The sequence below is a fragment of the Lampris incognitus genome, chromosome 9 (genome assembly GCF_029633865.1).
Source record: "Lampris incognitus isolate fLamInc1 chromosome 9, fLamInc1.hap2, whole genome shotgun sequence".
Lineage (NCBI taxonomy): Eukaryota > Metazoa > Chordata > Actinopteri > Lampriformes > Lampridae > Lampris > Lampris incognitus.
The window spans coordinates 17,353,719-17,497,897 of NC_079219.1; the positions used below are offsets into that span (position 1 = coordinate 17,353,719).

Here is a 144,179-nt window from a genome sequence, read left to right on the forward strand (position 1 = left end):
TTCCAGTCTCTACTCCAGTGGACACAACTTCTGCAAGGCCTGTATAACCCGGTACTGGGCCGTAAATGACAACTGCCATTGTCCCAACTGTAAAAGGCCTTTTGAGAACAGACCTGAGCCCTTTGTCAATATTTTGGACTTTGAAATAGCTGCTCAGTTCAAGACACCTTTTTTTGTGGATTTTTTGCCCCTTTTTCTCCCCAGTTGTATCCAGCCAATTACCCCACTCTTCTGAGCCTTCCCGGTCACTGCTCGACCCCGTCTGCTGATCCAGGGAAGGCTGCAGACTACCACATGCCTCCTCCGATACATGTGGAGTCACCAGCCACTTCGTTTCACCTGACAGTGAGGAGTTTCGCCAGGGGGACGTAGTGCATGGGAGGATCACGCTATTCCCCCCGGTTCCCCCTCTTCGCTGAACAGGTGCCCCGACCGAACAGAGGAGGCGCTAGTGCAGCGACCAGGACACATACCCACACCCGGCTTCCCACCCACAGACACGGCCAATTGTGTCTGTAGGGACGCCTGACCAAGCTGGAGGTAACACGAGGATTCGAACCAGCGATCCCCATGTTGGTAGGCAATGGAATAGACCGCCGCACCATCCAGACGCTCAACATACCTTTTGATGTGAAAGCTGCAAAATTTGACAGCAACAGCCAAGACAAAATGGAGGTACCCTGTGACATCTGCCTCGACGCCAAGGTCAAGGCCCTGAAGTCCTGCCTGGTGTGTTTGGCCTCTTATTGTGAGACGCATCTAGAGCCTCATCACAGAGTTGCAGCCTTGAAAAGACACAAGCTTATCAACCCCATAGAGAACCTGGACGACATGCTTTGTAAACCACACAATAAATTTTTCGATCTGTTCTGTAGAACAGATCAGATATCCATTTGTGTCAAATGCACAGAACACAAGACTCATGATACAGTCACTGCCGAGGAAGAGTATAAATATAGGAAAGCTCAGGTAGGGAAGGAAAGGGCTGTGCTACAGCAGATGATAGAAAAGCGGGTGCAGAAAGTCGAGGAGATCAAACACTCAGCAAATCTCAATAAGAAAGATACAGAGAGAGAGATAGCTGAGGGTATTGAGGCCTTCACTGCTTTAATTAACTCCATCCAAAGAGCTCAGACTGAGCTGATGGAGGGCGTCGAGGAGCGACAGAGAGCAGCGGAGAGACAGGCTGAAGGATTCATCTGCAAACTGGAGAAGGAGATCATCGAGCTCCAGAGGAGATCCACCGAGCTGGAACGTCTCTCGCACTGTGAGGTCCAGATCCACCTCCTCCAGAGCCCCTTACCCTCGTCTTCCTCCTCCTCTTCCTCGCAAATAAAAAACTGGTCTAACATCACTGTCCACAGTCATCTGTATGTAGGGATGGTGAGGAAAACTGTGACTCGACTGGAGGAGACATTCACCAGAGAGATGGAGAAACTGCTGAAACACATGGAGAAGGTGGGGGAGGATAGGGACAACCTGCTAAAAGATGCCAGACTGAGAACGATCCAGCAGTTGTATGCAATAGATGTGACCCTGGACCCTGAAACGGCACATCCTCAACTCCGCCTGTCCAAGAATGGAAAACAAGTGAAATATGGGGACACATTACAGAGGCTTCCCAACAAATCAGAGTGGTTTGATCATAATGTCAGTGTCCTGGGAAAAGAAGGCTTCTCTTCAGGTAAATTCTACTTTGAGATTCAGGTCAAAGGGCTTGAGTGGGATTTGGGAGTTGTTAGTGAATCAGTCAAAAGAAAGGGAGAAAACGCACTCAGCCCCAAGAATGGCTACTGGATTATATGGCTGAGGGATGACAATCAGTATGTGGCTCTAGATGACCCCCGTGCCCCCCTCAACCTTGAAGAGAAGCCTGAAAAGATTGGTGTGTTTGTAGATTATGAGAGGGGGTTGGTGTCCTTTTATGATGTTGGGGCCTGGACACTGATCTACTCTTTTACTGGCTGCAATTTCACTGAGAAAATCTATCCATTCCTGATCCCCAGCAGTTACGTTTGGAATGACTACCCTCTGATTATTACTACTGTCAAACCTACACATTGAGTTTGATCAGCAACTTTTTCTTCTTTTTTTTTACATTTATTTTTTTTTACAAGCTAGATAGGCATGGTAGATTACTTCATGACCAACAGGAGTACACGTTACAAGAATTTCAAAACAAATTCCCAATACATTTAGTAAACCACCGAAAATGGTAGTCTGTGATTGTTGTAACTCTGTGTAGTTGTCATATTCATTGGTTGGACTTGATGAGAGAAGGACGCTTTGTTTTACCCAAGAGTGGAAGATTGTTCAAAAGATTAGCTAATGGCTCTCAGTGATGTCGGCGTGCCATGGGGGCATCCACGCCGGCATGTATGAAAAACAAACTTCCTTTTAAGGCTTGTGGATTTGTACTTTCTTTCAGGATTTCAACCCACATACTGAAGGCTGCTGAGTAAAACATGAACATTTGAGCTACGAAGCCTCTATTCAGCTCTATTTAGCTGCTTGCTAATCCAGAAGCAATTGTTTTCTGCTCGCCGTTTGAATGCCCAAATCCTTGTTAACCCGTTCCCTGACCTTAAATTCAGCCAAAACGCTCACACACACACATTATACAGCAGGCTCTGGCCTTAAGTTAGCTGAGTAAGCTAAGGTCAGAAACAGCAGTACAAATAAAAAACAAAAAACCATCTGCTTTAAAGATTAGCCAGATTTAGAAAAATCTATTTTTTTTCTTCTTTTTTTTCTTTTCTTTTTTTTGGTGGGAAAATGGTTTTTGGATGTAAGAGGCACAGGCAACATTTTACACGGGTGAAAATTATTGAGGCACAATATTGTCTTACGATGAACTACAGTAAGGTAATCCTTTAAACTTTCAATGGATTGCACATTAAGTATTGCATTGCTGTTACATTGGGGATCTAAAGTAGTTGTGGTCACTAAAACTCAATTTTGAGTACCAGAGACGCAAGGTCGACAGGGACAATAGGCCTGTAGTATTAAGAATTCATCATTGAGATTTTAACCTTTTAAACATGTGAGCAGTTACCCTGTTGACATGTCATCGGGTGTGTGTGTGTGTGTGTGTGTGTGTGTGTGTGAGAGAGAGAGAGAGAGAGAGAGAGAGAGAGAGAGAGAGAGAGAGAGAGAGAGAGAGAGAGAGAGAGAGAGAGAGAGAGAGAGAGAGAGAGAGAGAGAGAGAGAGAGAGAGAGGCGCTTTGAGTGGCTGTTGCAGTTAGAAAAGTGCTATATAAAATGAAACTTGACTGATTAACTCCACCTACTGCATAATTTAGAAAAATGCTAAACAGTCGACCAGGAGCTGGGGGGGGCGTGGCTTTCCGGCAGCTGAGAGAGGCGGTGACTGCTCTCCCAGCCACGGCGCGAGCCCAGCCCAACCAACCCAGCTGTCCAGTGGTGCTTCTACAGCCGTCAAATGCACTAGCTGGGCAACCACTGCAGAAATGATGAGGGAGACAGCTAGGACGATACTTGGTGTGTCATCAGGACAGAGGAAGGAAGACAAGGAGACTTGGTGGTGGAATGAGGAAGTACAGCAAAGTATACAGAGGAAGGGTTTGGCAAAGAAGAAGTGGGATAGTCAGAGAAATGAAGAAGTAGACAGGAGTACAAGGGGATGCAGCATAAAGCGAAGAGAGGTGGCAAAGGAAAAGGCATATGTTGAGTTGTGTGAGAGGTTGGACACTAAGGAAGGAGAAAAGGACTTGTACCGATTGGCTAGCTAGACAGAGGGACCAAACTAGGAAGGATGGGCAGCAGGTAAGGGCGATCAAGGATAGTGAAGGAAAGAAGAGTGACCCTTGCTGCTCATGTCTCCGTCTCTGATGGGCAGGTCAGGTCTGGTGTAATCTCTGCTCTTATTGTTGTTGTGCTTGACAGGCTTACTAGTTTACTGAAGTCTATCGGTAGAGTACAGCAAGAGTTATAAATGTTCTGTCCACCCAACGACAGTTTAGCCTGTTGGGCATTGACAGGGTCGCTGAACTATAGCAGAGCCTGAAACTGGTTATTCTTTGTGGAGGTTATAATCTTCAACACAGCCCCAAATTTACTGAAAATCTGTTGTAGAACATCCAGTGTCACAGGATAGAACATATTGTCAATTATAATCCACAGGATGGGGCTTGAGGGAGGAGCCAAGTCCAGAACTCCAGTGTCAGAGGATGACGAGCTTCTATCCTGAACTGCTGACACTGCCTAGGTCCTCTGGTTCAGAGCAGAGTCAGTCTTCGGTGCCTTATGGTTGGAGTACTGTATAAAGACAGGTGTGTTTTTGACCTGGGGTGTGACGGCTGTATAATAGTTGGCCATTGTGATGGCTGCTTTCTCTGTCCCCAACTTCAGAAAAGCCTGGTTCTTCCCCTTAGCATCAGTATGTTGGTGACCTTTCCAAAGGGCAGCCCAAGCGCAATGACCTGTCTCTGAGATGTCATTTGGAAGTTTCCTGATGTGTAGAACTCGAGATGGAGGAGAATCATCCAAGGGCTGTTTCTTACTGTGTCACCACCGTTTACAGTCAAAGAGTTAGGGCTGCTCTCATACATGTTGAGCTCATCTGGGCTTCCCTTCACACCAACTGCAATATCACCGTCTATTGCAGCTCTTTGTGCACTTCACTCTGTTCTTACACCAGCGCACCTATTACACCATGACGTAGATAAGACCCAACTAGTCGACTCTACGTCAGCATTGGCCTTGCAAGGTTCAGGGCTGGTTTAAAATGATAGATGGCGTGTTGAGTCTTTTTCAACCCAAAGAACAGTGGCCCAGTGGCGGCAAGGTGGCGCAGTGATTAGCGCTGTCACCTCCTGACACTGACGCGAGAAGGCCCTGGGTTCAAACCCCGGGGTTGTCCAGCCTTGGGGGTCATCCCAGGTCACCCTCTGTGTGGAGTTTGCGTGTTCTGTCTGTGTCTGCGGAGGGTTTTCTCCGGGTGCTCCGGTTTCCCCCACTCATCAAAAAGACACGCATGATGGCTACACAGCTAGGATGGGTTAGATGCAGAGCATAATTTCCCCACGGGGATCAATAAAGTGTCTCAAAAAATAAAAATGCTTATTTTTATAAAAACAAATGTAAATGTCAACATTATCACCAGCATTGATGTTTTATCACCGTACAGTCAAAATAAACACACAAGTGTTTAGAACCTCTTTAAATTTGCCCTTCTATTTACTATTCTGAAGATTATAGGGTATAAGCATATACAAGTGTTTCTCATACCATTATCTTTTATATTATAGAGGAGATTGTTTTTTGTTTTTTGGCGGTGCTCTTCTAAGTCTGATCACAGAATCTCTTAATGTCTAATCTAGATACTATAAGAAATGATTGTTTCATATCTACTATATGTAGCTGTCTCTAACTGTAGCTACAAATCTGCTGTGAAGCTGGATTTACCTATTAAAGCATCTTGAACACAAATGACACCCCAGAGACTCGCACTGGTTCATGTTAACAAGAGGTTGCTGAATCAAACAAAATCACTGAAATATGTTATGTAAGACATAGATTACATAGATGCAGCAAGAGCAAAAAAAAATTATATTCATTTTACCCACCACCACATCAGATAATTGGTTTACTTAATGTATGCTCCCTTAACAAAAAGCATTGCTTTTATTTGCCCCCTAAGCAACGGTCCTGACCTATTTACTCCTCTATTTACTCTTCTATCAGCGACTTCACACCTGCCTCAGAAATGAGGATGCCTGCTGATGATGATGCATTCAGTTCGTATGGATATTATCCTGCCGCACACTGATGAGTTTACTCAATAATTTCAACCAGCTAAATCTGTCTCTGTTTGACTCTGTGGCATCTAATAAAATCAGGGGGGGAAAATGTACCGTCAAGGCCAATTCCAGCGCTCAATAATCTGACTCGTGCTGTGAAGAGGGTAATCAGAGCAGATGAAAAGAGGTGTAAACTACAGTGTATTTTTATGGAAGCTGGATCTAATGAGGGGTAAAAATGCGGTTAACTATGCAAGAAAGAGACTTTCTCCCCTCCCCAGCTCTGAAAATAGATACATTTCCCTTTGTTTTGTATAACTGTGATGAAAGGAGCTTTGGCTTTCCCACCTGAAAGGAGAAGGAGCAGCGATGATGGGTAAAGCTACCAGAACAGCTTCCTTTTGGCAGACAATGCAGAACCTCTATACGGTTTAATGGACCTATCCAAGCACAAGCATCTTGGGACCCCAAAAAGTATGAGGAGCACAAAATTTTGGGCCACATTTAAGATAAGTTTACAACAATCTAGTTTTTACTGACAATTACATTTTAGCAGCATAGAAGTGTTAATTATATGTGTACTGTTATTTTCCCAAATCCAAATCTGTTTTTTCACTACTCCTCCTACAAATGTTTTGCAATTGTCACCAAATTTGGTACAGAGCATCTCTGGACCAAGCCACGTTTTCAGATGTTTATATTCCATACGGTTCCATACGGTTTGATTTCCCATACTAAATTGTCTCTAGGTGTGAATATGTTGGCCCTGTGATGGACTGGCAGCCTGTACAGGGTTTCTCCTTGCCTGCCGCCCAATGACTGCTGGGATAGGCTCCAGCATCCCCCGTGACCCGAATTCGGATAAGCGGCTTGGATAATTGGTGGATGTTATTTTCCATGTTGGAGCAGCCCAAGAAAAGTTCAGTGACTGTGTCAATAAGCATACTAGGACAAAACTAGATGCAGCATCCTTTTCAAGAAAAAAAAAAGACAATTTCTGCATATAGGTGTCATATTCAATGGCTTACCCCTTGTTTTGCTTTATTATCAACAACTCATAAATAGGCAATGGGTTTTACAAGACATGAAGGGCAATAAGCAAACATCATATTTGTATTACAACTGCAGAATGCATCTTCAGCGGTTTTTGTTTTATTTTTGAAATATTCTAAGTATGTTTATGTGTATCTGTGTGCATGGAATTTGTAAATGGTACCTCCTGAAAATTTTATGTATATTATTTGGTAATACATTTTCGAAAAGTCTGTGAGAGAATTTATTCATATGAAAATTTTCTAACAACATTGATTATGCTTCAACATATTGTGTCAGGGAAAATGATGATAATAAAAAATTATTAGATCCAGAATAACCTGCAGCTGTTTGATTTATGTTTCGGGCATCTGGCAGATGCTACAGATCAGTGCGACTGGAGCTACAGACCGGTGACAAAGGGAAAACCAACATAAATTGTCTTAGTAAGGTGTTGGGCCACCACGAGCCTCCAGAACAGCTTCAGTGCTCCTTGTCATAGAGTCCACAAGTCTGAACTCTACTGGAGGGATGGACACCATTCTTCTAAAACATTCCCTCATTTGGTGTTTCGATGATGGCGGTGGAGAGCGCTGTCTAACACATCAGCCCAAAATATCCCATAGGTGTTGAGTTGGGTTGAGATCTGGTGACTCAGACATAATTTTCAACCTCATCAAATCATTCGGTGACCCCTCGTACCTGTAGCGTAGGCAGAAATCACAGTGTGGGTGGTCACAGAGGAGATCAGGTGGGCCTAGCCCGTCCAAGACCAATTATACTTAATAGATTTTGAAATGCATATCCATCCATCCATCCATCCATCCATTATCTGAACCGCTTATCCTGCTCTCAGGGTCGTGGGGATGCTGGGGCCTATTCCAGCAGTCATTGGGCGGCAGGTTAACCAAAATAGGCCACTACAACTATACTTGCCTGAATGCACCACAGTTTAATCAAACAAGCCTTATACGTCATCAGAGGTAATATTACAGGCTCCAGCATGAATATTAACAACAGCATCACATAGCCTGGCATGGCGGCCACATATTTATACACACGCAGCTGACAGACGCAACAGCATCATCAATCAAGTGTATGGATAGATAAATATAGTCTTTGTTGCCCTGCAGGAAATTTGTTTTCACAGCTAGTACACGTACAGAAACATACAGATAACCGCACCACAACGTACAGATATACAGATACCTAAACGCATAACATTTATAAACACATAACATTCACTCACACCCACAAGATATATCTGACTCTGTGTTTGGTCAGTGAGGCAATTTGTTTAGTGCTGCTATGGCAGAAGGGACAACACTTCTGCCAAAGCGAGCTCTTCTTCATTTCAGAATTCTCCATCTGCAGCCTGATGGCAGTAGTGTGAGATGTAAAATGAGGGGCTGATCAGTGTCGTTCATTGTCGTGAGTGCGAGGCATGTGATGGCTCTGTCATTCATGTCTGAGAGGTTGGGTGGTGGGGAGCGGATGATCTTGGCGGCAGCAGGTGTGATCCTGGTAAGTTTGTTTTTTTGTTGGAGATGGACAGCATGATATAGTAACAGGGGGAAACAGTACAGCAGGATGGTTGGATTATATTTTTGTAAAGTAACAACAGGAGGTGGGGGGCAACGAAATGCTTTGAGCTTGTGGATGACATGGAGTCCCTGCTGGGATCAGTTATGGATATCAGTGATGTGTTGACCAAAGCTGAGTTTAGTGTCTAAAGTGACTTTAAGATATTTGAAATTGTCAACCCGTTCTACTGTCTTGCTGTGGATGGAGACGGGGTTCAGTCTAGTGAGGGGTGTGTTTGGTGTGGTAATGACCAGTGATTTTGTCTTGTCCACATTCAGTTGGAGGTAGTTATCTGTGCACCATTGTGTAAAATGAGAAATGGGGTGTTGATGGGCTGTGATGGAGTTATTGTCATTAAGTAGTCCCAGTATGGCAGTATCATCTGAGTATGTGTAGTAAGTAGTGATGGGTGAAGGGCTGATGCAGTCGTTTGTGTAGAGAGTGCAGAAAAGGGGACTGAGGACACAGCCTTGAGGGACTCCAGTGTTGGTGATGATGGTTGATGATGTTACTGTGATAGAAGTACACACAGGGCTGCTGACACTGGGGGAACACCAGGATTAATGCATGAACCCGAACCATGCATCAAACTTCTAAATAGCATTCCGAGAGTTCAATATCACAGTCGTTTCAGAGGAACAGGACGAGACAGATGAGCAGGAACAGGATCTTTCATTTGTAAGAATAGCTCCAGAGGGAGAAGAAGTGTCAGAGTGTGCTATCATTCTACCACCTCAAATCAGGTGTTCCCCTCATACACTGAGTTTGGTTTCAACCACTGATGCCAAAAGAGCAATTTAAGACGATTCAATTCTCTCCAGGCAAAATCATTCATCCATGGCAAAGTGTTCAGCCCCATGGAATGCTTCTAGTAGACCAAAATATGTGGAAATACTCAATGACTTGACTAACCAGCAACTGAAGACACCCTGCGTTTGTAGATGAAATTCTCTTTATGACTGTTTGAGTCAGCTGACATTTCTTCAGGAGAAGCTCCCCAAGATCATGCCTGCCTTGCAACTCCCACCATTCAAAGAGGTAGAGCTTGATTTCCTTGAGGGATACCGCAGAGTCCTCAAGCCCATTGCAATTGACCACCTTCAAGGTCAGACCTCATGCTACTATGGTGAGCTCTTTGCTGTTCAGGCTAAACAACATGCAGCTGTTCAGGCTAAACTACATGAACTTCAAGCTTCAAACCTGCGGTACTGCTTACATAAGCTTGCAAGCCACCATATCTGGCTTTGAGAAAAGGTTCCAGGAGCTTCTTACAGCTGAAGACTGATGTAAATGAAGCCATCCTTTCTACAGCAACCCACCCTTTTTTCAGATGAGGTGGTTGCCTCTCAAACTAGCTGCAGAGAAGAAGAGGATACAGTATCTATTTCTGAACTCAACTGAAGAGCTTGGCCTTGTGTCAGAAAGTCAGACTGCCTCATCAAACACCGCTGAAGAGAATGAAGATGATTTCTTCATCTTCTCTGACCAGGGTATGGGTAAACTACTCTCACTTCTGTGTCTCAAGGCTAAAGTGCAATTTCATGAGTTAATCATCAAAAATGAATATTCATCGATTAAAAAATAAATGAGCAGCTAGTTTCATGTCAAGTTTTGAAACATTTTTGTGATATTAAAAATCCTTGAATTTAATGCAAATTCATATTAACCTTGTTTCTCTGTTTGCCTCTACTGTTTCCAATCCCAGCAACAGGAACTGAGAGCCAGTTAGGCAGAGAGATGTTGCCTAGACACAGTAAAGCAGAGCTGAAGACCCTTCAGGTTCTGGAGGACCCCAGAAAGGACCTTTCCTCACTGGATTCATATCCACTGATCAAGCTACTCTTTGTGAGATTCAACACCACTTTGCCATCATCGGCACCAGTTGAGTGTCTCTTCTCCTTTGCAGGCATGGTTTACTGCCCTCACAGAAAGCGATTAACAGCTGAACTGATGGAGAAATTAGTTGTGCCGAAAAACAACTAAAACTGAAATGTAAAAAAAAGTTAGCTATTAGTTGTGCTGAAAAACAACTAAAACAGAAATGGAAGGACTGCAGTGTTAGGGGGATACACAAAGGTGTATACTTTTTTTTAGGTTGTTGTTGGCATTGGGGGAAGGGGGTATGTCTCTTTTCTACTATTTGGTGCTGTATCATACTCTACTGTAATTGTACTGTTATGTGTCTTTTGTACTCGTTCAATTGGTTGCTTGTATAGTTGGAGATCTCAGAAATTTACTTGCTCCACTGCACTTACATTCATCACTCTTGAAAAAGGCATCTGCTAAATGTCCATTCTTATTGTCTTCTGAAAGAACCAGTGCATCACTGTGGTCTACTGTTCAGCTCCCCCAGTTGCATTTCAGTTGGCTGTTCACTCAGTCAGTCAATGGTCACTTTGACTGACAGAAACCACCCAGCATGCACCCCTGAATTCGCAGCCTCCCACCTCCAAGATATCCTGATTGGCCACTTCAACTCTATGATATGGGGAAATTAGCAGAGGCCATCTTTTCAATGAAGGGGGGTTAAGGTCAGACCCATATCGAGGCTACCAAATGCCTAAAATGTGATATCAGTTTGTATAGAATGTATTTTTGCATTTTCAAATTACTTGTATTTTAATTAAATACATTTTCTCATACCAGTATTTTGATACATTTGATGAGCAAGTATTTGTAATTTGTAACAAGATACTTTATGATGTATTTGTGCCCATCTACACACACACACACACACACACACACACACACACACACACACACACACACACACACACACACACACACACACACAAAATCCAGTTGTACACCCAAAAAAATATACCAAATAAACAATCATTCTTAAATAGGCAATAGGCTACTACAGCCCAAAATTGTAAAATTTCTTGCTTTTGAGGATTACGGCAGGAGATGATGGGGATTGGAGTGAATTATTAGTTGAGGATGATGCCTGAACTTGAGCTGAATTCTCCCCCTCCTGTTCCTCACATCTTTCTGTGACAAACTTAAGCAAACTACTTTCTTTCACCATGATTTTTATCTTAACCTAAGATGCAAGCCGCTAGCTAGCTGAAAGTAGGCTTCTGCTCCTCTGTACACTGAGTGGAAGAGGAGGGGCTGCTCGCAATCTGGCATTTGCAAAATGCACTGCTACTCAAACAGTCTGACTTATCATCGTCATCATATGGTAAACAAGAAGCAGTTACCCAAAGGCTGCACACACACTGGCCCTTTTGGATAAGATTGCCCACCCCGGAATACACCGATGAGCCAATACATTAAAACCATCTGCCTAATATTGTGTAGGTCCCCCTCGTGCCGCCAAGACAGTTCTGACCTGTTGATGCATGGGCTCCATAAGACCTCTGAAGATGTCCTCTGGTATCTGGTACCAAGACATTAGCACCAGATCCTTTAATTACTGTAAGATCCAAGGTGGGTCCTCCATTGAGCGGACTTGTTTTTCCAACGTCAGCATCCCACAGATGCTAAATCAGATTGAGATCTGGAGAATTTGGAGGAGAGGGCAATACCACGAACACTTCATTATGTTCCCCAAACCATTCCTGAACAATGTGTGCAGTGTAGCAGGGTGCATTGTCCTGCTGAGAGAGGCCACTGCCATCAAGGAATACCATTGCCATGAAGGGATGCATCTAGTCTGCAAAGATATGTCAAAGTAACATCCACAAGAATGGCCGGACCCAGGGTTTCCCAGCAGAACATTCCCCAGAGCATCACACTCCCCCCACTAGCTTGTCGTCTTCCCACAGTGCATCCTGATGCCATCACTTACCCAGGTAAATGGTGCACACAGACATGGCCATCCACATAATCTAAAAGAAAACGGGACTCATCGGACCAGCCAACCTTCCACTGCTCCAAGGTTCAGTCCCAACGCCCCCATTGTAGGCACTTTCGACGGTGGACAGGTGTCATCGTGGGCGCTCTGACTGGTCTGCGGCTACGCAGCCCCATATACAGCAGGGTGCGATGCACTTTGTGTTGACACATTCCTCCCATAACCATCGCTAAAAAACTTTTGTGACCTGTGCCACCGTAGACCCTCTGTCAGTTCGGAGAGATGGAATAGCAGTTAGTTCCCTCATGCATTGATGAGCCTTGGGCGCCCAACACCCTGTCGTCAGTTTGTGGCTTGTCCCCCTCCTCGGAGCGCTGCCTCAGACCACCCACCACTGCTGACCGGTAGCCCCCCAAAAGCCGTGCTGTTTCAGAGATGCTCTGACCCAGTCTTCTGGCTCTGGCTATAACAACCTGACACTTGTCAAAGTCGCTCCGGTCTTTACGCCTGCTCATTTCTCCTGCATACACCTGATTGTTTGCTTACACCCAGACCTTGACATGGACCCTTGTTTGGAGATGATCAACGTTATTCATTTCGCCTGTGAGTGGTCATAATGTTTTGGCTCATCTGTGTAGAAGAAATAAATCTTGGTGTGTTTGCCGCTCACATGTATATGAGGTAAAATTTGCACAGCATCCTTTCTCTGGGTGCTTAGGGGAAAGGAAACAAACAAGGACAAGTTGGAGGAAAACAGAGTAAAGTAAAAGGAGAGACTATAAAGTAAAGAAAGCTGGGGAAGGAGGGGAGAAAAAAATGAAGGACAGAACGGAGCGGGGAGAAACAAAGGATGGAAGTACTGCAGCGTAAAGGGAAGTATGAAGTGAAGACAAAAGGGGGGTAAAGTCACCCCTCTGTCTGAGGTATGCAGGAAAATGGGGTCACAGCATTGATCTGTTGACGTGCAAATCAAAACAGGGGAAAAAAAAGAAATCTTCCCCAAATTGTTTTCTTGTCTGCGGTGTGTATAAACTAATGTCTGAGAAGTAATCGGAGGGTTGCTAGTTGACATCCAGAAATCCCCCGGACAGTAAGAAAGGTGTAGCCAGTGGGTGTTCTGGGACACGTTGCTTAGTTCAATGAAGATTGATGGAAAAGGGGACTTTTTTTCCCCTCTCACTAATTTTATCCTTGATAACATTGCACTCTGGGTTTGTTTGTTTTGAAGGCTTCTGGCACAACAAAGAATGAGCATTTTGTCTGAATGCTCATTTGCATATAAAAGTAAAAAAATCAATCATAGTTCTTACACCTCATTAAACAAAGGGACTTATTCTTAGACTTTCTCCTTTCTCTAAATAGGCTGAATCCCCTCGTTTGGTCTTCGGAGGTAATGCGTATTGATGTAGTGTTGGAAGGGGAGGTGGGCATGCTGCTGAAGGAAAGTGGGAATAATATCACTTGTGATTAGACTTCACTGTCCATTGAAAGGTGTGGGCAGGATTAATGTTTTGTAATGGAAATTCAAAACAGTTTGAATCACTCCACTTTGAAAATAGAGGGTCTGCTAGCATCCATACTGGAAAGTGAAAAGGAAAAAAAAGATCTATACATATCTATGGACATGCATTCATTATGTAATGGGAGAAAAAAGAGGTGTGATTCACAGGTCTGCTGTATGCAGCCACAGACATGTGCAAGGCCCACATGCTCACTTATGTTGTTTTAGTTGCTCGCATGCTTGACATTTTTGCAAGGCAATCAACATCTTCCAGAGAGGGGACGTTATAGATACCTAGATGTTGATGCTCTAGTTGTCCAGTGGTTGGACAGATTGTCTCATGACCACAGTTCCCGGTCTATTACCTTCGATTTGCCAATATAGGTACTAAAAGTTAGCTGTCCTGATGAAGTAGCAAGATGTGACACCCCCTATATGGGTGGCCCAAGTGGTCAAGGTGCACTCGCATATTTGGACATCAGGAATTCTGGCGGTGACCCATTGGGCCAACATTTGTCAAATGATGTTGGGGACCCAAATACCTGTGTTTCTGAGGTGTTTCCATTCGGATTGATTACATGTGAGCTTTAATAAAACCCTTGCATTGACCCTCGTGTAGTTCATTTTGGGTTGTGATACAAACTTCCTGACGCCTAACAGCTGAACAGTGTGGCACTTCTCCCAGTTCACCAGTAGGTGGCAAATCCACACTACGGCTGTGTGAGTGTATGGACGCGATACCTCTGAACAGGTAATGGGAACCTGTCCATCTCACCGTATTGGTTTCGGGAAAACCTTTTCGGTTGTTGAGGTGATCAAAATAGTGTTGTTTTCCAGGAGGCCTCTGCAACAGTGGAAACACTGATGTGCAGTGTACATGTGTGTGGTGTGAATCACGCAGCCGGCAATGCAGTCATGCCAGTTACATTTATTAGGCTGAGAGACAGGGCTAAAAAGAGCACTTTAGATAAAAGTATCTAAGCTTTGTTTAATTATCATTATTATTATTACTCGTGACTGCATCAGTGCCTCAACTCTTGCCATCTCCAGTGCTCGCGTTCGCGCGTTTGAAATCTCGTATTTGATTGACAGATCGTGACGATATTTTTCGAAATAATGATAATAATAATTAATAATGATAATGCGGGAGAATCCCTCCCCTCTTCGTTCGTTGCCGGGTCTCCAAACCGGCAGAGGCGCATTCCTTTACGCGCGCTCCCGACGCGGTGCAGTCGAGTTGCGGGTGAAACCCGTCCGTCAGATTAGGAGCGGGACTCGGATTAGAGCGTTCACACGGTAGAAACTTCAGCGTGTTCATTTCTGAATGGTACGGCCGCCCTTACTGCTAGTCTTCCTTCACTCTCCAATATTTTGGGAATATGTTCTATAACTTGGTTTTGTTTTTGTAAATAAACAACAAAAAAGAAAAAAGGGCTTGTTGTAGATTTGTGGATAGAAAATTGTATTTACTTGTTTACCTTCAGCACATTCGCCGCTGCCTAATTTCTGGTGCGGGTCTAAAAGGGAGAAGGGGGGGGGTGTTTTGTTTATGCAGTGGTGGAGATGGGGTTTCCTACCGGCGGGAACAAACTCCACCCAACTTGATAGGATCGCGCGCCGGCGGAGCGGGGAGCGGGGAGCGCAGAGCGGAGCCGCTGCTCTGTGTGAGCGGACGGGCGCTGCTGAGCAGGTCCCGCAGGGAAGTTCAGAGGGGGTCGAAATCCGGCGTGTTTCAACTCCGCCAAAGGCTGCGGGAGCTGAGAGGGGCGACAACGGGGAGCGATAACACAAACCTCAATGGCATTTTAGAGAAGCGGGGGGAGAGACAAGAGGGGGAAAAGTGCCGAAAGATGGCGGTGGTAATAGCGACGGGACTTTCAGGTGTGCAGAAAAGTGGACTTTTGGAGGTTTTGGTGCGGGATCGGTGGCACAAAGTTTTGGCCAACTTGAACGAGGAAGCGCTCACGCTGAGCTGCGAGGAGACGGGCATCCACGACGGCGTCAACTCCAACGGGGTCACCAACGGCTCTTACAATGGGAACAACAACACGGCGGGTCACCCCAGTCCCAAAAGTGTGCGCACCGCCGCGTACTACACGGATTCCCCGGAGCAAGTGCCCGAGGCCATCGCCAACCGAAAGCGATCCGTCACGGTGGCCAAGCAGGAGGTCGGGGGTCTCGGCATCAGCATCAAAGGTGGGAAGGAGAACAAGATGCCCATCCTGATCAGTAAAATATTCCGGGGGCTCGCCGCGGACCAGACCCAGGCTCTCTACGTCGGGGACGCTATTCTGTCGGTCAACGGTGTGAACCTGCGGGACGCGACCCATGACGAGGCCGTGCAGACGCTGAAAAGGGCCGGCAGGGAAGTGACGCTAGAAGGTAGGTCGAGCGAGAACAAGGGTTACACGTGCTGTTTTTTTGTTGTGTTCGATTCCCCGTCAGGGACAAGAATGGCAAATAACGAGGATCAGAGTCCGTTTTCAGTACGTTCACACACGTACAGGGAATTTGGTTTCGACACATTTCTCCCTCAAAGTGGACCAGAGAAATAGGATTACACGGGATTAAATGCTTCAAAACACCAGCGCGGTTTGACGTTTCATTTGGTCTCGAACCTCTGATGACGACTGTTCAGTGGGAACGTTAACCGCACTGGGTTAACTGGGTTTTGGAGCATTTGCACAAGTCTGCCAGTCTTGTTTCTCTGATCCATTTCGATTTCTATGGCTGCACCCGAAGAAGTTTTTTTGATTCGTGTGCATCTTTGGGACACATTGCTCTCTCAGAAACACAGGGTAAAAGAATAGTAGGAAAAAATACTAGGATAAAGAAATAGATATATAGATCTACCTAAAACTTGCACTTTTTAACTAAGTGTAGCGTGTCAATGTTTTGCACCACCATAGTCCGTTTTACGTGAGGGGAACTTGGTTCCAGTGCTGGATGCCAGCAGTCCCTGGGTCAGCAGTTATTATGAAAAAAGATGGATAAAAATGACTCATGTAAATCTGTAATTTTTCACTTTCAAGTTTTTTTTTTTTTACTTTAATCTCCTGTCCTGAACCTTGTGTGTTTTCCCCGTGTGTGTGTGGGTTTCCTCCGGGTGGTCCGGTTTCCTCCCACAGTCCAAAGACATGCAGGTCTGGTGAATCAGTCATACTAAATTGCCCCTAGGTATGAATGTGTGTGTGTGTCTGTGTGTGTGTGTGTGGGCCCTGTGTGACAGTCTGGCGGCCTGTCCAGGGTGTCTCCCCGCCTGCCACCCAATGACTGGTGGGATAGGCTCCAGCGTCTCCGCGACTCTGAGAACAGGGTGGGTGGTTTGGATAATGGATGCATGGATCTCCTGCCCCGAGTCACAAATTTGAAGAGAAGCTGAGACTTTTTTGACACCTCTGCAAGATTAGATGGTTCGCAGTGGACAGTGTCAGGACAGAGGAGCGAGAGGGAATGAATGACATGTGACAGGAGCTGTGACAGGGCAGCCATAGTAGGCCTGCATCGTGGTATGCGCCTCGCTGTTGGACGCCCCTGGCTTATCCTGTAGCCTAGGTAAGGAATGTGCAGGTGACTGGCGTAGTGTTTTAAGAAGGCATAGCATGCATTTCTCAGGAAGCGGTTATTATGCAATCACATGGCACCATGGGAGACTCCTATCCCCTGTATCCCACCTTCTTTGCCTTCCCTCCCCTCCACTCTCAGCCTTTGCTCACTCTGTCTCTGTCTACCTTTTGTTGAATACACACACACACACACACACACACACACATACACACACACGTACACGTAGACCCCCCCCCCCAAATGGGAAGACGGGCTCCTGTAGAGGGAAAACCAGGACCCAGCTGAGAGCTTACTGAGATAAGAGACAGGAGGAGAAGGAGAGTATGGAGGAAGAGAGATAGAGTGGAAATGACAAAAGAGAGGGAAGGAGTGAGCAAAGCGGGAGATGAAAGAGGGAAGGTGAGCAGAACAACAGCGAAAGGAAAGGCAGATATGACTACGCAGAGAAGAAAGGAAGGGGCTTACGTCACTACGCCAGAAGAAGAGTACAGTCATAACTTTACTTAAGCATTTGCAGAAGCTGCGAGTATTAAACACAAAAAGAAGATCACTTCATCGGCAAGTCACACAAGTACGGTGCAACGCAGTGTGTTTCGAGCGAGACCGAGAGATCCTTCGCAGCTTGGAACGTGCTCAGCACATGATGAGCCATGTAGGGATGCTCCCATGTCCCTTTTTCATTGCCGGTATTGATTGTGAGTACGAATCTCGTAAGTCTTGGCTGATACCGAATACCAGTCTGACCCACTGCTTTTGCTGAACAGTGCAGAATCAGACCACTATAGTTTGAGGTACATGAGCAAAATATTCAGACGCAAAGTGAAATACAAGCTTCCATGTACCAAAAATCAAGTTGTCAGATTTTAATCGCTTGTCAAATCTCCAATACCGACACCCCATTTTTGGCTGGTGTTGGCCTGATATGTGATACCAGTATCGGTACTGGTTCATCCCCAGAGCCATGTAAACTTTCAAGTCAAATAGACATAAACGTATGCTGAGAAGCGGTGGCCTAGTTAGAGGAGAGGAGAAATCAGCAGGAAACATCTGATTCAACCATTAGGAAAGACAGTATTTCTCAGGGGATAGGGCTGTGTGTGTGTGTGTGTGTGTGTGTGGATGTGTGTGTGTGTGTGTGGCTGTGCGTGTTTGTGTGTGTGGCTGTGCGTGTGTGTGTGTGTGCGTGCACACTCTATGACTGTGACTGTGCAGCTTCTGGCATCAGACAAGCCATCTTGAAAATTCATCAGAAAGGGCTAACATTAATTTCACTAAAAATAGACGATGACTGCTCACACCTGTCTGAAGTGAAAAACAGATGTGTCCGTTCTACGATCTTTAAGCAAAACACTACACATGGGGCACTTCGGGGCATGTACACACTGTTTAGGATGCAGGTGTTGTCTAAAGCCGTCCTAAACGCCATGCTAGACTATGGGAGAGTAAGCCAGCGATGAAGTCAACCGAAAATGACTAATGCGGTTAACAAAAGAGTCGACACAATGAGAAGAACAAGAACAGTAAGAACCATAGTGAGAGTAAGACTGATAATTGATCGATTCCATCAGAGCGATATTGTTATTATGACATGATAAGGATGTGTTAATGAATTACAGATATTAATACCAATAACCTTGAGCAGCAACCGGGACGGCTCGGAAGAGTGGGGTAATTGGCCAAGTACAATTGGGAAGGGGGGGGGGACAACAATAACCTTAATGCGCCATGTAGTATACCCTGCACTTTTTAAACACTAAAATTAAACAACAGGAAGTGGCATAATTAAGCAGGGGCTTTAAAGGTGTAATATATATATATATAAAATTAACAACGTCAGGGAGACATAAAAAGAAATTTAAAAAGGGATGTAAACCGATCGAAGGGGAGGATGAATGTGGAAGAAAAAGAAAACAACACGCTGAGAAAACATCGCACAAAAGCCGGTCTGTTAAAGCAAGGATTCAGGAGTGATTTAAAAGCAAACACTAATTGGGTCTGCCTAAGCTCCTTAATGGATGGCTCGTTCCAAAGTACCAAAGGCCTGAGTGGCCACACATGGCTGTGGCCCCACCAGCAACTGTTAAAGAGTCACTTGTTCAGATGCAAGTTATGGCAGCTAACCTTCACATAGCATTTAAACACACACACTCACACACACATACACACATACACACACACACACACACACACACACACACACGTGTGTGACAGTGATTGTGACCGTCACGGTGGCAACAGTAGAAACTTTAGGAAGGGCAACATACTTTAGACCAACTACTAGAAGAAGACACTTAAACTGAAGTGTTGCCTTACACTGATCCCCAGTAGTCCCAGTTGGGGTACTGATTTCCATGTAAACACATCTTGTGGTGACTTGAAGAAATGCTGTTTTGGTATTGTGGAGTGACCTTATTGAAATTTCTCAGAAATACTGTTACTGCTTCCAAAAAAAATTTTTTTTTACTCCCCCCTTTTTCTTCCCAGTTGTACTTGGCCAATTACCCCACTCTTCCTAGTAGTCCTGGTCGCTGCTCCACCCCCGTCTGCCGATCCAGGGAGGGCTGCAGACTACCACATGCTTCCTCCGATACATGTGGAGTCACCAGCCGCTTCTTTTCACCTGACAGTGAGGAGTTTCACCAGGGGGACGTAGCGCGTGGGAGGATCACGCAATTCCTCCCAGTTCCCCCTCCCCCTGAACAGGCACACTGACCGACCAGAAGGGGCACTAGTGCAGCGACCAGGACCCATGCCAACATCCGGCTTTCCACCCGCAGTCAATTGTGCCAATTGTGTCTGTAGGGACGCCCGACCAAGCCGGAGGCAACACAGGGATTTGAACCGGCGATCCCTGTGTTGGTAGGCAACGGAATAGACCGCCATGCCACCCGGACGCCCTGCTTCCAAAAATGTTCAGTTGATTCAAGAATAGTTTTTTCCCCTCTGAACCTGTGGCAGGTAGATTAGATGTGGTTTTTAGGACAACTAGACAGGCTTTTTTTTTAAAGAGGGGTTGAATCTAAATATGTTTGAATCAAGAGGGGAAAGTGCCAGAGGCTAGCAAGCCTTATTTCCTAGTGGGTGTACCAGGGCTGTGTGAGTCCACCATCTCTCTGAGAAGCCTTGCAGGACAGACGTCTAAAGAGCGTGACGTAGGTTTTCTACATGAAATAGTCTCCAAGTGGAGGCTTCTTCTTTTTTTTTCTTTTTTTTTTTCCAGAGCAGCATTAGTAGAGATAACACAGACAGTTTGTCTGAGGGAGTGACGTAGCGCCTTGTATTAATAAGCGCCGTGGAAAAGTTCACAAATCTTCAGGGAGGCTTTAGCACAAAAACAAGGTGGAGGATTAACGTTAGACTTTAATAGTATTGAATTAAATCCTCGGGCGGCGATGCGAGAAAAGCGCCGCAAAAAATCAACTTAAAACTGATTTGCGGAAAATCTTGGAGAGGGTGAAGGCTTTAGCGATATGTCACTTTGCTGTGTACAGTAAATCCTTGAGCAATCCCTTGAAAAGAGCCGCAGTATATTTGGTTTCTCAGCCTTTAACGCCTCTCTCTACCAAGTATGCCCGTTCAGCCGCTGTTTGCTTGGGGTTTTCTACTCTGAGGGGGGACAACAGAGGCCCAGTGTAGCGAAACATCCACACACTGACTGTAGTGTGCACAGCCTAACAGACAGACAGGAAGTGAGTCAGTATCTGATAGCCTCACCTTGAGTCGCCGTGCTTGTCATCACCTTACACGTGTGGGTCGGTGAGTGCACCCTACATTGTGTGTATGCTGTAAGCAGTAGGTGATGTGGAGTCACATCATGGTCACTCCCTAATATTGTGTCTCAGTGTGCGGTCATCAGGTTGTGTGTGTATGTGTGCGTGTGTGTGTGTATGTGTGTGTGTATGTATGTGTGTGTGTTTGTGTGTGTGTGTTTTCCTGGTTAATAATTCCGGAGACAAAAAGCCTACACCAATGAATGAAGAGGTCAGTATCCCTGTGTGTGTGTGTGTGTGTGTGTGTGTGTGTATGTGCGCGTGTGTGTGTGATTTCCTGCTAAATAATTCCGGAGACAAAAAGCCTACGCCAATGAATGAAGAGGTCAGTATCCCTGTGTGTGTGTGTGTGTGTGTGTGTGTGTGTGTGTGTGTGTGTGTGTGTGTGTGTGTGTGTGTGTGTGTGTGTGTGTGTGTGTGTGTGTGTGTGTGTGTGTGTGCGTGTGTGTGATTTCCTGCTAAATAATTCCAGAGACAAAACGCCTACTCCAATGAATGAAGAGGTCAGTATCCCTGTGTGTGTGTGTGTGTGTGTGTGTGTGTGTGTGTGTGTGTGTGTGTGTGTGTGTGTGTGTGTGTGTGTGTGTGTGTAAGTACGTGTCTACTGTCTGCGTTGCCATTTAATTAGTCATCAGTGGTGTAATCACACTGTAATACTTCACTCTGTGTGTGTGCGTGAGTGCATGCGCGTGTGTGTGCGTGTGGAGAGCGAGACAGACGGGGTGGGGGTGGGGGGGGAAGTGGTGTCTTCTGTCTGACTGGTTTTGCCATTAGAGAAGCTATCAGCACCTTTGGCAGAGTTTGCATTCTTCCTGTGCTGCGAACAGATGACGGTGATGGTGATGATAACAACAACAACAACTGCGGCGGGTGAAGATAATGATCATTGTTGTGATGATGATGATGATGATGATGATGATGATGATGACGATAGTAGATGGAATCAATCACTCTTGTCCTCTGTGTGTTTGTTAATGCAGGTGAGAGAATTTGAGACAGTGAGCTAAAGCTGGCCTTTCCCGGTTTTAGATAAAAAAAACAACAACACAAAAACAACCTTTTCAGGATTGCTTCTTCATGTTCTGGCTCTTGGTGGGCAGAGACTGAAGTAATGCTGCAGCTCGATCATATAGGCAGCAGATACACCCCAAGGGTAAGCAATTTGTTTGGCTGACTCATATAGAGTAATGTGTAATTTGGATGACCTGGAAGCTATCCAACAGTCGTTGTTAACATAGGCTGGTGCAATGGCCCCGAGATATGAGCTCTTGTGTGAGAGCCGGGTCACAATACCGAGCACTTATTGCATATAAAAGAGAATGACTTCGCATAATGGATTTATGAATCGTGCCTTATAACCGGTCCAGTGCCAGAGTGAATTGTCGAAACACTGTTTGCCCGAACACACACCCTTTATGTATTTGCCCGAGGATGTGTGTTTCGTTGCGCTTCCATTGAACAAGTAATGCTGGTTTTAATGTGACTTAATGCTAAAGGTCGGAACACGTATAGTCATTTCTGCAGTACCATCTTTTAAAAAGTAAGTCAAGTTTATTTGTACTGCCCAAATTCACAAAGTTAGTCCTGAAGGGCTTTGCAATCAGTGCGATTTACGACAACCCCTAGCCTTACACCCATACACACACAGTTGACTACACATTTCAGTTTTCCCACTGTGACCAAGCCTTATTCTTAGTTAATTAAAAAAAAATATGGCAGCCTAATTGACGAGAGACAGTACGTAGCCATAGTTAATGTGTGTAGAAAAAGAAGTTTTACTGTGTTGCTCCTGGCCTCTTGTATTAGGGGTGGTATAATGGGCCGCTGGCCTACTTTTGTTGGCTCTCCATCTGACAAGAGCAGCAATACATTTTAATGAGTCCAGGATCCACGGTTAGAATATACTAGATTGAAAAAGAATAAGAAATCTTGCTCGAGCCATTCTAAAAACATATTTTGGCCATCAGAAAACAAATTCGTCTGAAAACCCGAGCGTCTTTGTCTCCAATTTCTCTTTCTCCTCCTCTTCTGTTTGTGCCAAGATGTCAGCTAGCAAGGAGTTAAGAACAATTTTTACTTTTTGGTTCCGAGACCTCATCGACAAGTATTCCTACCTATGCCTGTTTTATTTTGAACGTCTTTTTAAGACTAAATGAGGCCCTCAGCGTTCTCGCAGCGCTGTTAAGTGACATTTGAATGCAGTTGTTTGGATATCGGTCCAAAATTCCACAGAGACGCCTTCAGGGGAGGTTTATACAAGCTTTTTGTGCCGCGCTTGGGTAAAAACTCATTCTGCAAAAGCTTTGTTATGGAAAGTTTTGTTTTTAACTTTAATTTTTCTGTTCATGTTTCTGTTTTGTTCTTCTGTTCTCCTTCCAACAATTACCATTGTCAAATCTACCACTTTCTCTCCCACTGGCGTAATGAGAGTCGTATTTCATCTGACAGCCTCTTCCACCAAATAAGCTTGCCCAATTTAAGCGGTTGTGGTGAGGTCCAGCAGCTTCGGACCTCTCTGAATATTGATGATCATTAAGTAAAACAAGTACACGAAGAGATGGTTAGTTTAATTGCATTTAATGTTGTAGACAGGCTTGTGTGTGTGTGCACACATGTTTGTATTTGTGTTTGCATGCATGTGTGTGTGTGTGTGTGTGTGTGTGTGTGTGTGTGTGTGTGTGTGTGTGTGTGTGTGTGCAATAGCGGAACGCTGTAAAACCATTTTGCTGTCAGAATTATATCTAAAAAGGGGAAGTGGGAGAAAAAAAGATAAGTCTGTGTGTGTGTGTGTGTGTGTGTGTGTGTGTTCCTGCATGTGCATATGTCCGTGCAAGTGTTCACGCGAGTGATTAAGGGTGTTCATTTATGACCAAACTTGATGTCAGTGACTTACCAGTCAACTGCAGTCATGTTAGATTTCATCTCAGTCTTCAGGTCCCTACAGCTGACTTCCTGCCGTCACATCGAGCTCTTAACATGTATGAAGGAACAGATCGATCCATTTGTAGCATGTGTAAGTTATTAGGTTTTGAATTTAGATGAACAGAGTTTGCGAGGAGGCGAATGGCGTCTGCACAGGATCAATGTGTTTGGAAGGGACTTAAAACGGGTTGAACAGTTGCGCTTTGGTGATGTGTTTTCATTCAGACAGCGACATTATTACTACATTAACAAGTAGCCACCTCCACTTCCTGATAATAAAAATGGGAGTTAACTCGGAAAAGATGAAGTCGGCTTGTTTTTGTGTGTGTGCAAGAGAGAAATATGGACAGAGAGAGCATTTTGAGTTAAAATGAACCGCTATTTAACATATGCTCACTATTGCAGTGTCACAAGCAAAATCAACTGAAAAATATTAATGCACAAATAAGTAAATCAGAAAACGAATAATACTAATAGGTCATAATTAGATATTAATCTAAAAATAGACAAATAAATAGACAAATAAAAAAGAATGGTGAAAAATTACTAGAAAACAATCACACAAAACAAAAAGGAAAAAAGAAAACAAGCTACCTATTTTAAATACAATATCAAAATGATTAAGGCAACATCTCCACCTAACACAGAGCAAATGATGTTGTAACACCATTGCGGCTCAAACTCATACAAGTCACTCATCAGTTTGGAGACTCGAAAACCGACCCACACTCTGGCCCTCACCAAACCCACAAACAATCAGGCAATATCTTGATTAGAATCATTTTCTATTTCAGTTTCTGTTTTTATAAATAGCAAGCTTTGCTTCCCCAACTAAGAAGTTCAAAAGTTTCCACATCGTTGGGTTAAGCCTGTTGTACCCTGCACCAAAGATAAAAGCATTCTTGGTAAAAACAATGTCAAACTCTTGGAATAAAATGCTTAAAACTTTAAAAAGTGGGTCAAGTCTCTTGGATTAAAAAAAAACAGTGTAAAACAAACTCTAAAAGTCCACAGAAGGGGCATTCCTTGGATAGGTTTGGATTTATTAAACATATAAAAGCATTAAAGCATTAACAGCAATGGCACCATGGAGGATCCTCCACTGTAGGTCCCCTGACCTCTTGTTTAGTGGACGCTTGTAGAGGACCCTCCACACCAGTGCCACTGTGCTGCTAACCCTCAGCTTCTCCCTCCAGACCGCGTCCTTCTCCCTATCAGTTTGGACCCATTTAGAGTCTTAACACAGCTTTTGTATAGTGTCTTTCCAGTCACTGTGTACAAGTCGATAGATTTATTTCCACTGTTGACATGCTCATAAAAACCTAGCTCTGGGAAGGGATAGTTGCTGTTAGGGACCTCCTGTCCACTAAGGTAGTATTTTAGCAGCTCAACCTCCTCCTTGGTCAGCATGTTCTGCAAGAGGTTTAAAAAAAAGTATTTTTGTGTTGGACAGACTTTTAGCCTAGTCGGGAGGCCACAGTGCGCTCTTCTCTGAAACCAGGCCCTGCAATATCCCCAACAGTTTTTAAGATAACGGCTCCAGCCACACACAGTGTCTGTGTCAGGCCAGGGGTGGAGCCGTTCTACACATCCAGCCTGGCCCCATGGATGATTGGCTGCTGCAGGAGCCAGTAGAGAGAGACTGCAGGCTCAAGTCTCTTCCAGTTAAAAGAATCCATGTTTTAAAAATTATTTTATAAAACAGTGACAGTCCATAGTTCTCTAAAACCTTAAAATCCATTAAAAACAGTGCAGTGTCCAGACCCAGGCCAGTGGCGCTCCTTAAAATGGTGCTGGCCACCTGCGTCTACACCAGGTCCATGGGGCCTACCAAGTATCTCTGGGCGAACTGCAGCCTGAAGATGACGACTCTGCTGGCCAGGTGGATCAGGCACTGGCCTCCCTCTTCCTTCAGCAGGAACAGGGTGCTCTGGGGTACCCAGTGTGCAGCCTGTCCCAGAAGAAATTCTTGATGATGACCTGTAATTTGCAGCGTAGTCCTGCAGGTGGTTCCAGGCAGGCCAACCCATGCCACAGCACAGATGTCACCAGGTTGTTGACTACCAATGTTCTCCCTCTGTAGGACATCTGGGGGAGTAGCCATCTCCACCTCACCAGCTGCCCTTCCACCTTCTACAGCACCTCTTCACAGTTCTTTTGTGTGGTAGCCTCATCCCCCAAATGTACCCCCAGATACTTAAACCCCCCATCTTTTCCATGACAAACCACCAGGGAGGTTGGATAGGCCTCCTTTCCAACCCCCACATGCTATTACCTCACTTTTACCCCAGTTAATCCTTGCTGCAGATATCTTGTCAAATTTTGAAATGTTCTGTAGCATCTGAATGTCTTCCTGACTGCTTACAATAACAGCGATGTCGTCTGCATATGCAAATAAAACATGGTCAAGTCAAGTTAATGTTATTTGTGTGTATTAAAGATGGGTAAAATCAGTACTTCAATACAAAATCGTATTTCTGCAAAACTGGTTCAATCGAAAGTATATATAACATACCTGAAAGGGCACACCCCTGTCTGACTCCCCTCCTCACCCTGAAGGGGGTGCTCAACCCTCCACTGATTTTAAGTAAACTTTCAATGTCCTGGTACAAAACATTCAGTTTAGCAATAAAACATAAGTTGAATTCAAACTCCGCCAGGATCCTCCAGAGGTAACAGTGTTCCACCCAGTCAAACACCTTTTCCTGATCTATTTAAATAAAACCAGTGCCTACACCCAAAGAATTAGAGATGTCCAAAAAATGCTTCTCCACTGCCAGCGGAGCATCAAGGATGGTGTTGGACTCGTTTGAGACTTTTGGAAGGTTCTGACAGAAGGAATTCGGCAGTTCCTCATCCTCCCTGTACTCAAAGCTGAACAGTTCAGCATAGAACTGGGCCGCCTGGCTCCAGATCGTCCCTGGGTCAGTGATCTCTGCCTCTGTTTCTGTTAGCAGCGACTGAATGCACCGGCTCTGTCCATTCCTGCTCTCCAGAGAGAAGAAGAAGTTGGAGGGTGCATTCATTTTTGTGGCATTCAGGAAATGGGAGTGAACCAGTGCCCCCTGTGCTCGAATGCCTAATAGGTCTTTAAGAGCATTAGTTTTAGCTTTGAGGACTTTGGTATGTTCTAGTGTTCTGATGCATCAAAGAAAAAGTGTTGTTAAATTGAAACAAAAGTGGAAATAAAGTGTTCAGAGAGAGGTTAAACACTCTTATTGTTTTTTCATTTACCTGGTAAGGCAGGGAGGCGAGCCCCAAGCAGGCTTTCGTTTCTGGTGTCAAACGGCTGGCCTCCGCCAGTCACAACCCGCTCCCGGTACAGTGGCAGGTGGGAGTTTGAAATGTAAGAAATGTTTCTTTAAATTTTTTTATATCTACACTACCGTTCAAAAGTTTGGGATCACATTGAAATGTCCACATTTTTGAAGGAAAAGCACTGTACTTTTCAATGAAGATAACTTTAAACTAGTCTTAACTTTAAAGAAATACACTCTATACATTGCTAATGTGGTAAATGACTATTCTAGCTGCAAATGTCTGGTTTTTGGTGCAATATCTACATAGGTGTATAGAGGCCCATTTCAAGCAACTATCACTCCAGTGTTCTAATGGTACAATGTGTTTGCTCATTGGCTCAGAAGGCTAATTGATGATTAGAAAACCCTTGTGCAATCATGTTCACACATCTGAAAACAGTTTAGCTCGTTACAGAAGCTACAAAACTGACCTTCCTTTGAGCAGATTGAGTTTCTGGAGCATCACATTTGTGGGGTCAATTAAATGCTCAAAATGGCCAGAAAAAGAGAACTTTCATCTGAAACTCGACAGTCTATTCTTGTTCTTAGAAATGAAGGCTATTCCATGCGAGAAATTGCTAAGAAATTGAAGATTTCCTACACCGGTGTGTACTACTCCCTTCAGAGGACAGCACAAACAGGCTCTAACCAGAGTAGAAAAAGACAACTGAGCAAGAAGATAAGTACATTAGAGTCTCTAGTTTGAGAAACAGACGCCTCACAGGTCCCCAACTGGCATCTTCATTAAATAGTACCCGCAAAACACCAGTGTCAACATCTACAGTGAAGAGGCGGCTGTGGGATTCTGGGCTTCAGGGCAGAGTGGCAAAGAAAAAGCCATATCTGAGACTGACCAATAAAAGAAAAAGATTAAGATGGGCAAAAGAACACAGACATTGGACAGAGGAAGACTGGAAAAAAGTGTTGTGGACGGATGAATCCAAGTTTGAGGTGTTTGGATCACAAAGAAGAACGTTTGTGAGACGCAGAACAAATGAAAAGATGCTGGAAGAATGCCTGACGCCATCTGTTAAGCATGGTGGAGGTAATGTGATGGTCTGGGGTTGCTTTGGTGCTGGTAAGGTGGGAGATTTGTACAGGGTAAAAGGGATTCTGAATAAGGAAGGCTATCACTCCATTTTGCAACGCCATGCCATACCCAGTGGACAGCGCTTGATTGGAGCCAATTTCATCCTACAACAGGACAATGACCCTAAACACACCTCCAAATTGTGCAAGAACTATTTAGAGCAGAAGCAGGCAGCTGGTATTCTATCGGTAATGGAGTGGCCAGCGCAGTCACCAGATCTGAACCCCATTGAGCTGTTGTGGGAGCAGCTTGACCGTATGGTACGCAAGAAGTGCCCATCCAACCAATCCAACTTGTGGGAGCTGCTTCTGGAAGCGTGGGGTGCAATTTCTCCAGATTACCTCAACAAATTAACAGCTAGAATGCCAAAGGTCTGCAATGCTGTAATTGCTGCAAATGGAGGATTCTTTGACGAAAGCAAAGTTTGATGTAAAAAAAATCTTATTTCAAATACAAATCATTATTTCTAACCTTGTCAATGTCTTGACTCTATTTTCTATTCATTTCACAACATATGGTGGTGAATAAGTGTGACTTTTCATGGAAAACACAAAATTGTTTGGGTGATCCCAAACTTTTGAACGGTAGTGTATATACACATTCTCTCTCTCAATTATAAATACTGTTATTATTACTGCATTATATTTATGATATTTTAGGTAACATATATACTACTATATACTAAGACAAACATTTTACTAATTGACAATAGATGTGAACTGTACGTAACTGTTCCGACTTACAAATTTAACATAAGAACAGATTCAAAAACAGATTTCATTCATAACCCTGGGACTACCTGTACAGTTAAAACACTTCATGTTTTCAGAAGAGGCATGCATCATATACTGGGCCCCATCCATCCTCATTACAAATGTGAGGTTGAAGGCCTCATCCTGTTGTTCAGAATCATCAGTACTTGTCTACTATGAGACACAACCTGTTTTAATAGCGGGGTCATTCCTACTATTCAGTGCCATTTCAACCTGGTTTATTTCGATCAGAAAATGTAAAAATTTCCATGATTTTATTATTTCGTCAGAAGGAGGGCTTGTTAAACTATAAGAAAAATAGATTGGTCCAGCTCAGCATATTATGGTCTAATAATTTTGTCCAAATTCTTTGCATGTGACATAGGCCAAATCTCCACCCTCGTAGAGGACATTCTCAAGTGTTTTGAATGCACAGTTATTGTAATATTTACATTTTCCAAGAGCTAAAATGTCCCTTACTTTACCCTTCAAATATATTTGAACAAAAGTTTTATTATCTTTATAAAAACGTTCTATTTTAAGGCACAATGTAATTTCAAAATTTCTTTTAGAATAAAAAGGGATTTCAATGGAATTTTGCACAATTTTTAAGTGATTTCATTTTGCCAATTCATTCGTTGCAAGTAACCACAGATGTGCTTGATATTTGTTGATTTTATTGAATTATTATAAAAAAGCCACACACACATGTAACAGCATGGACAGAAGAGAAATGGGGTGTACAGGATGTAACAGGGTGGACTGCACACAAGTGAACAACATATTCATCAACACACGCACACATATACAGCAGATTCTTCATGTTGGTTATCAAACATTTCTGTTTTTTCTTCTTCGTTTGAGTGACAGTTTGCTTTGGTCCTGTTGTTATCCAGCTGACGTTGTCTCTTAAAAAGAAAACCTTTACTTTCTGTTTGCATTCAGCAGGTAATTGTTGCCTGCCTTTCTTTCAAAGATCATGAGTCCTCCATCTGGTCTTTGACCTCGCTTCTTCAAAAAGCCCAGAGTCGCTGGTGCAGCCCTCTGCAGCTTGTATTTCGTTATAATTTTTCCAATTGTTATTTTTGTAGTAATGTGTTTCTCCCATTCCTTCTGGGTGTTTTTGTATTTATTTCTGATGTCCTCAATTATTGATTCCTGCAGTAACACTCTTCTCCTAATGGCATTGTTAACTGTTTGATTGCGCAGCAGTGCATCCATTATAGAATGTGGCGATGTTTTCCCCCCTGCCAAGCGCTGGCACCTCCTCTTGTATTTTTCTTTTGTTCTCTTTTATTTCCCCAACAAGGTCTTTAGTTGTTTGGTCTCATTCTGGAGCCTCCTTCTCCCCTGCCTGACATTCCTCCATCCAACAACATATTGTCTAAAACATATTGTCACAATTTATAATCACTCTTAACAGATATTTGGTTCTATATAAAACAATCTGAGGCCATTAGTCACATTAAAGTGAGTTACAACAACAACCTATTGTTGTAAGACCATCCTTTTATTAAGCTACACCGTGTTATTATATTGAATATTAGTAGTTGTAACAGCTTCTAGTTTGAGAGCACTCATCCATCACTTCAGAGGACATTACACTGACTTACATTCATTTCCTGGAGACTTACCCTAACCCTAACCATAACCACTACTTACCTAACCCTAATACTTACCCTAAGGGAGCTATACCCTCAGGACGTAGACTGCCTTTTATTTAACCTAACCTTAAACCAAGTCTTCACCCTAAAATTTAATGATTTACATTAACCTACGTTATGCTAACCTTGAGGGCCCTGGTTGTGGGGCATTTTCTGACTCTGAGGGAATGTCTGGATTTTGAGGAGGAGTGGTCATTGTCCTAGCTCTGGCACTATCCGAAAGCTTTTTATTCCTTTCTCGCAAATTCTTTTTCCCTGCTCTCTTCTGTCTTTCACTGAGGTGTGACACTTTCTTTTTTTCTTCCTTCTTCTCTATCCTTTCTCCACCGATCCTTCACTTTCTTCAGGTATTGCTGCCTTCTTTTGGGGTCTGCATCCTGACGTGCCCTGTAGTGCCACTGCTTTTCTGCAGCAGACAATGGCGCTATTCCCTGACAAATACATGCATACCATTTTAACAAATCTTTTGAAAGTATATAACAAATAAATGCATAATAAATTAACAATAAATACCAATCTGAATTGAGAGGCGGGCCTTCTGTGGTGGTGAAGACAATAAGTGGAGACAACATGGAGGACAAATTAGTGGTGGCTGTTGCTGGATACCCAGACCTAGCATATGACTTTACCAACCGCAGTTAGCATGATCTGAATGCATCAGAATGTAAAGTTAATTAAGCAATATCACACGAGAGGTAGTGCTGTTATTCTGAATATCAGCATGGCTGTGATTCGGTCATAGGTACGAGGCTGCCTTGAGTGTGATATTGCTTTTAAACAACAACTCTACAAGCGCTATTTATTAGTTAACAGTAATAAGCGACAACAGATTATGATTTGTTTGTTTATTTAATCATTTATTTGGCTCCGCCAACAAAAATAGTTCCCCAACTGGACTAGGACTTGACTGTTGCTAAGCAACACATAAACATTTTCCTGCACACTAGCTTGCTACTTTTGTAGTTCTACACATTACTGCAGACCAGCTAGTTAGTGTCATGTACATTTATCTGTATACTTCCATTTATTTTGCAACCAGAGAAATAAGAGTCTGTTGACAGTCACTTTGGTGGCATATGTGACTCCGACATGTTAACAGCTTGATCAGGGACGGTACGTTGCTCCATTTAGCGAGCTTTCAGGCCTGCAAGACAAACAAGTTGTTTTGTTTATATTTTCTATGCTCTGCAACTCATCATAAATTACAATTCACATCATAGTGTCTGTATGTTTATATAAAGCATCTCACCTGTGCCCACTCACTGCCCTGATCTCCCTCGTCTTGAGTCCCGCATATGGCAGTGGTTCTCAGGCTGTGGTTGGTGTAAGACATGTGTGTCCCTGCCTCTTTGCACATCCTGGATAACATCTGTGACAGCTGGTTTACTCCCAGGGGAACGGCGGTATACCAGAAGCCGTCTGTCGCAGCTGTTACTACCCTCCTGGGCTGCAGATAGAGGGCTTTTGCACCAGGCAGAATTTTTCTCAGAAATTTTTTGAGAGATGCTACCGGGCAGAGGGGATTTCATCCAGAGCATCCCTCTGATTTTCTTTGTCTCTCTCCAGTGGGTTTTTATGATTTTTCTGTGTTCCATTAACACTTTATTTGAAGGCGTGTGCATAAGGCAGACACTACACCGTCATAACCATGACAGGACGCCTGTCAGGAACATGAACGACTCTGGATGTTTATGACTGTTGTCATTAAGTGTCATTCGTTCAGTTATGTCATTTTTAATTCAGAGTTGAAGTTGTTTAAGACGACTGTTTTCTAGCTAAAGATACGCGAAATCAAATCGAGTGGCTGGTTATGACAGTGTCATGTCACTGTTATGTATACCCCTTCAAATAATGTGTTACCTTTGTGGTCTCTTCATTGAACGTCATGGTAAAATACTTTGCTCCATTCTCGTCACTTTTTAGGAAGGATGAGTCTGGTTTGAGATCCTGATTCCTCTCTTTGCCCCTGCATCCAAAGGGCATATGAGTATGGCAGTAGACCTTGTTCAGTAAACCTTATGGGATGTCTGGATTTAGTTTTGCAGAATATTTTAAGTTTTGCTGGTCTTGAGGTGAAATTGTGGGGTGGGGTGTTTTGTCTTTCTCTGCACTTCTAATCTCTTTTATAACGCCTTTGAAAACATGAATTTTGGGTCCTGCATTAAATTCTGTGAACGGCTAGCCAGAGGCCCAACGGCATAACGATTTAAACGTGCCCGAAGCCCACTGATGCCGATCTCCTCTTTAGTTCGGATGGATCCATAAAACGGCCTCAAGACTGTATTCAGCTCGGTCTTCTTAACGGACTGAATTTCGCTGTTTGTATTTTTGAGACTTAGTCTGAAGGCAGTTCAAAGTACACGTTGTTTGTCTTACAGTTTTGCGCTTATCTATTTTGTCTAGTTCGGCTGATGTCATATGAGCACACTTGGGCGTTTGCACTGAAGTATGCAGGTATATTCTTTCTGCCCCATCGTCCTCTCCTGACGACCATTTATTTATAATTTAACTACTGCTGTTTTTGGAAAAATGTTCATCTTTGCAGTGCGAAGTTTGTTACAATATAAGATAGATAACAATCGTTAATGTAATAAGCGGTTATTAGAACGCCTGTAAAGCGGAGTGATACATGTGTAAACTACTAATAAGACACGTTAGTCCCTATCTTACGGGTCTGACCCTTTAGCCGAGCGGTTAGTGACGTTGCCGTGTCGAATCCCGCACCGGGCAAGAAAATAAGCGGTTACACGTGTATAGTCAAAAGTCCCAGTGCGGTTATACGCCATATCAGCTCTCATGGAATCTTGTCCAATCAAATTACTTGGTCGGAACTGTGGTAAAGCTACTTTTACCAAGTCAAAATAAAAAGTACAGGTGTGTGAGTTTACTGCATGTAACCAGGTTAAAATTAATGTTTTTATTTTATTTTGTTTGAGTATGAAATATCACCAAATCCTGTCTGTGTGCTGTTATTTGTGTTTACTACATTTTATTTTATGTCATTATTTACTTTTATGTATGTTTTATAACGACCGTCATATACTTGTACTGTCGCTTTAAGAGAGAGGTCTTGTGGGTACACGGAAGAGGGAACGCGGGAGAGGCCATTTTTGTTTTGTGGGAGGAGCGATCGAGCCGAGCCATGCGTGTTTCTTACGGTAGGACAGTTTTGCTGGTTGAGGAGAACATAACCTTGAGTATCCCTGTAAGAAGATACTGCAAGCTGTGGGATAAAATACTTGTTTATCCTTTCTTACATCGGAGTCCCGTGGACGGTTTCTCCTTCTAACGCACACGAGTGAAGTCCGGGCAGTGGTTGAGCTTCAACCCCCACGTCCGTAAGAAACACCGCTCCAGCTGGAGGACTGGACGTTTGTCGAAGGGTTTGAAACCAAAATAAATGGCAAGGTGGGCCAAATAGAGTCCTGTGTGTCCCCCCTCCTTCCTCGATCATGATGATGATGATGAGAGACTGAGGGCCCCCCACAACACCTGGGGCTCCACCCAAAATAGAACACAACGCAGAGCTAATGATGAGAGTGACGGGCGTGCAGCGGGCTGACCAGCATAGAACACCATAGGACTGCCCCCGTTACATTGGTGCCGTGACCCTCCTGGATCCTGAGAGTGACATCAGTTGCTCGCCGCGGGAGGCTGCTGTCGTCATCAAGCCCCAGATGTCCTCAGGTATTTCTATAGACTGTACACTCATGTTACAGTGGACTGGAGTTGAGGTGTGTGGACACTGGACAGTCATAGCTGTGGTTACCATGGACTGGGCTTGTGAACAGGACATTTGTATATATTGAAGGAAGAAAAACACACGAAAAAAAAAGGAAAAAAAGTTAATGTGATTGAAGGACTCATGTGAATAATCTATTGATTTAAACTACTAGATATGTGCATATGTGATTAATCTATTGGTGAATTTGCTGATTGTGTGTGATTGTTTCAATCTCTTAGTGATTTCTAGATTCAATTATTTAAATTAATTGAGCTTTTCTCTTTTTTATTTTATTTTTTTATTTTATCTGAGTGTTAGAAGTAGGAACATGGGAGAGGGTGGTTCGTACGTAGGTGGGGGTAACATTGCTGATCAGGATCTTTTAGATCGCCAGTGTGCTATGGAGAGGGGGTACCAGTTAGATGTGGGTGGGGGTTTACGGCTAGGTGTAGGTAGGAGTTTCGGGCAGCTCTTAGAGGGCGGGGAACCAGACACCAGAGCACCAGGACCTAGAGACCCGACCACATTTGGCACTCCTCAGTTCACCTCCACACGCTACGTAGAACGGGCCAGGCCAGGTATCAGCGAAGGGGCTGTGCTAGGTAACAGCGAGCAGCCAGTGGGTGAGTTAGCCACGCTCATTACTCAGTTAGCAGAGAAGATAGGAGAGTCAATGCTTAGAAACACACACACAGACAGTGCTAGGTCTGCTGAATAGCGTTCGGAGACAGTGCCTAGTGTTAGAGTAGAGTAATGCAGACAGACGCTAGGGAGCCTCCTATTTTCAGGGGCGATAGCTCTGATAAGTTTACAGTTCATGAGTGGGAGAGCCTTATGACTTTGTATTTGAGGAAGCGAGCCATTCCAGTTAGTGAGCAGTCACATGAGATTCTAGCTAAGCTTATGGGGAAAGCAGGGGACGTGGTGAGGATAAAGCTGCGCAACACATCTGTCGACCACATAGCGAACCCCCACATTATTTTTGGTGTACTGAAGCAACACTTTAGTGACCTCACATACTCGAGCATGCCCCTGGCGGACTTTTACAGTACGCTGCCCAAGCCAGGTGAGGACGCTATGGAGTATTGGATTAGGCTTAATAAGACAGTGGAGGTGGCTGACGAATGCTTGAAGTGGCAGGGCCGTAGTATTGAAGAGCCAAGCCACGAGGTAAGCATGATGTTTATCAAACACTGTCCAGATCAGTCTCTTGCCAATGTTTTTAAGTTCAAGTCCGCAGGGAAATGGTCTGCTAGTGAGATCCAGGAGAGGCTTGATGAGCACATGCTGGAGAGGAAGTCCCGTGTTGCTGCAGGTGGACAACGTGAAGCAGGCGCGGTAGAGCGTAGGTTCCATTCACAGGTTCATGTCCCTGTAGTCGACATGGCTCCCGACTTGAACACGACCGTGCCGGTGGTGCCATCTCCCGTCCCGGCTCATGCGTCATCTCCTACACCATTTTGTGCAAGGTCTCCTACACCGTCTCCTGCACCTGTCTCTGGCGGTGATGACTATATGAGGAGTTTGGTGAGCTTGCTAGACCGTTTGGTCACAATGCAGACTCAGGTTCCAGTTAGTGCTGCAGTCCGGACACCGACGCAGACTCAACCGCCAGCTAGCGCCGCAGGGCAGGTGCCAGACGCACCGCAGCGGTTGTGCAGGGTTTGTAAGTCTCCGGATCACTCCACATTTTCCCACTGCAGCCGGGAGAACCGATGTATAAACTGTTTGTCTCCTGGTCATTGGAAGAGGGACTGTCCTCACCCTCAGCCGCCCAACCAGCTCCGTTCTCAGCCTGGTGGAAGAGCTGGTCATCAGTCTCGTCCGTTAAACTACTAAACCCACACCTAGAGAGGGATGGTGTGGGTAAAGTAGATGTATCCCTCACTGATGTCTCCGACCTGGCTCACTTGTATGAAGACAAGTGTGCCAAAGCACCTCAGGGTTCGCGTATGGTCATTCAGGTGACACAGAGGATTCAGGCTTTCAGTGACTTGTTCTATGCTCCTGTTCTTGTCAACCAGAGTGTGCAGCTTAATGGCATGTTGGATACTGGCTCTATGTCATGCAGTATCAGTGAAAATGCAGTAGAGAAGCTCCGCTCTGGGGGTGTTTTACCTGAGAAGCAGCAGCCTGAAGAGAACATTGTCTTGATTGGCTGCGGTGGTCTGGAGACTAGGCCTGATGGTTTTTATGACCTCAACATGCAGCTTTATGGTGTTTCCTTTGTCATACCCACTCTGGTCGTGCCCGGTCAGCATGATGATCTGATAGACGGCACAAACGTCATTAAACATGTGGCCCATGTACTCAAGAGTGGTACGGAGTACTGGGACATCGCGTCCAGACAGGAACATCCGTCTAGTCCTGACGTTGAACAGTTCTTGTCCATGTTCACGAATGTAGAGCGCTGGAGGGGTGGTGCAGTTCCTGAGAAGATAGGTACTGTTAAGCTCACCCAGGCCATGACACTCTTACCGAGGCACGAGCACTTAGTCTGGGGCAGACTTCCTGCTAAGGTGCCTATGTCAGCTGGAAGCACTGTTGTTGTGGAGCCGACAGACTCCAAGGCCATGCCACGCGGTATCCTCATAGGTCGACTTGTCACACCGCTCTGGGGTGATAGGTGGGTACCCATGACTGTTGTCAATCCATCTGACAAAGCCATCACGCTGAAAAGGAACCGCAAGTTGGCTGATGTGTTTCCATGCTTTGCGATTGAGGACTTTAATGTTTTCCAGGGACTGCAATCAGTTGCGGGGAGGCATGAGTCCAACGCCACAGGTAGTGTCTGTCCCCCTGTCCAGCCGGCTAGGAGTTTGTCAGAGCTCGGACTCAGTGACATTGACCTCAACTCCTGTCAGGTTCGTGAGGCATGCAAGTCCCAGCTCGCTCAGCTGCTCACCGAGTACCATGACATCTTCTCCAGGGACTCTCTGGACTGTGGCGAGGTCACAGGATACACACATCGCATCCATCTGGTGGATGAGCGCCCCTTTCGCTTGCCCTACAGGAGGGTTCCCCCAGCCCACTATCAGAAGTTGAGACAGGTTCTCACTGATATGGAGGAGAAAGGGATTATCCGGAAGTCCTCGAGCGCATACGCTTCACCGCTGGTTATGGTGTGGAAGAAGGATGGCGGGCTTCGGATCTGCACTGATTTCAGATGGCTGAATGCTCGGACCTTGAAAGACGCTCATCCCTTGCCACACCAGTCGGACTGTCTTGCCGCGCTGGGTGGTAACTGCCTCTTTAGTACGATGGACCTCACCTCTGGCTTCTTCAACATCCCAATGCATGAAGATGACAAGAAGTACACTGCTTTCACGACTCCCCTTGGGTTGCATGAATACAATCGCATGCCGCAGGGCCTTTATAATAGCCCTGCAGCCTTCGTGAGAATGATGATTGGGATCTTTGGGGATCTGAACTTCACGAAGCTTTTGTGCTATCTTGATGATCTTCTTGTCTTCGCGCCGTCAGAGGTTGAGGCTCTGTCGAGGCTCCGCACTGTGTTTAAGAGGTTGAGGGAGAACAACTTGAAACTGGCTCCGAAAAAGTGTCATCTGCTGCAGAAGTGGGTGCGGTTTTTGGGCCACGTGGTTGATGGCGGAGGTTTGTCTGTCGATCCCTCCAAAGTAGAGGTCATCTCCAACATAACAGTGCAGGATCTCATGGAAGGTGATGGGTGCACGCCTTCTGTTCGTAGGATCAAATCTTTCCTTGGTATGGTATTTTACTACCAGCATTTCCTCCCGAACTGCTCCTCTGTGGCTAAGCCCCTGTTCGCCCTTACAGCTGGACAAAAGAGGAGGGGGAGGTCAGCTAAGGATAAGAAGCCCCATGGCAGCTTCCATAAGCTTACCTCCGCAGACTGGACGGCGGAATGTGGGGAAGCATTTGATCTGTTGAAGACGATGTTACTGGAGTGTGTGGTGCTTGCTCATCCAGACTTTGAGGTGCCTTTCATTTTGTCGGTCAATGCGTCTTTGGACGGACTCGGCGAGGTGCTGTCTCAAGTGCCCCGAGGAGAGTCCAAGGCCAGACCTGTTGGTTTTGCGAGCAAGTCCCTCAGTGCCTCACAGCGGAAGTATCCAGCTCATAGACTGGAGTTCATGGCACTGAAGTGGAGTGTTTGTGAAAAGTTGAGCCACTGGCTGAAGGGTCAAAGCTTCACCGTTTGGACAGATAATAATCCGCTGACTTATCTCCTAACGAAGCTGAAGCTTGACGCGTGTGAGATCCGCTGGGTGTCTAAGTTGGCGTCTTACACCTTCGATCTCAAACACCTGCCAGGGAAGAAAAACGTGGTGGTGGATGCGTTGAGTCGCGACCCTTTTTCCAAGCCCGTCAGTCAGAGGCTACTTAGGGAGCCCTACCCGGCCCTTGTTCAGGAAGCCGACGGGGTTGAGGGGGACTCTGTGCAGGATGTTTTCAGACTCAGTTGCCAGTCCCAAACAGTGAGTAGTGCGCGTTCTGGGTTTACTTGTGATGCAGCTGAGGTCAGGGCTTTTTGTCAAGCCCAAATGTGACTGGCCTGATGCATCAGTATTCACAGCACTCAGTTTGGCCCAGCACGTTCAGCATCTGTCGGGTGGCCAGGATACACTGCCAATGTTATCCACCGAGGAGCTCAGGTTGAGTCAGGAGCAGGACCCCTGCATCTCCAAGGTGTTGCCCTTTGTCGCTGTTCGGAAGCGGCCATCGAGACGTGAGAGGCATGGTGCTGACCAGAAGGTCCTCAGGCTGTTGAAACAGTGGGAGAAGTTGGAAGTCAATGATGGTGTCTTGTACAGGGTGACAAAGGACCCAGTGTCCAAGCAGAGGAGGTCTCAGTATGTTTTACCTCTGAGTCTGAAAGACAAGGCACTGTCTGGCATCCACGATCACGCTGGTCATCAGGGCCAGGACCGTACTCTCTCTCTTGCAAGGCAGCGTTTTTATTGGCCTGACATGGAGAGGGATATCAGAGCATATGTCAGATGCTGTCAGAGATGTGTGGTTGGGAAGACCCCAGAGCCAGCTGCTTGCGCGCCCCTGGAGAGCATTAAAACCTCCGCACCGATGCAGCTTGTGTGTATGGATTTCTGGTCCGCTGAGGACAGTAAGCAGCGGTCGGTCGATGTCCTAGTGGTTACTGACCACTTCACTAAGCTTGCTCACGCATTCCCCTGCGCCAATCAGACAGCGAAGCAGGTCGCCAAGAAACTCTGGGATCATGTATTCTGTGTTTACGGGTTTCCGGAGAGAATACATTCTGACCAGGGCACAAACTTTGAGAGCAACCTGATTGCAGAACTTCTCAGGTTGGCGGGTGTAGCGAAGTCCCACACGACGGCCTACCATCCTATGGGTAATGGCGGGACAGAGCGGTTTAATCGCACGATGGGGAATATGCTCCGTTCCCTTCCGCTTCAGCAGAAGCAACAGTGGCCTCAGCAGATCCATTCTCTCACGCTCGCGTACAATGCCACTGTTCACGAGACCACGGGTTACGCGCCTTTCTTCCTGATGTATGGGCGTGTCCCAAGACTGCCGGTGGATGTTATGTTCAGGCAGGTTTTGCATGACCCTCAAGTTGTTGACTATGACTCTTATGCTCAGTCTCTGCTTTCCTGTCTAAGGAGTGCAGTGGAGATCGCTCAGAAGCACTCCACGGCTGAGCAGCAGCATCAGGCGCGACGGTACAACAGACACGCCAAGGGCACTGTCCTGTCTGTCGGGGATCGTGTTTTGGTTGCGAACCAGAGTGAGCGAGGGAAGAGAAAGTTGGCTGACAAATGGGAGAACGGAGTGTACACGGTTGTCGGTGTCAACCCCAATATCCACGTCTACAAGATTCAGGATGCAGAGGGGCACACCAGGGTGGTGCACAGGAACCGTTTGTTGGAGGTCAACTTCTTGCCCCTTCCTGAGTTAGATCAGGGTGAGGAGTCCAGTACAACCAGTCAGTTGCTTGACTGCGCAGAGTCCGATGAGGAGGACAGTGCAGATGGCCTGACGGTCTCAGGGGATGCAGTGGGGCTAGCAGTCTCATCACTTGGAGACTCGCCTAGATCTGAGTGGGCAGAAGCGGAAGAGTTCATTCTGTCTAGTCTGGTAGTCAGTCCTGTGGGGGCCACTGCTCAGTCTCCACCCAACACACACGCACCACACAACACACATGCACCACACATAGAGGCATCACACTCACTCGATGTAGGTGTTATATCTCACACTGATTCACACACAGGGGCACCACCCTCACTCGATACAGATGTTGCAGCTCGCACTGTCTCACGCACACAAGTAGAGAGCGATGGTCGGGTTAGGACACACACAGGGAGGGTGGTGAGGTCAGTCAACAGGTTAATAGAATCTATGGCTCAGATGCCATTTCTACGGAGTGTGAGGGATTGAACTTTGATGGAGGTTGGAGTCATTCAGACTAGTTTAATGTGAGTTATTAGGTGTCTATCAGACAGGGTTGTTTTGGGCCAAGTGCATGGTGTGGCGTATCAGGCGTCACATTGATCTAAGGGAATACTGAGACTTGATCAACCTCATTATTTTCTGAACCTCGTAACCGAGGTAGCTCCTAAGTTGACTGGAGGACTAGGTCCTTCTTTTCACTTGTGCCAGTAGTCAGTGATGGGCTTTTCCTTTCCTCTTTCTCTTTTTATCCTGCTGTCAGGATGTTGGTGAATTTCAGGAGGGGTGAATGTAACCAGGTTAAAATTAATGTTTTTATTTTATTTTGTTTGAGTATGAAATATCACTAAATCCTGTCTGTGTGCTGTTATTTGTGTTTACTACATTTTATTTTATGTCATTATTTACTTTTATGTATGTTTTATAACGACCGTCATATACTTGTACTGTCGCTTTAAGAGAGAGGTCTTGTGGGTACACGGAAGAGGGAACGCGGGAGAGGCCATTTTTGTCTTGTGGGAGGAGCGATCGAGCCGAGCCACGCGTGTTCCTACCGTAGCACAGGTTTGCTGATTGAGGAGAACGTAACCTTGAGTATCCCTGTAAGAAGATACTGCAAGCTGTGGGATAAAATACTTGTTTATCCTTTCTTACATCGGAGTCCCGTGGACGGTTTCTCCTTCTAACGCACACGAGTGAAATCCGGGCAGTGGTTGAGCTTCAACCCCCACGTCCATAAGAAACACCGCTCCCGCTGGAGGACTGGACGTTTGTCGAAGGGTTTGAAACCAAAATAAATGGCAAGGTGGGCCAAATAGAGTCCTGTGTGTCCCCCCTCCTTCCTTGATCGTGATGATGATGATGAGAGACTGAGGGCCCCCCACAACACCTGGGGCCCCACCCAAAATAGAACACAACGCAGAGCTAATGATGAGAGTGACGGGCGTGCAGCGGGCTGACCAGCATAGAACAGCATAGGACTGCCCCCGTTACATGCACAAGTAGGCAAAGGACCGGTGAGTCGAGAAAAAAAAGACGCAGCGCCTTTTTGTTTTTTGTTTTTTCGACAAAAACAGGGCAGCGCAGTGCGCCTCGCGTTTTTCAACCTGCAAAATGTGCTCTGTCTGATTGGGGCCTTACTCTGCTCCTTGCAGATGATTTTTCCACCATACACGTATACTACTTCCTGAGTCATGTGACTACACTGCAGCGAGTCCCAAACTGTGAGGCTCCACCTGGTGGTACGCAAGAGCCCTGCTGAAAGGCCTAACAATAGCACTCCAGCTGGCCCTAGTCCTTAATTTAAAACCCCCAAAAAAAATCGTCATTTAATTTCATTTTATTACAGACAACAGTGATTGCTTATACGCATCACATTACAATGATTTAAAAATTAGTTGTTAATCATGTAAATATTTTAGAAATAATTTTGCCCGTGCTTAGCCACGTAGTGTGACGTGACGTCACATCCGACAAAACATGAAGTAGTAACGCAGATTGTGACCTTGATGCCGTCGGATTTGGGCTCCTTAGTCGTTGATTTTAGCTAACACCAGTAGCCTGTCGTGATTAAAGCGGAAGCAGTGGAATTTCCGTCTCACTGAAATGGTATGTGTATTATTATTATTATTATTATTATTATTAGTAGTAGTAGTAGTAGTAGTAGTTGGGGGTGGACTGCAGGGGGAAGTGGTACTTGGGAAATTTGATGTGTACATACGTGGTACATGTTCACATTTCAGAGCAATGGGATGTTATATCAAGAACAACTGATGATGATAATGAATGGCTAAGGTCACAACAAATACATAGTCACACACACTGATAACAATATAAGCTCGCCTAAAAAAGGCTAACAATATTCTTTGAAAACGGCAACATATGGCTTGGAAGTTCCTCTATATATTAAAGACATGACAGTTTACAACAGAGCAGTCAGTTAGTGGTGGCATACCTTTTTAAGCTTCTCCTGCACATCGCTGTCTGCCAAATTGTCCCTTTCGAAATATTCTAAGTCAGCCAGCCACCTGTCCACACATGAGTGGAAAAAGACTGGGGTCCAATGCTTTCAGACCTGCCCCTCCGTGCAGTAAAGACCAGGCTGTCAATTCCCCTTCCCTGTAGAATTTTCCCTCATATGCGTCTTGGAAAATCATAACTGTGGTGATGTAAGTAAAAGACGTTTGATGTGAAAATGTGCGACCTAACCGGGCATGACTGAACAAACCAATTTGATGCATCATATTGATCAATAGTTACCTTTCTGGAGGAGAGGCGCAGGGTCCTGATAGGTTCAGGGTTCACCGACACCTGAAGTGCTTCAATAATGAACATTTCCATTGTCATTTTCCTTTATGGAGATTCAAGACACGGCACAGTGGTTAGCGCGGTTGCCTCACAGCATCCTGGATTCGGGCCCCAGGGTAGTCCAATCTTGGGGGTCGTCCCAGGTCGTCCTCTGTGTGGAGTTTGCATGTTCTCCCCGTGTCTGCGTGGGTTTCCTCCTGGTGCTCCGCTTTTCTCCCACAGTCCAAAGACATGTACGTACGTACGTGTGTGCGTGCGTGCGTGTGTGTCGGCCCTGTGATGGACTTGCGGCCTGTCCAGGGTGTCTCCTTGCCTGCCGCCCAATGACTGCTGGGATAAGCTCCAGCATCCCCGTGACCCTGAGAGCAGGATAAGCGGTTTGGATAATAGATGGATGGTACATGTTCCGAAAAGTTTGGGAACCTCTTTTTCCCGCATTTTTCTCCCCAATTGTAATTAGCCAATTACCCCACTCTTACCCACATCCAGCTTCCCACCCGCAAACATGGCCAATTGTGTCTGTAGGGACCTCTGACCAAGCCGGGACTTCGAACCAGAGAGCCTCGTGTTGGTAGGCAACAGAATATACCGCTACGCTACCCGGACGCCCAGTATGGAAACCTCTGCACCAGAGGAAGTCAGGGGGCCTTACGTCAGGGGGGGGGGGGGCAGTCGACTCAGGGACACAACGTATTTTAAAAACGTTAAGCATTAGAAATGTATTAATAAGAAAAAAATTAGTGAGGAACATTATAAATAAGGCTATACAACAGTAATGAAAAATGTAGAATTTGTTTGATTTATATTACTTATATTTGTAACTCAAGTTAAGCAAACGTGATTGGGGGCATGGCACTTCAGCCTACCTGTGTTAAAATTAGATTATTTTCAATGTAATTAATCCTGGGTACATATCGTTGTGTTCTATGTGGGGGGGGGGGTTAACCATGTAAGACAAGCTTTTAGAAATAAGTGTTAGCCCATTTTTACACAAAATATACTGTATTATGTCACAGGGACTCAAATGGCACCGAATGCTAGGAACATCCCAGCGGTCATTTGCAGCAAGACAAGATCTTCTTTATAGGGGACCCTATCTTTCCCTGTCTAGACAGCAGCTCCCTCTCCACAGAACCTCATCACTAATGAATGGGGTATCGTTAGGAAGAATTACTTTTTCTGCTTCTGTAGACAGAGACAGCACAGGCACAAATGTACCATTAATGGTGACGCCGCTTTCGACCGCGGCGTTCACTTTGTGCAGCGCACCATTGAAATTGTTAACCTGGTGCCCTCCATCACCACCACCACCTCCACCTGCCGACCAGCGCACGCCAGTCAGCGCAAACACACATGTCCCCTCCCCCAATCTATATATACACCACTAACTACAACTAAACACCACCACAACTTAAAGCAAACTTAGAAACACAAGTTAGAAGAAAAAAGTTTGAAGTCACACACTTGAGTTCGCTTCCACACGCTCGCTCACTCCCACACACTCAAGCATGCACAGAGAGAGAGAGAGAGAGAGAGAGAGAGAGAGAGAGAGAGAGAGAGAGAGAGAGAGAGAGAGAGAGAGAGAGAGAGAGAGAGAGAGTGTTTGAATATGCAAATGGCAAGTATGCCAGCTGGTTAGAGCAATTAAACAATGCACAGAATGTGTGTGCGCCGGGAAGACAAAGGTAGGAAAATTAAAACTGACTTAAGTCATGCAAGAGCAACCCAACATTCAACCTCATTTTCAATTAGCACTTAAGTAGAGCTTCTTTATAGAAAACCATCATTATTCTCTCCAAGTTCTTCTCATTCTGTTGAGGTTATATCGAGCTTATTGAACAGAATTGTAATGAACTAGAAATAGACCCCGAGGGAATGCACACACACACACACACACACACACACACACACAAACACACACATGCACAAGCACACACAGGATAATAATCATTAATATATGGGCATAACCCCATTTATTTTTCCCTTCAATGGAGTGGAAAGGCTACAGCCCTGTTTCTGGATAAAGGGATGCAAGGCAATGAGTTCTCATGGAGAAGTCACTTGGCAGGGTTTTAAGGGGTGAATGTCCTCCCTAGTAAACAAGACATGAAAAATGAGTGGTTAAATAAATACAATTTTTACCCAAATTACTTTCAGCTTGATCAGTTCACTGGGGGAATCTTCTTCAATATTCATATATAAACCTATTGCACAAAATACCCATGTCTGGTTAATACTAGTTTAGCTCTGCATCTTGCCACTGAATTGCTAATGAGCTGCAGTCATAATGATCATATGGAAATTGTTGAATCTTTAAAAAATGACACTAACCTTGCATTTTCAGTTTTTGCTTCTTTTCCAACGTCCCCTGTATTGAAGCTCTTATAAAGTAGGCGAGGATTTAGCCAGGCGCCCTGGCTGCTTGGCACGTTAAATTGTGTAATAGGTGGCTAGGAATCCTGTTCATGGCTTTTTGTCACACCATGTCCTCCCCCTTTCTCCCATATTTCCTCACACTCTCCACCGTGAACAAGGGAACTGGGGGAAAAGAAATCATATTTAGAAGTTTGTCAGGGAGGTCATTTGGTCCACTGAACGATGTTCTGCAACTCAGTGTGGGCATTTTTGAGTGAATGCTGGATTAGCACTTTCATAAAGAACAGTAACAATTGCCTCTCAGGATTACACTGAATTCACACACACACACACACACACACACACACACACACACACACACACACACACACACACACACACACACACACACACACACACACACACGTGCGTGCAAACACACAAACATGCATACAGCTACTACTGCTGGCCATTAACAACCAGGTTGTAGAGAGAGTGGATCATTTCAAATTCCTTGGGACTAAAATCGCCTCCTCCCTGAAATGGGAAGACCACTTCACCACCATCCAGAACTGTCTAAGGCAGCTTAGGAAATTTGGAGTATCAAGGGCTGCAATGTTACAGTTCTACAGAGCTGTACTAGAAAGTATGCTCACTTTCTCAATAACTGTATGGTTTGGCAATTCTGCAGCCCACGAGAAAGAACTGTTGGACATAGTCGTGCCCACAGCTTCAAAAACAGTTGGCTGTGAAATCCCTTCCATTTCTGAATTATCATCATCATCATCATCCTCATCATTGGCGGTCACTCGAAGTGAGTATGACTGCCCTCTCTGTTGGGTTGTCTACTTGTGGGTCTTCAGAAGGCTGTAGAGGCCGATCCACAATCCACATACTTTGGTGCAGTGTGGAAAGGGGAAAGTGGTGGTGCTTTTTCTCTCTCTTCTTACAGTGCTGTCGCTTTTTCTCTGCGGCACAGTGGAGCTCCATTTCATGACGTGCAGCTCCTCCCCGCACATATTTCTTCCAGGAGCGCCTATCCAGTGCAATGTGTTCCCAGTTGCTCGATGTGAGGTTGAATGTCTTCAGACTGGTCTTGATATTGTCCCGTAAATGTTTCTTTTGCCTGCTGGGAGCTCGCTGACCTTCCTTCAGCTGGGCATACAGGATCTGTTTGGGGAGACATGTGTTAGACATGCAGATGACAGAGAAAGAGGAAACTCGACGTTTAGAGAGAGGATTAAAGTTAAAAAAAAAGAAAAAAGAAAAGAGAAGAAAGCAATCGATGGCAAGGACAAACACGGTAGCTTTTCCTCGCTGGAGAGCGCCGAAAGAAGAGAAGTAATTACTCTCACTGCCAGAGGGGGAGACAAAACATCCGCACTGCAGGTTTAAGCGCATGTACTTTAATATGTCAATTTATTAAGGGCATGGGCCATATGGGTTTCAGTAACTGAATTATTGTAATATAATTCTAACAGAATGTTTTTGTGGCCACTTATTGTGTGGTTATATTTTTAGTCTCATCTTTGAGCACACCGAAACAAATTCCAAATCAACTGTAAAGTTGATATAGCAATAAATTAATGAATCTGAATCTTGAATCTTACACACATATACAGTACAAGACCCAGTTTGTTGATCCCAGATTTTTGCTCATGTCCCTCTGGGGCTTCATCAAGCTTTGCAACTCAGAAAATAAGGCAGTTCTTATGTTTCGGTTGTGTGCACACGCATTATCTCTTGTATGAAAACCTCATTACTCTGATTTCTTTTTCTCTGTTTTGTTTTGATTTCCTGCATTTTACATTTCACTCTTTCCTCTCTGTGCTAAGGCCAACATTAATTATGCCCATGAATCCTTTTACAAATGATTTCTTATTTGAAATGCATATTTTTGAGAAGTGAACTGATATTTGAAATGCAACATTCTCATCTGGCAGTAAAATATCCATATAAACCTGCTAAATTCAACAGTATTGTTCTTTGCCATGACTCATACTAACTATTCCAATAGTCATTTCATCCAATAGCAACAGATGTCAGTCTGCTGGGATTATTCAGCTGTGCAGCAAGATCAAATTGTCACTGTTGGGCCATTCATGACATTCACACATCATTCAGGCCCATTTCATCCTCTGTGCTACGTGTCAGCCTGTCATCTCTCCTCTACAGGTTGGCATTTAGGCTTGTCACACAAACTCATAATGGTCTATAGTGCTACCCCCCGAGAATAGCTCACATGCTAGATTACAAATGCCGCCAGCGATATGCCAATTACACCCAGTGCTTATAGTGGGATATGCCAATTAAGCATCCGGGGCATACTAAGAATTCAGGGCATTGAGGATGCAGAGAACATTCAGAGCACTCCCTGAAAACCTTCTGTTACTATTTCTGTCTTTGGCATGGATAAACATATGTCCTATACTCCCCTCACCCTTTTCTTTTCCAAAATCTTCCATAAAAAGCACCAAGTGAGAATATTTTTGCCCTTTGGCAGCTAAACCTTTCAGTGTCTATTCAATATTGACAACAATATTGTCAAAAATCCTACTTGCAGGTTGGATATTGGTTTATCGTCTATCATCATTGGTAGCATTACCTTACTGATGACGTCAGTGTCGTATCCAACAGTTCTGCCCTCTCCAATAGGAGAGGCAGCAGAATGTTTAAGCAGGCTAGATGACAGTAGGACTACTCAAATACGGTTTACATGGAGACGGATGGCCAAGTCAATCTGCATTGTCAGTCAACATTTTGACCTTGTTGACAAGAGGAAAAATAATCCTATGATAAATGTAGCCTTTCCACTCCCCGCTACACATTAATTAAGATATTTGCATATTATCATGCCACATTGTTTAATTAATGAGTTAAATGCAATTGCAAAACTTTATGATTCATTTGCCTTCTGTGCCCTTGCTAATTAAATCTAGTTAAACTCCTTAGAGAAACTTTTCTTTGTGGGAAGATGGCAGCGCGAATTCACATTTGCAGCGGGCTCACCCAGTACCGTCAATGGAGTGTCTTTGTCCACGACTGCGTCTAAGTTTGTGTCTTCGTTTGATGGCTGGGAGAGCGGGCGCTGGATCAGCTGGCAGAGCTTGGTCTGCTGCGTCCTGTGGGCCCAGGCACCACGGCCCTGCCTGGAGCTGCACCCGCAGGGGAAACATCAAGGGCGATCTGATTGGACGTGAAAACGGGGTGGGCTAAGCTAACTGCTAGCCCATGCAGACCGGCAGTTGCGATAACACCGAGGGCAGTCTTGCGGCAGCCTCGCCTAGCATTGACTGTGTTTTTTGGTGTCGTCGTGTGGAGTGCGGGGAGGTGTGTCGAAGTTGTCTGGCTGGGAGGGCTGGTATTGGATCAGCTGGGGGAGCCTGGTCTGCTGCGTCCAATGGGCCCAGGACCACGGCCCTGCCTGGAGCTGTGCCCGAGGAGGAAACACCGAGGGCGGTCTGACAGGATGCGGAAGCGGGGCAGGCTAAGCTAACTGCTAGCCCATGCAGACCGGCAGTTCTGACAGTCATCCTGGCTGGTGTTTTTTTTGTTTTGTTTTGTTTTGTTTTGTTTGTTTGTTTTTGTAGTTTAATGTAAGTGTTCTTGTAGTTTTCAGATATGTGTTTTTGTCTTTGTGTTGCACTGCTGTGGGGTGGGGGAAAAATATTTCATTTCATTTTGTGTATGCAAGTACATGAAATGAAATGACGAATAAAGCGTTCCTGATTACTGATTTTCAACACTTTTCTTTGCAAACAGGAAATAGTGTACAATGGGACCAAAAAATTGAGTAGACCCCTTCTAAGACTACAGTTACGCAAACTACTTTTTGTGCTTTGAAACATAAGGCAGCCCAAATTACTCTCTAGTTGGACTTTGTGCTAAAACAATGGCACAGCTAGAAATACCAACAAGCACACTGTTCAGCTGGACTGGATTCAGTTTTGGTTTATCGACTGGATTTCATTCAAACTCACTGAGGTATAAAATGGCTTTGGCATTTGACCTATGCAACCACTTGACAGATAAAAGAGAATGAATGGCTGATTTTCAGCATGTGAAAATAAGAAAAACTTGATTAACAGAGCATTTTCAAAACAACGTTTATATAATCTTGTACTTGTAAAAAGATCAGCGAGAGGAAATATGAGTAAAAAAAACATCATATAAGTCAACAAACCTTAAAATCAATGACATAATCACTGCACAGCCTGGGGACCCTCACTGCTTAGACCCACACACTTCTGGCTTGCAGAATGAGAAAAACCATTTACATAAAGCTGTGTTTCTGACTATGACGTTATAAAAGATCAGAAATCTGTGCAGGCGCCAAACTCTGAGCTTTAAAAATGACCAGTGAAAGGTTTAACAGGCAACGAATGTAGAGAGACCATCGCACACTTTGTTTTCTCAAGTTTCTTAGTGGGTTAAGTGTTTGAAACCTACTTGCTGCATTTTGAGCTGCAGGTGACAATTGCATGATCCATTAATATTATGAAAGGAATGAGTTAAAAGTGGATTCACCTCAACCACAGCCCCAAAATTGGCAATGCCAACTCAATAATACAAAAATGTATTTTACACAGGGACGTTTTGGACATACTGTAAGAGAACAGGAGTGCCAATCTTGAAATAAGCACCTCTGTCAAACAAAGATGTTGAGTTGTTTGTATGTGTAAAAAAAAAAAAAATGTTTAGCTGCTATCATGTTTTATAAATTTGCCGGCAGCCATACCAACATGTACCCTGGTTCTGCCGAATAACAGAAGCTAAGCAGATATGGGCTTGGCTAGTACTTGGATGGAAGACCTCCTGGGAAAATGAGTTGCTGCTGAAAGTAGTGTTAATGGGGGCAGTAGGGGACAGTTTTCCCCCTGGCCCTAATATATATATAATAAAAAAAAATATCCCAGTGCAGTGATGGGGACACTGTGCTGTAGGCAATGCCATCCTTCGGATGAGACGTTAAACCAAGGTCCTGACTCACTGTGGTCATTAAAGATCCCATGGCGCTTATCGCAAAGAGTAAGGGGTCCCCCAGTGTCCTGGCAAAATTCCCAACCTGGCTCTCCATCTGGCCACCTAATCACCCCCTGTGTAATTCGCTCAATGATTCTTCCCTCTCCACCTCAAACTGATGTGTGGTGAGCGTTCTGGTGCAAAATGGCTGCCGTGCATCACTTCACATGGCCACACATTGGTGGTGGTTGAGATGAGTTACCCCCTTCACAGTGAAGCGCTTCGGGTATCAAGATAAAGCGCTATATAAATGTAATCCATTAAATTTGTCCATTTGAATCACTAATGGCATGTCCAGAATTAGATGATGTCCGACAAAGCTACAATATGGCCATGGGTGGCCAGCGACATTGTCACTAAGTCGCCTTTCAAGTGGCGCTCAAGTGCTCAGTGATGTGGATAACGCCGCCATGGACTTATGTACCATGAAATGTGTGTGTCAAAATACACAGCTCACTTCAGCCAAAAATGTAATGTTGCATACCCGGTGCTCCAATGACTGCTGCCACCCTCTGCCAAGCCTCATTTTTTATTCATGTCTTGGTAAGTGAAAAGTTGGGTATTAGGCTAATAGCCATTTTTTATTCCATTTAGGTGGAACTAAGAATTTAAAGGAGAGAGGGGAAGGGGAGTGTGAATCGTGCAACAACTATAAATTATGATTGGTTGATGCTTTGCTGCATCATTAGAGCTCTAAAAAGGTTTAGGCCAGCTCATCTTTGGTTTATAGCGCATCACGATGCCTGTCACGCTGTGCCGTGTGTCGGCCATATGTTAGTAGCTTCATGTCTCCAGCTTCCGTTGAAAATAATTTGCAGGGCTGTTGCTTTGGCACTGGTGATATGAACGTCACATATAGATGACCAAAAGTGACCCAAACATGTAGACCTCAATGTTTTATGCATGCAACAGCTTAAACTGGAAAGCGCTTTGCATTTCCTCATCCTTCCCTCTCCCTCCTCAGTCAAGTACATGCGAGAGGCCACACCCTACGTCAAGAAGGGCTCCCCCGTGTCAGAGATCAGCTGGGAAACCCCTCCTCCCGAGTCGCCCCGGCTTGGCAGTTCTCCCCTCACCTCCCCTTGTGAGCCTCCAAGCCCTCCTCCTCCTGCCCCCTCACTGTCCCTGCAAGGAGACAGGAGGTGCATACCACTGAAGATGTGCTACGTCACACGAGCCATGACCACACCGGACCCTGAGAACAGGTAGGTAAGACACACACTCACGGACACACACTCACTGACACATGCACACGCACACGCACATGCATGTTGAAATAATATCAGTGTCTTTTAATGAGAGTAGAGATCGTCTAGGGTTTTGGTTGTTGTAATATTGTGATATAACGTAAATGTCGTCATCCCCAGGCTGCATTACAGTAAAGTGATAACAGTTTTCTTAATACATCAGACTGTTTTAATCTGAGTGAAATGAACACTGAATGCCTCTACCTACTTGGTCATCATATCCACTTTACTAATAGTCATTTCTGAAAAATTGTTGTGTGTAACAATCTTATGAAAGTACCGATAGTCATCCCCAAAATATTGTCAAATTATCGATACCGCGGTACATATTCAGTGAAAACTACCGTGGTATTCGGCGTTTATTTGTATCGACCAGCCAGACAAGTACAGAGAAAAATCGTTCTGCACGAGTTTAAAGTCACTCAAAATTTCTCATTCATTCCCAGTCATATATACACCTAGATTTATTTCATTGTGTGCCCCCCCCCGTGCCTCACAGATTAATGACAAGTTAATTAACATTGACCATAAGTGCACACAAAGCTGTGGCACCGTCCGCCTCTGTTATATCCTCCAAAGTTTCAGCGTTTCAACAGAAAGCTGATGGTTAACTCGCTTAACCACAGGCGCCTGCCTTTTCCCCTGCCCCTTTACAGAACAATACGACAGTAAAGATTAAAAAAACACACACACACTCCTCTGCTTTAATGATGCCTTTCTTCTCCACTCAGGAGGGATTAATTGACTATGCTTTTACAGACAGGCTTTTCGAGATTCTTTTAAGACCGTTTTTTGTAGTTTTCCGAGAAGACAGGCATTTGAACTGGTGGTTCAATAATTCCCTGTCACATGGCGAGGCTGGCGAATCAGCAGGGGGTGGTGCTTTACAAGGTGTCGTCAAGTTAATTGGTTGGAAATCTGACAATGGCCCAATCAAACAGCATGGGGGCACGGAGCATTTTACCGTCTGTTTATTTATTAAACTTTTTCCTTTTTTAAAATTTGTTTTATTTTTTTGCTCTTTCTGTAATTATGTCTTCCTCTGTTCTTTGCATTTTCCCGCCCTCACGTCCCTCTATTTTCATCTCTGTCTCTCTCTCTCTCTCCCTCTCTCTATCCTTTCTGCATCTCTATATCTTTCTCACCATGCTATCGTTATTTTTTTCCCTCTTTCCCTTTCCACATCTCATCCTCTCGCCCTCTATATCCTTCCCTCTGATTCTCTCTCTCCTTCTCCTGATGTCTTCATCCATATCCGCCCGTCCTACCCATCTGTCATCATTTCTGTCTTATCCCTGTCACTCAATCCTGCTGTTGAGTTTATTTATCTCCCTCTCTCTGTCTCCCGCTCTCTCTTCGCTCTCTCTGTTTCCCCTTTTCTCTCCCCCTGCTCTGCTTCTCGCGTTTCATTTCTTTCTCCGTTCTCTCGGTGTCGTTGTCATTCTCCTCAGCTTGCGTCTCTTCACACTTGACAATGTTTCATCTGTCTGAACGTCGCATCAACGGCATTGCCAATAGCAATCTGTCGAAAACAGGGGAAGTGAAAATTGATATGTTTATTTGTTTACTCGCAAATTATCTCGTCCAGACTCTTTCTCTTTCTCTCCTCCCTCTCCATCTATTTACGTCCGTCCTCCGGTCTTTATCTTTCTCTCCCTCCGTCCGCGCCTGTCCCTCTCTGCATATGTGTGATGTTAGAAGTCTGTTAAGCTCTCAGATAGTTCAACCTCACTGGACTTCAAAGCCGCTGAAGATGGCGACGACATCAAAGTCGAATCGTAACAATGAGAGCGGGCATCAAAGTTCCTCTGCCTGTATGGCCATTGTGAGACGGCTAAATGCTGAAACATGTACAAACGAGGAGCTGAACACACACTTAAACACTAACACACACAATTATGTAAACAACCACATACAAACTAACAAAACAGCCCTCTCTGTTCAGAGTTGTATCCCTGACCAGAGTACATGGTTCTCTGAAGGCACTGCATCTTTTAAAACATAATTCAATGGAGATGTTTTGGAAAATTTTCCATTTATTTCACGACTCGACAACCGATAAGGGTCATGCAAGTGATACCCCTCTTTATTGTCCGTCATACACAGCAAACTTTATTAGGTAGGGATTTATGTTAAACGTTTGACCCCCATTTATGACTCAGAGTATTTCTTCATGTTTGGGTTTTCGTTGGCTTTCCACGCTGTGATTCAGTGTCTGTAGCCCACTGGTGAGAGGAAGTGAGCTTGATAATGAAGGTTCGTTAGGTCAAAACCAAGATGGAACCAATTGGGATGGGAAACATGCGTTAGACATTGCTTTTTTTCCTCCCCAAAAAGCCACTGTTGAGGTGCCCGTTAGCAAGGCATGGAAAAGCCAACTGCTTGCCACTCGCTGGCCAAAAAGGTGCGAATTTATTTAATGTATGAGTATTATGCAAGACTTTTCCCTGGAGGTGCCAGGGAAGAGGAAAAGAGGAAGGCCGAAGAGGAGGTTTATGGATGTGGTGAGGGAGGACATGCAGGTGGCTGGTGTGACAGAGGAAGATGCAGAGGACAGGAAGAAATGGAAACGGGTCCACGGTGGTGTAGCGGTCTAAGCATCGGCTTTGTGTCAATGCAGTTGCCCACTGGGGACCGGGGTTCACGCCCCGGTCTCATCAGATCCGACTATGGCCGGACTGGATGAAGCAGCAATAATTGGCAACGCTGTCTTCGGGAGTGGGGCGGAGTCAGCTTGTGTTCGTCACATGAATGCATTTCTGTGTGTCGGAAAAAGCAGTGGTTCGGCCTGGACTCGCCTTGTCACGGAAGTGGCGAGGCGTCTCCTTCGAGACTGCCAGCTGGAGAGATGCAGTTGTCAAATGCATGCAGTACGAGGGTGGGTGTTTGAACTAAAATAGGGATCGATTGGCCACTAAATTGGGAGAAAAAGGGAAAAATTCAGAGAAATGGAAACGGATGATCCGCTGTGGCGACCCCTAACGGGGGCAGCCAAAAGTAGTAGTAGTAGTATTATGCAAGACTTTTCTGAAATGTGCTCACATACCCAGCAGATAAAAAGTGAATAGACCTGCATCGCCTCAAAAAATGTAATCTGGGGACCATGACCTTAAAAAATCCTGTGGAGGTAAAGGAGAATGTTTGGCATGTATCTCAACTTGATTTACACAATTCTGTCTTAAAGGGGTTATGCAATGAAAATGCTTTGAGTCATTCAGTCCTATTTGTTTAAACCCTTGACTTGCCTCTGACTCACCCTTTTTGCGAACATGAGGCTAAGACATTTTCCTGAGGAAAAAACATTAAAATGACCCACCTCTAAAACTTCACATGAATCTGTATCATGTTAATCATATCTAACTGCCGTGTCCTGGCCAAATGTGCGTGTTTTAAGAGCAGGGTTACGTAATCTGACAGCCCCACAAATCGGTAAATCACATCGTCAGTGGACATTATTAGGTAAGCTATACATCAATCAAAGGGGCCACCTTCATGTTCATGAAGGCAGGACAAATCTGCTCAGACACAGTTTTGGTAAGCAGCGAGTCTATGGAAAAAGTTTGTAAAGTCCCTAAATTACAAAGAAAAGTGATACAACATGAATGGATTGCATTTGCATAACACTTTTCTCGCTGCAACAGCCACTCGTAGCACTTTTCAATCACTGAATGCTTTACATTCACCCATGCACATGCACACACACACACACATACACACACATGCACATACATACACACACAACACACACGCGCGCCAGCATCAAGCATGCAAGGTAAGAACCAGCTCACTGGGACCAGTTAGGGGTTAGCTGTCTGCTCAAGGACACCTCGACATTTTTGCCAAGGATCGAACTGGCAACCCTCCAGATAACAGACGACCCGCTCTACCTCCGCGCCACTGCCGCCTCAACAGACATTGTAATTTTTGTATTTCCTCAACATCAGTTTTTTCTTATTAAATTATAAGCATGTTATAACCTCTTTAAGGTGTGTGCTGTTAATAGTCAATGCTCAGTCAATGTTGAGGATGGGGTTGAACATTGACTTTATTGGCTGTAGATTTACTGCTTAGCTAGTCACAAAAAGACTGAGGATTGACAGTTTTACGAGCATGTGACTGCTGTCAAGGTGAACTCTGGCTAAGAGTCTCAGAAAGTTGAATCCGGACACGTTTATTGAGAGAAAAGTTTCATCACTCATCTAAGTGACCTCTTCAGTCTAAACTGACTGCAGGTATCCCCACCCTTATAAGCAATACAGTGGCATAATGACCAAAAACAACGATCAGTTTCATATACAAATTACTGTGACCATTAACTAGAGTTACAGTGGCCATGTGTACTATTCACAGAGGATTGGGGAGTAGTTGCAATCACAGCATTGTAAGATGGCGACAGATGTACTCTTGTGTTTTAATGTCTATATTGTATACCTCGAACATCATGGTCCATCATCAGTGTCAGTTTTCAGTGTGTGGCTACACAAGGCTGTGGTTCTGCAGCTTTTTGGTTTGAGAAGTTTCGGGGCAGATTTGTAGGCATTGATAAGATCCAAGAGCGGCAGTGGTTAGGGTGGCTGCCTCACAGCAGAAAGGTCCTGGGTTCGAGCCCCGGGGTAGTCATCCTGGGTCGTCCTTTATGTGGAGTTTGCATGTTCTCCCCATGTCTGCGTGGGTTTCCTCCGGGTGCTCCGGTTTCCTCCCACAGTCCAGAGACATGTAGGTCAGGTGAATTGGCCATACTAAATTGTCCCTAGGTGTGAATCTGTGTGCGTGCGTGCGTGCATGCGTGCGTGCGGGCCCTGTGATGGCCTGGTGGCCTGTCCAGGGTGTGTGTCCGCCTGCCGCCCAAATGACTGCTGGGATAGGCTCCAGCTTCCCCGTGACCCTGAAAGCAGGATAAGCAGTTTGGATAATGGATTGATAAGATCCAAGGCCCAAACTGCCCTTGTACAACTTGTTTATTTTTTCAGTGCACTTTCTAACTAATCCTGTTACTCATGTTAGACAAAGATTCATTTTGATCTGTGTGATATGCGGTAAGCTTAGATATATATGCATTGCCAGGAAGAATCCCCTTTTGAATTACTGTACCTTGAATGTTACCTCACCACGCTAACAGTGTTATGAATGGAGCAACATTTTATTTCTTTCCAAGTTTATATGGTGACGGAACAGTTGAAGGACATTGGCATCTATTTAGTTGGTATTCCATATCAAAATAGGGCAATAATCAAGTTAATCTTCATCCCAAGTGTCCCAGATTTATAGCCGAACATTGAAGGAAAATTGCTTGTGGTTATTTGCACTATCGTGGTACTCCACCTCAGGGGAGAAATTGCTGGGAAAAACCTGCAGATAGACGCTGAAATAGGGGTCTCTACTCTGGCAGCCACCGAAGTATTAGTAATACAGTATGGATGCAGTATTAGAGGACCATCTTAGATATGCCTAAAAAGTGCAAAGTAACATCAAAGTCTCTATTCAGCTTTGCTAGATAACGTCATTAACGGGAAATTTTTCATTAAAGCCATTACTGAGGGCTTGTACCCAAGTATGAAAAGATAGTGTTTCCTAAAATATAAATTAAAACTGGGGAGCTTGTTTCTGATGAGCCACCGCCACTTAACAAGACCAATAAGGTAGCAGGTTTATAGTTCACAACAACCAAAAAAAAAATAAAAGAAGTGTTGGGCAAGATATTAAACCTGTACATGCTTAGTTGAGAGCCACTTTGAATAAGAAAGTCAGCTTCCTGAGCATTAGTCCCGGGGCAAGATAAAATTACTAATTTCAAGTTCTCTTATCAGAAGGTCTAAGAGGACCTGTCTTAAATGACAAGGAACTATGGCTTATCTTTTGTTTTACAAGACTCGGTGCAATACTGCATCCCTCCAAGGAATACGCTCTTTCTTTCAGTAGATGTTTAAACTGTTTATGGGCATGAGAGGATGGATAGGAGAGGAGGACGGGGAGGGCGGGAGGGGTGAGAAGGGATGACAAAGGAGAGGAGTTGGGGTAAATGAGAGGGGAGACAGAAAGCAGGGGCATAAAAGGAAAATTAAACTAAAAGGACAGGGAAATAGATGACGTGGAAAGGAGAAAAGAAATGAAGAAGAGAATTATCTGTTTCATCATTTTTACTTTGGGATAAAAAGGTTGACTGATTTTTCATTATCTGTTTCTTAATGTCAACCACTGGCATGACCCAAGTATCACATGATGAGGGCTTTATCCTTACCTTGTGTGTTGTTCCTCATATTAAGTCTATTTGTGTGCTATACCAATCAGCCAAAACATTAAAACCACCTGCCTAATATTGTATAGGTTCCCCTTATGCTGCCAAAACAGCTCTGACCCATCGAAGCATAGACTCCACAAGACCTTTGAAGGTGTCCTTTGGTATCTGGCACCAAGACATTAGCAGCAGATCCTTTAAGTCCTGTAAGTTGTGGGGGGGGGGGGGGGGTCTCCATGGATCGGACTTGTTTTTCCAACACATCCCACAGATACTCGATCAGATTGAGATCTGGGGAATTTGGAGGCCAAGACAACACCTTGAACTCTTTGTCATGTTCCTCAAACCATTCCTGAACAATGTGTGCAGTGTGGCAGGGTGCATTATCCTGCTGAAAGAGGTCTCTACCATCGGGGAATACTGTTGCCATGAAGGGGTGTACGTGGTCTGCAAAGATATTTAGGTCGGTGGCATGTGTCAAAGTAAAATCCACATGAATACCAGCACCCAAGGTTTTCCAGCAGAACATTGCCCAGAGCATCACACTACCTCCGCCGGCATGCCTTCTTCCCATAGTGCATTCTGGTGCCATCTCTTCCCCAGGTAAACAATTCACACGCACCCAGCCATCTACATGATATAAAAGACCAGGCCACCTTCTTCCATTGCTCCATGGTCCAGTTCTTATGCTCACGTGCCCATTGTAGGTGCTTTTGGTGATGGGCAGGAGTCATCATGGGCACTCTGACTGGTCTGCGGCTACACAGCCCCATATGCAGCAAGCTGTGATGCACTGTGTGTTCTGACACCTGTCTATCATAGCCAGCATTCACTTTTTCAGCAATTTGAGCTACAGTAGCTCTTCTGTAGGATCTGACTAGACAGGCTAGCCTTCACTCCCCGTGCACATCAGTGAGCCTTGGGCATCCATGACCCTGTTGCCTGTTCACTGGTTGTCCTTCCTTGGACCACTTTTGGTAGGTACTGAGTGACCACTGCATACTGGGAACACCCCGCAAGACCTGCCGTTTTGGAGATGCTCCGACCCCGATGTCTAACAATCACAATTTGGCCCTTGTCAAAGTTGCTCAGATCCTTACACTTGCCCATTTTTCCTGCTTCCAACCCATCAACTTCAAGAACTGACTGTTCACTTGCTGCCTAATATATCCCACCCCTTGACAGGTGTCATTGCAATGAGATAATCAATATTATTCACTTACCTGTCAGTGATTTTAATGTTTTGATTGGTCATCATATATTCACACCTTTTGGACTAGATTTAAAAGTCCTATAGTTTACTGGCTTTCAGCACTTATATATATAATTCCAAGTAGTCTAGAAAACATATTACTCATGTTCTCATCTAAAATTATCATAATAATTCCTAACAATTACTCTAAAATGTATAATAATAAAAAAATCTAAATCTAATTTTCTGAATTGATTATCAGGCAACTTCTTTCTTCTCTCTGACTCAACGAGGTGTTTTCTCTGGGTGTAGTATATATATTCTTATACTTTGCATATTTATTATTCACTGCCCTGATTAGAAGCCTGACCAGTGAGTGACAGGTGACACCCCACAGCCGGGTTCAATGCAAATGCTGAACTGAACCGTGCCTCATTCAGAAGGCAATTGGGAGAAAAGTGAGCCGAGTACAGCATAGTGTGAGTGCTAGCTTCTGCTTGCCATTCATTGTAAATAAATTTCAACCATTTCTGCAGGCTCCTCTTGTCCTTTGGAAGATGCATGTAAATATTTTTTTTGTGGACTGATAGCTAGAAACAACACACACACACAACGTTTCTTGTCATGTTGCAAGTCACTTGTCACTCTTAGCTATGCTTACCATTGTGAAGACAGTTGAAATGTGACCTGGCTCTCAGAAGAAGCCGACAATGGGCAAGTTTATACACAAGTCATTAAAGTTGAGTTAAATAGGGTTTAGCAGTCATTATCACATGCATGCTGTCAGCCCAACACCAAATAGTTCCCACCCTTGTGAAAAAGGCGTCCGCGGACCAAGCTAAAACATCTATTATATTAAAAACTACACCAATCTGTATGAGAACACTTTTATACTCTAATATAGATTGTAGAATTGGTAGGTTAGCTGTTCAACAGAAACATTACCACATCATCATCACGTTTCACATCTTTTTACTGTTTCAGTAGGAACGTGTTTGCTGCTGCACCAGTGTTTTTTCTCCAACCTTGGTAAAGATGCCAGTTAGTATTATGTAACCTGACTGCATGGTCCAGATGGATAAAATATGTTTATTAATAGAGAAATTATTTTACCTTTCAGTCAGAAACGACTGGCTGATTTTACAAAGGCCCGGGTGTGATGTACAATCTGGGACTCGTTCAGTCTGGCTTGTTTAGTCTGGTCTTTTTTCTTTCTTTCTTTTTTCTGATACAAGATCAGCAAAATGGGAAGTAGCACCAACTTCATGATTTCCCAACACATAAATATCATTTCATGTTGCTCAGTCAGTACTCCTCCTCACCTCACCTATCCCATAACCTCTCGAGAGGTCATTGGGGCACTGCTGTTGAATCCGCAACCAGTCCTTGCCATCTCTGTCTGTCCTCAACTGCCCTCTGTAAGCTGGCAAAGTCAAGGCCTGTCCACTCTGATGTTACATAGCCATCTCTTCTTCTGTCTTCCTCGTCTTCGCCCGCCCCTCACTGTGCCTTGCAGGATGGTCTTGGCAAGGCCAAAACTTCTCGAGATGTGACCATACCATTTCAGTTTTCTCTTCTTGACTATTGTCAACAAGTCTTCACGTGTTCCAATGGCTTGTGTAATCCTTCTTCTCACCTCTTCATTCGTAATATGGTCTCTATATGAGATGGCTAGAATCTTTCTGTAGCGCCTCATCTCCATTGCGCTTATTCTTCTTTGGAGATCTGCTGTGAATGTCCAAGTTTCACATGCATAAAAAAAGATGGAGATGACTAGTGAGCGCATCAATCTGACTTTAGACCCAGTACTAATGTTTTTGTCTTTCCAGATTGATTTTAACCTTGTGAGTGCCGTAGTCGCTTGTGCAATGCGAGAAAGGACTTCCTGTTCGGACCCTTCATCTGTGACGATGGCTCTAAGATATATAAATTTGTTGACTGTCGAGAATGTTTGGCCATAGACCTGAATGTTACTGGTAATGCCATTGGTGTTATCAGTTATTAGTTTGGTTTTTTTTGGCACTGATCTCCATGCCGTATGCATTTGATATCTTGTGAAGGTGTTCAGCCAGGCTTGTCAGCTCTTGTTCATTACCGATCAGGCTGTCAATTTCATTAGTAAAACGGAGGTTTGTGATTGTTTCTCTCCCAATGCTGACCATTCCATCATGGTCTTCCAGTGCATCTGTCATTATTCTCTCCAGGAAAGTGTTGAAGAGAAATGGCGAGAGCAAGCAACCTTGACGGACGCCTACTGTCATGCGGAAGCAGTCTCCAATTGCCCTGTTGTAGTACGCTGCACTAGTTGCTTTGTCATATAGTTGCTCAACTACTTGTTCAAGGTTTGGGCTGATGTTGTATTTCTTCATGGTGGCCCATAATGCCTCATGCCAGATCCTGTCGAACACCTTTTTGAAATCAATGAAAATGTGGTACAGTTGTTGATGGTGTTGTAGGTATTTTTCTCACAGAATTCTGAGGTTAAAAATTTGCTCTGTAGTACTCCTTCCCTTTCTAAACCCTGCCTGCTCTTCTGCTATTATCAGTTCCGCTTGCGGTTTCAGTCTGTTCCGTATAATCCTCAGTAGTATTTTTGCTAGGATGACTGATGAGACTGGTGGTCCAGTAATTGTTGTACTGTTGCAGGTTGCCTTTTTTAGGAAGTGTGATGATGAGTGATTGTGTCCAAGGCTTGGGCTACTGTCCTGTCCTCCATGTCTTATTACAAATGTAAGTTAAAGCACTGATCCTCATATCTCCTCCAGCCTGCACTAGGTATGTTGTTGACTCCTGCAGATTTGCCTTTCTTTAACGCTTTTACAGCCTCTTCTACCTCTTCTCTAAGAATTAAATCATTTCTATCAACCTCTCTGTCATTGTTGCAGGAAACGTTTAATACTGAAGGATCTGCTTCTATCTTGTGGTTGTATAATTCTGCACAGTATTCTTTCCATCTTTCTAATACTTGCTTCTTTTCTACTAGATTTTTTTCCATTTTTGTCTTAGATCGTGGAGACTCTGCTCTGCTTGGTGCTTGTGAGGTCTTTTACAAGTTGGTATGCCTTTTTCCTATTGTTCTTACTCAAGCTATCTTCAGTGTCTTTGCACTGGTCTTCTATCCATGTCTGTTTGGCTTTCCTCATTCCTTTCTTGATATTGTTGTTCAATTCTCTGTACTTTTGTGCTCCGTCTGCATTTCCGTTTTTTTAAGTCGTCTTCTCTCATCGCACATAGCAAGCAGAACTAAAGAAACCCACGGCTTGTTCTTTGGTCTGATCGGCCCATTTACGCAAGTAAATGGGACGGTCAGTCTCATCATTGAAGTGTCAGTCTCATCATTGAAAATGAGAAGTGATGCAAAGTTTCCCCCTATGGTTGCTTGAAAGGTTTTAGCTACGTCCGGATCTTTCAGCTTCTCCAGATTGAACCTGAGTCGTGTATACTGTGGGTTTTTGATGTTTTTCAGATGCAGACGGAATGATAGCATCACCAGGCCATGGTCGCTGCCGATGTCAGCCCCAGGAAAGGTCTGAGTTCTGCTAGTGTTGCTTGTGCGAAAGCGTTTCTTCACCAGGATGTAGTTGATTTGATTGTGATGGTTTCTGTTTGGACTGTGCCATGTCCATCTTCTGGATTTCTTGTGAGGTCCGAGCGTGTTTGCAAGGATCAGGTTGTTGTAGCTGGCAAATTCTAGAAATCACAAACTGCTTTCATTTGTTTCAGGGTTGCAGTGTGGACCATGCACGTTACTCCAATCACTATGCGTGTCCTTTCCCACTTTCGCGTTCCAATCTCCTTGTACAATGACAATGTCTTTCTTCGGAATTTGGTTCAGGACTTCTTAGAATCATAGAATTCTTCAACTTCGTCAGTGCTAAGACTACACAACCCCCATTTTCTAAAATAAAGGTCCTTTAGAAGCCATTATGTCAGAAACAAATACAACCCAATACATATCCACAGACAGCTTTAAAAGAATAAATAAACTATATGATTACACTTGAATCATTAACAAAGTTGCTTAAACCTCCATGAGGAGATAAAGAGTTAAAGGAAGGTGAGAGATTAGTTGAATGTTGTGAAAAAGAAGAAGAAGAAGAAGAAGAGAAGAAGAACTGATTAGACAGGAGAGGAACCAAATAGAGGAGAAGAGGATAACGGAGAAGACAGGAAGAAAGTAGGGCAAAGTAAGAGAGGAATGGATGAGTTGATGGAAGATAGAATGGGGAAGAAAGGAGGGAACAGAGAGAAACAGAAAAGACGAGAGAAGGGGAAAGAGATGTCTACAATTATCATTTTTATTCTCCGGATAGTTAAGTTTACAGTCTGTTTTTCACTGTCTGCCTTCATAGTGAGGATGTTGAAGTGGCATACTACAAACAGCCCCAGTAGATACATAGCATCAGTGAATTTATATCTGCAGAGTATTGCCTGTCTCACATACTGTTTTACTTTGTGCAAGGCGACAGTTTTCCTGGCAGTGAAGATGTACAGAAAGCTCCAGCTGGCACAGTTGAGGTTTCCTACCATAAGACTTCGACTAAAACTTGGAGGAGGCCTACCGGCTAGGTTTACTCAGCTCTATATAACCTTGATAAGTGTGTGATCTGGGCAGGTAGACAAAAGCACGTACACATACTGTTGGCCGGCGCTTTTAACCAAATAAAAATGTCTAACCATTCATCGTCCTGGTGCTGTATCATACTGATGTTGGTTAGCAATATTAACCCTTATATGGGCTTCCCATGTCATAGACTCCATGTTGTAAACACGCGACCAAATGGCAGTTTTCTTTTTAAATCTTCTCTGAGATTTCAGCTCATGTTTTTGAGTTGAGGCCCTCTTGGCCAGCAATCCTTGACTTTTTCTAAGTGAATGTTATTTACCATCTCATAAGGCTTCTACTACTACTACAAAAAGGAGGCTGGGGGCATCCGGGTGGCGTGGCAGTCTATTCCGTTGCATACCAGCACGGGGATCATCAAGTCGAATCCCCGTGTTACTTCCGGCTTGGTCAGGCAGCCCTGCAGACACAATTGGCCGTGTCTGCGGGTGGGAAGCTGGATGTGGGTATGTGTCCTGGTCGCTGCACTAGTACCTCCTCTTGTCTGTCGGAGTACCTGTTCGGGGGGGGGGACTGGGGGGAATAGCATGATCCTCCCAAGTGCTACGTCCCCCGGTGAAAATCCTCATTGTCAGGTGAAAAGAAACGGTTGGCGACTCCACATGTATCGGAAGAAGTATGTGGTAGTCTGCAGCCTTCCCCGAACTGGCAGAGGGGGTGGAACAGTGACCGGGACAGCTCAGAAGAGTGGGATAATTGGGTGGGTACAACTGGGGAGAAAAAGGGGGAAAAATCAAACCCAAAAAAAGAGGCAAAAGGACAAATTTACCACAGCCATTCGCTCTTACACAGATTAAGACACTATTGAGGACCTGTTTGCTATTTTCTTTTTCAAATCAGACAGCTGTTAGACTGTGATGTCTTACAAATTTGTATTATCCATGTGTAATAATAATAATAACTTTATTTATATAGCACTTTTCTTAATGATACAAAATGAAAAAGAAATAAGAAACAAAAGATTAAAAAATACAAAAGAAATAAAACCAGAGAGGAGGTAACAATAAATGAATAAGACCACATAGGTAGGAATAAAAACAGTATATATAAATAACATATATCGAACATTTCCAACAGCTTTCACAAAGAGATACGTTTTAAGACAAGATTTTAAAAAAGCTAGAGGCTTGGTTAGTAATGAACTGAACTTGTGATTTGAAGGCTACAGCGTATATTTGCAATAGAAGTTATAGAATTTAAATCAACTCTTGTTATAACGTAGTCATTTAATAATAGTACAGATATGCCTATATCATGACAATGCAGCACCACTGTGGTGTCTATAATGTGTTTGCCACACCAATGCAATGATATGTTACAGGACCTCATGATTTACGAATTCAGCTGTTTGCATGTAATAGATTCTTGCTTTAAACGTTCATTAAGGCCCAATAAGGAATTCATCTTTTTCTATTGAGCTGTTTTTGGTTAAATAGTCCAGCTATAGGCCCACAGTATATGCACTCTTTGACATATTAAATGCTATATATACACTCTGTGTGTGTGTGTGTGTGTGTAGGATCATTTACTTGCCCCATCATGGATAAAATCTGTCATATTTATATGAAAAGAGGCAGGCCTGCTATTGCTTTTTAATGTTATGCATTCCCACGATCTCGCTGTAGTAACATGTGTCTAGTCGCATTAGCTTTATGTGGTTGAACCGCCTTTTTGTCAGTACTACACGTTATGTCTTGAATCTTTAGCATCCATAACTCTCTGGGCCCACTTCCAGGAGTCTTTCTGTCTCGGTCTCAAGTACAAACAATGCCCTTGTAAAACCTCCTCTCTTTACAAAACACTGGAGTCCACACATCTGCCCCCAGCCCCGGCCTCCCCCCTCCTCCACCCCTCGGCCTCTCCTTAATCAACTCTCCTTTTACAGGCTGCGGTTCTATTTTTAACCTCAGCAAACACCTGGAGCTGATCTAGAGGGTCTCTACCACAGTCGAGAGTTTGATGGAAAAGACTCCGATTCATCACATTTACGGGGATTTTCCAGGTCACAAGGTGGTCTGAGAATAATGGGAGATGCAAAGAAAGCATCTTTCTAATCGTGAACACCCACCCTGGTCTTGTTGTCGCTAATATTTTGAGCCAGTAAGAGCACTTAGATACGAATGTGCTGTGACTAGAAGGTTGTGGTTTTGACCAGAAATAGTTTGTTAATGTTATCAATTCTGAACTGGAAGACGTACCTGTATTTTGTATACAGGCAGTCCCTGGATTAAGAACAAGTTCCATTTTTGAGTCTGTTCATAAGTCGAATTTGTATGTAAGTTGGAACAGCTACGTACAGTTCACATCTAACTTCAAGCAGTCAAATGTTTCTCTTGGTATATATTGTATCGAATTCAGGCGGCAGTCTGGGCACCGCCGCAGCCGGGACGCGAACCCGGATCTCCCGCACCACAGGTGACAACGTTAACCAGTCAACTAATGGGTCCAACCCATTAGCCTAGGGCTAGCGAGTCTATTTATCCGCGCATGTTACACTACCCCCCCCTCCTTTGGGAAGCACGCGCTTCAGCATATCAGCTCCCTCACGCCTCTGGGCGCACGCTGATGGCCTGTTTGATTACTACCTTTTTGCTAGTTAACTTAGATGCTTCTCTCGCTAGCTAACTAAATGTCTATTCTGTTTTGCATTAATATACTATCTTTGCCATCATCCCGGTCCCTAAGTCAGCCAAAACAACATGCTTCAATGACTTCAGGCCAGTTGCACTTCAGTGGCATCAAAAGTGTTTGAGCGCTTAGTCCTTTCCTACCTGAAGTCCTGTATATAGTCCCAGGTGAATCGACCATACTAAATTGTCCCTAGGTGTGTGTCTGTCTGTGTCTGATAGCCTGTCAGTCTGTCTCCACACCTGCTGCCCATTGACTGGTGGGATAGGCTTCAGCATCCCCGCGACCCTGAGAGCAGGATAAGCAGTTTGGCTAATGGATGGATGGATGGATGGATACTATCTTTGTTTGACCAAGCAAAGCTTCTCTCTGGTTGGTCTGCCAGAGAGGAAGTTCTGCCCATCTTCTCTGGTGGACCAACCACTGCTGACTGAAGTGAAACGTGTCATTTCCTGTCATGGTTTATATGTGCGGCTTGAAGTTTTTTTGGGGGGGGGGTGTCATACTGACACCATTTTTTAAATTGCAAATGCTCTCAGAAGCAAAAGCTGTGGTGATTTGAGAGTGAGCTGAATTGTTTTACCGTAGAGATAGATAGTAACGAAACTAACATTCGTTTACATAAAAAAGTTCTGTATAAAACCTCACTTCGGTTTGCAATTCCACCAGATTTGCCTCTGCATTTTCCTACTGTTCTCCTTTAAGTGTCAATGACCGTTTTTATTTATTCATACCTGTTCACTTGCATCGAGCCTTCTGGGAAAAATACAATGAGTTGTCAGTCTTCAAACATGGTCAAATCTCAGCATGGAGTAGGCAGTAGAAAAGAACTGTCATTGTCCACGTCTTGCGTTAAACCCTTCAATAAGCATTAATATACTTTCCTACTTGAAAGACGATTGCAGTATCCGTCTGTGTTGCCCCTTCATTGTGTCAACCTAAGAATGTTTTCCCCTTTTAAAATCAGAACCTAACAGTATCAATACTTTGAGAGAGCAGTGAGGTGTAAGAGAGAAGGTTTTTTTTTCCTCGTGAATGAAAGTTTAAGCAGCAGAGAGACTCCCCGAAAAAGAAACGGGAGCTTTGATGTGATAGGGGCAAACACAGTTGGGTTTCTATTGGCGTTCCTTGTTTTATTTTCTCTATAAAAGGAGAGTGGACATTGTGTTTTTTCCTTCAGCGGTTGGTCAGATTGCATCAGTTGGGATGGATAATATCATAAATTCATATTGTTACTGCAGTAAGAAACAACATTGCATCTGCATCGCAGGTGCTAAAATACAGTCATTTTAAAACGTTTATTTTTACAGAGCCGAGAGCCACAAGCCTCAATAACAACTTGCAGATGTACTTCTCGCAATCTTATGCTTACTCCTATACTTACTATGAGATTTCCTATGGAAATACATTGGGAGAGGCATAAGTTTGGCCTATAGATTAGCTTTTTTTTTTTCATTTTCAAGAATTCATATATAGGGTTGGTATGGAGTGTTTTCAAGGGTTGGTATGAAGAGGCCAGCTGAAAACATATAGAGAACAGAAAACGTCTGTTTTCTCAAGCCATTCAATATATTGAGACCAAACTAGATCGCTTGGTTTCTTGGTTGTGTGTTGCACATGACGTGAGCCAAAATATTGGTAACATTTATTTAAACTCAGGATGCAAGCCGAATTTTCTTTTATCCTTTCTGCGATAAAAAAAAAAAGTTTTATAAATCCTCTGACAGCAAAAAATGGAAATGATTTTCACCGTTATCTCCTCTTCCAGACAACTGGAGTTGCATTCCCCTGATGTGCGGCACACCGTGGTTCTGCGGTGCCCTGATCAGCCCTCTGCGTTGGCCTGGTTCTCTGCCATGCATACTGCCACCTTTGCTTTGACACAGGTCTGTATTTCACTTTTAAAGGCAAACAATCACAGTTTAACTTTACCTCTCTCTCTCTCTCTCTCTCTCTCTCTCTCTCTCTCTCTCTCTCTCTCTCTCTCTCTCTCTCTCTCTCTCTCTCTCTCTCTCTCTTCTCTCTCTCTCTCTCTCTCTCTCTCTCTCTCTCTCTCTCTCTCTCTCTCTCTCTCTCTCTCTCTAGATATATATATATATATAAAAGATAACCCTTTGTTAGCAGTCATAATACAAGGCGGTCTTCTGTGTGTCTGAAACATTGCCGAAATTGTGTAGAAAAGTTTCCATCAGGCGGCCAATGGTGCAGTGGTTAGCGTGGCCGCCTCACAGCAAAAAGGTCCTGGGTTCGAGCCCCGGGGTAGTCCAACCTTGGTGGGTCATCCCGGGTCGTCCTTTATGTGGAGTTTGCATGTTCTCCCCATGTCTGCATGGGTTTCCTCCAGGGGCTCCCGTTTCCTCCCGCAGTCCAAAGACATGCAGGTCAGGTGAATCGGCCGTACCAAATTGTCCCTAGGTATGAGTGTGTGTGTGTGCGGGTGTGGGTGTGGGTGTGTGGGTGCCCTGTGATGGCCCGGCGGCCTGTCCAGGGTGTGTCCCCGCCTGCCGCCCAATGACTGCTGGAATAGGCTCCAGCGACCCAGAGGGCAGGATAAGTGGTTCAAATAATGGATGGAAGTTTCCGTCATGGGGTGTCCGGGTAGCGTAGCGGTCTATTCTGTTGCCTACCACACGGGGATCGCCGGTTTGAATCCCTGTGTTGCCTCCGGCTTGGTCGGGCGTCCCTACAGACACAACTGGCTGTGTCTGCGGGTGGGAAGCCGGATGTGGGTATGTGTCCTGGTCGCTGCAATAGCACCTTCTCTGGTTGGTCGGGGCACCTGTTCGGGGGGAGGGAACTGGGGTGAATAGCGTGATCCTCCCACGTGCTACCTCCCCCTGGCGAAACTCCTCACTGTCAGGTGAAAAGAAGCGGCTGGCGACTCCACATGTATCGGAGGAGACATGTGATAGTCTGCAGCCCTCCGCGGATCGGCAGAGGGAGTGGAGCAGGGACCGGGATGGCTTGGAAGAGTGGGGTGATTGTCCGGGTACAACTGGGGAGGAAAGGGGGGGGGATCCCAAAAAAAAAAAAAAAAAAGTTTCCACCAATGGCGTGACTGGAGGTCAATTCTTGAACCACCATCTTTATCTGGCATTCGATGGCTAGCTGCAACAGCTGTACGTAGTGTTACTTCCATTTTCTTACACAACGTAGCCTATTTTGAAGTAGCCAACCGAAGGTGGTGGGAAATCCGTAAGGATTGTAGTTTTCACATTCATGTCAGTAGCGGACACTTTTCTGTAAAATTTCAGCAGCATTTCAGAGACACGCAGATGGAACGCTTGATACTATAATACTATATTAGTATTACAAATATACTGCATAGGGATAACGTTGAAACTCTTGAATGTTTCCCTTTTGAATCATCATTTTTTCTGGACTATAAAGGTTCCGCTTTGTTTTCATTATTAAGATTTGGATGAATCATTTTTTGATTTATTTTAGACGTGATAATTTGTGACAGGATGTGAAGGAAAGACACACTTATAAGTGATCTCATTAAATCTGTGATTTGCAGAAAGTTAATCAGTCAGCCATTGCACTCAATTTTCCCTTTTCAGGGGCAGCTCACAGTCTCTTACATATCTCCGTGCAGCGTCTGGCAAACAAAGAAACAATGCTGTCTCCTCCTTACTCACTCATGCTCTAAACCGTGTCACTTATATATACATACCAGCCACAAACAGCTGTTCATCAATGCCAGCATGTAACTATAGGAATGTAACTATGTAACTAATTTGATACTTACATTAGTATCGGGCCACTGAGAACTGCCCAGTTCTGATGGACCATCCAAGTGACCATCTGATCTGTACTATGAACACTTGTGTTACCACAGCGGGGGCAGGCAGAAGTCATCCAGAATATGAACAAGACAGGAATCGCTGGCAGCAAAGAGATCCGACACTTGGGATGGCTAGCCGGGAAGGTAGGAGTTCGTGTCCACTGGTGTGTTTTGAGTTTGTTTGCCTGTGAGAAAGCTGGAAAAAGCTCTTGTTATTAACGGAGCTCCTTATTTCTTATTTTCTGCCCCGCTGTCCTTTGTCAATTGCTGTGTGTGTGTGTGTGTGTGTGTGTGTGTGTGTGTGTGTGTGTGTGTGTGTGTGTGTGTGTGTGTGTGTGTGTGTGTGTGTGTGTGTGTGTGTGATTTCCTGGTAAATAATTGGGGAGACAAAAAGCCTTTGCCAATGAATGAAGAGGTCAGTATCTCTGGCTTAGTTTCAAAGTTTGTATGTGTGTATCTGATAATCTAAACTAAAGTACATGTACTTGCATGTCTGGCAAGTACACACAACCAAGTACCCACACGAGGCAACTCCCCCAACACAAGCACACGCGCACACACACACACACCCGAAAGTCTTCAGTTACATTTATGTATGTGTGATTACCCATGTTTGAACCTTGGGTAAAATGTATTACCATACCATATACCACAACATATGCTCATTCTGTTTAACAGCTGACCCTTGACCCTCTAAATCCTGAGATATGAGCGGCTGAGGGGGAGCTTCAAAGAGCAGCTTAGGATTCCATGTCTTGGCTGCTGATAAGCCTTCATAATGAGAATTTTGAGAGTATTGTGAAATGAAAGACATCACAATATGCAGTTAAAAAATGCATGTGGTTCTTTTGGAAAGGCAGGGCTGTTTCTTTGGCTTTGTGTCAGCGACTGTGAACGGGGAAAACATGGAGTCTGTTACCATCTTCTACCGTGCCTATAGAGTTTTAGGGGGAAAAAAATTGCAAAGGAATAACAATTTACTTGCTCACCATCCACCTTGATATTTCAGTTTTTTGCAATTTGCCTTCTGGTAAGATTGCTCACAATTCCCATGGAGGACTGAGATGCTTTAATCAAGAAGAGCTTTGTTGCAGCCCAGATTAGCTTGTAGTGTGTTTCTTCAGCACTGTTCTGCAGGACTTTGGAGTTAGATAGCGAGAACGACACACACACACACACACACACACACACACACACACACACACACACACACACACACACACACACACACACACACACAGTAAAAGAGAGACGGGCTGGTGTTCAGAAATTCCCATCAATCTTTTACTTTCTGTTGCTACCTAGTGATGATCAAGCCGCTGTTTACTAAACACAACTTTGTGGACTAGGTGACATCATGACGATGTTATGTAGACCATTCCTCTGTCATAACAGTTTCAATTTGACATAAATCGGTGGCTTTACCCAAATGAAATGACTAACTCTGATCTACCCACCCTGCCCTTCTTTAAACACCAAAGGTTTTTCTGCAGTTGCACTCGTCATTGAAGAGGTCACATCAGATGATGTGAGAGCGATAACGTCTGATCTTGCTTATCTGTGAATCAGGTTTTCTTAAAATGTCAATCTGTATTGGTCAGAATAACGTTTCTTTCAGGATTAACTGAAATACACATTTTGTTGTCTTTATCACACTGAAATGAGAAGGTGGAAAAGTATACAGCCTTTCCACAAATGCACTCAAGGGGTTGTAAAGGGGGCGACACGGTGGCGCAGTGGTTAGCACAGTCGCCTCACAGCAAGAAGGTCCTGGGTTCGAGCCCTGGGGTAGTCCAACCTTGGTGGGTCATCCCGGGGCGTCCTCTGTGTGGAGTTTGCATGTTCTCCCCGTGTCTGTGTGGGTTTCCTCCAGGGGCTCTGGTTTCCTCCCACAGTCCAAAGACATGTAGGTCAGGTGAATTGGCGGTACTAAATTGTCCCTAGGTATGAAAGTGTGTGTGTGTGTGTGTGTGTGTGTGTGTGTGTGTGTGTGTGTGTGTGTGTGTGTGTGTGTGTGTGTGTGTGTGTGTGTGTGTGTGTGTGTGTGTGTGTGTCAGCCCTGTGATGGCCTGGCGGCCTGTCCAGGGTGTCTCCCCACCTGTCGCCCAATGACTGCTGGAATAGGCTCCAGCATCCCCGTGACCCTGAGAGCAGGATAAGCAGTTCAGATAATGGATGGATGGATGGATGGATGGATGGATGGATGGATGGAGGGAGGGTTGTAAAGGATCTGTGCAGGTTTACTTGAATAAATTTCACATGCATTTGGCCAATATTCTGCCACTGTTTGTTTCTGAACATGTCTTTTTATTTTGTTTGCAGACGGAGAGTGAAAAACAGCATTGGAAGCCCGTGCTAGTGGTGGTGACAGAGAAAGACCTACTGTTGTATGACAGCCTACCGAGAGGCAAGGAGGCCTGGCATAGCCCTGCACACACCTATCCTCTCTTAGCAACACGGTAGGGCTACAGACACACGTGCATGGACACAAAATATATTTACATGGGCATCCGGGTAGCATAGCGGTCTATTCCGTTGCCTACTAACACGGGGATCGCCGGTTTGAATCTCCATGTTATCTCCGGCTTGGTCGGGCATCCCTGCAGACACAATTGGCCATGTCTGCGGGTGGGAAGCCGGATGTGGATATGTGTCCTGGTCGCTGCCCTAGCGCCTCCTCTGGTCGTTCAGAGCACCTGTTCAGGGGGGAGGGGGAACTGGGGGGGAATAGCGTGATCCTCCTATGCGCCATGTCCCCCTGGGGAAACTCCTCACTGTCAGGTGAAAATAAGTGGCTGGCAACTCCACACATATCGGAGGAAGCGTGTGGTAGTCTGCAGCCCTCCCCGGATTGGCAGAGGGGGTGGAGCAGAGATCGTGACGGCTCGGAAAAGTGGGGTGATTGGGGAGAAAAGGGGGGGGGACAAAAACATATTTGCTCATTCATGCAGGTGCCTGTGCACACACATAGCTAGCAAAAGAGAGAGAGAAAGAATAATGAGGATCAACCCAGGTTATTGGTGCTATGCTATATGTGTGCTTTGTGTTTGTTTCGTTGCTCTTTTTTTTCCTCAGCTTTGTTGAATGTTGGAAAGCCTCAAAGAGTATGTAGACCATGTCCCACTTAAACTCTCTATGTAAACCCTTAGTAACAGTTATCTTTTCAGTAAAATGGCAGGTCTACCCTACTCAATCAGTGGCAGGGGAAACAAAAGTTTGAAAGTTTCTTGTGTGTGTGTGTGCGTGTGTGTATTTTTTTTATTGTACAGCCTCGTCCATTCTGGCCCTGATCGGGGATTTCCACACTCTAGTACAGAGCTATCATTTGCCACACGGACGGGCACACGGCTGGGCATCGAAGCCCACTTGTTCCGGGTTGAGACCACCAAGGATCTGTCCCTGTGGACCAGGCACATTGTCAATGGATGTCACGCCGCAGCTGAAATGATTAAGGAAGTCACTACTAGTGAGTAATGAATCACCTCATACTCTCGTTCTCTCTCACTCAGATATAGAAGAGAACTTTTGCATCACTCAAACGCTGTTAAGTGGATGCAGGGGACCACAAACTTACAAACACAGATGGTTGAAAAGAGAACACAAGCACATGTAGGTGAAGTCAGCCACAGTGTGCTGCAAAGTGTGGCAGATTGAGGCTGGTATCGCCATGCTTTACACAGGACACATGACCAAAATGGCTCGTGTTGTTGCCTGTTGGAAGATGAAGATTGTTGTAGCAAAAATACACCACAAGCTTGGTGATTTTAAATGACTAAAAAACTGCAAAGGAAGCAGATCAATAATGCCCGAGGACGTCCAAGTCGTTATGTCTCGTTTGGTTTTTGGACATCAGAGACCCATTTTTAAAATTAATGCATTGATCAAAATATTGAGGCTCACACACACACACACACACACACACACACACACACACACACACACACACACACACACACACACACACACACACACACACACACACACACACACACACACACACACACACACACACACAATTGGTTAGGTGTTTAGGAAAAGTAGCTCAGGAGGGAGAGCAGGTCGTCTTGTAACGGGAGGGTTGCCAGTTCGATCCCCGGCTCCTCCCGGCAAAAATGTTGAGGTGTCCCTTAGCAAGACACCTAACCCCTAACTGCTCCGGTTGAGCTGGTTGTTACCTTGCGTGGTTGGTACTGTGTATGAGTGTGTGCGTGTGTGGGTGAATGTGAGGTATTAATTAAAAGTGAAGCTGTTTGAGTGGCTGTTGCGGCTAGAAAAGCGCCGTATTAAATGCAGTCCACTGACCATTTAAAGGGGTTTGTGATACTATTTGATGGCCGTATAGAAGAGAGAGACAAAGCTATTTATAGAATGGAATGCCTCTCAGCGTGTGTGTGTGTATGGGGGTGGAGGGGGTGGTGGTCTTTGGTACTGGCTGCCCTGGGAATTCCGATGGTATGTCCCTCTCCGTCTCCCCTCCCTCTCTTTCTCTCCATCTCATTCTCTCATTGCCTCAGTCTCTCGTTCTCCGAGCACAGAATGTTCTGGGAACTCTCCATCTTTCCCATGGGTAACTCTTCTCTCTATCTATAATTACATTTTGCCAAATTAAGTTGCAATTTGGATTCCACTCATGGATGAAACAGGTGGGCCAGAGTATCCTCACTAACAACGCAGATGATATATGATGTTAGAAATGTCCATCCTCTGCCAGTTCTGTCTCCAAATGATTTAATGATCCCAAATAAACAAACAAACAAAAATGTCTGCACATATGCTGTGTGTGGGCATTAACTATGATTAGCAGACATCTACAATTCTTAGTTTGTATCAAACAGTCCAAGGCTTCAGATAGTGTCCAATTTCCTTTTTGATACAGGAGCGTTGCCATGACAAAATCGTGTCTGGACTTTGTTATATAAATTACTATAGACGTAATCTATTATATTCTAATTGGAGCACCGGAATCAACAGATTAAGGATAATTGCACCAATCAAATTGAGCTATGGTACAGATAGTTTTTTGTGTTATACCATTTGGAGCTACGTAGTATGAATACAAGTGTGAATTAAACAAGAAAGAAGAGAAAGCAAGCCACTTTATTTTGTCATTGTACGATTACAATGAAATTTGTTTTCTGTATTTCAACCCATCCGATTGGTAGGAGTGGTGGGCAGCTGTAGCACCCGGGAACCAACTCCAGTTCTTCTTTCCATTGCCTTGGTCAGGGGCACAGACAGGAATATTAACCCTAACATGCATGTCTTTTTGATGGTGGGAGGAAACCGGAGCACCCGAAGGAAACCCATGCAGACACGGAGAGAACATGCAAACTTCATACAGAAAGGACCTGGGACAGCCTGGGGTTCGAACCCAGGATCTTCTTGTTGTGAGGCAACAGTGTCATGCCGAATGTCCAGAATAACTGGTCAGGTGGCATGGTGGCCCAGTCGTTAGCACTGTTACCTCACAGCAAGAAGGTTCAAACCCGAGGCCATCCCAGGTCCTTTCTGTGTGGCGTTTGCATGTTCTCCCCATGTCTGTGTGGGTTTCCTCCGGGTGCTCCAGTTTCCTCCCACCATCAAAAAGGCATGCATGTTGGGCGTCCGGGTAGTGTAGCCGTCTATTCTGTTGCCTACCAACACGGGTCTTGCCAGTTCGAATCCCTGTGTTACCTCTGGCTTGGTCGGGCACCCCTACAGACAACTGGCCGTCTCTGTGGGTGGGAAGTGGTCGCTGCAATAGCGCCTTCTCTGATCAGTCGGGGCACCTGTTCAGGGGGGAGGGGGAACTGGGGAGAATAGTGTGATCCTCCCACGTGCTACATCCTCCTGGTGAAACGCCTCACTGTCAGGTGAAAAGAAGAGGCTGGCGACTCCTCATGTATCGGAGAGAAACATATGGTAGTCTGAAGCCCTCCCTGGATCAGCAGAGGGGGTGGAGCAGACACCGGGACAGCTCAGAAGAGTGGGGTAATTGGCCGGATACAATTGGGGAGAAAAAAAATCACAAAAAGAAAACATGCATGTTAGGGTTGGTCCCCGGGCACTGCAGCTGCCCACTGCTCCTACACAATAGGATGGGTTAAATGCAGAGAACAACTTTGTTGTAAGAATACAATGACAAAATAAAGTGGCTTTTTTTCTTCTTAAAATTGACACTATCACAGTAAATTCTAGTGTTACATCAACTCTGAGAGAGTTCACTTTGATACTATGCTGGTGTTTATTTTGTCCCAATCTTTGCAGTGTTAAAATAACTCTATGTACAGTTAAAAGATAATTCTGCTTAACACCAGAAAGTGTTATCAACTTGCTACGCTGGAGTATAGAGTTATATTTCAACACTGTTAAAACTACAATGAACTCCAAAAGAGTGTTAATTTCACTTAAATTAGAGTCATATGATTTACACTGAATGGTTTGGTGCAATGTTGATTTACATTAATAAGTCATTACAGTGTTCAACTGATTGAATATTATTCTCCATACTGAACCCCATGACCTCTAAATAATTAACACAGTTGTTTGAACACTTCATAATTTTTCAAAAGGATATTCACATTTCCACGCTCTGTGAAAGTTTGTAATGAAATGAAATCCTGCACACAAGATACCTGTACACAGCAATGCAAGTGTGACATTAGCAAATATGACCGAGACACAAAATAGACGTTTCCATCAGAGTTGTCAGAAAATTGTCAAAAGGTTTTGTGATAAAATAAACCAATACTGACAAGAAGAAATGGGCTTGATCACTCCTCTATACAACATGCACTGAAATGGCATATACAGCAATATAGGTGTGATAGTAGCAAATATGACAGTGAGGCACAATAAGGATGTTCCCATTAAAGTTGCAAGAAGATTGTTTGTCAAAAAGGTTTGTGATGAAAAAAACCATCAACACTCACAAGAAGCGATGGGCTTGATCGCTCCTCTATACAAAATGCACTGAGATGGTCATCAAAACCCAAAATTACCACTTCACAAAGTAGAAAATTACATTATTTTGAACATAGGCATATCAGATTGAAGGCCACAACAGACAAATGAACCAACATGATAATCATTGCCAAAAAACTTTTTTTTTTTCCCTGCTTTTTCTCCCCAGTTGTATCAGTTGGCCAATTACCCCACTCTTCCGAGCCGTCCCGGTCTCTGCTCCACCCTCTCTGCCGATCCGGGGAGGGCTGCAGACTACCACATGCCTCCTCCGATACATGTGGAATCGCCAGCCGCTTCTTTTCACCTGACAGTGAGGATCAAAGAAGGTTGAATCAGTTCACCAGGATACAACGTTTATTGACAGATACGTTTCATCACTCAACTAAGTGACATCTTCAGTCTGATTCAGTCTGATGAACTGATTCAACCTTCTTTGATTTTCTTAACTGGATTATTGAGCATGCATCACGACACTGACAGTGAGGAGTTTCACCAGGGGGACATAGCGCGTGGAAGGATCACGCTATTACCCCCAGTTCCCCCCTGAACAGGCGCCCTGACCGACCAGAGGAGGCGCTAATGCAGCAACCAGGACACATACCCATGTCCGGCATCCCACCCGCAGACACGACCAATTGTGCCTTTAGGGATGTTCGACCAAGTCGAAGGTAACGCAGAGATTCGAACCTGCGATCCCCGTGTTGGTGGGCAATGGAATAGAACGCTTTCCTACCCAGACGCCCCTAGTTGCCAAAATATTTAACCCAGCTAGTTGTATAAGCATCAAAATGTGAACTCAGCTCAGGACCCTGACATATCACCTCATATCTCTCTAAATTACACACCATCTCAATATGTGTTGGTCCATGTTCATATCTTGTAAAATTAGGTTTCCCAGCAAAAAGCCGTGTGTGATAGTCTCACGGACATTTCTGAAGTTCTTAATTGAGCATTTGAAAAAATTATGTTTAGCCTAAAACCTCATGCACCAAACATGAAGGAGGGGCCTATTTGTCTAATACAACGAGGATAGTGGACTAAAAAATTGTGCTTCAGTAGCAGTCTTTTGTTTGGGAATACTGTCTTGAAAAAGTGAACTTGAAATGTCGATCTGAAATTAGATGCTGAAGAAAACAAGACCTGCCGTCGGTTACACAAGGAGTGAAAACAATATAAACAATCTGAAACAAAAGTAATAGCAAGTGCCAGCCACAGAGATCACAAAAATGAGGCGTGTTGCACAATAAACACCATGCCTGACTTGCAATTAAACCAAGAACTTTGCTTTCATCCATTTTCAAGGCAGTTGGCTGATTTTTTTCTTTCAAGGTATAAGTAATTGAAAGCGAAAATCCATTCCAGCAAATCAGTTAGGTTAATTGTCTTAGTATTAAACAAGCGCTGATAAACAAGTTTCAGTTTATATTGTGCCACACTTTCCAAAATATCATGCATAATATCCGGCGCCAAGTTGTCACAAGTATGGTAGTATATATGGACATGCTCAAATTTGTTGGTACTCTTACAGCTCATTGAATTAATGCTTCATTCCTCCTGAAAAGTGATGAAATTAAAAGCCATTTTGTCATGTATACTTGCATGCCTTTGGCATGTCATAGAATAAAGCAAAGAAGCTGTGAAACGATGATTATTGCTTATTCTACAAAGATATTCTAAAATGGCCTGGACAGACTTTTTGATACCCCTTAGAAAAGATAATAAATAATTGGATTATAGTGATATTTCAAACTAATTAGTTTCTACAATTAGTATTACACATGTCCAATCTTGTAATCAGTCATTCAGCCTATTTAAATGGAGAAAAGTAGTCACTGTGCTGTTTGGTATTGTTGGGTGCTCCACACTGAACATGGACCAGAGAAAGCAGAGGAGAGTGTTCTCTGAGGAGATCGGAATGAACATAATAGACCGGCATGGTAAAAGGTAAAGGCTACAAGACCATCCCCAAGCAGCTTGATGTTCCTGTGACAAAAGTTGCAAATATTATTATTAAGTCCATGGAACTGTAGCCAACCTCCCTGGACATGGCCACAAGAAGGAAATGGACCCCAGATTGAACAGAAGGATAGTGCAAATAGTAGAAAAACAACCAAGGATAACTGCCTATTCTGGACTATTCTGATGTGGCCTTCTACGAGTCTTGAGCTGAATCCTATCTAACATCTTTGGAAGGAGCTGAAACCTGCAGTCGGGAGAAAGTGCCCATCAAGCCCGAGACAGCTGGAGCAATTTGCTCAGGGAGAGTGGGCCAAAAGGCCTGTTAACATGTGCAGAAGTCCCACTGAGAGCTACAGAAAATGTTTGATTGCAGTGATTGCCTCTAAAAGGTTGTGCAACACAATATTAGGTTAAGGGTCCCATCATTTTTGTCCATGCAATTTTCATTTGTTCTGTTAGCATGTTGACTAAAAAAAAAAATCAAAAGCAAAGTGTGATTTCTATGAAATATGGAATAAACAACGGTGATGCCAGTTACTTTTGTCATTTTCAAGTTATTTTAGAGAAAATTGTGCATTCTTCGTTTTTTGTGGACGGGTACCAACAAATTGAGCATGTCTGTAAGTGCATTAAACAAGCAATCTTTCTTCAGACCAAAGTAGATGACAGATATTGATTATCTCTTAAAAGTGCTGCAGTGCTCAGAATGACGTTGTTTAGAAGGAAAAACAACACCAGGTTGATCTTCAGAAAAGATCCTTTGAAAAGCACCCCTCTCTGCTCAACAAAAATAACAGAAGTATGTTGCACTAAACGATTCAACTAATCCAAATAAACTATGCAGTGGGAGGTTGCCTCCTGTGATCTGTACAACCCTTCCTCTCAATGGGTTATCACATACTAGGGTAGAAACACAACCCATTTCCAAACACTACAATTTATCGACTAGAGGCTTAAGGATGGCATCAGACCCATCAAACCATATTTTTTACGTCATCTATATGAAAAAGCAAAAGAAGTTGAATGTTCATTAATACAGGATTAAGTCTTGAGGGAATATTTCTCAAAATAAAATGCATGCAACCAAGTTTGTGGATTCCTTTTTGGGACCCAAAGGATTAGCTGTCTCGAAACCATTGTAGTGCAGCTGAAGCTGTAAAGTGTTCTTCTCAAACGCAAATAACCTGTTACTTTTAACATAGTCACCGTCACAAATACGTATCTTCATAAAAGTCATCTTTGTTTTCTTTTGTGTGCTGAAAAGCCTCCGATATGACTTTTGTTTCTGAACATTGACTGAATAGTTTTTAGGACTGGGACATAAATGAACTTATCTGTAACAGGAATCTGGCTGTATATCCCAGTTGTTCTGTTTTGTCTAACATCAGATCGAACACCTAGAACATATTCTACTGGTTGGACAATTTGCCACTTGTCTCCAAAGTACCTTTGCCGTTTAGCTTCTGTATTAAATTTTGTCAGTGGATTTTCAATGGAACGGAAACATCTCTCAACTGTCTCACAAAGCTCTGAAGCTCTGACGGACTTTACTGAGAACAGCCTCCTTTGTTTTGGTTTGTATTTCATCAACCAATTCCTCAATTGACACGACTACTGCCTGAATTGTGCTATGAGCTACATTTGTAGCTTGTAACTGTGCAACTATAGACCCACACATATGATTCAAGTTAATCTCAGACTCAGTCACAGAACAGCTCTGCTTTATCAACCCTCCACTTTCATCCTCATTACTCAACTCCAGATCATTGTCAAAGGTGTGCGGAACCCCAGCACGACAATCACATCTACTGTGTAGGATGTGATTGTCGTGCAGAAGCTGTTAGAACAGGACAATGCTATTGACAGAATTTTGTACCATAGATTATACCCTGGGGAAGCCACACCTAGTCTGTATTGTTTCCCTAAGATACTACACAAACAGATCCCCGTGTTACCTCCGGCTTGGTTGGGCGTTCCTCCAGACACAATTGACCTTTCGCAAAGTACCGCCCCAGAACGGTGCTTGTCCAATCCTACCTTAGCAACGGTCTGTCAAGCTTTCAAATACAACAAAATGCTGAAATGGTGTGCCTATGGGATCTGCAAATTGGATACTAGATATCTGAAAAGTTTGGAGAGGGTGTAATTTTCTTTCCCTTCCCGAAACCCAGAACGCAAGAAGCGCAATGTCGGCAATAGATTTCGCAGTATAGCAGACCCCATGGCCAGCTTAATCCATCCAAAATCAACAAAAATACCTGTCTGCTCCAAGCTAAGCTTGCTAATATGTTAGCTGTATTAGCTATCAATAATAGCTGGTATTACTGTTACTTTTACCCACACAATGCGCTGATGTCTTCCTTCAGGTTTTGGTGTTTTCCAGCTACTTCCTGGATAGTTCTGAAATGCTTGACGGGCATAGCAACAGTAGCTAAAGGGGGCGGGACTTTGCGAAAGGTCAATTGGTCGTGTTTGTGGATGGGAAGCCAGATGTGGGTGTGTGTCCAGGTCGCTGCACTAGTGCCTCCTCTGGTCAGTCATGGTATCTGTTCAGGGGGAGGGGAAGGGGGAACTGGAGGGAGTAGCGTGATCCTCCCACGCACTACGTCCCTCTGGTGAAACTCCTCACTGTCAGGAAAAAGAAGCAGCTGGCAACTCCACATGTATCGGAGGAGGCGTGGTAGTCTGCAACCCTCCCCGGATTGACAGAGGGGGTGGAGCAGCGACTGGGACGGCTCGGAAGAGTGGGGTAATTGGCCGGATACAATTGGAGAGAAGAAGGGGGGAGGGGGGGATAAAAAATATACATAAACAGGATGTGCCATTATGGCCTATTGTTCGTATGATTAACTCAGTGATCTATAACATCTCTAAGTTTCTTGCATCTATTCTTAATCCATTGGCAGGCAGTAATGAACATCACATTCAGAACACTATGGATTTTGTGGTTAAGATGAGGGACATCATTATGGAGAGGAATTAAACAATGGTCTCTTATGATGTTAAGTCTCTCTTCATGTGCGTTCTTGTTGATGGAAGGAGTGGAGGTAGTCCATATGAAATCAAAAAACGACCCCACCCTTAGCAATAGGACCACCTTCAACACTGACCAAGTGTGTTTGCCCCTGAAACTGTTTCTTCAGTCCATGTACTTCACATACAGAGGCAGTACTATAGGCAGAGGCATGGCTGTGCTATGGTTTCCCAGTTTTATCTGTAGTGGCCAATTTGTCTATGGAAGAAGTGGAAAAGAGGGCTCTGATGTCCTATCCAGGGATACCACCTAGCCATTGGTTCAGATTTGTGGACAATACCTGGGTTAAAATTAAATCTCAGGACATACCACATTTCACCGACCACATTAACTGTGGACAACCACATCAAGTTCACCAGGGTGGATGTGAAAAATGGCAGGTTAGCCTTCTGAGACTGTGAAATTGCAATTGGTGATGGGGGACATTTGACTGTTGACGTTTACCGTAAACCAACATATACTGATCAGTACTTAAGGTTTGACTCTCATCATCCACTGGAGCACAAACTAGGAGTCATCAGGACACTGTACCATCACGCTGACAACGTTCCCACCGACACAGCGGCCGGGGAAGGGAGAAATCCCACATTAAACAGGCCCTGGTTAAGTGTGGTTATCCTAACTGGGTGTTTGTCAAAGCCAGGAAGATGCACAAACAGTGCATCAGCTGATCGAAGAGAGGAGGACGACAGCTGCCTCAGCATAAACCAGTGGTGCTTCTGTATGAGGCAGGAGTGTCAGAACAGATGAGACGCATATTTTCGAAACACTGCGTCTCAGTTGCTTTCAAACCCCAAAACACACTGCACCAGAAATTGGTTCACCCCAAGGATCAGGTACCCCTGTACAAACAGAGCAATACAGTGTACACTGGTAAGTGCCAATAGGATTGCCGTGACTTGTACATTGGGGAAACTAAACAGACACTGGTCAAGAGGATGGCACAACACAGGAGAGCTAACATGTCAGGCCAGGGCTCCGCAGTCTACACCCATCTACAGGCCAGTGGCCACTCTTTCAAGGATGAGGATGTGCACATCCTTGATAGGGAGGAACGCTAGTTTGAATGGGGAGTCAAAGAGGCCATATATGTTAAGAGGAAACGAACATTCCTGAACCAAGCGAGGGCTAAGAGTACATTTGTCGCCGTCTTACAATGCTTTGATTACAACTATTCCCCAATCCTCTGTGAATAGTACACATGGCCATTGTAACTCTAGTTATATAGCAATTTGCATATGAAACCAATCATTGGTTTCAATCGTTATGCGACTGTATTGTTTATAAGGGGAGGGGATACCTGCAGTCAGTTTAGACTGAAGAGGTCACTTAGATGAGTGATGAAATGCGTCTGTCAATAAACGTGTCCAGATGAACTGATTCACCTTTCTGTGATTTTAGACTGATAGGTCCAGTAGTTTGCGAGATTGGCCACGGAGAGAGACACACACATATGCACGCACGTAACCGAACGCATAATCCCCTCCAGGCTACCACCCGGTGGAGATAATAAGGACCAGCCAGTTTGGCCACGACACTGTCTAATTTTGCTCTGTTAACCATAAATAACTGACCATCTCGCTAACATTAGATAATGCCAGAGGATCCCTCCAGTTATTTGTGACGGTGCGCTACCTTGCAAATTGCGGCACTGTGAAAAACTGGAGGGACTCACTTACTTCCAAACAATTAACTGGTAGGTACTGCAAATGTAAGTCTTAAGTCCATAGCAGACTGACTGCTAAAGATATTAATTATTGGAGCATATTTTAAATACTAGAAACCTGACCATGGTTTACACATGCAAGTACATGGTAAGCCACGTGCTTTTACTCCAGGAAAAATGGCGTCTCTGTTTAATTGGGAAAATCCATGAAATTTTTGAATGCGCATGCGTAAACGGCATGTGGTTTCATAACTCCGGGAGTTGAATCTCCAACGCTTTTCAATGACACCATCTCTCTTACGTAACTGGTTCCTTTCGTGATAAACCATATTCTCACAGTGTCAAGCCAACTCTGTATTTAACCCTTTGCTTAACTCTGGCAAATCAACTCTGAGAATGCTGTGTTGCTGTGTATTCATCTCAGATTAAATCTGTGGTTGAACTAGAACTGTTAAAACAGTGGCAAACAGGATAGCCATGTAGGAGTCTTAAGAGAGTAGGAGGACGTTGACTCTGGGTAAGTACGAAATTTATAAGCCAGAAAATGAATTAACTATTTAAAACAATCGATCAGAGTTGTTGACAGGGTTGTCTATTTTGTCTCAAACATAGATATGTGCAACTATGCCAGTTTCTTTACTGTTACTCAACACAAGTGCAGAGCACGTGGTAATTTATTCACAAGACTTGTATTATGGATGTAAGGAACATTTGCTTCTGCCGGGCATGTACAGCAGCCTTGAGAGTCAGACAAATCTTGCATGTTGATCACATCATCTATACTTGCATTTGCATCTGGCTTTTCCGCACTGAAATTGATTTCCAAACATTGGGCCTGGTCAAAAACGGCTGGTCCAAACACAGTTTTGGAAGGTTGATGGAAGGGGCCTTGTTGTGTGAGACATGACACACTAGAATAAGTGAGAAGCAAGAGCTACAAGTGAGTCACAACTGTTGTGTCTTCACCGGGTCAACAAAGTGCACAAGTCTTACAATGCGGCATGATATACATGACAACCTGGACATGATGTACTGTGTTGTGCGTTGTTGAATGATAGGGCTTCCTTGACACAACTTTTTCCATCTGCCGTTTCCCATCATGCATGCGTAGCCTCCTTGGATCAGCTTGCAAAGCATTGATCTGATGCAAAGTGTTTGGTCCCGCTTTCTTTAAATCCCTCTCGGTAAGATGCAAGTCAGATATACATTCAAGTATGATCAATTTCATCAACAAGAACAAGCCCGGATAGGGTAGGAGGCTTATAGGGTAAAAGATCCTATAAATGAATCGGGATTCGTGGTTTTCCCCCACGAATCATGGACGGGGCCTTGACAGTGGTGGCGGTGGAGTGGTGGAGGGGCAAGTGGCACTGACTGTAATGACAGCAAAGACATGTGTCAGTTAAGATATTCAAATTCAATGGTGATGGTAATGCGATGGGAGAGTATCAGCTCCACATTGTCCTGAGAAGAAATGTCATTATGCATTCAAGGTACATGCAGTCATTTTCACTAGGTACCAGTTGAGGAGCTGTTCCGTTGACCTTGTCAACTTATTTTCCATGTGACATTCCAGTAAAGTGCCGTGATTATTAACTCCCCACCAAAAGCTTATGACAAATATTTGCTTTAAAGATAGATAAACTCTCAATCATTTATTTGGCGGTGGGCCATTATGAGAGGGACTTTGGAAACGAGTCGTTTATTTGACTCAGTTTTCAAATTTCCGTCACTAGTACTTCTTTTTTGCTGTTGATCTTGCGGAAACTGCTGTAAGTCCAGCAGATTCCTTCTAAAAGACTTTAGGCATCGAGTTGAAATCATTCTAGGGTGTTAAGTTGGGCCAAGGTATATTGTTTGTACCCAGTGTCACTAGTTAAAATCTGCTCACAAGTTGCATCTACTAATGTAGTCTCTTTCTTTGAACTTGCGTCTTGCGCGCCTTCTTCCATATCACCATATGCGTCTTTTTCCACAACACCCTTGCAACATTGCCAATCCTTGAAGGGTCGTTTTTAAGGAAAAATTTGCCCACATTGACAAAGTCATCCAGACTCCCTAGACTACCTCTCATTTACGCCTGGCATTAAAATGCGATCTGTATCCGGATAATAACCGATCCGATCTTGCCTTTGCATTTACACCTGGTATTTTTATTGCATTCTTGTTATCCTCATTTAGACTGGATCTCTGTCCTCCAGAGGAAAACTTGCACACGAGTAATTTGAGGTGTCAGAAAATCAGCTGTAGGCTAGATGTCAACGTGGCATGTGTTAAGACTGCCAGAGATGCTATTGCTGCACTCGTTTCCTGATGGCTCCTGGGACGTGAATCCTCCATTTCTACCAGTCACTGTATAGCCTACTTTCTTGAAATGTTCATCAGTTTCATCATCCAACTTCTGAGGCGAGGAGTGCTTGGTGGTGTTTGTGGTCAGAGGTTAGAGTGGGAATGATGACGTTACATAGGTACGGATGCCAGCACGTTGTACAGATTGCGTTTACACCTACCTAAGATCTGAAAACAATGCGAGCCAGACTCCCTTCAGATGTGGTCATCCAGATCCAATCACATTCCAGTCACGACGCATTTACACCTTGCACTAACATTCGTTTTTCAGGGCATAGCAGTCTATTCCCTTGCCTACCAACATGGGGATTGCTGGCTCAAATCTCCGTGTTACCTCCGGCTTGGTCGGGCGTCCCTACAGACACAGTGGGCCGTGTCTGTGGGTGAGAAGCTGGATGTCGGTATGTGTCCTGGTCACTGCACTAGCGCCTCCTCTGGTCGGTTGGGGCACCCGTTTGGGAACTGGGGTGAATAGCGTGATCCTCCCACGTGCTACGTCCCCCTGGCGAAACGCCTCACTGTCAGGTGAAAAGGATCGGTTGGCAACTCCACATGTATCGGAGGAGGCATGTGGTAGTCTGCAGCCCTCCCTGGATCAGCAGAGGGGGTGGAGCAGCAGCTGGGATGGCTCGGAAGAGTGGGGTAATTGGCCGAGTACAATTGGGGAGAAAAAGAGGGAATAAAGCCACCAAAAAAGCGTTTTTCCTTATCCAAATAACGTGTCCAGATACAGATTTAACACCAGGTGCAAATGCCGACTGTTGAAGTAATTGATGTCCATGGTGGCAGATGTACAACTTTCTAACTGGGTCTGCAGGTCAAAAAGGCATTGTGTATTTTGTCTGTTTCACGAAGAGACAAACAGCGTAATGATCTGCAGCAATGGAGGGCCGTTTGAAAAGTGCTTTTAGCTCATCGGTTGCGGAAAATCAGTGTTACTATCAGGGTCGTCAATTCACCAGAAGCCAAGGTATGGCAAAGTCAGATGACGTCACATCTGACATCACGTGACATCAAATCAAGTCCCTCAAATTCTCATTCCATCTCAACCATGGGGCTCTATGCCGGTAGTTAGCTACAACCATTTATTTCATTTATACAGTCGCGTCACCCTAATACAGTCAGAGCCTTGACTGATTCACCTAGACATTCCTCATCGCCCGCAACGGAATCTGTATCCCCGCAACAGGTGGAACGCCTTGACCCCGCTACAGATTATGGTATGGCAAGGATGGGATTTTAAGAAGCTCTCCCTTTGAGAGTTTTCATTTAATTTCAAAGTCATCCATTGTGCATGCTAGTTATTAGCTAGCTACACAGTACACACGCTCTTCTTCCTCTGTTTCTGGCGCCCGTGTCAGTTAGCAACACACGTGCAGAGAGAGAGACAGCTCCTCTCACTATTGAGTCAGTGACGACCGAAAGACAGGAATTGAGCCGAGTGAGGTGCCGATTCACACGATTTTATTCTACTTCGTGCAATTAATGATTTTGCTATAGTAACGGGATCATTTAAAACACTGAGAAATGTGTAATTAAAATATGTAATTTCACACTGACCAGGCAGCCAAGGCCTTGGCATACCCAACTGACGCCCCTGGTTACTATTTAACCTTATCTGAATACCTGACTCTTTTCAACAAAGACAGCCATCTGAAACTGTGGGATGCAGTTTTCAGGATGTATAGTATTCTCCCTGCTCCAGGGCAGCGTCCATGTATTCCCCTGTCTCAAAAATAGTTGCAAACATGAATCTTGTGAAATTCTACGCAGTGTCTCGTGGTAACACACTTTTTCATCTCCACCGCTGGTTAGAGTAAACTTCTCTCCGCTTCTCTCTCTCTTACACCGTCACCATTCCCTTGGTGTTTCCCATGTTATCTCTCTTTTTTTTCCTCTCTCATTCATTCCTTGCTCTCAATTACCACTACCCCCCCCCTGCCCCCAACACATACACACCCCGACTCTTACTCTGAGCTCTTTCTTTTTGGACTTACCCTCATGTTGAAAGGTTTTTTGTTGTAGCCTGAAAAGCCCCTTTCTCTTTGTGTGTGTGTGTGTGGGGGGGGTACCCTCCTCCTCCTCCATGGATCAGACCCTTCAGGTAGAGGAGTACAGTTCACTTCTGGACAGAACAGAAACCCCACGCTCGCTGTCCACTCTCCCACTGATGAAGTGGTGAAACCATTGAAACATGAATCATCCGTTTTGATTTTTTTTTTTGTGGCTTTTTCCCCCTCTTTTTATCCTCAGTTGTACTTGGCCAATTACCCTATTTTCCGAGCCATCCCAGTCGCTGCTCCACCCCCTCTGTCGATCCGGGGAGGGCTGCAGACAACCATATGCCTCCTCCGATACATGTGGAGTCGCCAGCTGCTTCTTTTCGCCTGACAGTGAGGAGTTTCACCAAGGGGGCGTAGCACATGGGAGGATCACACGATCCCCCCCAATCGACCAGACCGACCAGAGGAGGTACTAGTGCAGCGACCAGGACACATACCCACATCCGGCTCCCCACCCACAGACACGGCCAGTTGTGTCTGTAGGGATGCCCGGCCAAGCTGGAGGTAACGCGGGGATTCAAACCAGCGATCTCCATGTTGATAGGCAACGGAACAGACCGCTACGCTACTCGGATGCTCCATCTGTTTTGATGTTATTCCAGAATCCATGGGGGGGGGGGGGGGTCAATAAGAGGTGCTGATTGTGTTTGTGAAACGCTGGTGTTTAAAAGTGGGACTTAGGTAATTTTCAATGGAGTACGGTGAAACTTCATCTTTGTATTTCACTTCATCCTTTTATTCCTGTCATACCCAGCGTGTAAGCTGTCTGGAGCATATGCCCACCTGATGTTGTCCTGTGTCAAGCAACGACTCCCAGCTATATTCATATGCTCCTGCTTATTGTGTTCTTTCACTTACAGAAACAAAAGAGCACATGATGTTAATAAATGTGTTGTCAGAGTCCCAGTTTTGGGAAAAAAATGCTTAGAAAGTTTTCAGAAACATTTTTTCTAAATCCACAACACTCATGTTGGGCTCTTCCCCCCATTGGGTATAAATTAGAAACTTTACACCAGGGGTGCCCAAGTCCAGGCCTCGAGGGCTGCCGTGTTTGCAGGTATTTGTTGCAACCATGCACTATACCACCTGATTTAACCAATTAGCTCACCTCTTGGACCAAGGAGGGAGAGGAATTAGTTAAATCAGGTGGTATAGTGCATGGTTGCAACAAATACCTGCAGACACTGTGGCCCTCGAGGCCTGGAGTTGGGCACCCCTGCTTTACACCATGCAGTCAGTGAGAAGATGGTATCACAGGACTTTCCTCATTTTTAATGATGAGATATGTCTCATCAGGTCTCCTCGAGGAAACTGTTTAATTACTTTTTCTAACATTGTATTTCTCTGTAAGCTTAGCTGAGTTTAAAAGTGTGCGTTTCGCAGCAGGCTTGTGCGTGTTGAAATCTTTTACTCATCCTTTCCCAGCTGTTTATTCCTGTGTCCTATTTGTGTTACACTCAGGTGATGCGGGAAAGTTAATGTGTAACAGGAAGTGAATGTGTGTATTTCTTGTGTGTTTCTGTCTTGTTTGTGCATGCATTTCTTATGTGCAGAAAGCGCAGCTGACACAGGGAAGTTCATGTGTGCATGAGAAAGTGTGTGTGTGCATCACTAGTCTGAGTACCTCTGTCTACAAAGTCGTACCGAACTCTCAGTTCACCTAATATACATGGTTTTATGGACTGAGGGAGGGAAGCAAAGCCAAGTCCACACAAAAGGGCTGGACTCACAGCCAGGACACCCTCGCTAGCAGGCAGTACTGCCAACCACCAAGCCACCAAACTCTCAGAGTGTTGGGCCGCTCTTATTTTGAAAGCTGAATAGGTGGGTTGTGCCCCAACCCCAGCATGCTAACCACACTCATCATACAACAACACTACGAACTGTTTGCATATACAATTTGACCTCGGTCAGTCTGGTGTGTGTGTGTGTGTGTGTGTGTGTGTGTGTGTGTGTGTGTGTGTGTGTGTGTGTGTGTGTGTGTGTGTGTGTGTGTGTGTGTGTGTGTGTTACTATATCCACATGTACCTTTACCTTTGCTTTCATAATTGCCTCTGGACAAGGAGATAAGCGTGGAAGAGATTTATATGTGTAGTAAGTGATTAGCAGGGTTGACTCACACCATAGTGGAGTAGTTGGCGGTCAGATAAAGGAGACCATGAAGCGCACAAGAAAAAAAAACAAAAAAAGGTGTATGCACGGCACAGAGGAGGACAACACCCACAAATATCTGTTTTTCTCCCTGTCTTTCACACATGTGAACACACATTCGCACATATACTAGCATCAATGAATGAACACACACACACACACTGTCAGACTGTTAGACTTTCATGTTTACAGTAAGTGCACACATTTTTTGTCAGTCTCTCACAATACACCACAAGTATCTTCTCTCACGCAGAGAGAAAAACATGCAAACACACACCCACACACCACTCTTACATCTGTAAACAAGATAGACAACAACTGTGCACACTCTTCCTCTCTCAAGCACACACACACACACAGATAGGAGTAAGTGTATAAATAAAGCTTTCAGCGTGCTGATTGCAGTTCTGCTGAGCGTTCGCTCTTTTGCCCAGAAAAGTGTGAAAACAGACAGAGTACTGACTAGAGACACATAGAGTACTGACTAGAGATACATGGAGTACTGACTAGAGACACATAGAGTACTGACTAGAGACACATAAAGTACTGACTAGAGACACATAGAGTACTGACTAGAGACACATAGAGTACTGACTAGAGCCACATAAAGTACAGACTAGAGACACATAAAGTACTGACTAGAGATACATAGAGTACTGACTAGAGATTCATAGAGTACTGACTAGAGACATAGAGTACTGACTAGAGATACATAGAGTACTGACTACAGACACATAGAGTACTGACTAGAGACACATAGAGTACTGACTAGAGACACATAGAGTACTGACTAGAGATACATAGAGTACTGACTAGAGACACATAGAGTACTGACTAGAGACACATAGAGTACTGACTAGAGATACATAGAGTACTGACTAGAGACACATAGAGTACTGACTAGAGACAGAGTACTGACTAGAGACACATAAAGTACTGACTAGAGACACATAGAGACTGACTAGAGACACATAGAGTACTGACTAGAGACATAAAGTACAGACTAGAGACACATAAAGTACTGACTAGAGATACATAGAGTACTGACTAGAGACACATTGTGAAGAGAGGACACATGGCGGTGACTCAAGTGTGGGAAAGTGACGTGCAAATGGACGGAGTAGACGCATTGCCTTTCCCTTCGGGAGGGAAAAGAAGTGGGCAGAAGAGGATGCGGGGTCTTTCATTATCATATCTAGTATGATTAGATCAGAGGGATGGAAGTGACGGGGAATGGTGAAGGACATCCTTATTTCAGGGAAACGGTCACAGTGTGAAAGGAAGAGGCCGGCACTGAAGCATGACGAGTCGTTGATGTGTGATTTGGGGGGGGGGCAAAACAAAGCAGAGACAGAGAAAGAGATTTGATAGCATATCATTTGTGTACTAAGCAAAAAGAAAGTGTTGTCTCGCCATTGATGCCATTCATGTGTCGATGCTGTGAGTGACAGCCGAAACGGGGGAGAACTTGGCCCCATAAAGAGGACAGTGCTCTTTATGGGAGAGAGATTTGCAGGACGTGGACGAGACGCGGCTTTGTAAACGGCTTTAGCATGCAGAAAAGGACAAGCGACCACATTCAGAAGGCCGTGTTGTGTGGTGACTTGCGAGACTGTCATTCAACCCACGGACGTGTCCTGAAGCCCCCATGTTGGCACTCTTCCCAAACTGCATCAGAGCAAGACATTTACTGCTACGAATACTTACAACCGACTCCAGGGGTGCTGCTCCTCATTCATAGCGTCCTATGACTCATTTATTAATCCCCATTTACAGCCACTCATATTAAAGCGTGACCGAAGTTACCCTGCTCGTAAGCGGGTTGTCGGGGGGGGGGCAAAAGTGTTAAAATCAACAAATCAGATTAAAAAGGATCAAAATACTGCTTCTGCTGAATTTTCATTCACGTTGCCTCTCTCTCCCAGGTTGTCTTTATCAGGGCCAGGAGTGCCGGCTGGTGGTCCACTACGAACAGGGCTTCTCCGTGTTAACGGAGCCCAGCCGAGGAGATGGAGAGAACGGGGAGGAGAGAGGAGTTCAGACTCCCGTGAAGCCCAGGGTGCTCCTCTCCTATCCCTTTGAGAAGCTCAAGATGTCCTCCGATGACGGAGTTCGCATGCTCTTCCTCGACTTTGGAGGGAAGGAGGGCGAGATTGTGAGTGCAGTTTTATCTTTTCCTTCTATTCAAGTGTATTAGTGGAATGGAGTATAAAATTCAACAGTATGGGCAGCCAGGTGGTGTAGCGGTCTATTCCATTGCCTACCAGCATGGGGATCTCCAGTTCGACTCCCCATGTTACCTCCGGCTTGGTCAGGCGTCCCTACAGATACAATTGACCGTGGCTGCGGGTGGGAAGCCGCATGTGTCCTGGTCACTGCACTAGCGCCTCCTCTGGTCGGTCAGGGCACCTGTTCAGGGGGGAGGGGGAACTGGGGGAGATGGCATGATCCTTCCCCGTTTGGGGGGGGGGACTGGGGGGGATGGCGTGATCCTCTCACGCATTATGTCCCCCTGGTGAAACTCCTCACTGTCAGGTGAAGAGTAGCATGTGGTAGTCTGCAGCCCTCCCCGGACTGGCAGAGGGGGTGGAGCAGCGACCGGGATGGCTCGGAAGAGTGGGGTAATTGGCCAAGTACAATTGGGGAGAGGAAAAAAAAAACTCAACAGTATGTCTTTTGAAGGAGTGCATCGTAGTCGACAAATTAAAAAAAAAGATGCATTATTACAGGAATGCGGTATTGTTCAGTGAAATTAAAGTTGTAATTGAGACTATAATAATTTCCTCTTTGCCACACCGATGATCGTCAGGTGTGGTATTGAAAAGGTAGTGGAGACATTATGCGGCAAGTCAGCATAATAAGCGGAGGAGGAAGGTTACAGCTCGATTGTTGTGCGGAGCATCTCCAAAATGTTGTCCCAAATACAGTAGACAAGCTGTTCAACACGTACACAAGAAGACACTGTGGTTATTGACGTCTCTTTAGCCAGTCCATGCAAAAGTCCCCATGCAAAAGTGGAAAATTAAATGTATTTTGGTATTGACGGAGCACTCCTTCTCACCTGTAGCACTGATATAAAGTCTTACAGGAAATCGAATGGGAATTGAATCCATTTCTGATAGGAGCAGTGTTTGCTTTATACTTCATTAGCCAGTTTGAGGGTTTGTTTGTTTTGGGGGGGGGTTTTGGAGCAAACAAGAAGCATCAGCTTCAATCTCAAATCCCTCAGTCAGCTACTGTAAGAGTTTAGCCACAGTTTGGACTACACAAGGGCACATACTGTGGAAACTGTTGGCTAATGTTTCACCGACATTGCTCAAAGTTTACTCAAGGCACCAAAGTACAAACATGACTTGCTGCAAGTAGCCAATGTGCAAATTTTTTCCCAGGGTTTAATTTTGTATTCACTCTGATATATATAGCTAAAACTTTGTTAAAAGAAACACTCAACGGTAGGGATAGTGCTCAACAAATAAGGAGCAAAATAATCCTGCACGTGATGTGCATGGTGATGCAGTAGATGGTATGTCCTTCCTCGAGTGGATTCATTGACAGCTGATGATTGCTTATAGCATGAAACAGGCTTGTACTGTCTCATAGAGAATTTACTTGACTAACTGGATTATATATATATATATATATATATATATATATATATATATATACATATATATACATATATATATATACATATATATATACATATATATATATATATATATCAGTAGTTAGTGCGGTCGCCTCACAGCAAGAAGGTCCTGGGTTCGAGCCCCGGGGTAGTCCACCCTTGGGGGTCATCCCGGGTCGTCCTCTGTGTGGAGTTTGCATGCTCTCCCCGTGTCTGCGTGGGTTTCCTCTGGGAGCTCCGGTTTCCTCCCGCAGTCCAAAGACATGTAGGTCAGTTGAATTTGCCGTACTAAATTATCCCTAGGTATGAATGTGTGGGTGTGTATGTCGACACTGTGTGATGGCCTGGCGGCCTGTCCAGGGTGTCTCCCTGCCTGCTGCCCAATGATTGCTGGGATAGGCTCCAGCATCCCCGTGACCCTGAGAGCAGGATAACATTAATTAAACATTAATTATTCAACCACCTGGAAAATCCTCTCAAAGAACAAAGCATATTCAACCAGCAGTAAAATGTACAATCTACACTACCGTTCAAAAGTTTGGGATCACCCAAACAATTTTGTGTTTTCCATGAAAAGTCACACTTATTCACCACCATATGTTGTGAAATGAATAGAAAATAGAGTCAAGACATTGACAAGGTTAGAAATAATGATTTGTATTTTAAATAAGATTTTTTTTACATCAAACTTTGCTTTCGTCAAAGAATCCTCCATTTGCAGCAATTACAGCATTGCAGACCTTTGGCATTCTAGCTGCTAATTTGTTGAGGTAATCTGGAGAAATTGCACCCCACGCTTCCAGAAGCAGCTCCCACAAGTTGGATTGGTTGGATGGGCACTTCTTTGAGCAGATTGAGTTTCTGGAGCATCACATTTGTGGGGTCAATTAAACGCTCAAAATGGCCAGAAAAAGAGAACTTTCATCTGAAACTCGACAGTCTATTCTTGTTCTTAGAAATGAAGGCTATTCCATGCGAGAAATTGCTAAGAAATTGAAGATTTCCTACACCGGTGTGTACTACTCCCTTCAGAGGACAGCACAAACAGGCTCTAACCAGAGTAGAAAAACAAGTGGGAGGCCGCGTTGCACAACTGAGCAAGAAGATAAGTACATTAGAGTCTCTAGTTTGAGAAACAGACGCCTCACAGGTCCCCAACTGGCATCTTCATTAAATAGTACCCGCAAAACACCAGTGTCAACATCTACAGTGAAGAGGCGGCTGCGGGATTCTGGGCTTCAGGGCAGAGTGGCAAAGAAAAAGCCATATCTGAGACTGACCAATAAAAGAAAAAGATTAGGATGGGCAAAAGAACACAGACATTGGACAGAGGAAGACTGGAAAAAAGTGTTGTGGACGGATGAATCCAAGTTTGAGGTGTTTGGATCACAAAGAAGAACGTTTGTGAGACGCAGAACAAATGAAAAGATGCTGGAAGAATGCCTGACGCCATCTGTTAAGCATGGTGGAGGTAATGTGATGGTCTGGGGTTGCTTTGGTGCTGGTAAGGTGGGAGATTTGTACAGGGTAAAAGGGATTCTGAATAAGGAAGGCTATCACTCCATTTTGCAACGCCATGCCATACCCAGTGGACAGCGCTTGATTGGAGCCAATTTCATCCTACAACAGGACAATGACCCTAAACACACCTCCAAATTGTGCAAGAACTATTTAGAGCAGAAGCAGGCAGCTGGTATTCTATCGGTAATGGAGTGGCCAGCGCAGTCACCAGATCTGAACCCCATTGAGCTGTTGTGGGAGCAGCTTGACCGTATGGTACGCAAGAAGTGCCCATCCAACCAATCCAACTTGTGGGAGCTGCTTCTGGAAGCGTGGGGTGCAATTTCTCCAGATTACCTCAACAAATTAACAGCTAGAATGCCAAAGGTCTGCAATGCTGTAATTGCTGCAAATGGAGGATTCTTTGACGAAAGCAAAGTTTGATGTAAAAAAAATCTTATTTCAAATACAAATCATTATTTCTAACCTTGTCAATGTCTTGACTCTATTTTCTATTCATTTCACAACATATGGTGGTGAATAAGTGTGACTTTTCATGGAAAACACAAAATTGTTTGGGTGATCCCAAACTTTTGAACGGTAGTGTATGTCTAACTGAAAAATATTTTATCATTTGCAAACCAGAAATGTCCACATTGAATAACAGGAATGAATTGGCCAGCAGTTGCAGACATAGATATAAGCACCTATTTTGTAATTATAAATAATTCATGCCAATACCCCCCCCCCCCATTGGACCGTTAGCAATCACGTGTTTTTCAATTTTTGAATGTCGCACCTCTCCCTTCCCCACCGGACGTTGTGCACGTGATGTGCATGATGAGGCCGTAAACGGTGTCCTATCCCGGATAGCTTTATTGACAGCTGATGATTGCTTATGGCATGAAACAGGCTTGCACTGTCTCATAGAGAATTTACTTGACTCACTGGATTATTTTGCTCCTTATTTGTTGAGCACTTTCCTACCGTTGAGTGTTTCTTTTAACAAAGTGTATGTGTATATATATATACACACACACACACACACACACACATATATATATATATATATACTGGGGACTCACTTGCATGGCTGATAGGGTCTATCTATGAATGTTTAACAAGGAAGATGACAGCACTTCATTCTCAAGTTAGTGGGAAATTAACGGGGGCTCTCTCTCTGCCTTGTCCCAGTACTCAGGTAAACCGTTGGCCGTGGAAAACACGGCAGAACATTTCATAATTCACAAAGCTGTAGCCATATGATTTAATTCTGCGCGGCAGAACAGAGGTGTGAGTGGAAACGTGGGTATTTCTCATCGACCACTTGGTCCCTCTTTGGACGAGTGTGTACAAAACTGTAAAACCCGCGCTCCAGGACTGGACTCTCTCATGTGCGAGTGCTCAGATCTCGCTGAAGGGAAAGTAAGAGAGGCTGTCAGAGCTTCCCCTCGGACCACTCTGCTGGCTTTCTAAACAGGATGGATTTTAGCTTTCCGTTGTGTCTCCAAATCCCACGCCACTTATGGATTTGGCCTTAATAGGAGATTAAGTGGCTGATGACTCATTAACTCAACAAGTAATAGTAAATGATCCAGGTCTGTTTGTGCTGTGTTGACTCTGCTTTCCTAGTGCAACACAAATCTGTCCCTTTAGTTTTGTGTCTTCTCTGCTGCAAATGAAAGCTTCTTTTCTTTCGCGTATATAGAAAACGAGTTTTTGCCACATCTGATTACTTCATACACCAAACTGTTTGTAATGCCATGTGCGGTAGAACAATACACTGGCCTGAAGAGGCACTGGTAGTCTGGGAACTGGAGGCTGGTGCCCCTCGCACAGCACCGCAGCTAATAAACGAGACAGGTTTTGAAGATAGTCGTTTAAAATGACAGCGGCCTAGCCCAAAAAGCAGGTACCGTATCGGCTCAGGACTGAACGCCGCATCCCGGGTTCAAACCCGGCCAGCCCTTAGCTGCACGTGCACTTCTCTTCATCCTATATATCCGCTCTCTCTCTTCGCTGTCCTGTCCAATGAACGCAAAAACGCCAAAAATATTCGTTAAAAATACATCGACTTCAGCAATGACCCCCACTTTTTGCAGTGTTCTCAAAAAAAAAGACTTTTTCAACATTCGTGGTTGAAATGGTTGCACACCCACCTATGTTTCATTGTTTACCAGATAGGAGTCAAGACGTCATAGTTTCCATCTCTAAATCCCCCTCCTGTAAGTGTACCGGGGGTAGGCTACACTTTCACTTTCAAGTGTGAATGCAGTCAAAGTCCCAAAAGACCACAGGAACAGGATGTGAGACCCAGCGCGAGTGAAACTCCATCACTTACAGTCCACGCTGGCTATGAACTGAGCTTTGTTCACCGTGTGTGCATGCGTGCGTGCGTGTGTGTGTGTGCGTGCATGTGCGTGTGTGTGTGTGTGTATGTGCGCATGTGTGTGCGTGTGTGTTTGCATAGCTCCAACCAGGACCTTGTGTGTAGCAATCAAATGCATGCCTCATGGGGATTTGTTGACTGTGGATTTAGTTTGGTGTTTGTTGAAAATATCCTTGCTCTTACACTGTATGACTCTGCTCTGTTCTCTCTTTTCCTCCTCCTCCTCCCCCCCCCCCCATGCTTTCTCATTCCTCCTCTTCTCCTCACACTCTGATCATACCGGTCTACATTTCATCGCATCTGTCCTGTTTGGTTCTGTTCTATGCCACTATACTTATTCCATCAAATCATGTTATGTCATATTTTGGTGTTATACCTCTGTTCGTTCTGTTGTGTGTTTGTTTTACTCCATAATGTTTAATTCTGTTTTGTCCTGACCTGCCTCATTGCATTCGATTCATATTCATTGTATTCTCTTCTCTTCCATCTCACCCTACCAGCAACTGGACCTCCACTCATGTCCAAAGCCGATTGTCTTCATCCTTCACTCCTTCCTCTCTGCAAAGATCTCCCGCCTCGGACTGGTGGCATGACAGTCTCTTTAACCTGACATTTCACTTCTTCAGAGAACATCTCCCTTGTTTCTCCTGCTCGCCACAGCTCATTACAGACCATGGGTGAAACTTAAACCTTTTAAATCCGGGACCTAAGCTGAGTGAGCTTAGTTTCTCCCTAAGACCAAGGCGCCTTAAAATGTAGTAGTGCTCTTGCCATACATGGACACCACAGAGACAGGCTTGCAACCCTTTTTGGGGTTCCCAACCCGTAGTTTAAGCAACACCGACGCACAGCATGCAGTAAATGTGGACGCTCGATCATACTGGGTGACATCTGCCCCCAATGGACAACACTGGAGAATGGACAAGGCTGGAGCCTGCTCCCAGAAGGCCTGCACTGACTGAACTGATGACAAGAGGCACAGAAGAAACAACAAACTGTGATTGAACCAGAGGGTCGGTTTGGACACAGAGCCAGAGATGGATGGAGAGCCAGAGATGGACTGGGCGGCACTGCCATGCTCAGTTGTAATTAGAGGGATAGGACATGCGCAGCAGGGTCTTGACAGAATCAACTTTAATTCATTCAAATCAATCATGTGATGAAAAAAAATCCATTTGCCAAGGATAACACATTCACTCTGCAAACAGCTCTGAAAGTGGTGCATTTATTTTTATTTTGGAGTTTGGATTTGGCGTCTTGAATTTTGAGTTTGACACTTTGCCTTTTAGTTGGTTGTTATTCTTTACCAAACATTAAAATGTCGCCCATACTAGCACAGCTAGCTGCTCAATTATCAGTAATGTACCCAAGTCATATGCAGCATCCCCGATGCCTCCTAAAGTCTTTCAATGTTTGAATTCTGGAAAAAAAATTGAATTGATTTGAGTGTGGTAGGAAGTCAGAACTTGATGACCAGTGACATGTTTCACCCAATTCAAATGAAAAATATTGGCTTCATTTATATGCACAGTATAATTCTAATGTTATTCAAGATACTCGCAGATTCTGTTTTGAGTTTGCATCTTGTTAAAGCCATATCTCATTTATAGTAACCCACATAACCTCCAAATCTTGGCCGGAGAAATCCAATAAAGATAGCTGGGTTTTTCGATATTAGCTTAGGCATGTGTACGCCTCGTTTTAATTTACTTGAGCAATAAGCCATGGCTCCACATATTTCTTGCTGAAAAAAAAAAGTGATTGCCAAATAAAAAGTGAGTGGTATGGGGGATTTGGTGTGACAGCCAGTAAGACTGACGAATTAAATTCAGATTCTGAACTAAAAATCAGAACTTGAATGTTGTAAATTTTGGTATATAAAACTTTATTCTCCACAATGATGTTATAATGTAAATGCACGGGTTCTGATGATGGGACTATACAGAATCATATGACGAGTCCATCCCTAATAACTGTAACCCGGATAATGACTGGTTATCAAATACAGACTATCCAGGGTCAAAAATCACTTTGAAATTGTTATAATCGTCATTGCATATGTCTCAAATCATCTGATTTGGCATAAGGACACTGTATATCCACGCCTTTTTTTTTTCATTTGAGGCCAATGTAACACCCGTCGACTCACTCTGGGCTGCTAACCTGCAGAACAGCGGACAACACGGTGCCACCGAGTCGTCGTGTGGCAGCAGTAGCAGCGCTACCAGTGTTCATAATTCATGCATTTGCTTGTGGATGTTTTTCACAGAGAGGAAAAAAAAAAGTTGACATGTTTGAAATTAAATGCCAACCTATGATTGTGCAGCCACCCCATCAAGTATAATGTGTCTGAGAGAAGTCCTATCATTAGGCTGGCAGCCATCTTAATGGTCCTCCATGCTGCAGCAGACACTGTACACACTTTTTTTTTTTCCTTGAATTTTATGAAATGGAACACAATTTGTATATTGTCCTGTCACTCAACTGGCCACTCGCCAGATCATTCCTTGTGCCTTCTGAAGGCTGAACAGAAAATATATTGAAGGTTTTACAAAGAGGAAAAGTTGGCAGCAGTTTAGCACCAAGTGCCCCGGTGAGAGACTTCCAAAGACGGCTTTATGTATGAATGATTAAACCCAGCAGACAGAAAGGTTGTAAGCCAACAGACATTTTGTTTTAGGTCTCTTCTTTACTTGCAGACCAAAATGCATACACATTTCCGATGACCAATTCAACACTTGAGTAATGATGTGAGCAGATTTACTGTAGAGACAATACACCGATTTGTCTCCTGTTGCGAGTGCTGGAGGTGTTATTCGGTGGCCATTTCTCTGTTAGAGACCAACACAGGACGTATTGTTGACTACAAACGGAGGCTTTAGAGGTGGAAAGAATCAAGGCTGCTTTGAGATGTAGAAGAATCAAATGCCTTGGGCAGCTATTGTACTATCATTGATTGAATGATGCTTACTTTATAACTCAAGACTGTGCACATAAATCACATATTTAACAAATTAACTGGCTGAGTTTGTTTTTATTGTGCTCATTTGCAGATTTAACGTCACCATAAATATTGGGGGGAGGGTGGTGGTGGTGGGATGGAGTTTGGGAAAATTTCTTTTCATTTCAGTTATTCCATCCATCATCCGAACTGCTTATCCTGCCCTCAGGGTCGTGGGGATGCTGGAGCCTATCCCAGCAGTCACTGGGCGGCAGGCAGGGAGACACCCTGGACAGGCCTCCAAGCCGTCACACAAGGCCAACACACACACACACACACACACACACAAATTCATACCTAGGGACAATTTAGTATGGCTGATTCACCTGATCTACATGTCTTTGGACTGTGGGGGGAAACCGGACCATCCCGAGGAAACCCACACAAACACGAGAACATGCAAACTCCACACAGAGGATGACCCTGGACGACCCCCAAGGTTTGACTACCCCGGGGGCTCGAACCCAGGACCTTCTTGTTGTGAGGCGACCGCGCTAACCACTGCGCCCATTTCAGTTGTTATAGAATATAAAAAAAACAAGTTTCAGTTATTATAGAATATTAAAAAACATTGTTTGTTTGCTGAAACAAATGTACATCTATTCTTATTTAAAATGTTAGCTATGTACTTTAATTTACAGAGAAACCCCACCAACCCAACAGTTCTGCTACTCCTTGCACGCGCTGCCCGCAGTGCATTGAATACGTCCAGTGTTTTGTGTTGTGGACAGGAGGAAGAAAGGGGTGCAACTAATTCTCAGGGTGTTCGTGACACTTCGGTGTAATTTGAGATGAGTATTTTATCGACCAGCTCAGCAGAAAGTATTCAAGTGTCCTCAGCCAAAGACACTGAAATTCACTGAATAGCTGGGAGCTCTAACAAATCGTAACTCTTGACATTGTTTACTGAGTTCCTACATAATGAGATGGCACGCTATGGACCTCACACGTACACACATGCACACTCACACACACAAACAATCACACACACACACACACACACACACACACACACACACACAGAAAGACACCACATTGAGAGAAATCCATACCGCCACCTTCAACAACAGGTAGCTTCAGGCCTTGAACACAACTGTGGCCTAGAACATTCTTTTTCTTTTATTGGGGGGGGGGTTCCCCCTTTTTCTCCCCAGTTTTATCCGTCCAATTACCCCACTCTTCCGAGCCATTCCCAGTCACTGTTCCACCCCTTCTGCTGATCCGGGGAGGGCTGCAGACTACCACATGTCTCCTCCGATACATGTGGAGTTGCCAGCCGCTTCTTTTCACCTGACAGTGAGGAGTTTCTCCAGGGGGACGTAGCGCCTGGGATGATCACGCTACCCCCCGTTCCCCCTCACCCGTTTCCCCTCACGACTGACCAGAGGAGGCGCTAGCGTAGTGACCAGGACACATACCCACATTCGGCTTCCCACCGCAGACACAGCCAACTGTGTCTGTAGGGATGCCCGACTAAGCCGGAGGTAACACAGGGATTCGAACCGGCGATCCCTGTGTTGGTAGGCAACGGAATAGACCGCCATGCCACCCGGACCCCCCACACGCCTAGAACATTCTTTACTACCACCGATAAGGTTCTTATTGACCACACATTGAAGACAGGCGTGCATGAGCTAAGTAATGACGTCCTTCAAAAGAAGCATTCTTGGCAAGTGTGCGCACCAATACACACGTAACAGTCAAAACATCCACATTACTGGTGCACACCCATTACTCCTGACAACATTATGTCTTAAACGCTACCTCCTCCTCCTCCGTCTGTTCATCCAGAGTACAGACCTAAGAGGAGACGGCAACCCTAACGCTCGTTGCTAGGCATTGCAATAAACAAATATGTTTCCCTCTCCGTCACGTTCATTCACCGTCGCACACATGGTGCGCAGCATCTATACAGCTGTGTGGTGTATTTGTGGCATAGATGTGTACTTCTTTTCCCAATGCAAGAATATTTAACATTTCATCATATTTCACCTTACATTTCTCACAGTAAATGGCCTGCATTATAAAGCACTTTTCTAGCCTACCGACCACTTAGAAGCACTTCACAGTGGACGCGTCACATTCACCCACACACCCACACACACACACTGGTGGAGGCTGCCATGCAAGGCGCCAACCTGCTCATCAGGAGCAGTTAAGGGCTCAGTGTCTTGCTCAAGGACATTCTGACATGCTCTCCGGAGGAGCCGGGGATCGAACCAGCGACCTTCCGATTACTAGACGACCCGCTTTACCTCCTGAGCCGTGCAGAATACGCATGGATGACAGGCGAGGAGTTCCCATGCCTGGTAGTGTGCTGGGTGTCGGTATGGACAGACATCTCAGTAAGGGACTGACCCGCAGGGCCGCTCCATGGCCGCCACACACCGACTGCAGCATCACGGACAAATACACACCAGCCGCAGATCCTCCTTTGTTAGGGGCCGTTCTTTCTTCAGCCAGGGCCGTCGATATATACATGGCACACGAATGTGATCCTTATTACCGGTGGTTTATTTTCATTTACCCCTCTGGGCATCAGATTTTATTTTTTTTCTTTCATTCAGGCGGCTGTGTGCTTGCGTGCACTTTGAAATAAACCACCTGCCTTGGGGGAAGCCAAATGTACACAGATGGTTGCGGTTACGTCATGTGAAAGCAAAGGACAAGGAAGACCAGCATCCACACACACACACACACATACACACACACACACAGAAACAAGGGGACAGCGCTATTGGTGGACAAGGAGCCGTTGCTGTTTTCAAAGCACACAAATGTGCATATGTGAATCTGGTGCACACAGATCGACTTAGACTTGTATGAGCTGTCTGAAGTGTGAAACAGAGGGATGGCCGTATTGATTAGGACAGTCAGCTTCTCCAACTGCAGAGTGGAAAAGGGTGATATCAATTCGTACTTTGCAAGAAAGTGTGTGTGGGTGTTGGGGGCGCGAGGGGGGCTGAGGGGGCCTCCGACTGAAAAGCTTTTGTTTTTGCTCTGTTTCCTGGTACATTCCTCAACTGTGGCAGGTCCTAACAGGTCTCGCAGGACTGCCTGTGTGTTGTGTGTGTGCATGTTGTGTAGCGAGGTTGTGTATGTGTGTGTGTGTGAGCAGGCGTGGAGTTGTTGTAAGGCTAATGCATCTATTTTCCCCAGTAAGTGTGAGTAAATAAAATAGAAATACTAAGTGAATCAACGCACAGTATGCAGTGAGGGAGTTTATCCCCATCTTATATCTTTGTGACTGATTTACACAAGATAACAACCTGCACATCATCACAGGGAACAGGGCGGCCACAGCCTAGGCATGGTCATAATAACCCAGGGTTCAAGCCAGTTTTAACAGATTGACGTGTTTGAATGAAAATTACATCTGACATTTTCTCGAGGCGGGGTGACCTACCTGTGCAGCATTTCTATCTGCAGCTAACAGCTTGTTTATCAGCTTCACCCATCGTTCTAGAAAACGGGGTTCGACATCTTCGATATTATGAAGCAGGTTACTGTGAACACACTGTAAATGTAACTAGTTGATAATTGAAACATGTTTCAAGCTAATGAAAGAACTTATATATATATATATATATATATATATATATATATATATAAGTTCTTATATGTGTGTGTGTGTGTGTGTGTATGTATGTATGTATGTATGTATGTATGTGTATATATATATATATATATATATATATATAAAATCAGCCTAAAAATGTATACTGGGTAAACATAAAAACACAATCTGCAGTGGATGAATATATGTGCCCCCCACCATCCATACAAAAACTCCCATCTGATTTTAATTTCAGATTAAATACTGGTTTACCTTACCCGATAACGTAAACCTGCTCAGTAAACCTGATAACTAGAGTGATAGAGCCTGCTAACACATGTAAATAAACAAGGCTGTATTTAAGAGAAACAACAGAGCATCACTTCATATGAGCATCACTTCGCATGCGGACCCTTTAGTTGACTGGTTGGAGCAGTCCCCCGTGGTCTGTGCTATCCGGGTTCGATTCCCGGCTGCCCCCTGAATTTGTTACATGTGGGGCGGCATGGCGGCCCAGTGGTTATCGCTGTCGCCTCACAGCAAGAAGGTCCTGGGTTCGAACCCTGGGGTTGTCCAACCTTGGGAGTCATCCCAGGTCGTCCTCTGTGTGGAGTTTGCATGTTCTCCCCATGTCTGCGGTGGGTTTTCTCCGGGTGATCCGTTTTCCCCTACCATCAAAAAGACATGTATATTAAGGTTAATACTCCTATCTGTACCCCTGACCGAGGCATGGCAAGACGAACTGGAGTTGGTCCCCGGGGCGCTGCACGACAGCTGCACCACTACCCCTAGCTACACAGCTAGGATGGGTTAAATGCAGAGCATAACTTCCCCACGGGGATCAATAAAGTATATCAAAATCAAATATAGGCTATAGGTTTCCAATGCCGAATAGGCTTGTGAAAACATATCCTAAGTCGCTTCTACCAGATAACTAGCCTCTTATGGTTATTGAGGTAAAACTGCACGATTCAATAGATGTTTGATATTTTCAAAACAGATTATATGGTTCTTCCACAAAAGCTTTGCCACCCTAGATCACAGGATTTATCATGTAACCCAGTCCAGCCCTTCTGGTTTATGGACTAGGAAGGGTGTTTATACATATAATATACCTCTCCTTTCAACACCATGTCAATCAAATCACCAGAACTGCTTTTTTCCAGCTAAAAAACATAGCTTGTCTCCACCCACCACGCTCCTTCTCTGCTGCTGAAACTGGTCCATCCCTTCATCACATCCAGAATTGACTACTGCAACAGCGTTCTCTATACGGCTCATCATCCGAAGTCCTAAACAAACTCCATCCAGAACTCTGCTGCTCACCTGCTCACCCACTCCCGCTCCCGTGACCACATCACCCCTGTTCTCCACAACCTCCACTGGATCCCTGTCCCACAACAGATCCAATTCAAAGCCCTTCGCCTCATTCACAAAGCCCTCCATAACCAGGCCCCCTCCTACCTCACCTATACCTGCTCCACTACCATACTCCTTCTTGTAGCCTTCGCTCCCCCGATGCCAACCTCCTGTCTCCACTACACAGGACCAAGCACCGGGCCTGGGGCGACAGAGCCTTCTCCATAGCTGCCCCCTCCCTCTGGAACTCCCCCCCCAAACACATCCGTGACCGCACCCATCTGTCCGCATTCAAGTCATGCATTTAAAACTCACCTTTGCAGAATTGCGTTTAATGCATGATTAATGTGTGTTGCATGTTTTTGGTGTGTTGCTTTTATGTTAATTTCATCGTGTGTAAAGCGTCTTGAAAATGACGCAGGCTATGGTGAGCCGTGTTAATATTTAACTGAAATGTTAGATATGAAACATGAAATTCTATATCACATTATTGAAATTTGACATCAACTCATTTGAAATACGATATCCGTTTAATGAACGTTGATATCAGCGCTTTTGAGACCCGGCTCTGAACAAATTTAATATCCTGTTATTGAAATTTGATGTCCGGGTTTGAATTTTCAAACCAGTGCTTTCCATGCACATCAGCGGTTCCGATAACACCGAGGGCGGTCTGGCGGCGGTCCCGCCTGGCGTCGACTGTGTTTTTGGTGTCGTCGTGTGGAGGACGGGGAGGTGTGTCGAGGGTGTCTTGCTGGCAGAGCTGATGCTGGATCAGCTGGGGGAGCCCGGTCTGCTGTGTCCGGAGGGCCCAGGGACCACGGCCCCTGCCCGGAGCTGTGCCCGAAGAGGAAACACCGAGGGAGGTGTGACAGGACGTGGAAGTGGGGCAGGCTAAGCTAACTGCTAGCCCATGCAGACAGGCAGTTCCAACAGCCATCCTGGCTGGCGTTCGCTCTCTTGGACAGTCCATCCATCCATCCATCCATCCATCCATCCATTATCTGAACCGCTTATCCTGCTCTCAGGGTCGCAGGGATGCTGGAGCCTCTTTCCAGCAGGCACTGGGCGGCAGGCGGAGAGACACCCTGGACAGGCCGCCAGGCCATCACAGGTGATATGTTGGATATATGTATTTTTGTAGGTTTTGATTTATTTATTTGTTTGTTTTTTGGATATGTGTGTTCTTGTAGGTTTGGGGTATGTGTTTTTGTCTTTGTGTTGCACTGCTGTGGGCTGGGGGGCAACAATATTTCATTTCATTTCATGTATTTGCGTACATGAAAAACTGGTGAAACAAATAAGTCGGTTGTTCACCTTACATACAGTATGCCCATGTGTACCAAAGGTTCGCCCGCTGGCTCGTGGGGGTAAGCACATCAGTTGTGCTTTTCCCAAGTTCAGCAGTGATGTTGTAGGTTGGACCCTGGCTGCCACTTTATTTTTCATTGTAGAAGATTATTTGTCGATTCTGCTGTTACACTACCATGTTGAGCTAAAGCAGATCAGGGGGTGTGAGGTGACGCTTGTTTTCCTGTTTCTCTCCTCCCTACTGTGATATTGTGTACGTCACGGTGCCTCTGAGACCTGGATAAGCAAAATGCCACCGTTGTGACAGCAGCAGATCATGGAGGAAGAAGAACGCCACCTCATCTTCGTCATTGTACAGCTGATTTTGCTTACAATGAATTTGTTCTCTGCATTTAATCCATCCTATTGTGTTGAAGCGGTGGGCAGCTGCAGCACCGAGGGACCAACTCCAGCTCTTCTTTCCATTGTCTTGGTCAGGGACAGACAGGAGTATTAACTCTAACATGCATGTCTTTTTGATGGTGGGAGGAAACCGGAGCACCCGGAGGAAACCCATGCAGACACAGGGAGAACATGCAAACTCCACACAGAAAGGACCTGGGACGGCCTGGGGTTCGAACCCAGGACCTTCTTACTGTGAGGCAACAGTGCTAACCACTGGACCACCATGCCAACAGAAATGGAAATCGACCTCTGGACACAACACATTAGGGCATGTGTTGTTGTGTCAATTGAGATGGACCTACCAGGCGAATCCAGATGAAATTTAGTTGATCCGTATTTTATTTCACCTGTTAAATATGCTACGCTTCAGTCAGAGTAAAGCGAGGAGGAGACGGTTAAGGCAATTTTTATCCGTTTGAGACCTGCATTTTGTAAATGAGGGTAAGTAGGAAAAAAAAGACTAAAAAATTTTCACAAAGGTATATCACAGGAGGCTCTGTTTCTTGAGCATGTCAGTGAGTTACCTATAGCATTGCTAGATTGTTCACACGCAACAGTGCCCTGACCTGCACATATTTTAAATGGTGAAACACGTGTAGGACTTCCAGCCAAATGTACGCCGCTGGTCGCAAACTGGACGCTGGCGAAAATTATCCAAGGAGGCTTACAGGACCCGTGTTGAGTTTCTAAGATGACAATAAATACAACATAATGATCTGTCCTGACGTTGGGTCACAATCCAACTGAACAGCTATAGGATGAGACAGAATGACTTATTCAGAGTAGCAATCACAAGTAAACACAACCAAAATAAACACAACCACAACACAACTTGGGGGGATACTCTCCAGTCAGTATGGACCAGCATCTCTTTTCAATACTTTCAACACTCTTTTTCCATGTCCACACTAGGGCTGTGCGATATGACCAAAATCTCATAGATTACAGTATAAGTCATTCATATCATGATAACGATACATATCACGAGATGGCACATTTTCTGTAAATTCAATGAATAGTTTATATAAAATGACCACATGGAAAGGCCAATTTCTTATTACATTTTGAATGAAAGCAATACATCACAGGGACATTGTGCTATTCTAAATGTTGCTAAATATGCTGTGTTCTGAATGGCGTTACTACATAGGACCTAATCTACCCTTTGAGGGGGGGCTGCAGCGAAGCCATGGGTAGAGTTTGTACCAACTTTTGTTAAAATGCAGGACTCTATTTGATGCTTCTGAATTTCAATGAATTCAGGGTCAGGTTGGTTGGCTTTTGAGCGATGTCAATAGTAGTGACATCTTCACTGCGTCTCTCCTTCTCCTCGATACCGCCACTGTCCCTGGTGCTGTCAGGATCCATACTCTCCCTTGCATTGCTGCTGCCACTGCTGTCAAGATCCGTGTTATCCCTTGCATTGCCAATCTCCAAAAACTGATAAAAGAATATATGTTTAACTATCTGATCACCAGCTGATGTCAGCTGATAATATCAACAATACTGTTTACAACTGTGCCATTGTTAATAGATATATGGCACTTGCAAATTAGGCATTCTCAAATTAATTGAAAGAGCATAAACACTACCATTCTTTATATTAATTTATATGGCCAGCAGTTGGCTATGTCACTGCCCCAAAAATAAAATGACACGCTTATGTATCTCATTCAGGTGTCTAGACTAGAATTTTAAAACCTTACCTGAGAGCCTGTGCTGCTTCCCAGCAAACATTTAGACGTCTAATCGACGTCTTGTACAGGTCATTTTTGAACGTCCAATTTTGGTCCGTGGTGGGTGCAGACTGTGAGTTTTTATGACGTCTTTTTCTAACGTCTTCTGGACGTCCAATTCTGACATCCACAGGACTTCTATATAAGGGCTGATTCTAATCCAAATGTGGTCATTTTGGACGTCTTTTCAATGTCAAATTTAAACTTATTTTAGACAACTTTTTAATACTGCTTAATCAGTGCATACGCCCCCATTTTCAGACAGTGGCCCATTTTCTGTCAATTAAAGGACCAGGTTGCCGTAAAAACAAGTTATTTCTAAAAATTCCTCAATTTTCTGAGCTTGGTAAAACAAAAAGTAAGTCTCCAGCCCCTTCCTAAGATTTGTTATGATTTAAAAATGACAATTAAGCAAAATCTTTAAAAATTCATAAATCACAGGAATCAGATAGACTTACTCTGATACCTTTTTGCTCGGGAATTTATGCACAAAAACTAGTTGCCATTAATTTTTCCAAAACAGGAAGTACATTGAAAAAATTATACTTCCTGTTTTGGAAAAATGAATGGCGACTAGTTTTTGTGCATAATCTCCTGAGCAAAAGTCTCTTTGAAAAAGTCTTACTCATTCCTGTGATTTTCTTTGAATTTTTAAAAATTTTGCTTAATCGTCGTTTTTAAATCATAAATCATAGGAAGGGGCTAGAGACTTTTTGTTTTGCCAAGCTCAGAAAATTGAGGAATTTTTAGAAAGACTTGTTTTTACGCCAACCTGGTCCTTTAATTGCAGGACTACACAGGTTAATACTATTCCTAAGGTAGATTTCAAGATAATGTAACATTGTTCCTATTTTAAGTACAAATTGCATTAATTAACCCATCATACATATAAAGTTTAAGACAGATCAACACAATAATCATAGTGGGCTGATCTGCTTTCATTCTGTAGTGCACGCACGCCGCATGTGCACACACACACACACCATACTCACACAGAAACTATTCAGGGCTTTGCAGTTGAGACATTTATTTCTCCACACAGTGAGTAAAACAGTATGTATATGGTAATACATAGGTGGAATAATAAAGCAATAGAACATGAGCAGGAGTGCAATATCGCGTGATATCGACACTGCTGTGATTTGGTTGTAGGCAGTACCACAGACAATCACAGCAGTGCTGATATCCAGAGGTGGAAAGTAACGAAATACATTTACTCACGTTACTGTATTGAATACTTTTTTTGTGTATTTTGTATTTTTTTAAGTACAATTTAAAATCGGTATTTTGTATTTTACTTGAGTACGTTTTGACTCAAGTATTGTACTTAGTTACTTTATAAATCCTATCCGTTACTGAGTAAAAATAACAATTCAACCTACAGGGGAAAAATACGCGCCAGAACCATAGACAGTAAACCAATGGCCAGAACCAACAGTGACAAATGATGATGTGATTAGCACTGGCGCGTGAACATAGAGGGCGCGCGCGGACAAGCTAGGTTAGTGGGCGCGAAGTTTTTAGTTTCTAGTGCTAGAATGGAGGTCGACAAAGCAGGCACGGCCAGCGGTCGCGGTCCAGAAGACCCGGACCTAGAAATAATAGATGAAGCTCAAGCTGAAACATCGAAGTCTGTAGAACTAGATGCAGAAAAAAATGCTTGGCCACATTTGGAAGATTTCTTTTTGTTCAAGCGTAGGAAAGGCAACAGCATCATCATGCAGTGCAAGATGTGCCTCCCAGCAGTGAAGTACCTGTCTGCTTTCAACAACTCCACTTCACATCTGCAGAAGCATGTTTTGGTAAGTATTTCTGCTGTCTCATTAGTAGTTTTATTTAATATAGCCAACCCAGGCTCACCCCATTTCGTGGGCATTTTTATGCTAGTACCTGCAACCATTGACAGTAGAAGAAACCCACAGCTAGCCAGCACATTCTAATTAGCTCCTATGCTAACATAATCAAACGTGACACATCATTAAGTACCAAATGAACTCGCTCCAGCCGACAATCCGCATGTTTATTGTACTTCAAACAGATACAAAACGCGTAATGTATATTTGCAGTCTGTTTAAGTCTTTAGGACATTGGCTAAATTTGCATAACAGCTAGCCCCTGGTACTTGAGTGTGTAAAGGCTAGCTGTTAGTTGCTAGTAGTCTTGAGTGGACTCGGGGAAATAAGCCTTGGTTAAATTTAGCTGCTATGAATAGTCGGTGTTACCCAGTCGAAATTGCCACGGGTTTCAATTTGATTGTGTCTTTGAATTTACAGTCAAATCAAATGTATCAACCGTGTTAACAGAGAGGGTTGTAGTGTGAGGCACTTTGCCTAACCAACATTACAGGGCACTCAGCGCTCCTCCACTATAGGCGGGGAGCTAAGGGGCCCTACCGTGCACCCTCCTTACAATCGAACTAAACCAACTTTTTTTAAAAACGTCTGACCATGCTGAACATGTTAACAAATGTTAACATTGAAAATTTTGGGTTGCATTTCATGTTTCAGGTACTCAATGCATTTCAATGTATTTCCCTCCATTGGAAATGCATTACAATTACAGGAACATGACTCTCCATGAGCAAGGGGAAAGTGTGACATCTGTCTTTGCAAATTTAATCACATCTAGTGATAAATGTATGGTTTTAGTGGTATTATTGGCTTTCTCTAAATAATAAAGGCCAAAATGTAAAGTCTTTCTACTCGATTTACAAGGCAAATCAAGTAGAAAGACTTTAAATTTTGGTCTCTACTATTATGGAAAGCCAATAATACCACTGAAACCATACATTTTCCAAAAGCTTGTGTCCTCTAGATGTGATTAAACATGTAGAGACAGATGTCACACCTTCCCCTTGCTCGTGGAGAGCCAATGGAGGGAAATATACTGCTCAAAAAAATAAAGGGAACACCTAAAAACACAATATAGACCTCGATGAATGAAATATTTCAGCTGAAAATCTTTATTTATTAGACAGAGGAATGTGTTTAGAGCAAAATAACCTAAGAATGATCAATGGAAATCAAAATCATTAGCCCATTAAGGTCTGGATTCAGAATCATACTCAAAATCAAAGTGGAAAATGAGAACATAGGCTGATCCAACTTCTGTGGAAATTCTTCCAGACAATTCAAAATGAGGCTCAGTAGTGTGTGTGGCCTCCACGTGCCTGTATGCACTCCCTACAACGTCTGGGCATGCTCCTGATGAGACGACGGATGGTCTCTGAGGGATCTCCTCCCAGACCTGGATCAGGGCATCGGTCAACTCCTGGACAATCTGTGCTGCGACATCGCGTTGGCGGATGGTACGAGACATGATGTCCCAGAGGTGCTCGATTGGATTCAGGTCTGGGGAACGTGCAGGCCAGTCCATAGCATCAATGCCCTCGACATACAGGAACTGCTGACACACTCTGGCCACATGAGGATGAGCATTGTCATGCATGAGCAGGAACCCAGGGCCCACTGCACCAGCATATGGTCTGACAATGGGTCTGGGGATGTCATCCCGGTACCGAATGGCAGGCATGGTACCTCTGGCTAGCACGTAGAGGTCTGTGCGGCCCTCCAAGGATATGCCTCCCCCAGACCATCACTGACCCACCGCCAAACCGGTCATGCTGGAGGATGTTGCAGGCAGCAGAACGTTCTCCACAGCGTCTCCAGACTCTCTCACGTCTGTCACATGTGTTCAGTGTGAACCTGCTCTCATCTGTGAAGAGCACAGGGCGCCAATGGCGAATCTGCCAACCAAGATGTTCTCTGGCAAAGGTCAATCGGGCTGCACGGTGTTGGGCTGTGAGCACAGGCCCCAATTGTGGACGTCGGGCCCTCATACCATCCTCATGCATTCTGTTTCTCACTGTTTGAGCAGAAACCTGCACATTAGTGGCCTGTTGAAGGTCGTTTTGTAGGGCTCCGGCAGTGCTCCTCCTGTTCCTCCTTGCACAAAGGACCAGATAGCGGTCCTGCTGCGGGGTTGTTGTCCTCCTGCGGCCCCCTCCACGTCTCCTGGTGTACTGGCCTGTCTCCTGGTACCTCCTCCATGCTCTGGACACTGTGCTGGGAGACACATCAAATCTTCTTGCCACAGCACGCATTGATGTGCCATCCTGGATGAGCTGCACTACCTGAGCAACTTCTGTAGGTTGCAGATACCGCCTCATGCCACCTCTAGTGGTGAGGGCACTAGCAAAATGAAAAACTAACCAAAGATCGGCCAGAAAAGATGAGGACAGGCAAATGGTCTGTGGCCACCACCTGCAAATCCATTCCTTTTATAGGGGTTGTCTTGCAAATTGTCTAATTTCCACCAGGTGGAAATTAGACAATTTACCAACAGGTGAAATTGATTCACAAATCAGTGTTGCTTCCTAACTGGACAGGTTGATATCTCAAAAGTGTGATTGACTTGGAGCTACATTGCATTGCTTATGTGTTCCCTTTATTTTTTTGAGCAGTGTACATTGAAATGCATTGAGTACCTGAAACATGACGTGCAACCCAAAATTTTCAATGTTAACATTTGTTAACATGTTCAGCATGGTCAGACCTTTCAAAAAAAGTTGGTTTCGTTCGATTATAAGGAGGGTGCACGACTTTACGGCAAGGCCTCGTAGCTCCCCGCCTACTAGGCAGACCCAGAAAAGATTGTTTTGACTCCTTCATATCGACGACAAGGGATTAGATCACTAGTAGGCGATTGTTGCTCTGTGTGCATGCAAGCAGCTATGATGATTACACATGCATTGATATGTCTACTTCATCTGTATCATAATACTGGTAGGCTATAGAAACACATTGGCTTTTGATGTTGACTTGAAATCTCAATTTTAGCATTCAAATCCAAATCATTGATTTTGTTGGGAAGGGTGCAGCATTGTAATGCCCTCTGGATTGTGGCATATTGTGCTTAATACAATGTAATAGACAAAATGTGATGACTAAAGAAATAGAAAACTTTTATTTATCAAAGTTTTAATTTCAGTGTGTTTAATACGCACCACATTGATTCCTCTACTGATAATACCCTTTTCTTTTTTTTTCACAGAGGAAACATCCATCGAAACAGTTGGCTTTTAGCCGAGCAAAGCCAGGGAAGCGAACCCACCACGCAAATCCACCAAGTCCAAGCAAGCAAACAAATATAAAAGATGCCATGACAGTGGGAGGCAACCGCCGTGTGCCACAAGGCAAGATCGACAAGATCATCATTAGGCCAATATGTGAGGGCCTTCATACATTTAGTTTGGTTGAACAACCTGCATTCAAAGAACTTTTGACAACGCTAAATCCACAATGCAAGGTCATTTCCAGGCCCACTGTCCGGACAAGATTAGAGGCATCTGCCATTCAGATGAAGAAGAATGTCATGTCCCATCTCAGTAAAGTGAGCTACGTTGCCACCACTACAGATTGTTGGACTGCACACCAGCAAAGTTTTATTGGGGTGACGGGTCATTTGGTGGATGAAGAAACCTTTGAGAGGAGATCAGCTGTGCTTGCATGTAAGAGGTTAAGAGGGTCCCACACCTTTGATGTCCTTGCAGGGGCACTTGACGACATACACTGTCAGTATAGAATTAGGGGCAAAGTGGTGAGAACCACAACAGATAGTGGCTCAAACTTCGTTAAAGCTTTTAGTGTCTTCGGAGAACAGAGCCAGTCTGAGGATGCAGAATCAGATGCTGAGTCGGACAGAGATTCAATTGATGATGAGCCCACAGCCAACTACCTGGACACATTCAGCATCCTGGAGCAAGATAATGGCCTGGAGTACCAACTTCCTACACACCAAAGGTGTGCATGCCATCTTCTCAACTTAGTTGCCACAACAGATGCTGAGATAGCAGAAAAGAAGATGGACACATACAAGAGACTATCACGTGCAGCCTTTGGGAAATGTCAAGCCATGTGGAACAATATGGGTCATTCATACATGGCAGCAGAAGTTGTGGAAGATCACTGCCGACTCCAGCTCATCCGACCAAATCAAACAAGGTGGAATTCAACATTCATGGCTGTGGAGAGAATCATACGGATCATACAAGAGAAAGGGGAGGAGGCAATCAGGAATATTTGTGAAGAATTCAAATTGAAAACGTAAGTTTTAATTTGCATTTCAACAGTATGAAAGTGTGAATGTGTGTTTACATACTTGAAACTTAACTTTTCCTGCTTGATTTCCTAACAATTGTTTGTATTCTATTTATGCCAGGCTGACTCAAGCAGAAATTGCTTTCCTGACTGATTACTGCTCGGTGATGAAACCTCTGGTAAAGGCCTTGAACATACTTCAGTCAGAGACCAACACACACTTAGGGTGGCTTCTCCCAGTGATATGTCAGCTACAAGCAAAACTCAAAAGGCAGGAGACCTCATCCAAGATGTGTCTACCACTCATCAAAGCCATTCAGGATGGTGTCCAAAAGCGTTTTGGTGAGATGATGATGGACCCAGAACTGATTGCGGCAGCAATACTTCTACCGAAGTTCAAGACCACCTGGACAGAGAGGCCTGATGTCATAGAAACAGGTATGATTGCATCTTATAATAAACTGCTTTTCAACAGTTTATTGGAGATCTAATTTGTTTTATACTCAATACAATGTGGTCAGTGCTATAAGGCATTATGCATTATGGTGCACTCTTGGTAAATTAATCAAGTCTTAATTGTTAGAAATGTGTTGTTTGTCACTCGACAGGTCTGGCTTATGTCAGACAACACCTTGACCAGATGGCAGAGGTGGAAGTGGAGCAAGTTGGACAACATTCCTCAGATGAAGATGATTTCTTCTCCTCAATGAAGTCCAGAAGGTCAGAAGGTACAGGGGAGTTGGAAGGGTACCTAGCCTGTATCCCAAACGATATGGATCTGCTAAACTCCTTTCCAAATTTAAAAAAACTCTCTGAAACTCAACACTGGCCTGCCTGCTTCAGCTGCCTGCGAGCGGCTTTTCAGTTGTGCTGGATTACTGTTCACTGCAAAGCGAGCAAGGATGAGCTCAACTAACTTTGAAAATCAGCTGCTGCTTAAACTGAACAAGAAGTTTGTAGACTAGGTTATAGGTGATTTAGGGTGTCACAAAACTAGTGGCCTTGATTTGCAATATTCCTCTCTGGAATATTGCTGCTCTTTTATGTTAGTTCCTTTAATTTTGTAATACTTGTGAGCGTCATCATGTGGACATTACTTTGTAGTTTGTACCTCTCTGAGAGAGACAGAGAGAGAAAGTAGGTGTGCACAAGCCTGTTTAATGTTTTTTACCACTAAATGGATGAGCTCAATTAACTTTGAAAATCAGCAGCTGCTTAAACTGAACTGAAGAAGTTTGTAGACTAGGTTACAGGTGATTCAGGGTGTCACAAAACTAGCTGCCTTGATTTGCAGTATAACAGCTGTTGCTGTTGGTGTTGACATGTATGTTGTTGTAATTACACTTACATTTGTGTAGGTATTCTTTGTTGTTATCGCACTTACACACACATGCCCTCTATAGCGCTCTTGCAGCTGTGGAGATGGCATTAACACATTCTCATTCTCTGACGGTTAACAAACACACACACACACACACGCAAGCATGTCTCCTCTGGAATATTGCTGCTCCTTTATGTCAGTTTGACTTTGTAGCAACACTCATGAGCGTCATCATGTGGGCATTACTTTGTACTTTTTACCTGTGTGTGAGAGAGAGAGAGGGTGAGAGGGAGAGTGTGTGCGTGTGAGAGAGAGAGTGAGAGAGAGAAAACGTGAGAGTAAGCATGTTTAATGTTGTACCACTAAATGGATGAGCTCAACTAACTTTAAGATGCTACTTAAACTGAACAAAAAGTTCAGTTGTTGTGAAGTTGTTGTTATTGCGCTTACATTTGTTACACTTGTTCTTTAATTAAAAACAAGTTATGGATTTCTGACCCCTTGTCCTATTTTTACTACCCTCACACCCCACACAAAGAAAGTAACTAAGTAACTTTTACTTAAAGTACATTTCAAATGAACTACTTTTTACTTTTACTTGAGTACATTTTCAGATGAGTACTTTTACTTCTACTTGAGTAATATTTCATCAAAGTATTGGTACTTTTACTTGAGTACAATATTTTTGTACTTTTTCCACCTCTGCTGATATCACACGATATTGCACAACCTCAAGTGTTCTATTGCTTTTATACAACAAGTCTACATGTTAATTTCATCAATATAGGCTAGGACAATCATGTTTTGTTATTCAGTGGCTCTGCCAAGACAAGTAGTTCCTCAACTGCACATTTTGCACCTTCCAATCAGTAAGGTAATACTGAAAAACAAAAACTGGACCAACTGGTCCTTCTGCCCAGAACTTGGCACACGATCTCTAAAATATAAAAATAAAGCCTCTGTGTGGGCGGGGCTTTTCCTTTGGTGGCGGCCACCTACCCCTGCCCACCCATGGCTACACGGCTACCCTACCGAGTGCCTGGTGTGTGTCCACCACCTCCCCGTCTCCCTGGAGCGTGCTTGAGATGGTCTGCGGCATGCTGCTTAATGATGCCTTCTGTGGCCTTAGGGTCAAATTTCATGACTGCATCTGCATAGAAAAAGACAACATGCATTTAAACAACAAGTCTCCATATTTGTACAAAAAATAAATTTCCTGTACATCCACTACAGGTGTAATCGTTAGTTAGTTATCGTTTATTAAAGGGACGCCTTTGTAGAAAGCGACTTACAAAAACAGGTAGACATAGTTGTGCATCTATACAGTCAAACTCCAAAAGGCTGAATGATTGAAAGTGTCCTTTTCTTTCAGGGGGAGGTCCCTTATCCTTTGGCCTCACGAAGGTATTTTGACAGGTAGAGCCATACTGGGTGTGGCCTCTGCCCATGGAAGTGTTCATGAGCATTAAAGACTTCCTCTACCCTGGCACAGCCATCCCTACTACGTTTTTATCATTTAGAATGAGATATTGAAGTTGTAGTAGGGATGGCTGTCTATCCATGCCCATCCCTACTACAGCATCAATATCTCATTCTAAATGATACCAACGTAGTAGGGATGGCTGTGCCAGGCTAGAGGAAGTCTTTAATGCGCATGAACACTTCCATGGGCGAAGGCCACGCCTGGTAAAACTTTACCTGTCATTTAATTACCTTGACTGTCTCCCATCCATGTACTAACCAGGCCCTACCCTGCTCAGCTTCCAAGATCTGACAAAGGTCCACAAAAGTGACTACTCCGGTATGTGTGACAATCATTAGGACTTTATGAATTTACCCTTGTGATGCTTAAGTTAAAGGTTATTGTATTTTAAAACATACCTGTCAAGAACTTTGTGAACAGTCTTTTGTGTCTTTCCCGCCAATACGGGAAAGTTGCAGCACCTGTTGGAATAAGTCCATGAAAACTTTGACCTAAAAAAATAGTGTGCAAGTGCAGCTTACACTGTGTTATGCTGTTCATTAATTCCAGACTTTTGTAAAACTTACCAGGGTATTGAAAGCTTTGGCATCAGACAGGCGTTGTTCCTCTCTCTTGAAGGCTTCCATGTCCTCCATCCTCTCCACACGACTGGCTGAAGAGACCGGTTCAGCTCTTCCGATGAGTCCCACCTCATTGCGAATGTCTATCAACATGTTTAGCACTTTCTTCTGGTACACTGAAAGAAAGAAAAGTAACACCCTCAAAGCTTTTGTTGAAAACAAGGATGGGTCTGCCGTACTTCCTAGAAGTATAATCCCGTGAAGCACGGTTTTATTGCTTAAGTAATTGAAATACCGGCTCAGTGGCCTAGTGGTTAGAGTGTCTGCCCCGAGTCCGGGGAGGCTGTGAGTTTAATTCCCGGCCGAGTCATACCAAATACTACTTAAAAATAGTACCCATAGCCTCCCTGCCTGACACTCAGCATCAAGGGTTGGTTTGGGGGTAAGTCCTTACGACATACAGGAGATATGCTCCTGCCCTATGAGCCTAACGGCTTAAGAACCATTGGTTCAAGGCTACTTACTAAGTCATTGAAATAGCTCAGCACTTACCTGCTGGTGGCAATGGGAATGTCCCTGCTGGCTTCTCAGTCACTGTCTCAACACCTGTAGTAAGAAAAAAAAGTGTTTTAGATTGCATTAAAACTTCCAAAGACACAGAGGACCATACATTACATGAGAAATAATAAATCTGGTATATTGTAACAAATAGGGATGCACCGATACTAATTGTTGGCGAATTATAAAGACTGATTACTTAGGCACTCACCATGCCTGTCCCTGGATCGGTCAAGTCTGGACCTAGTCTCTCTTGACCCATGTCTGCGGCGGGATCTGTGATCATATCTCGAGCCACTGCTGGACCTTTGCCTGTCAAGTCTGGACCTCGTCTCCCTCGACCCATGACTGCGGTGGGACCTGTGATCATGTCTCGAGCCACTGCTGGACCTTTCGCTGTACCTAGATTCGTGGGTGGACCTGGACCGGTGCCGGTATCCGACACTGGGTTAGAGCCGCCACTGTGTCCAGAACTGATGCTGGCTCTGTCACTGGACCTAGAACATAAGTGACCATTTAATTATTGGACATAATACTACAATACCATGTCACACTGAAAAAGACTAACCCCTACTGGTCTTCGATGCTGACAATCACGCCTCCTCTGATACAAACATAGTTGCCCTGCCCTGCTGACAGGTGCCCTAGGCCTTTCGGAAATCGCTAGGGCAGCGATAAGCCCTAGCCTCGGTACCACGCTCACCATTACAGTGTATGGAGAGCATGGAATTTTTGTGTACGAGCCTCTAGACAGCGGATATACAGGTGACGTTATGGCTGTATTCCATGCAAATAGGTCAAAGCAGTTCCGTAGGCGGGCAGTGGCGCGAAGCTAACTAGCCACTGGCCGATTCAAAAACTCAGAACCTATCAGATCCCTGCCTCCGATTTCCGAAGACTCGCCATCTTTGCGGAAGACTAGTTGAAAGCGGGAACTGGGCCAGACGTGTCTTTACCCCGTCCACCCGTCACATGACACGTTTGGTACACAGACTAGCCTGGCCTAAGCCATCCTGAAGGCCATAATCACAAATGTGATTTGGTATGTAGGCCTGAGACCAACCAGTAGAAGTCAGTCGCTACTGATGCTGTGCCCTAACCATAGTACACTGTACCTGGAGCGATAGCCATGCCTTGGAGGACCTCCATCCTTTCTGGTTTTCTTGTCGAGCTCCTGAAGAGACAAATGTTTTGAGATTTAACTTGGCAAAAGGGTGATTTTTTAATAAAATGTGACAAATACTCACTGGGTGTTGAAGTTTCTCTGCTTTGAGACGTTGCACTTGCATGTGGAAAGCCTGAAAGCGACAAATAATGTTCTTAGATTAAGGTGACCAGATATTCGAATGCTAAAACCGGGACACTTAGTGCACGTCTTATCCTTGCACGCGCATGTGACATCCTTGTACGCGCACACATTTTTCAGATAGATCACATCAAAACAATGGTAAATGGGCTGCACATCAAGGGGCCTTACATAGTCCTAGCTCCGCGTAGTCTCGTGCACGAGCATGCGTGAAGTTACAATTGAGCGCACTACACACTAATGGCCCGGGTTTGATCCCCGGACGAGCAAAAACCCAGCGCGTGTTAAAAACCGGGACCGTTCGTTGGTGCATCACAAAAACCGGGACAATTCTGTTTTTTACAGATATCTCTCGAGTCGGGACTTGGAGCTTAAAACCGGGACTGTACCGAACCAATGGCCACCCTTTCCTAGATTCTAGTTTTTTTTTTAGCTAGCTAACGTTACGTTAATTAGCTACAAGCTGTTGGCTGATTCAGACGCAAATGCTAGCTAGCGAACGTTAACTAACTAGATCGACCTCGTGATATGGTTGAGACAAAGCTAATGTGGTGGGGAGTGCTTCATGGTAGGTTGAGTGGTTGTGAATGCAGCTCCAGGCCTGACTCCTCCCTCAGCCAATCTCCTCATCAGGGCCAGGTTATCTAAGCCACCTGTGACCACCTGTGCAATCCTTTTTGTTGCCTTCTCTCTTCCTCGTTGTGGCAGGTGTCTGGTAGTTGGTGCTGCAGTTCCCGAACTTCTAGCGTGGAACCGCTACTGTTTGCCGCCACTGTTGTGCTGGTTATCAGGAGTGTTTCCTGGTGTCAGGGTTCCCTGCTGGAGGTGGTTCTGCTGCTGTTTTGCCCTAGTTTCTTTTGATTACTAACTGGGTTGACCCTTCTCTAGTTTGGGTTTTTGTTGTTGACCTATTTGACTTATTTTGTCAGTTATTCCCCTCAGCGGTCTGAGTGTCATCTTGTGGGAGGCTAGGCACTTGTCGAGGTCCCTGCGCGCGCGCGCGTGTGTGTGCGTGCGTGAGTAGGAGCACCGGGACATGTGTGGCGAGTTCACCAGTTTGCTGTGCTGCACTGAAGGTGAGTATTGGTAGCACCCCTGGGCACTCCTTAGTTAGTCTGCCTTCCACAGTTGGCCTCAGCCTAGCTTTCTAGTTTGGTTACCATTATTTCTGTAGGTTGGGCATTTTTTGGTATTTTAAAGTACTTTTACATTTTCTTAATTGTATTAAAAGATCCTTTTTAAAAATTTGTAATAAAAATTCAATGGCTTCATGTTGGTTTTAATTTTTTTATTTCCTTAGCAGCTCCAATTCCGGTCCTTTCTTGTTTTGATTAATTAAAGTATTTATATTTTTGAACCACGTCTCTGTCCTTTTTCAGTTGCGAATCTTTTTGCCTGGCTAAGCTTCAAGTCCTTAATTCTGGTTTTAAAGAGAAATAGTATTTCCTGGGGTGCAATTCCCCAGGTGGCGTTGTCGGCCCTTTTCTTCGTCTTAGCCCTCCGCCACATTTTGGCGTTGTCGGCAGGATACTGATAAGGCAGAGACGTGTAGTATTTTTTTCTTCCAACCCAGTTAGTTTATTCAGTCACTTGTTTTGTGTGGGCAAAACAGCAGCGGGTCCTGGACGGATCCGTGAATTGCCGGCCGGTGCTCTGAACTCTTCTGCTCTGTGTCCCACCATGGAGGAGGAACTTGCCCAGCTAAAAGACTTGGTCACACAGTTGCAAGCTGAGAATCGAAGGATGCGGCAGGAACGGGAAGCCAACCAGCCTGGGTCCACCACCACATCAAGTGCTTCAGCCTCTGGGCAGTCTTCAGTCCAGGTCCCAGTAGCAGAGAGGTTGATTTATCTTCCCAGAGACAGGAAGTGTCCAATGTTCAGGGGTAGGACTGGCCTGAGCATTGTTGAGTGGATTGAAGAGGTCCAGGCTTGTATACGGGCTCGACACTTATCCTCATCTGAGCAAGCACTTTTCATGTATGATCATTTAGAAGGAGAGGCAAGGGATGAGATTAAGTACTGGTCACAGGAGGAAAGGGAAGATCCAGCTAAAATGTTGGCTATATTACAAGAACTGTATGGGTGTAGTAAATCATATGTGTCCTCGCAGGAAGACTTCTTTTCCAGAAAGCAGCAGGAGGGGGAAACGCTGCAAGAATTTTCTCATGTTTTAATGGGTCTAATGGATAAAGAGTAATACCTTAGTCAGTTCTGAGCTAAATGAACTGAAGGAAATTCTCAGAAATCAGCAAGAGCAGTTGAACCAGCTTACCAGAAGTCTTTCAGCCCTTAATAATGCCCCCAAAACTCAGTTGAATCATTTCAAGAGAACTGCCATTTGCTGGAGGTGCCAACAGCGTGGTCACTTACCCAGGGAGTGTCGTAGTGAGTATGTAGCTGCGCAGCCTCTGTAGCAGCGCACTCCAGCTCTGATAGGGACTGTCCTTTAAACCAGGGAAACTTTCACCCCCTGAACTGTTGAGCCAAAGTTCAGATGGGGGTGCCTCCGGCTCAAAGTCCGTAGCAGATGGTTCAGAAAATTTGGTGTCAGCTTGCCCAACTATGAACATACTAATGGGTGGGGTTTCAGTTCCATGTCTGGTTGACACGGGGGTCAATGGTATCAACTGTGACTGAGAGTTTCTTTGTACAGCATTTTGAACTTTGGGGCCCAGAAAACTCTATTCTTGCAACTGGTTAAAGCTGAATGCTGCTAATGGGCTAGCAATCCCATATGTACGCTCCTTTTAGTTGGATGTACAGCTATGTGGTAAAGTGATTGCCAACTGGGGAGTGTTGGTGGTTAAGGATCCCCCACACAGTGTACCTTCAGTACCGGGTGTGTTGGGGATGAACATTATTAAGGAATGTTACAAGGAGTTGTTGTACAGCATGGCCCTGCCCTCTTTAACTTACCCTCTGTGTTGCAGGCTCCCACCACAATTCAGCAGGCCCTCCAGCAATGTCACCAGGCCCAGGCGAATGTTCCCCCTGATCGCTCAGGTTGTGTAAAAGTGAGAGGACGGAGGGTGTGTAGAGTCCCAGGGGGTACTATGAAGATTGTGGCAGCTACCTGCTCCCAACATTACCTATCAGATGATGCTTTATTTGAGCCCCTTAGTCAAGGTTTATCTGCAGAGTTGTTGGCATCTCCAGCACTGGTCAGCGTGACTAGGGGTACTGTTTACATTCCCATTGTCAATGTAGGGACCCAGGATATTTTGCTGTACCCACGCACTGTGCTAGGTACACTGACTCATGCTCACCTGGTGAGCTTACCTACAGGTCTTGAGGAAGAGGTAGTAGTAGCCACAGTTTCCGCTCAGACTGTTTTCAGTGCAGGGAAAGATTGCTGCAGTTGCCTTAACAGCTCTCACAGAGCTGGAGCAGTGTCAGGTCCTTGCTGCAAAAGTATAGTGGTGTCTTTTCTGCTCATGATGGAGACATAGGCTGCACTAATCTCATTTCTCACGATATTCCTCTAGTAGATGAGGTACCTGTACGTCAGAGATATAGGCGGATCCCTCCTTCAGAGTATGAGGCAGCCTAGGCCCACATCCATCAGCTGCTTAAGGCACAGATTATCAGAGAAAGTAGTAGCCCCTTTGCCTCTCCCATTGTGCTGGTAAAGAAAAAAGACGGTAGCCTTCGTTTGTGTGTCGACTACCGGCTCTTGAACAGCAAGACCCGCAAGGATGCCTTTACCTTGCCCCATATTGAAGAGTCCCTCGATGCCCTATCAGGGACCCGCTGGTTCTCCACCCTGGACCTTGCTGCAGGCTATAACCAGTTACAGAAAAAGACAAGATAAAGACTGCATTTTGCACTCCGTTTGGGCTGTTTGAGTGGAATCGTATGCCCTTTGGGTTGTGCAACGCCCCAAGTACTTTCCAGAGACTAATGGAGAGGATTTTTGGAGACCAGCACTGTCAGTCATAGTTACTGTACTTGGATGATGTGGTTGTCTTCTCTTCCTCTGTAGCAGAACACGTGGAGCGTTTGGATGCTGTGCTGGGTCGCTTTCAGCGAGAAGGTCTCAAAGCTAAGCTGGAGAAATGCTCCTTCTTCAAGCAAGAGGTAGGCTATTTGGGCCATGTTATATCAAGGGATGGTGTGTCCACAGATTCCACAGACGCGTGTTTGGCGAACTCGTGATGTCCCCCCACACACACACCGAATTATTCTCAGGGACGTACATAAACTTTACATTCCTCTGTTTTGTTTTTTTAATCAAATATTTGCCTACTCGCTCACACAAATAAGCTGGCGAATTAACGTTAGCTAGCTATCTTATGTTAGCCCTTGCAAATCCTGAACAGACTTGACCAACAAAAACGTTTCCATTTGGCTAGCATCAGCTATTCACATGAAGTTTCTCAAAATCACTTTATAACATCATACGGTACAAACAAGCAATTGGCTTATTTAAGGGAGCCTACCATGCGAATCGGGATTAAAGTAAAAAAAAAATACTCATGGCTTGCCTCGCCTTGCCTTACTTGGTTCCTGAGGTTTGTGACGTATGAAAGCCTGCCTGTCTGAATCCGATGTTTTTTGGGGGGCTGTCCTCGGTACGCTGCCGTTTCAAAGCAGATATGCTCAGCCATGGCGCTGACTGCGTATTTTGCCCCCGATATGTCTTGTGACATTACCCCAACACCACATGTACATGTTAATGAGGTTAAAAACTTGATTTTCATCGGAGGGGGTTATTGTATTTAGAAATCACGTCAGGACACAGCGCTGTCGCTCGACACAACCTCTCCGTGGCATTCTTTATTTAGACTGACACAGCATCAAAGGCAGACCCGATCAAACATCCCAGAGCCCGCAGGCATCACCAATCGATCCCAGCACAATAGAACAGCACCAAATCAAATGCAGCACTGTCGATGTGTGCATACATAACATCCCCCCCCCCCCCCGGCAGGATTTCAAACATGAAAGGTTGACACAAAGTCCTCTAGGTGGCCAGGGCGTAAACGTGTGCGAACAGGTCGCGGGGCGGCCTGAGGCTGGGCAGGCCGAGGTGGGGAGGGAGATGGCAGGGGAAGCTGAGGCCCAGAAATGTCTGGGGCCCGTGTAGGAGCTGCATGAAGCCCCGGGGCGTCTCGCCATGCTGAGGGAATGGCTATGGTTGTGTCACCAGCTGTGTGTGGCGGAGCTGACACCTTCCGTAGACGACTGGAGTGCCACCGAGTGCCATCGCTGAGGAGGTAAGTGGCTGGGCCCAGCTGACGGGTGACTTGGAGAGGAGAGGACCAGTATGAAGCCATTTTATTGTCCCTGTGGGGCCTGCGGACCCTGACCCAGTCTGACACATTGATGTCTGGCACCCTGGTTCGTTTTGACTGGTCAAACCGTTGCTTCATCCGCGTCTGCTGACGAGTGACTGAGGCTCTGACCCCAGAGGGAGGTGCCTGAGGTGTGGAGGGGCGGAGCCTGTCAAGGGGCATGCACAGTTCCCGGCCTAGCATGAGAGAGGCTGGGGAGACGCCTGTGGTCGAGTGCTGTGTGGCCCGATAGTGCAGCAGAGTGTGACGGATGGCCTGCGTGAAAGAGCACCCTTGGGCCATGTGTGCTCTGAGGCCGTTCTTCAGTGACTGGTGAAAACGTTCAACGCCGCCATTGGCCTGGGGGTGGTAGTACGCAGTGCGTATATGACGGATGCCCTTGCTTTCGAGATAAGCAGTGAACTCAGCAGAAACCAGCTGAGGGCCGTTGTCAGTGGTGATGGCCTTTGGGAGGCCCCAGCGAGAGAAAAGAGAGTCCAGGAAGTCGATGATGATCTGTGAGGTCACAGTGCCGGAAGTGGTGAGTTCAGGCCATTTTGAGTGTAGATCGTAGGCGACCACCATGAAGCGTTGGTGGTGGGGAACTCCATGGATCTCACCACAAATGTCCAACTGCAGGTGTTCCCAGGGCTGAGAGGGCCAGGCGAGAGGTTGCAGGGGTGGGGGAGCCTGGTGGCCAGTCTTGCCACTCACAAGGCAGGCAGAACAGTCCTTCACCAGAGCCTCAATATCTCTGTCTATCCCCGGCCACCACACCAGGTCTCGGCAGCGCTGTTTCAGTTTCACAATGCCCAGGTGGCCTTCATGCGCCGTATTCAAAACACGTGCACGGAGAGCAGCTGGGACCACTGTGCAAAACCCACGTGCCACGCAGGTGTCGTTCCAGCAGGAGAGCTCCTGTCTGACTCGGGCGAACGCAGCCAGCTCCTCTGGGACCTTGTGAGGCCAGCCGTTCTGGATGTAGGTGCGGAGCTGGGAGAGGACAGGGTCCTGTTTGGAGGCTGCCCTCAGCTCCTGCAGAGAGACAGTGGCCTGGAGGGGAGTGTGTAGCATTTGGACAATGTCCTTTTCCACACAGTCAGTGTCCGTCTGTGGAGCTGGGGTGGAGACAGAGCGAGAGAGCAGGTCGGCGACAACATTGTCTCTGCCTGGGGTGAACTGCAGGCTGAAGTTGTACTGGCGGAGGCGGTCAGACCAGCGGTGCAGCCTCAGGGGTTTGTGGCCTGTCCCAGATGTGGACAGCAGCGCTGTCAGGGCCTGGTGATCTGTCCTGAGGGTGAAGGAGCGGCCATAGAGGTAGAGGTGCCACCTTTCACAAGCCCAGATACAGGCTAACGCCTCACGCTCACCCACGGAGTACCGCTGCTCGGTCAGGTTGAGGGCACGGGAGGCGAAGGCAATGGGCTTCTCCACACCGTTCTGGGTTTGAGACAGCACGGCCCCTATCGCTGTGGCTGATGCGTCACAGGTCACAAAGGTGGAGCTGGAGATGTCGAAGTGAGCCAACACTGGTGGTGAAGTCAGTTGAGTCTTGAGATCACGCACAGCGTCACTGCATGCCTTTGACCACACCCATGGCTCGTCCTTACGCAGCAGCTGGCACAGGGGGGCTGTGGTCGCAGAGTACTGGGGAAGAAACCTCAGGTAGTAACTTGTCATACCCAGGAAGGAGGCGACCTGGGCGGCCGAGCTGGGCTCAGGGATGGCCTGAATGGCGTCCACGTTGGATTGTAGTGGAGTTACACCGCTCGCTGACAGCCGGAACCCCACGAAGTCGATGGCTGGCACAGAGAGGACACATTTCTCAGCATTGAGAGTTAGCTTGTGCTTGGACAGGGCTGCGAAGACCATGTTAAGGCGCTTGTCGTGGATTTCACTGGTGGGCCCGTGTACCACTATATCGTCCAGATAAATGGCCACGCCCAGTATGCCAGCCAGCACGGAGACCATGATTTTCTGGAAGCAGCTAGGGGCGGAGCGGAGACCGAAAGGCATCCTGGTGTAGCGAAACACTCCTGCATGTGTCACAAAGGCTGTGAGGTTTCGGCTGCTGGGGTGGAGGGGCACCTGTAAGTACCCCTGTCTGAGGTCGAGCTTGGAGAACACCTCAGAGCCATAGAACTGAGCAGTGAGTTCTTCTGAGGTGGGCAGTGGATACTTATCAGGGACCACTGCCTTATTTACTGCACGTAGATCGACGCAGACACGCAGGCCCCCCGACTTCTTCTTAGCCACCACGAGGTTTGAGACCCAAGGTGACGCGTCCACCGGTTCAATGATGCCAGCTTCCAGCAGTTGTTGCAGCTCGGCGGAGACCCCATCACGGAGAGCCAACGGGATGCGGCGCAGTGGTTGGATGACAGATTTCACAGCAGGGTTGAGGAGAGGTTGATGGGTGAAGGCGGAGAGGCAGCCCAGCCCCATAAACAGCGATGGCCACTTCTGCTGCCAAGGTGTGGCGACAGTCAGGATTGCTGCCCCCCTTGTGTCTAAGAGGGAGAACCCCAGAGCAGAGAACAGGTCCAGGCCCATCAGGTTGGCCCCACGGCGTGCCACATGAAAAACTGCATTGGGCACCAGCTTGGTTCCATAGCGGACAGTCACTTGGAGAGAGCCAACCAGATCGATTTTGGAGTCACCATACCCACAGAGGACAGCTGAGGGTGCGGACAGTGGCAGTGAACCGAAAAATTGACTGTAGGTATCAACATTCAGGAGAGACACACTTGCACCGGTGTCCAACAGCAGGGGGATGCACACATCATTAATGTTGACTGTGCATGATTTGAATGACACTGGCCCAGAGCTCACCTTGTGAATGACGGCGGTTGAAGACTGGGGGGTGTGGCCCTCTGACCCAGCCGGGGAAGATCGACAGACGTTGGCAAAGTGATTGTGCTTACCGCAGCTACGGCATGTCTGGCCACGGGCAGGGCAGTTCTGAGCCCTTGAAACATGAGACCGAGAACCACAGTTACCACAGGACTGTTGAGGGCGGGGCCGAGAACGCCGACGTTGCAGTTGCAAGATGTCCCCAGTGGAGTCGGCGCCCGCCTCGCTCTGGTTGGGTTGCGTCCCGAGGGGCAGCCGTGAGTAGAGGGAGGAGTCGTTGGCAGCTTGACTGGAGGTGGCCACTTGCTGTGTATTTAGCATAGCAGCACACTCAGCTGCTCCCTCAACCTGTAGTGCGATGGTAATTGCTCTGGACAGCAGCAGATCGTCTTTTTCCAGCAGGAGAGTCTCACGCACCTTTGCGTTGTTGGTGTGTTCGATTAGCTGGTCGTGAACCATCTCGTCCTGAAGCGCGCCAAACTTGCATGAGCTAGCTAGCCCTCGCAAATTAGCTACGTACTGCCGCACAGACTCACCAGGCAGTTGGTGTCGCTGACGGAATATAAATCGCCGAAGGAGGGCACTCTGTGGAGCAGCGAAATGGGTGCTCATAAGTCCCACAGCTTCGGCAAAGCTTGTGACGTTCCCCAGAGTCCCGAGCACACGATGACCCTCTGCTCCCAAGCAGTGTAGCAACAGAGGCGTCTTCCTAGCCTGGCTCACGTCGTCGAGCCCTGAGGCGATGATGTAATTTTCAAAACTATGTAGCCAGCGAGTCCATGGTACCGGAGGCTCGCCAGGTAATGCCAGGAAGGGGGCAGGTGGTGGGAGAGAGATATATCCCATCCTCGTCGCCAATATTGTATTTTAAATCACGTCAGGACACAGCGCTGTCGCTCGACACAACCTCTCCGTGGCATTCTTTATTTAGACTGACCCAGCATCAAAGGCAGACCCGATCAAACAACCCAGAGCCCGCAGGCATCACCAATCGATCCCAGCACAATAGAACAGCACCAAATCAAATGCAGCACTGTCGATGTGTGCATACATAACAGGGGTCTTTAACCTCATTAAAATAACCGCACGGGTCCCGGTCCCTGTGGACTTGTCAGGCATCCAGCACAAGGCACACACCGTAAAAAAAAAAAGGTCTTATGGCAAGTGTCACTAATAAAAAAAAAAATCTCCTCTCCGTGATGCTCCTTTGCTGTTCTGTTGAATGGCATGGCTTGTCCCTTAAATCTCCTTAAAAAAGGGCCATGTTCCGTGATGGCGTGCCATACCCAAGGGACAGCACAGGCACACACACGCGTGCAGTGCAAGCGAACGTGCAGCACACTCGGTTGGTCGTGGTGTCTTTGTGTCTACATGGACATTTCTCACTGGAGAGATCAGATCACTGCCCCCCTGGGGTGCACTTGTTTGGAAGTGCTGGGCAGTGATTTGGCAGTGGCATCCTTTAACATTCCCTTTACTCGCACGCACGCACGCGCACACACAACCTGGTTGTAGGTATGTGTGCTTGTGTGTTGAGCTTGAGCAAAGAGGAAAATAAAGACAGAAGAATGAGTGCTGCAAAGGGTTGCTGCCACACTACCACACAGTTTTATCGTCGGATTCCTCTGAAATTTGCTTTGCATCGCCGCCACTCTAAACATTACACACACACACACACACACACACACACACACACACACACAAAACGTTTGACACAATCAGTTGAACACACATCTGAACAGCCGGCAGCAGCGGGGTTGTGAAGAAGCAGGCTGAGAAGAGGAGTCGATGTGCACAGCACCTACAGTCCAAACCAGGGGAAGTGAAAATGGGGCAAGACAGAGATAAAGACATAGAGGCAGAGGCAAATGGACAATGAGACAAAGGCAAGGAAGCCTGACACAGTGCTCCTTGTGTAGGGGGAGTGAGGGCTGAGAACGACAAAAGAAGCAATGTCATTGCCCACACGCGTCCCATTTTCATCCTGTGTTGTGCTGAAGACGGTCCTTCTGCTAGTGTGGGATGCTGACAGGGCTACTCATCTATTTGCCTGTAGCTGGGGAACAGAAACTAGATGAAGTAACTCCTCTGTCCACACACACACACCATGTCACCCTATACTTGTGGGGACCCCTCATTGACTACATTCATTCCCTAGCCCTTGACCCTAACCTTAACCCTTACCCTAACCTTAACCTAATCCTCATTCTAACCTTAACCCTAAACCCAAAGCCTAACCCTAAAATAGACCCTTTTCCTCATGGGGAGCCATAAACTGTCCCCACAGGGTAGGTGGGTTTCAGTTTTATTGGTTCCCATTAGGATAGAAAAACCAGAAATCACCTACCTTGTTGGGGCATTTTATGGGTCCGGGTATGGGCCTATACCAATAATCAATTTTTTGACCAATAATGGGGACATTGGGTCCCGTTGGGAGTTGGAGGTTCTTCCTACAGGCCATGTTGTTTATTGATAGACTTGACAAAACGAAGGCTGGTAGTAAAATGACTGCTGGGCTAGGCTCCAGCATCCCCGCGACCCTGAGAGCAGGGTAAGCGGTTCGGATGATGGATGGATGGATGGATGGATTAATTTTATAATATGAATCCAACCTAGGAAGATTTGCCTCTGATTGTTAGTAAGGGCAAGTCTTATTCTCATCAGACCTGATGCTGAATATGGAGCTGCCAGGGGAGAGGAAAAGAGGAAGGCCAGAGAGGAGGCTTATGGATGTGGTGAGGGAGGACATGCAGGTGGCTGGTGTGACAGAGGAAGATGGAGACAGGAAGAAATGGATCCGCTGTGGCAACGCCTAACGGGAGCAGCCGGAAGTGGTAGTAGCAGATCCTCACCAGACCGACATTGTGTATTTAAACTGCATTCTGTAATGTTTGTATTCCTTCATCTTATTACAGGGCCAATAGCTGCTAATTTGATTGCACGACAGAAAGTCTTGGATTTTCAGCGTTCATATGTGAAGGGCACTCAGTACTGGGTGTTGGTCTCAGGGGAGATGTTTGCCTTGCTAAAGCAGGGTTTGTTATATCCACAACACCTTCATGACTCAACGCTATGTCACACTAAGCACTGACAACAGACAGAGCAAATACTGACCCAACACCAACAGGTAAAACTTTTATTATCCGCTGACTCCATGGTTGAGCGGACGCCCTGTAACACAGTCAGATTATCAGCCGATGGTTGTTTTTAAAGGATGCTTCACTTGAGGCGGCAGAACAAGGACTCGAGATACTATCGCACTGTAATGCTGCAGTATAGACTCACACAACGACCTGCTCAGCAGACGCTCCGCTCATACGCGCACACACACGGAACATTTACACGTTGTCAAGGGGACAGATGCACCGCTTTCCTCACTAAACCACATACACACACACACACACACACACACACACACACACACACACATACACACACACTAAAACACGCTCCTAAACTAAAACATACACATTAGCAGACTAACGCAACCAGGGACACACCTTCTCTCCACACATAGAAGCTTTCACAAGCGCACGTGCACGCACGCACGCACGCACTCTCCTTGGTAAATAAGTGGCACGGAGATAACGTCTTAACTAAAACACGTTGCACCTTGATGTTTATAATATGCCAATCAGGGGCGTCCGGGTAGCGTGGCGGTCTACTCCGTTGCCGGCCAACACGGGGATCGCCGGTTCGAATCCCCGTGTTACCTCCGGCTTGGTCGGGCGTCGCTACAGACACAGTTGGCTGCGGGTGGAAAGCCAGATGTGGGTATGCGTCCTGGTCGCTGCCCTAGCGCCTCCTCTGGTCGGTCGGGGCGCCTGGCGGGGGGTGGAAGACCGTGATCCTCCCACGCGCTACGTCCCCCTGGCGAAACTGCTCACTGTCAGGTGAAAAGAAGCGGCTGGCCACTCCACATGTATCGGAGGAGGCACGTGGTAGTCTGCAGCCCTCCCCGGATCGGCAGAGGGCGTGGAGCAGCGAGTGGGGTAATTGGCGAAGTACGATTGGGAACAAAAAGGGAGAATAAAAAAAATAAAAAAAACTGGCAATCTGAGATGAGAATAAAATTGTGGGCATTTCTGTTTGTTTTTCTCTTTGCCTCTTGGCCCTTCCCCCGGTCCTGTCCTCCAGGACAACCTAGAGCCAACACATCTTCTCATCTTTGTGGACAGATTCTGCTTCAACAGAGCATGTCTACAACATGAGCAGGACAGTCATGGCACAAAACCAAATCCCATGATATCTCTGGTGCATTGTTTGAGATGCAGGGGGTGTATGCTGGAACCTGTTACTGCTCAGTATTAGTTCCACACTCGGCTTTGGTTGTTTTCTCTTACAGTCATGGAGTACATTTCTCAGCACACCATGAACCGTTGTCAACTACAATAAACAAACCCGTAGATTTGAAGGACATTGCAGAGATGGGGGAGGTATCTACAAGTCGATTAGTTACCCTTATTACTCATTTAGGAATAACTGGTGATGTCTGGTGACATTTGATGTCTACCATTCCACAGTCGTTAAGTAAATTTATACAACAATACAATTTCGTATGGAGCTTATTTACATAAACTCAAGTTGAGCTCATACAAAGTGCAATGTCCCTCAAGGACATTTTGTTGGTTGAGAGTGATATGAACAGGACACATGTAATAGTGATTTCAGTCAGCCTTCCACTCAAATATCTAGTGGACCTTCCAAACATCACCCACACTTTTGTATAGTGAATTCAGAAAGTATTCACCTGAACAACTGAAGGGCAATCATAAGAAGTGACCGAGAGACCAGCAACAGTGTTCACAGAGCCACAGAACTCATTGGCTGAAATGAAGAGGAAAAAAAACCCAAACCGTCTAGATATCAACACTGTCTTCAGTGCTCCAGACTCGGGTCTGTTTGCGGGCATCTAGCAGGAAGCCACTTTTGAGCAAAGCAGACATGAAGTCATACCTGGGTGTTAACTACAAGCCTTGTGACAAAATGTGAGAACTTCAGGAAGAAGATTTTGAGGTCTAATGAGACTAAAGTTGAGCGCTTCAGCCTCACAGCATCTTCACAGCCCGATACCCAGGTATTGATCCATTTCGACCGTCAAGCATAGTGGTGGGAGCATCGTGCTATAGGTTTGCTTTTCGGTAGGATGGACCGGGAAGCTCGTTGCAATCAAGGGGAAGATGAACAAAGCAAGTCAAATACAGAAGAAAAAAAATCCTTGAGGGGAAAACCTTCAGTCAGGAACATATCGGTGTTCAGGGTGAAGATTCGCTTTCCAACAGGACAAAGAACCAAAATGCACAACAAAAAATACTAAAGAATGGTTTAAGCCCCCATCAGAAAAAAAAATAATCGTGGGACGACATGAAAATTGCTGTCCAACACCACTCTTCGGTAGAGTTGGAACAAACACATGAACGAATGGAGAAAACATCCAAAATCTAATTTTACAAAGTTTATACAAACATATCCAGGAAGACTGCAAATGCTGCCAAAGACCAATCTGCATAGTCATAACTTGGGGGGGCTTAATATTTTTGTATGAGAAACTTAAGTCTTTCATTTATTGTGTTAGTGAAGGGTGAAAGAAAAACATTTCAACACATCAAAATGCAGAGGTGCAACAGGAATGGTATGAAAAATTTAAAGGGGATTGAATGCTTTCTGAAGGCACTGCACTGTGTGCCTGTTGACACTGGGAATCACAAAAAATACTAATATAACATATCTTAATTCAGTGTATCTGCCAAAATGCAGTCCAAATGCCAGCTCCTCTTGCATGAAATAAAGCCGTTAGAAATCTCTTATGTGGAAAAAACACACTACATGGAAAAGTTGAACAGAAGCAAGCTAATGGCAGCATCAAACTCACAAACTGGATGTGAGAAAAGGCTACAGTGTGCCGTCATTAGAGGCAGTGGGTTTAGTCGCACCAAAACATTTGGTAATGTTTGCTTATCGGTCTTCAGTTGCAGCTACATTCCTTCCACAAAATTGCTAAGCGTCAATGTCAAGGGGGCAGTCAACTGGGTGGTGTGGTGGCCCAGTGATTCGCGCTGTCGCCTCACAGCAAGGTCCTGGGTTCGAACCCCGGGGTTGTCCATCCTGGGGGGGTCATCCCAGGTCCTTTCTGTGTGGAGTTTGCACGTCCCCCGTGTCTGCGGCGGGTTTTCTTCGGGTGCTCCGGTTTCCCCCACCGTCAAAAAGAAACACGCTTTAGTACGGTTAGTACTCCTGTCTGTGCCCCTGACCAAGGCAATGGGTACAGAACTGGAGTTGGACCCTGGGCACAGCAGGAAGGCAGCAGCCCACTGCTCCTAGCTACACAGATCACAGCTGGGATGGGTTAATTTGCAGTAACGGAATTTCCCCAAAGGAATTAATAAAGGAAACTTGGGGAAAAAACACCCCCACAAAGGACCTTGGCAGAGAGGTGCCAACGGAGGTGACGGGTGCAGTCAACACGTCTTTGCTCGTGGAGAGGCAGCAATAAGGTGCCCATATTACTGTCTTGCCATAGTGTCTCGTAAAAGGCTCTCAGTGTCCAATATCAGCAAGGCGCTAGCAAAATCCTAGAAGCATTCCTTACCTTATCTGTCTGTAGCAAGGACAAACTAGCACTGACAGGAGGTATCTGACAGTCGGCGATAATGAGAGCGGCATAATGTGTTGCACTGCCTGTAGCTTTGTTTGAGCCGTCTGGGAAGAAAAAAAAAACAAAAAAAACAAAACAAAGCCTGATGCCAGATTGGGAGTAATTTGCTGTTATCAACTCTATGTAACACATATTTCTAGGTGATGACACATTCACCTCCGTGTGCCCTTAATCTTTTACGCAGCTTCCATTGGACTGTACACAAAACTTTTTATTGTGTTGAAAACAAACATTAAAATATGATGCAATGGATAATGACAACAAATTAGATTGAATTAAAATTCTCAAATACTTAAAATTATTACATTTAAAAAGAAAAGTACATGTAAAAGTTCACTGAAATATTATAGAGGATTAAAACGTCCATAAAAAATGGCAAATGACCTCCTGTTTGCCTTCGAGAGTTGTCAGTGAGTGCAGTGCAGAATGCAGTAGATGGACCGGCCCTGCAGCTCCATAGAACATTGTGTTTCATGGTTCAGAACCCGAGCTGAAACCACTACGATGATCTCATGGTTGACGCACACACACACGAATTAAAAACAAAACAAAACTGCTCTATTGTACAATCTCCCTGGTAAAAACATGCATTAAATGTAGGATTAGGTTAATTAAATCAAACCTAAACTAATGACTCACTGCTAATCAGTGAGGCTTAGAAAGGATGAGGGTTCTGACACGTCTGAGGTCCCACCACATCCTCTGCAATCTTTCAGTATAGTGTCTCATTAAGCAAAACATTTGAAACCCTATTGTGTAATCTTTTCAAGATGTACATTGTGCTGTACGCAAGGATGTGTCGAAAAATGCATCTTTTGCACTGAGACCGTTTGCTGAAGAGAATTTTACAGAGAAAATCTCTCTCAACACAGGACACATACTGGATTCTCATGGTTTCGATGTTATGTTAAATTGCTGGAAGAAGTATCTATTGTTTCAAGGATTATTTCTATGGCTTTCGGCAGTTCAATATTTCTTCAGATGAGCATATCACTCCCAAAGCTGCAAACTCGAAGGCTAAATAAAACGTTGCTCCATCGTGTTATCAGTAGACACGTTCTGGGGCTGTTTCACTGACAAGCTGATGCGAGACAAAACGTGTATTCTGTCTCAGTGCCCAGAGCGTTTTTGCAGGGATGCTTTTTGATGGTCAAGGTGATACTGAGGAATACTATCAAATGAATCTCATTGTGAGAGGTGTTGAATAGCTGGACAAATCCACCGGCGTAATCTGGTGAACTCAGTTTTAAGGTGGATTGACATTTGGACAAATGTAGATGTAACACAAACAGGACAGGGTAGGCTACTGTGGTCAAAGAAAACCATGACATCAATTTAAAAGATTTGACGACTTTGTCAAAAGAGATGCATTTTGTTGTTTGTCTCTTTACTTCTTCGGGGCCTTCTCCAAAACCCACTCAATCACCTAAAATGAGAGGGAAAACGAACATAATTATGAGGCTTTGGCTCAGTATTGTCGTACAGAACATTATTTGCTAGCCTGTATTGTATGATATCACCCTGCTAAATAACGCCTGCCAAATAAATGACTATACTGCCCTGTAAAAGTAGACTGCAGCAACTTTGCGTGCATTTTGCCGATCACGACTAGAATTTAGGTTTAATATCTACAAAAGTCGGACCCATCAATTCTCTTCAAAGATGCTCAGTCCACTTTTGTGTCAACAACCCCTTTGTGTGGACGAAAGGTAAAAGTTGAGGCTATTTTTCTCATTGCCTGCCACTCACACTGGTTACAGTGCTATTGCTTTGTAGGGCAATATATCGAAATAGACCTCTTGCAGCTGCTCCAGGAGGAGTCCGCGTGTTCATTTGTTACAGTTTTTTTGTTTTTTCTGTTGGTTGGTGTTACCTGCTTGGCGTTGCTGCAGGCTGCCTTCTTCATTTCCTCATGAAGACCGCGAGATGTCTTCAGATCCTGGGATCAAAATGACAAAGAGGAAGGAGGGTCACTCACGTTGGATATCTACAACATATCCTGATGTGGGCTTCACACACACTCTATTTCAACCTGGAAATGAGGAAGTCTCTCCTGAGATGTCAGGTAAAACATCACCATCCACATTAATTCCCCATTGTAATTTCATTGTTAAATCCCACTGGGGGTGGCAATTAGAGAGAGCACAGTCAGAAAAAATAAAGCAAGAAATGAAAATTTAAGGTCATATACACTCACTGGCCACTTTATTAGGTACACCTTGCTAGTACCGGGTTGGACTCCCTTTTGCCTTCAGAACTGCCTTAATCATTCGTGGCATAGATTCAACAAGGTACTGGAAACATTCCTCAGAGAGTTTGGTCCATATTGACATGATAGCATCACGCAGTTGCTGCAGATTTGTCGACTGCACATCCATGATGCGAATCTCCCGGTCCACCACATCCTAAAGGTGCTCTATTGGATTGAGATCTGGTGACTGTGGAGGCCATTTGAGTACAGTGAACTCATTGTCATGTTCAAGAAACCAGTCTGAGATGATTCGAGCTTTATGACATGGCGCGTTATCCTGCTGGAAGTAGCCATCAGAAGATGGGAACACTGTGGTCATAAAGGGATGGACATGGTCAGCAACAATACTCAGGTAGGCTGTGGCGTTGACACGATGCTCAATTGGTACTAAGGGGCCCAAAGTGTGCCAAGAAAATATCCCCCACACCATTACACCACCACCACCAGCCTGAACCGTTGATACAAGGCAGGATGGATCCATGCTTTCATGTTGTTGACGCCAAATTCTGACCCTACCACCCGAATGTCGCAGCAGAAATCGAGACTCATCAGACCAGACGTTTTTCCAATCTTCTATTGTCCAATTTTGGTGAGCCTGAGCGAATTGTAGCCTCAGTTTCCTGTTCTTAGCTGACAGGAGTGGCACCCGGTGTGGTCTTCTGCTGCTGTAGCCCATCTGCCTCAAGGTTCGACGTGTTGTGCGTTCAGAGATGCTCTTCTGCATACCTCGGTTGTAATGAGTGGTTATTTGAGTTACTGTTGCCTTTCTATCAGCTTGAACCAGTCTGGCCATTCTCCTCTGACCTCTGGCATCAACAAGGCATTTTCGCCCACAGAACTGCCGCTCACTGGATATTTTCTCTTTTTCGGCCCATTCTCTGTAAACCCTAGAGATGGTTGTGCGTGAAAATCCCAGTAGATCAGCAGTTTCTGAAATACTCAGACCAGCCCGTCTGGCACCAACAACCATGCCACGTTCAAAGTCATTTAAATCACCTTTCTTCCCCATTCTGATGCTCGGTTTGAACTGCAGCAGATCGTCTTGACCATGTCTACATGCCTAAATGCATTGAGTTGCTGCCATGTGATTGGCTGATTAGAAGTTTGCGTTAACGAGCAGTTGGACAGGTGTGCCTAATAAAGTGGCCGGTGAGTGTATATACTATATGGCCAAATGTATGTGGACACCCCTTCTAATTAGTGGGTTCAGCTATTTCAGCCACACCCATTGCTAGCTGGTGCATATAATCAAGCATACAGCCATGCAGTCTCTATTAGGGGTGGGACAAAATATCGATGCGGCAATGCTTCGCGATACTTCCTTGTGCGATGTGTAATCGATTCATTGGCATTAGAGATCGATGTTTTTGTTAAAACATGCAAGCGTGTAAATGGATTCCCCCGCCTGTTACTGTTTATCTTACCAAAGTCACTATTTCAAGACTCCTCGTGGTGGCACTAATCAAATGAACGAGGGTAAAATGCGTAAACGGAAGCAGGTGAGCGGAAGAAGCATGCGTGCGACCCCTGCGTGAAGAAGCCAGCTCAAATGGCTGATGGCGGGAGAGAAAAGACAATGAGAGGCGCACGTTTCGACTGCTGGTGACATAATCACGGCTCAGAGGAGTGCCCTCACCTCTGAGCATGTCGATCAGTTGCTGCTCCTGCAGAAGAACATGCAATTTCAGTAACTGAAACGTGTCCAGGTTTACATAAAACAAGTTCGTAAGCACCGAAATGTGTCCAGGTTTACATAAAGTAATACAGCACAAAGTAATGCTGGTTATGCTTGTTATGCACTAAAGCGTGTATTTTTGCATTCATTTGTTTTTTGTTTGTATTCTGTAAAGCAGTGGTTCTCAACCTTTTTGGGGTCCTGGACCCCCTGCGTATTTTTGATCTACCCTGAGGACCCCTCCACCTGATTTTGGGGGAGGGGGGTTGCAATTTGATAGAAACAGTAGAAACTGCATTTCAAATTGCATTATAGCATTTATTCACTCTTTGGGGCAAAAAATAAGAGCTTTCAGTTGTAACTTAGATATAGTTAACAAAACAGAATTCTTATGCAGTAACTTTCAGATATATGTAACAAAACAGAATATGTATTCAGTAACTTTCAGATATATGTAACAAAACAGAATATGTATTCAGTAACTTTCAGATATATGTAACAACAGAATTTTTATGCAGTAACTTTTAACAATGGAAACGGGAGCGAGATCTCTTATTAAAATACAATAAATTACACTTGTGAAACAGATCTAATTAGAGAAAAAAGTCCTGTTACCTTTTATAGTTTAGGTAGATAAAGGCCTCAGTCACATTTGAGTAAAATAATGCTATTTCTATAAATGTCATAGGATCTTTTTTTTAAAGATATTTTATTTTCACGGACCCCTTGCAATTACACCACGGACCACTAGGGGTCCGCGGACCCCCGGTTGAGAAAGACTGCTGTAAAGTACCTAATTTGCACAGAACTGTTCTGCTTTCTGGCAGTTTAGCCTTTTGTTTTATTTTATTCGTCATTCTGTGAAACTGACAGTAAGTGAATAAAGACATAATTCCTGTTTTTTGCCATTTTTAGTGGTATTTTTTCTTCAGTTACACAGATATCGTGATGTATCATAGATTAATTAAATCGCAATGCATCGAGAATCGCTGTATTGTGATTTAATCGTAATCGTGGGCAAAGTATCGTGACAGTATCGTAATCATGAGTTGAGCGTATCGTCCCACCCCTAGTCTCGATAGACAAACAAATGGCAGTAGAATGGGTCATATTGAAGAGCTCAGTGACTTTCAATGTGGCACCATCATAGGATGCCACCTTTCCAACATGTCACTTGGTCAAATTTCTTCCCTGCTAGATCTGCCCCGGTCAGCTGTAAGTGTTGCTATTGCGAAATGGAAACATCTAGGAGCAACAACAGCTCAGCAATGAAGTGGTGGGACACAAAAGCGCTAACAGTAGGACTGCTGTGTGCTGAAGCACGTAGCAGGTAATAATCGTCTGTCCTCAGCTGCAGCACTCATTACCGAGTTCTAAACTGCCTCTGGAAACAATGTCAGCACAAGAGCTCTTCATCTGGAGCTTCATGAAATGGATTTCCATGGCACGATGCACAATGCCAAGCATCGGCTGGAGTGGGGTAAAGCACACTTCCACTGGAAACGCGTTCTCTGGAGTGATTTTCATGGTTTGGGGTGGGCCCCTTAGTTCTAGTGAGGGGAAATCTCAGTGCTACAGCATACAATGACATTCTAGAGAATTGTGTGCTTTCAACTTTGTGGCAACAGTTTGGGGAAGGCCCTTTCCTGTTTCAGCATGACAATGACCCCACGCACAAAGCGAGGTCCATAAAGCCATGGTTTGCGGAGTGTGGTGTGGGAGAACTTGACTGGCCTTCACAGAGCCCTGATCTCAACCCCATCCAACATCTTAACAATGAATCAGAATGTCATCCGTGAGCCAACCCCCCCCATCAGTGCCTGACCTCACCAACACTCTTGTCGCTGAATGGTAGCGAATCCCCGGAGCCATGCTCCAAAATCTATTGGATAACCTTCCCAGAGGAGCGGAGGCTGTTATAGCAGCAAAAGGAGGACAAACTCCATATCTATGCCCATGGTTTTGGAATGAGATGTTCAACAAGCACACGGTGGCCCAGTGGTTAGCACTGTTGCCTCACAGCAAGAAGGTCCTGGGTTCGAACCCCAGGCTGTCCCAGCTACTTTCTGTATAAAGTTTGCATGTTCTCCCTGTGTCTGCGTGGGTTTCCTCCCATCATTAAAAAGACATCCTTGTAAGGGTTAATACTCCTGTCTTTGCCCCTGACCAAGGCAATAGGAAGAAATAACTGGAGTTGGTCCCCCAGGTGCTGCACAGCGGCTGCCCACTGCTCCTAGCTACACAGCTAGGATGGGTTAAATGCAGAGTAAATTTCATTTGTGTGAATGTATAAAATGACTAAAAAATAATATCCTATTCTATATGGTTGTGATGTTCTGGTGTTCACATACTTTTGGCCATGGAGTATATGCTTTTCTGGGATTTCAGATTTTCTGTGATAGTCACAAAACAATAAAACAGATTATTATAATAATTATATTGTTAATCTCATCTGGAGAAAATGATGAGGCACTCAAAATCTGTGGAAATGCAGGAATTGGTGAAGATGTAAAGGCAATAGACCATGTTGTAAATTCTTTAAATTTAATCGTGTTACTGAGGTAAAATGCACTGTCTTGGTTATATTTTAGTATATTTAAGGAGAATATTTCTTACCCAGTTAAGAAAATGAAAATAAAAGAACTAGAGGATGGGCCAAATTGCACGCCCTTGATGAATAAAACCATAAATATACACAATTTGAATTCAGAAGGAAAGATCCAACTGATTTTGTGTGTGTTTGTGTGTGTGTGTGTGAGAGAGAGAGAGAGAGAGAGAGAGCGAGAGAGAGAGAGCTTGAGTGTGTGTGAGAGCAATACAAAACTAACTTTGAGGTAGAATTTGGAGATTTCAAACAGTCTGTGGCTGCAGACATCGAAGTGTTCATGTTCGGCAGTGACTCCATGGTGCTTCAGCGTTTTAGTTACAACCTCCTTTAGCATCTGAGGACACACAAACACAAGCAGACAGATGGACATACACATTATTGCACCTTTAAAAAAAACCCATCACGCCCACTTTAATCTTTTCCCTTACAACCTAGCGCTCACATTAGCCTAGATATACATCTAGTGACCTTTAACATGGCCTACTTCTCACAACTGAAAACCAACAAAATGTTTTCACCTTGGGTGACTTTCTTTATCTGTCGATCCTTGACAGGACGTCCTTGCACAAATATATATTCAAGCATTAATGCACGCGCATGCACACATTTATGGCATGTTTGCCGTATATTTATGGCAAACTTTTGGTAAACGCAAACAAATACAGATATTAAATACTGCTGACTACGAACAGGAAAGACACATAGCTAAACTAAAAAGACCTGCCTGTAATCTTGTCAAAATGACCGACTGCTCTGAGGACCTTCACAGACCATGGTTATGAGGAATCACTGATGCCAGTCAGTCTCCAGACGAGTGGGAATGCAGCTTGTGATCTTTTATCCCGAGTGAAGTGCTATCGTTATTTTTGAATGGGGGCAACTGTTCTTCCCTAACCTTGTGTGTGGCTGATAAGCCTGTTTGCATGTAATCAGAAATCAAGGTCTTTCAGCTCTGAATGCAGGGTGTGGGTTGTACGTGGCACTGTGTGTGTTCACGTATGTCTCCAACTATGTATCTGTGTATGCATAGCAGTGCATATCTGGAAAATGTGAGAGAAAGGGTTTGCGTTTGTGTGTTCGTGGGGTTGGGGGTGGGCTGGGGAGGTGGGACAAGTGGTAAGACAAATCGTTAGCTTTTACAGTGTTTCTATTACGCCACTATCGTACACCTCAGCTATTGCAATTTGCAATTGACAAACTGAAAAAAATAAAATGGCGGGAGCTGCTGCTGATCTGTTTTGTTGTCGACTTGTTGGAATAAAAAGACATGGTAGTAGACAGAGATGCAGAGAGTGTCTACACGGTGTTTGTGTGTGGGTAGGTGTAAAATGGCAAGGGTGAAGAAAAACAACAAACATCATAAATGTATTTGGTTGTTCTGAAAGCAACCAACCTGCCAAATCCTGTTGCAAAGTTGCACTCTTTGGTTGCAGATTCAGTAGTAAAAAATATGTGATAGGGTTACTTTTTAAGTGCTCCTTCAACAAAGTTATTAGCATAATGTTTCAAGAACACATTTTAAGTTAAAACCTAAAGCAACTATTTCTAAGGCAAGGAGTTTGACTGTAAAGCCTCATGGCGGTACAAGAAAATTACAGAATACAATCAAAGAGCAAGCATCCCCACTTGTGTCTTATTTTCAGATCTCATCTGACTCTAACCCCCATCTTAATCGTGGCCTGTGACAGCATCTACATTATCAGAAACACCCACATCCTGCTCTCAGATGTTATTTTTGGGAGCATTATGCCCTCGAAAATGTTTCATTCCTTCAGCTGATAGTGGTCCATGTAGACACCTACTTTAAAATCAGCCATGTAACTAAATTCTCATTTCTTCATTTAGGCTGGTCCTCAAGTAAAAAACAACTAGTCTGACTCCAGAAAAAAGCTCTTTAAGACTGTACAGAGTTTGTCAGAGCCTTCCTTACTGTGAGCGAAGAAGGCTCTGACAAACTCTACATAACAGAGAGGGAGGGATGTTTATTCTCAGCAGCCTAGAGAAGACATCTGTCAACTGTGCACATCTCTGATCACTGAATTGACTTTTCATGAGTTTCTGTTTTGTACAAAGCACCCTCTGCATAACTGCAACTCAAAACATCCATTTTTAATGGCTGTGTGATCCATCCATTTCCTCTTAACCATGTTATGTATATCAATGGCCAT

The 144,179-nt window shown here is 44.9% G+C and overlaps 4 protein-coding genes and 1 pseudogene across 4 annotated transcripts in view; 3 read left to right on the plus strand and 2 right to left on the minus strand.

Annotated features, from left to right (window-relative positions):
- Positions 1-669: 669 nt before the first annotated feature.
- LOC130117941 (E3 ubiquitin-protein ligase TRIM21-like) lies at positions 670-2,087 on the plus strand. Its single transcript, XM_056286214.1, has 2 exons — positions 670-1,458; positions 1,516-2,087. The coding sequence occupies exons 1-2, from the start codon at positions 670-672 to the stop codon at positions 2,062-2,064; spliced, it is 1,338 nt and encodes a 445-aa protein (XP_056142189.1). The 3' UTR covers positions 2,065-2,087.
- Positions 2,088-3,676: 1,589 nt separating this feature from the next.
- LOC130118477 (polypyrimidine tract-binding protein 2-like) lies at positions 3,677-12,695 on the minus strand (annotated as a pseudogene).
- A 2,646-nt stretch (positions 12,696-15,341) lies between these two features.
- sntb1 (syntrophin, basic 1) lies at positions 15,342-100,971 on the plus strand. Its single transcript, XM_056285767.1, has 8 exons — positions 15,342-16,063; positions 51,529-51,769; positions 68,259-68,376; positions 70,332-70,421; positions 72,600-72,736; positions 73,547-73,743; positions 92,370-92,599; positions 98,462-100,971. The coding sequence occupies exons 1-8, from the start codon at positions 15,532-15,534 to the stop codon at positions 98,552-98,554; spliced, it is 1,638 nt and encodes a 545-aa protein (XP_056141742.1). The 5' UTR covers positions 15,342-15,531; the 3' UTR covers positions 98,555-100,971.
- Positions 100,972-114,439: 13,468 nt separating this feature from the next.
- Positions 114,440-117,219, plus strand: LOC130118445 (uncharacterized). Its single transcript, XM_056286893.1, has 3 exons — positions 114,440-115,472; positions 115,588-115,904; positions 116,075-117,219. Exons 1-3 carry the CDS (start codon positions 114,529-114,531, stop codon positions 116,380-116,382), a joined length of 1,569 nt encoding a protein of 522 aa, XP_056142868.1. The 5' UTR covers positions 114,440-114,528; the 3' UTR covers positions 116,383-117,219.
- Positions 117,220-135,696: 18,477 nt separating this feature from the next.
- The window catches only part of mtbp (MDM2 binding protein), a 54,368-nt gene continuing 45,885 nt past the window's right edge, over positions 135,697-144,179 (minus strand). Inside the window, exons 21-23 of the mRNA XM_056286616.1 lie at positions 142,232-142,345; positions 137,351-137,416; positions 135,697-136,903 (exon numbers count right to left, since the gene is read on the minus strand). Coding sequence (XP_056142591.1) covers positions 136,865-136,903; positions 137,351-137,416; positions 142,232-142,345 — 219 coding nt within the window. The 3' untranslated portion in view covers positions 135,697-136,864. The remainder of the gene's footprint in view (positions 136,904-137,350; positions 137,417-142,231; positions 142,346-144,179) is intronic.

Bases quoted from the DNA above. Each gene is read 5' to 3' on its own strand.
- sntb1 (XM_056285767.1), top strand. From the start codon at position 15,532: ATGGCGGTGGTAATAGCGACGGGACTTTCAGGTGTGCAGAAAAGTGGA. The intron at 16,064-51,528 runs GTAGGTCGAGCG...CTCCCTCCTCAG, and splicing joins CAGGGAAGTGACGCTAGAAG to TCAAGTACATGCGAGAGGCC. The intron at 70,422-72,599 runs GTAGGAGTTCGT...TTTTGTTTGCAG, and splicing joins TGGGATGGCTAGCCGGGAAG to ACGGAGAGTGAAAAACAGCA.
- LOC130117941 (XM_056286214.1), top strand. From the start codon at position 670: ATGGAGGTACCCTGTGACATCTGCCTCGACGCCAAGGTCAAGGCCCTG. The intron at 1,459-1,515 runs GTGGGGGAGGAT...ACGATCCAGCAG, and splicing joins TGCTGAAACACATGGAGAAG to TTGTATGCAATAGATGTGAC.
- LOC130118445 (XM_056286893.1), top strand. From the start codon at position 114,529: ATGACAGTGGGAGGCAACCGCCGTGTGCCACAAGGCAAGATCGACAAG. The intron at 115,473-115,587 runs GTAAGTTTTAAT...TATTTATGCCAG, and splicing joins GAAGAATTCAAATTGAAAAC to GCTGACTCAAGCAGAAATTG. The intron at 115,905-116,074 runs GTATGATTGCAT...GTCACTCGACAG, and splicing joins GCCTGATGTCATAGAAACAG to GTCTGGCTTATGTCAGACAA.